Raw genomic sequence first — 122,328 nt, 5'->3', positions numbered from 1 at the left:
CTTATTTGCTGAGATTTGGAACCTAAAGAAGATGAATGTCACCAAACACACATTGGTTCTATCACATTCTTAACCCTCTCTGGGTAATATAAATCTGTATTTTTCATCATCTACAGTAAATGAACTGTGAGCACCCACACTCCTCTCACAGTAATTCACTGACTTTCCACCCCCAGAGAGGTGGAGGTAATGTATATACTCCTTAGCCTATGTTTATGTTTAAATGATTTCTCACTCAGGAGAAATCATAGTTTTGATTAAAGGAAACAAAGTAGGATAGTGAAAGAGGTTATCTCCAAAACAATTGTTTGGATTACATTGTCTGAGAACACTAAAAGGGATAATTCAGATATATATTTACAGATTTTATGAAGTCAATAGGCTTCACAGAGAGACATTATAGGTATCACATTTACAAAATCTATATTTAAAAGTACAGAAATACCAGTTGTATTTAATCAGTCACCATCAATAAATCACCCTGATGGCATTTATGTACACGGTAATACAGCACACCTAACCCATCCGTCGTTTGGATGGAGCTGCTTGCTGGAATTTCCAGGATTTTTGAAGAACAGGAAAAGAGAGTCAGCCAGGTACGTGGTATATTGTAATTTCCAGCCCAAGGTAAAGCGCTGGTTTAGAGGCACTGACAGGGCCACAGAGGAGCCTAGCCCATAAGGGCAGAAGTTTCTTTTCATGGCTGTTCAAATCAAACCACAGGAAAATGTTCCTCTTTAACTGCTTGACCTTCCGGAGCGCTGGTGCACGCCGTGGCACTGGCAGATGTTCCCAGGGTGAAGCCCAGGGCTCTGCAGCCCAGCTCTGATTCCCCCCAGGCTCCCAGGGCTGGACCCCACTGCCACAGCTCAGCCTGGGCTCTCAAAGCCCTCTTACACCTTTCTGCCTTTTTTCTTGACTTCAGTTTTCTCCTCCCTCCCGAGTTCCCCTGTTACTTACAGTCACCATTTTGGGAACTCCATATTCAAGGCAACAACCCGGGATCACTTTGTCTTTCCTGTCACACCTGGAGCCTCTTGCCAAGGAGCCCTCCCTGCCAGCTGTATCCCTGGGAAGCCATGCCTGAGGAACTGAGTTGGGAAAGCTGCTGTGGTGATAAACTGCCTACAAGATCTTCTGCTGTGATTTTGAAGATGAGCTACAAAATCCACTTGCATCCTTGTGCTCTGCAGGGAACTGCTGCAATAGAGGGAGAGGGCTGAGGCTGCTTTATCCTGTTAAATAAACAGAGGAGCTCAATACTGTTATGAATGAATTCAGTAAAAGTTACATATTTGTTGTGCCCCCATGTTCATTCCAATTGTACCCCCGCCTTGTTATGTCTCCCACTGTGGATGTCTCTCCCTGTTCATTCCAGTTGTGCCCTGGTTGTAATACACCCCCCTGTTTGCTGCTTCTATATGTCTCCCCATGTCCCTTCTAACTGTACCCTTGTTGTAATACCCCCCCCCGGTTGTTATATGCTCCCCTATGTTCACTGGTGTTGCATAATACCCCCCTGTTACCCCCTTGTTAAATCCCTTATTGTTACCCTCATTCAGTCCCTCGGGCATTGCCTTCGCTGCTCCCAAAAATGGCGGCCAGAAACAACCTCGGCAGTATGCAAATGAGGTGAAGCAGAACAGAATCCACCAAAAGGGCCTAAAAACACCAAAATAACGTGGAAACTCGAGGAACCAAGTGACTGGACCTAGTGGGAAGAGTCCTCCCATGCCATCAATCGAGTTCTGGAGGTCACCACCACCTAAAAGTAGCCAGACAGAGATGAGGACCCTAGTCTACGAGCCACTAATTGTCTTCCTAGGCACGCCCTCGAGGACGGAAGCCCCAGTTCTGCTGTGAAGCACAACTGTTCACCTCCTCCTCTGCGTCGCCGAAGGGAGCAGCGACGGTGTGCGCGACCCCTCGGGCCCCCACCCAGAACTGATCACCTAATAAAGGCCTTTTAAAAGGAGCTGGTCTCCTGGCCCTTAATTTACATCAGGTGGGGGCTCGTCCGGGATAGCCACGCCCACCGAGGACCCCAGGACTGGGACGGCCGCCCACCCTGGGCCTCCGAGGGACTGCTGGCTACCTGGATCAAGGGATCAGCATGGGACCACGCGACGCACAGGAGCACCGGAAGGGTGAGTAATTCCGGTGGCGGGCGAAGGGGGCGAGCGAAAGGAGTGTGAGTGAGACGAGGGCCGGCAGCTCGTACCCTCGACGCGATTGTGGACCCCTAGTACCGCGGTTTCGGACTCCCGCGAGGGGGTCGGCCGGGAACGGGGGGAAGCGAAAGGATTGGGTGAGTGAGGCGTCCCCTGGGGATAGTGAGGTTCCCCCCCCTGGGCGTGCAGGGGAAAGCCAGGAGTGAGTGGCACGCAGTGGGGCTAGGTCTCCCCTGGTAAGACCGTTGCGGTCTGGGTTGGTCCGGGCGTGTGGACTGCCCAGACATTTTGAGTGCGTCACACGCATTTGGTCTGGGTAGGTCCGGGCGTGTGGGCTACCCAGACATTTGAGTGCGTCACACGCATTAGGGGTCTGGGTAGGTCCGGGCGTGTGGACTACCCAGACATTTTGTGTGCGTCACACGCATTAGGGGTCTGGGTGGGTCCGGGCGTGTGGACTACCCAGACATTTTGAGTGCGTCACACGCATTAGGGGTCTGGGTAGGTCCGGGCGTGTGGACTACCCAGACATTTTGTGTGCATCACACGTATTAGGGGTCTGGGTAGGTCCGGGCGTGTGGACTACTCAGACATTGTGTGCGCGTCACACGCATTAGGGGTCTGGGTAGGTCCGGGCATGTGGACTACCCAGACATTTGAGTGAGTCACACGCAGTCCAGGGTGCCCCCAGGCACTGCCGGCACCGAGCACCCACGAAGGTTCTTACTTCCCAGAACCGGGCTGGACGTGCCGAAAGTGGTGTGCTGCCGCGGTCTCAGGGAGGGGACCGTAAACCCACGGCCAAGAGCACTGGGGTGGGGAGTCGTTAGGCAAGGACAGGCACCACACATACTTGCACACATCCCTTTCACCTAGGTTATTCCGCTGGGGAGGGATAGCCAAGCCGGACCGGTGGACGGTAAAGGGGTCGGGCCCCGCTTGGGTTGATCCCAGTTTCTGGGAAGGGATACCCCCGGGTAACCCCACGGAGTCTCCTGGAACCTTCCTACCTCCGTTCAAAAAATTGAGGAAGGCGGGATACGGTATCAGAACGGGACGGTCTAGTCCGGGGAGTGGACTCGTGGTCCGGCCTGGCGGGAGGCTAGACAAGGGAAGGTCCCGGTGCCTAGGGGAGGGCTTCTGATACTAGGGACCCTGGCGGGCGCCACAAAGACGTGCTCAACAGTCTCTGTAGGAGAGGCAAGGCGTGGGGGTACGGTTAGGGGGTCGGATCACTAGGATAGACCCCAAGGGGGGACGGCAAAGGGGCCGAACCCTAAAAGGTGTGATTGTTAGGATTCACCCGGGTGGATAAGGAGAGAGAGAGAGTGTGAGTGACCCCCCCCCGCATCCCTTTTTCTAATAAAGATCATTCCCTGGTGTGAGAGTGAAGTATTGAAAGTATAAGAAGGGGCTTAAGTTATTTCTAAGGGGGGAAAAGGCCTGTGTTGGAGTTAGATAATTTGTTTTAGAAAGGAGTACTTGAGTTGTTTATAGATTTGTGTTGCCCGTCTGTAAATTTCCGTTCGGGTAGGGGCACCTTAGAGGTTTGAGTTATTGAAAATGGGAAAGTGCATGAGTAGGCAACAGGACTCCCTGAAAGGAAAGGGAAAGATAAAAAGCATCCCCATAGAAAGCCCACTTGGACAACTGTTGAATCAGTGGGACTCTAAAGAGGCCACAAAAACCCTCGACCAAGTTAAGATGATTTATTATTGCACAGAAATTTGGCCAAAGCTAAATTTACAAGGGAAGTGGCCTTGGTATGGGACTAATGACCCCTGGATCTGCTCACAATTGAATCAGTATTTAAGAACTCAGGAGAATCCAGACATAGAGCAATTAACATATGCCGCTTGCTGGCAGACTGCAGATACAGGAGAGGAAAGTGTGAGAATTTGTAAACTAAAGAAAGGAGAAAATAACAAGGAGGAAAAGGAAGGAGAACAAACAATTACTAAACCTTGGGATCCTTTGGATCACTTACCTCCTCCTCCAACAATTTACCCAGCCCTAAACCCTAATCCCTTACCAGCCCCTCCCGCCGTGATCCCATTACCACCTCCTCCTAACACCCCTGTCCAAAATCCTAATCCTGTTCCCGCTCCTCCGGTAATAACTCCAGACCATTCTTCAACCTCTCTTCTTACCCCAGCTTCCTTGCAGGCTCCTTTAGCCACCAACTCAACTCTTCCTCAAACTATTCTTTCTACTACTACTACCCTACCTCCTCCTAAAGTCTCTAATCTTAAACTAGAGTCTTCACCTAATCCTATAGTGTCTTTCCCATCTTCTCCTGACTGTGATATATCTCCAACTTCTTCTTCAGCTCTTCCACTGTCACATCCTGCCCCCTCACCTGTATCTATTCCTTTACCCCCTTCTAATTGGGAGTTGAGCCCATCCCCCTCTTCTACTAACAGGCAAGACCCGATAGACCAAATGATTCCAACTCCCCTTAATGATAATCCTACTGATGGCCCCTGGTGCAATACTAGGTCGAGAACATCTAAACCTGAAAGGATGATGCCCCTCAGGGAAGTCCCAATGGGAGGAATGTTGGGGGGAATAGGATTTGTGAATGCGCCGCTCACCGCTTCGGAGGTTCGGAGTTTTAAAAAGGAGTTAGGAAACTTGATAGAAGATCCCGTGGGAATTTCAAATCAGGTGGACCAATTCCTTAGGCCTAGTACTTACACCTGGGGGGAGTTGAATTCCATCCTCAATATTTTGTTCTGCCCTGAGGAAGTGAGGATGATAAGAGCAGCAGGTATTCGAATATGGGAAAGGGAGAATAGAGTAGGGCCTCCTGGAAACCTTAAGATGCCCCTGGTAGATCCTGGATGGCATCCGAATCGAGAGGAAGGTAGAAGGAATATGAGGGACTACAGGTCTCTTATAATTAGAGGTATCAAAGAATCCGTGCCCCGAAGTAGCAATACAAAACTGGCTTTTGAGGGGACTCAAGAAAAAGATGAGACCCCAGCAAATTGGCTCAATAGATTGAGAAGAAATTTCCAATTATATTCAAACATAGACCCAGACAGTCCAGAAGGACAAGTACTGTTAAAAGTACAATTTGTCACAAAATCCTGGCCAGACATTAGAAGGAAATTAGAAAAAGTTGAAGACTGGCAGGAAAAAAGCATAAATGAACTACTAAAAGAGGCTCTCCGAGTTTACTTAAGAAGAGAAGAAGAGAAAGCAAAAGCAAAAGCCAGAGTAATGGTGGCCGTTGCTAAGGAGAGTGTTGGAATAAATAATGAACCACCAACATGTTCTCCGAGAACAGATCAAGGGAAGGCAATACCGTCAGGAGAAAGATATGCAGAAAAACCCAGTCTCAGGAGGGAGGGGGGAAGGCCAAGGAGAACGGGAGGAGCATCTAATGGCAGGGCATGCTATTATTGTGGGGAGGTGGGACACTTCAAGAGGGATTGTAAGAAGCTAAGGATGGATGAAACAATTGTACGGGAGCAAGAGGCCTTAGAACGGGTCTTGAGGGGTGATGATTAGGGGTGTCAGGGGCTCTATATGTTGGGGGATCCAATGAAAAACCAAGAAGAGCCCCTAGTAAATCTTAATGTGGGTCCCCAAGAAGAGGATTTTGAATTTTTAGTCGACACTGGTGTTGATAGATCTAGTGTTAACAAGATTCCCATGGGGATGACTATTGGGAATAAAACTTGTGAGATTTGGGAGGAGAGGGGATATCAAAACTCAAAAGGTAAAAGTCTGGTACACACAGAACTAATAAAGCTGGTATTAAAATCTTTGCAAAAGCCAACAGAAATAGCAATTGTGCACATAAAAGGGCACCAGAAAGGAGATACCTTTGAAATAAGAGGGAATAAACTGGCTGACCAGGTAGCTAAGGAAGCAGCTTTGGAAGTGGGGGAACCAATTAAGATTCTCAAGCTGGGAGAGAAGCCTGAGAAAAGGGGTGACAAAGTAGAACCAATATTCAGTGAAAAAGAACGGAGAGCAATAGAGGAGCTCAAATTATGCCAAGGGGAACAAGGGGAATGGTTAACCCCAGATGGGAGAAAGTTCTTGAACCAAGCACTAGCACGAAAGGTACTAACAGAAATACATGCACTAACACACTGGGGAACCCAGGGACTATGTGACCACTTCCTTAGAGAAAATATTTGTATTGGAGTATACGATCTGGCCAAATCAATAACAAAAGGATGTGTCATTTGTCAAAAGATCAACCAAAAGGTAATGAGAAAAGTAGAACCTGGAGGAAGAGGATTGGCTTTAAGACCATTTCAAAATATTCAAATAGATTTCACTGAAATGCCTCCAGTCCAGGGATATAAACACCTATTGGTAATAGTAGACCATCTCACTCATTGGGTAGAAGCTTTTCCTACCAAAAAGGAGACTGCAGAAGTGGTCGCAAAGATAATCCTGGAAGATATCCTCCCCCGGTATGGTTTGGTAAACACCATCGACTCAGACAGGGGACCTCACTTTGCTGCTCAGACTTTACAACGGGTGATTGAAGCTTTGGGAATGAAATGGAAGCTACATACCCCATGGCATCCCCAGAGCTCAGGCAGAGTTGAAAGAATGAATAAAACTCTTAAAAATGTCTTGACAAAACTAATAGCTGAAACCAAATTAAATTGGCTTAAGTGCCTACCCTTGGCTCTATTACGGATTAGAACAAGACCCCGAGCAGACATAGGAGTCTCCCCCTATGAGATGATGTTTGGACTTCCCTTTTTATTGTCCCCCTACAGTACTGGTGCTTACCTGGATGGAGAGGAAGCTACCCAAAAATACTTAGAAACCATTGGAAAAACATTGGAGGGCCTTAGAAAAAAGGGATATATACCCCAAACTTCTCCCCACGATACCAATGTGCACACTATCCACCCTGGGGATTGGGTATTAATTAAGTCTTGGAACAATATCCCTCTAACACCTAAATTTGAAGGTCCCTTTCAGGTGTTGCTGACTACACACACCGCGGTACGGACTCGGGAAAAGGGTTGGACTCACATCACTCGAGTTAAAGGGCCAGTAACACCTCCTGACGAAGGACCAAGCTCCCCTGCACTACCCGCAGAACCAGTGGAAGGGACCCCATCCACTAACTCACAGGAGTGGACAGTAATTCAAAATCCAAAGGACTTGAAATTAATTCTCAGGAGAAACTCAGGACCTGAGGACTGAACAAGGACTGAAGGACAGTTAAGGAATCTGTTATGGGATAAATGGAATGAATTTTGTAAACTGTTGCACACTGTTTTAATGGTTGTTACAAGCCTTACATAAAGGTTAAAAGTTTTTCATATACAGAAAAAAAAAAGAAAAAAAAAAAAAGTTCTTCTCCTACTGAGTACTCCCAAGAGGGGCAAGGAAAAGATTAGGGAACAGAGAGAGTGAAGGCAGCCAGTGTCAGGAGACTCTATAGAATATACAGAGAGACCTCGGCCCAAGAGGCAAGACCGTGGGGTGTCGGCATGAGGGAAATGGCCCCTACCGGACTCTTGGAGAAATTGATGGTGATACTACTAATATATGGTACTCTCAGCAAAGGAGAGAACCCCTGCACTAAGTGCTATCACCCCATATATGATGGGGAAGACCTGAGGTCCCTATTCAGAGTCCACACTAACATTAACCCAAGCTGTTTTAATCACTCTCAGTTAATTACCTGTCAAGAGGACGGGAAAGTTTATTGGACCACAAGAAATACGGCCTCTTATAGGCAGCGCCTACTTGGGGAGTGCCCAATAGGAGAAGCTTGGTTTTGTTTTGAAAACGAAGGATTAAAAGACATAGTTAAGGAAAAACAATTGATGTGGAAAAAGGATGATCCTGATATCCCCTTAGGAAAAAATTTGTTCATCGATTTGGTTGAAAGGATAAGCAAAGAACTAAATTTGACTAGTTGCTGGATTTGTGGAAGTACCCAAATGACAGAAATTTGGCCTTGGGAGGGGATTGGTTTAAGCCCACTAGAAATTCTGAGGTGGAAACAGACAAAACCAAAATATGAACTATTGGCATCTAGGGGGAGGGAAAAATGGGATTTAAAATCAAAAATAATAGGGGAAGAGTGCATTCTAAGAATAGGGAAAAGGTACAACACCCCTGTAGGGAAGATGGCATGTAAAAGATATTTATTAATAAAGAATTTGGAGGCCAAATGGGTCCCGAGGGAGCCCCTTACATACTGGGCCATCGGGAAAACAGAAAAGGGATGCATATATCATGAAGGATATAACCTTCATAAATGCACAGAAAAAGGAGTAAACCCCTTTTGGGGAATCAGAGAAGTATCAAAGTTTTGGGAATTCCCAACCGAAGTGAGAGATGGATTCTGGCAGGTCCCAGAGTATTTATTTTGGATTTGTGGGGATACTGCATATACAAGACTCCCGGGAGACTGGGCACGGAGTTGCACCATAGGGGTCATTAAACCAGCCTTTTTCCTACTACCCAAGAAGTCAGGAGCACATTTAGGAGTCCCGGTATATGATGACCTGAGAAAGGAAGAGAGAAAGAAAAGGGACTTAATTGACATGGGAGGTACACAGACATGGAAAAGCAAAGTATGTACTCCAGATGAAATCATTCGAACCTACGGCCCGGCCACTTGGGCTCAAGACGGATCCTGGGGCTACCGGACTCCTATTTATATGTTGAATAGAATAATCAGACTCCAAGCAGTGCTTGAAAAAGTATCCAATCGCACAGCACTAGTATTTGAGCACATAAGTGACCAATTGTCCCAAACCAGAACAGTAATCTATCAAATTAGATTGGCAGTAGATTACTTATTAGCTGATGAAGGAGGAATATGTGGAAAATTCAATTCCTCCAAATGCTGCTTGGAGATTGATGACAAAAGTGAGGTGATTAAAAACATTTCTAAAGAAATCCGAAAATTGGCCTATGTGGGGAATCAAGAATGGACTCCCTTAATAGACAGTGACTGGTGGGATGAATTTTGGTCTTTCAAAGGGAAATGGTGGAAAAAGGCTGCGTTTATTACTATTTGTGCAATAACTGGACTGTTATTTTTACCCTGCTTATTTCCCTGTCTAGTCCGAATCCTGACCTCAACTGTGCAAGCTAGCATCCAACTTCCCGAGGCAGCTAACAAAAAGCAAACAAGGATCATGGTGATGGAAAGCCAAGACCAGAAACACGCAGATGCCAAAGAAATATATAACCAATACAAAAGACTTAGGAAATTTTATTTCCAAGAACCAGAGACTGCAAATTGATGCGGGCATCCGCCCGATCAAATAAATAGAGGGGGGAGTTGTTATGAATGAATTCAGTAAAAGTTACATATTTGTTGTGCCCCCATGTTCATTCCAATTGTACCCCCCCCTGTTATGTCTCCCACTGTGGATGTCTCTCCCTGTTCATTCCAGTTGTGCCCTGGTTGTAATACACCCCCCCTGTTTGCTGCTTCTATATGTCTCCCCATGTCCCTTCTAACTGTACCCTTGTTGTAATACCCCCCCCGGTTGTTATATGCTCCCCTATGTTCACTGGTGTTGCATAATACCCCCCTGTTACCCCCTTGTTAAATCCCTTATTGTTACCCTCATTCAGTCCCTCGGGCATTGCCTTCGCTGCTCCCAAAAATGGCGGCCAGAAACAACCTCGGCAGTATGCAAATGAGGTGAAGCAGAACAGAATCCACCAAAAGGGCCTAAAAACACCAAAATAACGTGGAAACTCGAGGAACCAAGTGACTGGACCTAGTGGGAAGAGTCCTCCCATGCCATCAATCGAGTTCTGGAGGTCACCACCACCTAAAAGTAGCCAGACCGAGATGAGGACCCTAGTCTACGAGCCACTAATTGTCTTCCTAGGCACGCCCTCGAGGACGGAAGCCCCAGTTCTGCTGTGAAGCACAACTGTTCACCTTCTCTGCGTCGCCGAAGGGAGCAGCACACCTCGGGCCCCCACCCAGAGCTGATCACCTAATAAAGGCCTTTTAAAAGGAGCTGGTCTCCTGGCCCTTAATTTACATCAAATACCACACTGAAAAAGGGCTCTGAGTGCAAGTCCAGTCTTGTTCTGAACTCTTGGAAATCTACTTTTCCTTCATTTAATTGACAAAATCTGTAGATCATACGAGGAAGACAGTCCCTGCCAAAAATCCAACATCACTAGTTTTTAATAATACAATGGGAATAACCCCTCAGAACATATGTAATTACGGAATGAGTCATTCCAATGGCATCATGTAACCACATTCACTGGGATTTGACAAAGATGAGGCCACATAAAATTATTTCATTTCAGCCCTGGTCAGGCAGTGGTGCTGAGGAGCTGAGGCCACATAGCAGAGGTGATGGACAACGATCTGTGACCCTGTTGTGGCCCTGCTGGCTGTGGCCAGAACATGAATGTGGCCAGGACAGAATGAGAAAAAGCTAAAGATTGAAATGGGGGGATGCATCAATAGCAAAGGAAAAGCTGTGAGTCATAGAGCAACAAAACATCAACTTAGTGGAGCAAAAGATCTGACTCGCACGTTATCAGATACAAAATAAGCAGCTGCAGCCTCAGGGATGCTGCAAGTTCAACACCAACTGCTGGCCCCAGTGCTGGAATTTGGGTCAGGGAATATGTGAGAGTGAGGAAAGTGCTGCAGGAAGGTGCCAGTTTGAATGCAGGTCCCACATGTTATCAGTAGGATCTTTTTTAAAGACAGAAAATCCAGGCTCGTAGCCCACCCCAGTGGGGACATGGCTGGGTAAAGGGTCTGAGCCCTCCCACCAGTGCTTCCAACCTGGGAATCCAGCACCCAACTCCGGGGCATCCCCAAGACAAGCTCTCCCTGCCACAACCTTCTGCCCAAAGCTGCCTGTGTCTGTTCTCTCACAGAAAAGAGACAGCGACTTTCTGGCTGCTCCCCAAGATCTCTTGCTAACAATAAAGAGGGAGTTTTCTTAAGGGAAAGGAAGAAAGAGTTGGGGAGAGCAGAGCAAAAGTATTACTCAACTATTTAGTCTAAAATTTTGAAAATCAAAAGGCTTTTCTGACAGATTGATATCGACTCTAATAGAAAACACACTTGTCCCGGGAAAACTCTTCTACATGAGCCCCGAGTCTGATAGCTTAAACAATTATCTACAATTTGGAATTGATTTTTTATGCCCACATCAATGTGCACTTTTTCAATGCCCAAGGCACAGATAATTCTATTAAGAGAAAAACCAGAACGTGTAGGCTTAAGCCAAACAGCCTCCAACTCCAGACTCAGTCTTACAAAACATGTCCCAAGGCCTGACTCATCGTGGCTCCCTTGTACAGCAGGGACTCTACATCTCACAGCAAAACGCAGAAAATCATTAGGAGAACAAAATCCCAGCAGCTCTGTTATTGTTCTGGGTTTAAAGGAGCATTAGCAGCACCAGAAGGACATTGAACTGGCTGGGAACACTCTGCTAATAAGTGTTTAGGAAGGATGGGCCAGAGCTGTGTTTTGGGCAAGTATTCCCCAAGGTGCTGAGCTTGGCCCCAGCCCAAGCTCTGCTATCAATTAACACTGCTTCTGCTCAGCTTTGTTAATTTCCCCCTAGGTGAGGAGCTTTCAAATTACTGTTACAATCTGCCAGTAACAAGAATGAGGGCTTACGCTTCAGACACAGACCTTGCACAGATTTGATTTGTTAACACACCATCCATGCAATTCTTTACCCGCACATGAAAGCATGCAGCGCTGTTATTGTTAATTTTTAAAATTCTTTGCCAGTAACCTAGAAAGAACAGCCCTGTGTGCCTATAAACACCCACAAGCACTGCCTTGTGCTCGAGTCTCTGCTGCAGCAGTGCCCCTCTGGCTGCTCCAATGTCCCACCAGCCACCCCAGTGTCCCACCAGCAGTCCCAGTGTCCCATCAGCAGTCCGTGTCCCACGAGCCACCCCAGTGTCCCACCAGCAGTCCCAGTGTCCCACGAGCTACCCCAGTCTCCCACCAGCAGTCCCAGTGTCCCATCAGCCATGCCAGTGTCACACCAGCCACCCCAGTGTCACACCAGCTGCCCCTTTGTCCCACCAGCAGCCCCCATCCATCAGAGAGAGGCAGGGAGCGTTCCTGCCGCTCTCCCGAACGATTCCCATTATGTGTCAGTGAACAAACACCACTTCCCAAACAATGGGGGCTCCCGTGCCAGCGCCCCCGCCGGGCCTTCGAACCACCCCGCGGCCCCGGGCCGGACCCGGCCAGACCGCAGCGCTCCGGGGCGGGCACCGCCACTCCGGAGACGGGCAGTGACACGGAGCGCAGTGACACGGAGCACAGGGGCACGAGGGGGACGTGGGGGGACACAAAGGGACTCCGGGGCGGGCAGGGCCGAGCCCACGCGTTGCCGTGGCAACCGGGCCCGGAGGTGCCGCGTGCGCCGGAAGTGCGTGAAACGCTGCCGCGCGCCGGAAGTGCCGCGCGCGTGTCGCGGCCCGTGCCGAATGCTCCGGGCCTGTCCCGGCACCGACACCGGCACCGGCGCCCCCACAGCCACCGGCACCCCCACAGCGCCACCGACACCAGCACCCACACCGGCACCATGGTGAAGCCGCGCTACAAGGGCCGCTGCTCCATCAACCCCTCCCGCGCCAGCACCAACCCCGGTACGGGCGGGGCCGCGGGCCGGGCGGGCCGGACCGGACCGGACCGGACCGGACCGAGGCTGATGTTCTCTTGTCTCCGCAGATCGCGTCGAGGGTGAGGGAGGGAACAACATGCGGGACCGAGCGACCATCCGGCGCCTCAACATGTACCGGCAGAAGGAGCGCAGGTGGGGAGGTGAACGTGGCCTGGCCGCGTTCCCGGTACCGGCCAGGCGGGGCCGCGCCAGGGACAGGCGACAGAACGCCTCGGTACTGGCACGTCGTGTGTTTTGTAATCCCGTGAGCTGGGGAGCCTGATCCCGAGCTCTACGCAGCCCAGCGATGTACCAGGGATACAGCTGGGAAAATACTTGATACATCAGCGTGGAGAGACCCAAAGCACACAGAATTCCCGAATTTCACAGAGCAGCACAGCTCAAAAGCTCCCCCCAAAACATCATCAGCTCCCCTCAGCGTCTCCACAGAGTCCCCCTGTTCCCCTGTGTGCCACACTGAGAGATCCATGGCAGGGAGCAGCACCCACGTGTCTGTGCCATGGCAGTTCTGAGAGCCCTGTTTCACAACAGCATGTTGGGGTTCTTTTGCCAATTTTCCCCCTGTTTGGAGAGCAGATGGTGAGGAGGGATTTTCAGATATTGCTAAATTCAAACCAGGTCTCACCCTGTATGGGTGAGTTTTGCAGAGCTGGTTAAAAGGCTTTGTGAGAGAATGCAGTGGTAATTGCCAGGAAACAGCACTTGGTGCCTTTTGCAGCCCTAGGAGCCCTTCCTGGGCTGCCACTAGCAGCTGCAGGAGGGTCTGGCCAGGTTGGAGTGAGACCAAGGGCTGTGACTGCCGTGGCTGCCTCTCAGGGTTGGGATAACTCATTCTCATGGGGAAGGGTCCCTCTGCGTTCTGTGCCGCTGCTTCTGGCCTGGTGCACACAGGGGCTAGAGGGGTCAGGGCTGCCCTTTGTGCACTGACATGTCTTCATTTGTCCCCTAGGAACAAACGGGGCAAAGTGATCAAACCCCTGCAGTATCAGTCAACTGTGGCGCCAGGCACCGTCGCAAGAGTGGAACCAAATATCAAATGGTTTGGTGAGTCTTATCCAACTTCCAGGCTCGGCAAGCTTCAAAGCTGTTGAACTTAGCGTTTTGCAAGGCGTTTGTTTCAGAATGGTGGTTTGAGAGCTGTGTGAGGGAAGGTGAGAAACCCCTGCTGCTGTTGATGCCTTGTGGGGCTACCTAAAAACAAAGGCCAGACAAAACTAAGGCAATAAAAAGCAGTTCTATTTATTGAAGGGCCTTCAGGTACGTTTTGGGCAGACAAAGCCCCCCCCACCCCAGGGGCTGCACCCAAAATGGACAATGGGTCACGGGTTTTCACATTTTTGTAAGCTTTGGTCCATTTGCATATTGGGGGTTCATCTTCCAATTACAGCTTCAGCTAATGAAGTCATTTACTCCAAGTTTGCTCCCCCAACTCACTTTTGTTTCCATCTCTCTGGGCCTGAGGCAGTGAGGTGTCCTTGATTGCCAGGCCTGGAGAGGAATTGTTGTGTCTGCCCAAAATGGAAAGCAGCAGCTCACACTGCATGTGGAGTTTGAAGTTGTGCAGTAAAGAACTGCAGGATTACAAATAGATAAAAAATAGAAAAGCTGAAATCCTAAGGGGATCATTGTCCCCCTTGCTTGTACCTGTGCTCTGGGGCTTTGCTTTCCGCACACTCCCCTAAGGGTGGTTATTTTGGCTCCTGTTTTGTTCCCCATGGTTTGCCCATATGTATGGCTGTTAAATGTCCTAGAGATTCTTTTCAAATTTCCTATAAATGGTGGGAAAGAAAGGGATTGGCTGCCTGTTTGTGCTTGGTCTCAAGTAAAACCCTTTGGGTTTTCACTGGTCTTTTTGTTCCTAGATGGAAAGTTCATGTTTTATTAGTGTCCCCAGTTGGAGCAGATGAGATCAGGAATGGCCAGGTGCAATGATTTTTTTTACACTCAGGAAATACTCGTGTGATCAAGCAGTCATCCCTACAGAAATTCCAGGAGGACATGGAGACTGTGATGAAGGATCCTTACAGGGTGATCATGAAGCAGAAAAAGCTGCCCATGTCCCTGTTCTACGACCGGATCAAACCACACGTGGGTATCACTGATTGTGCACGTGTGTGCACACCTGTGAACAGCTGTGCTGTCCCTGCTCATCTGGGGAAATACTGGCTTCTGGAAGGGGCAGCTGTAGTGGATTCCATGGGGAAGGATGGTTCTGATTCCCTGTCACTGTGGCCATCAAGTGTGAGGGCAAAGAAAGATACATTATTTAATAAAAATTCTCATTTCCCAATAGGAAATTACCCCAAAAATTCTTTCCTGTGAGTGTGGGGGGCTCTGGCACAGGGTGCCCAGAGAAGCTGTGGCTGCCTCATCCCTGGCAGTGTTCCAGGCCAGGTTGGACAGGGCTTGGTGCAACCTGGGACAGTGGAAGGTGTCCCTGCCCATGGCAGGGGGTGGCACTGGATGGGCTTTAAGGTTCCTACCAGCCCAAAGCCTTCTGTGATTCTGTGACAGGTATGATACTATCATATTATGGTCTGATTTCTGATAGGTTAGTGTGCCAGCTGATGTTCTAATGCCTCTAACAGCCCCTGGGACTTTCTTGAGGCTGCTTCACCCTGCAGACACTCACATGATGAATTTGAACTCAAATACATGTGTTTTATCCTGTATCAGAAATTCTTGTTCATTCAGCCTTCATTTCTAGCATATCAGGTTTTTAGTTACTGCCATTTTTTTCACGATGTCTAAACCATTATTTTGGACTATTGGTAGCTATTTTGTCATATGGAAATTTTGTAAGTTCATGTCTTAAGAATGTTATTCAAGTTAGGGAAAAGGTTGTGTTAAAACATGCATTACAAAAACAAATTGCTGCTTTCAGCTATGGATTGTTTGCTATTCCAAGACAAGCTGGCTTTCATTGCAAGCTTTAAAATCTAGTTTTGATTGTAATTGTCCCTGACAAAAATCTGAGAATTTGGCAAGATTTGTGCTCTTGTTAGAAAAACAAGAAATGATCAAAGATAGCAGCTGAATTTTCATCACGGTGGTTGTAGTTGCATTTGACACCATTTATGGTGGAAGAACTGAAGCATGGTTTGTTGGCAAGTGCAGAATGTTTTGTTGCTTATTAAGTATCCACTCTTGTGTTTCTGGAAGCTTGAACTGGAAAACTCAAACATTGTTAGGGAAGTGCCTGTCACTTGTTACAGGCCATGTTGAACTTGGGGCTCCTTCCCTGTGTGTCACAAAAGATGGGGAAAAACGGTGCTTGGGGTTTTAGTTTTAACCAACCTGTTTTTCCTCAGACCTCCAGAGTTCACATTCTTGACACAGAAACATTTGAAACAACGTTTGGCCCCAAATCACAAAGGAAGAGACCAACTCTGTCTGCAAGTGATGTGCAGTCTCTGGTGGAGAATGCTGAGGCCTCGTCAGAGTCTTATGACCAGGGCAAGGACCGAGACCTGGTGACAGAGGACACTGGTGTAAGGTGACTGGAAAGGAAAAATGATTCATTGTATACATGTATGAAAAGCCAGCCTTGTTTTTAAAGAAGGATCGGGTACCTGCATCAATGCTGTTACTGTGTGAGGAGGAAGGAGAAGGAGATTAGCTGAATTTGGGATTTTGACTATATACCAGCTGTTACTTGGGCTTCGTCCCCTCTTTTGTCTGCAAATGGCTTAAGAGAAGAAGATCTTGACTCTGTATTTGTGGTTGCTGATGTTTCTGGTGATGTCTTCTAGGGATGAAGCACAAGAGGAAATCTTTAAGAAAGGACAGTCCAAAAGAATCTGGGGTGAACTTTACAAGGTAAATGGCACTTGGAGTTTGCAGCAGTCACATCTGTCAGCCTTTACACAGCACTGGGCTTCAGCACAGCACTGAAATCCTGTACAGCAACAATGAGAAAAACTCAAAAAGAGTAGATTTTAAGTTCTAAATCTCTGCCTGACTGAGCTTGATTCTTGAGCTTTTGTCCTACAGGAGCAAACATTCTTAAAATACACGATCTAGAAGAGGACTGGCAGAGTGAAGGTGTAAGTTTCTATTGGATTCCTGGGTCTTCACCACAAATAAGAGTCATGTTCCCTTATGTTTCTTTAGGCTAAAAACATCTGGCATATTGATGGGGTCATCTTGGGAGAGCTCTCCCCCTCAATTCTCCATGAGCCACCATGGCTGCCAGAGAAATGGAGACTGAGTGAATTGGGGTGGTATGAGCAGTTTGTGTGCTCTCAGTGACTCTTAGGTATGAAATTGCTTGACTTTTTGCTCTGAATTTCTGAATGTAGCTTAAAACCTTTTCATTTGGATCTAAAAGCACTGGGAATGGTTGAGCAAAACAGATTTCAGTAAGAGGCTGCCAAAACTGCAGGAAAAAGCTGTGAAACAAATTTACTTGGCTTGAAACAAGTCGTAAAATGACAGCTCCCTGCTATAGTTGCTTCGTGGACTAACAGCAGGTTCCTGCCTGGTTGTGTGTTTCATATTGGTCCAGAAAACATCCTTTATACCCTGATCCATTATGAAATGGTAGAAGGGAGTTGTTGCTGAATGGATGATGAACACTGAGGGTTTATGTGCTGCAGCACTTTAGTTTTCCCATTTGGGTGTAGTGTTTTCTTTCCCTGGTGCATAAGAACAGGTAAAAGTCCTTCAGCTGTCCAGGCTGAATTTAGAGGGGATTTAGGAGAGGAGAGAGTAGAGCATCAATGGATGTTAGTCTGAACTTCACTATTCTGTAGGGAAGTAGCAGTTTGTGAAGGATACAAGGCTTTTAAAGTAATGACGTATTTTCAAATGTGACTAGCTTTCCTTTGGGAGGTACAGATACCTTGCTTTCTGCAAAATCCTTCACTTCTGTGTGTATTTTTTTTATTTTTCAGGTGATTGACTCATCAGATGTTGTTGTTCAAGTTCTTGATGCCCGGGATCCCATAGGCACTCGCTCCCCTCATGTGGAATCCTACCTTAAAAAGGAGAAGCACTGGAAACATCTCATTTTTGTCCTGAACAAATGTGATCTCGTTCCTACCTGGGCCACTGTAAGCACAGTCCTGCCTGTTATTCTGTGGAGCTTCTTTGTTCCTGTTGTGGCTGTGCTGTAGCTCCGTGCCAGTCCCCATGCTGCTCTGGAAGGGCATACTGCAACTGGGGCGCTGGGAGTTCTCTGCTTGCCTGCAGTAAAAGTAACAATTACCATGTAAATCTGTCCAAGTTTGGCCAAGTTGAGCAACACACGCCAGCCACAAATTCCCTACTTCCTCTGTCTGGATTTAACAGTTCAGCTGTTGTCTCCAGAGTGTGCTAAATGTTAGTCTGCCTAGGATCCATATCCACCCCAGCTGGTTTGCTTTATATCATTAAACTAATGAGTTTTAGCTAGCAGTGAAGGCATTTTTGGGAAATTGTTTGTCTTTAATACAAACAATACTCAGGGCTTTTAGCTGTTGGGCTGGGGAAGTGCTTCAGAGGTTCTTCCCTAGCAATCTTCATGGTCAGTTGCAGTTGTGAGCCCCCTGCAGATGCTGTGTCCTCCTCTCTGAGCACAGAGTGTCACCCTCCAGCTCCGTGTCACTAACCCAGTCCCCTTTGCCTCTCCAGAAGCGCTGGGTTGCTGTCCTTTCCCAGGAGTATCCAACACTGGCTTTCCATGCCAGCCTCACAAACCCATTCGGCAAAGGTGCTTTCATACAGCTCCTAAGGCAGTTTGGAAAGGTACAAAACAATTTTGGGGATCTGTGGTTGGTTTGGGGGGTTACTGTGTGTGTTGTCTTTTGCTTTGTTAGCGTTTGGGGTTCAGAACTGCAGTGGTAATTCTGTCCCTCGCTCCAAGATGTAAAATGATCTGTTATTTCTCACCAGTTACACTCTGACAAGAAGCAGATCAGTGTGGGATTCATTGGTTACCCCAACGTTGGCAAGAGCTCAGTGATCAATACCCTACGGTCCAAGAAGGTCTGCAGCGTGGCCCCCATTGCAGGGGAAACAAAGGTAGGAACATCCCAGTGTTAAAAATACAAATGTGGTCATGTGAAATCAGCCTGATGACCTTGTCAAGTTCTGCACTGACCTGCACAGGTTGTGTGACCCTGAGGAGGGGCTAATGGACAGTCCCTGCTCTGAGGCACTGCTCTGGCAGCATTCCCACATTCCCACTCTGCCATACTGCAGGGCTGTGATGGGAATGCTCAGCTGTGCTCACTCCTCTCACTCCTCTCCTGAGCCAAATGCTGGGTCAGGCTCTGTTTCTCTGACTCTGGTCTTCAAAAATTAAACAAGGCCTGTGTGGAAGGTGCTGATGGGGAGCTCCTGATCTCTTCCAGGTGTGGCAATACATCACCTTGATGCGGCGGATCTTTCTCATTGACTGCCCCGGGGTGGTTTATCCATCAGGAGACTCAGAGACAGACATTGTGCTGAAGGGAGTGGTATGTGTCTGCACTGGGTGCTGGAAGGCTTTGCTTGTTGTCACTTTGATGGTCTCAGAGGGTTGATCCTCTTTTGTGATCCTCTGCTGTGCTTTTTCAGGTTCAAGTTGAAAAGATTAAGAGCCCTGAAGACCATATTGGTGCTGTGCTGGAAAGAGCCAAAGCAGAGTACATCAGGAAGACATACAAAATTGATTCCTGGACGGATACAGAAGACTTCCTTGAGAAACTTGCTGCCAGGACTGGAAAACTGCTAAAGGTGTGCCAGCTTCCTGCATTTGTGGGCTGGAAGAGCGTGTGGCCTGTTCTGAACATGGGAAATGAAAATGTTTCTGTTGCTCATGGGGCATGGGAGGGCTGTGTGCCCCGCAAACATGGACATAAACTATTACTGTTTTTCTCAGGGTGGTGAGCCTGACTTGCAGACTGTGAGCAAGATGGTTCTCAATGACTGGCAGAGGGGCAGAATCCCTTTCTTTGTGAAGCCACCGAATGCAGAAGCAGGTCAGCCAGATCCCCAGGTAAGAATGTGATGCTTGTGCCTCCTCTTCCCTCATATTTGATTTTCCTAATGGTATTCACTGCTGCTTTTCCCAGCGTTCCATAGAACTTGGGCAGCGCATGTCCTGGGCTCTGCCCAAGCATGGTCCTTCAGGTGACACCTGAATTTGGTGATGACCAGGTAGCAGTGCTCTTTACAGAGATGTCTGAGTCATTACTGACTACGAGAAATGTCAGTAATCATGTTGTCATCTTAGGCTTTTTCCAACAAGAGAAAATGGAAGTTGTTCTTGGAGGTGATGGGACAGACTTTGGGGATAATACATCCTGCTCTTCCTTGCAGCCTCCTGTGTTGGAAGCATCTGTGACATCCAGCCAAGATAACACTGAGGAGAAAGTCTCTGAGTTGATGGCCTCAGATGTGGAGCCAGCAGAAGAGGGGAACAACACAAACACCGAAATCAGGCAGCTCATGTCCCACGTTCGGCAGAATTTTGGCAGGATTAACGTGGCACCTCAGTTCTCAGAAGAAGATCTGGTTCCTGTGGATGTGCCTGGTTTTGATGACACAGACAGTGATTCCTCTGGAGAAGAGGAGGAGGAGGAGAAAGAAGAGAATGAGCAACATCAGGATCCAGGAGAGGAGGAATTGCAGGTGGCGGCACCTGCAGCCCAGGAGAGCTCTAAAGCAGTACTTAAGGCTTTGGAGGACAAGATTGCAAAATACAAAAAATTTTTGGATAAAGCCAAGGCCAAGAGATTCTCAGCAATAAGGTACCTGGATCTGTCCAATACATTTCAGAGGGGGAAAGGGTTGATGAGCCTCTGCTGTAGTTTGACTCCATTTCTGACTTGCTTGACAAATTCCCCCGTGCTGCCACACACAGTTTGCCACAGCTTACCTGGCTTAGCTATAAGGGCTGGAAATTGGGCCAAGTAGCAGTTTGTTTTTTGAAAGATTATTCCAAGAGCTGCTATTTACAAGCAAGTTAAAAATGTTTTTGGAAAGCTGCCTCTTAAACTATGGATTAGAATTAGCATTATCTTGGTTTTCTGGGCAGCAGTACTGCATCCTTGGATCTCTCCTTGATGTTGGGTAATCCTAAGGCTGGGTATGCCTGGGTCTTCGTGCATGTGCAGTGAATCCTGGCCCATACAGCAGGCCCAGTTTTAGCAAAGCTCACCCACCAGCCTTGTGAGGACGGAGATTTCAAGGTTTAAATGCTACGTTTTCTCTCATATAGCACACAAGCACAGTAACTCCAGCAACAAGGCTATTGCAATATTCTGGTGCAAAGATTGGCTTTGTTGCTGACAGAGGACTGGGATCTGCTGGAGTCTGATGGCTTCTCAGAGGTGGTCACTGTTTGTGTAACAACAATCTTTTATTGCTGGTTTTATCTTCCATAGAATCCCCAAGGGACTGAGTGACAAAGTGTTTGCAAAATCCACGCAGAAGGCTGAAGAACCCAAAGAAACTGAAGACAGAGGTAAGCCAAGATTAGTAGATGTTCTTAATCTACATTTGGAAATCCTATGAGCCAGAGGAAAAAAATGGCATTAAGGGGAGAAGCATCCACTGGATCCTGTGTGCAAGATCTTTTCCCCTAAAACTATTTAAATCTCCCTTTAGCTGTCCCAAGGGCTGCTGCCAACCTGGTATAGCCTTCCTGTAGAACAGCTGTCTGTGTGATGGGAGATGTCCCTCTCAGTGAAGGAAGGTACAGTGAAGGCAAGTTTTGAGTTCCAACAGCCTGGGCTCCAGCAGGCTGCAGCCAGAGCAGCTCCCCTTCCGTGGGGTGTTATAGGAAGGACTGGATGGGGTTTGGGATGTTAAAAAAGCAGAGATGCTTCAGGCTGTAGGTTTTTACTGAGGCTTCGGTTGTTGTAGTCAGTTTGAGTAAAGGCACAGTCAGGTGGGAGAGCCCTGTCCTGACAGGACTGTGGAATTCTCCTGGACTTGGACGGGGCTGGAGCAACCTGCTTCTCAAGAGCAGTTTTCACAGTAACAGCTGTGATGCTCTTGTGAGGAACAGTCATGTTGTGGTAGAAGCTCTTAAATACAGCCAAGCCAATGTGTTGCTCAAGGAGTTGAGATGGTGACCTCAGCCTGAAGTTCTTCAAACTAATGAGTGTTCTGGAAGATACCAAGTGCATGATCTCTGCTGTTTGCAGGCAGCTCAGAGAAGAAAAGAAAGAGGAAAGAAGAGGAAAGTGATGATGATGATGACCAGTTGGGTAAACAGCCTTGTAAGAAACTCACATCCAAAGAAGTAAGTGTGCTTTTCTGTACTACCAATGAGCTGGGTTTTTTATCCCTGGCGATGTCACTAAAGAGCTTTGAGACTTTGGGTGTGAACAGAAGGGAAATTAAAACAGAATTCTGTTATGAATGTTCTGTGACAACTTCTGTCAGCCCCGTCTTACCTGACTATGCACACCAGATTGAATCTTGTATCTTGCTGTAAAGACTGAAGTGGAGCTTACTCTCATAAGAGCGGGGTGGGGGTGGGCTCCGTATAGAGTCACATCAGTAACATTTTGTTTGAAATTATTTATTTTACTTAATGCATGTGGAATGCAAAGTGAACACCATTGGAGAGTTGCAGACACTGAGGCTCTGGATGCTGGGGATTTGCTAATGTGTTTTGTGTTTGCAGAGGAGACGAGCCGAGAGGCAGCAGCGCTCCAAGAAAGTCGGAGTCCGGTATTATGAAACTCACAACGTGAAAAATAAGAATAAGAACAAGAAAAAAACTGGCTTGGAGGGAAAAAGATCAAAGCACAAAAAATACAAACATAAGCAATAGCTGCTTATTCTATTAAATTTAAATAAAACAGCTCTAGTATGTGGTGGCTTTTTTTACTATAAAACTTGCGGTTCCTGTTCAAAGCCCAGTGTGACCGGTCTGTCCTGGCCCCAGGAGCAGCATCTCTCTCTTTGTTTCTGCATCATCTGAAAGTTCTTTGTGCAGTTGGAGCTGATGGTATTTCCACATCGCTGTCCCAGGCCAGCAAACACTGCAGTAGCCAAACAGCTATTCCAGTGTTGCTCAGTGGTGGGGTTTGGGTGGGTTTTTTTCTGGAAACTGGCTTTGTGGGGTTTTTCACATGACTATGGGGAATTCTCTTTCCTGTGTTCACCTTCTATGTAACTAGCTACTCACAGAGGTACCTCAAGCAAGGATTTCATTTCCTTCCATTGAAAAGTGAACCTATGACTGCCATCGTGCCCTTCATTTCACCAGAAAGAGTCACACCCAGAGCTTTGGTGTCGCCTGTGCTCAGTTATTGCTGACAGTTCTGACAAGGGATTTCCATGAACAGTTTACACCAGCTTGCAGTTACTCAAGGAAATGCCCCCAAAATGCCTGGCCAAGACTGAGCTGCCATTTCTTTCTTGGTGCATGTGACTTATTTTTCTTGTAGGCACTTTTATATTGTTTCTGAATCTTCTACAACATTTTCAAATTAATAATGTCAGAGAGATGTTTGCATTTTAAAATGTTTATTAGTTATTGCTTTGAAGGTCATTAGCACGTTACCAGCAAGCAAGTTCCAGACAAGTTCACTGTTCAAAGAGCTGACTGCTGAGATGGCTCTGAAGGAGGGAGCAGTAATTAATGAAGCTCTTGAATTTCAACTCTTCAAGAGAGAAAGAACACAGTTACACTGCCTGCTGTTACTGGTAAGTGAAAACTCAAGATCGTTTTAGGAAGACAAATCTTTGTCACTAATTGCAAGTTTCTTGCTCTGACAGCTCTTCTGAGCCTGCCTTGAGGACAACAAAACAATTAATTCTTTGCTGCAATGATGCATTCAAGTTGGGCCTGAAAAACAAATGAGACAGTGAGACAAATTAGATTTCCTAAACTAAAAAATAAACCTTCAGTGCTGTGAAGGGCTAAATTTTCTGTTGGATGTTCACAGCAAGGAGCAGAGGGATGCTGTGCTGCTGCCAGGAGAGCCAGGCCAGGTTTGTTCCCCAGTAATTGCATTCTTACATGTTTTATAAATTACTTTGTCTTTCCTGGCATGCATACTTGTTGCATTCTGAGGAGAACAGAGCTGGCCTTGGCTCCATATGATGAGAAACTGTTTTGAATGTGAAGCATCAAGGGGGAAATTAAATAAAAGCTGTTAAAATAGTGGTCTGAATTCTCTGATTTGAACTGGACTATCTGTGCTAAATTAAGTATTTGGCTCTCTAGCATTTGGAACATGAATTGACTCTGGGACAAGAGTAGCTGGGAACAGCAAGTTTTGTGATTACTGGGAAAATTTGATGCCAGTAGTGGATGGATGGGAGCAACTAAAATAACCCTCAGCAGTGGCACACACAGCTGGTCAAGTACAGGTACTTCAAGGAAGAATTGGATTCAGGGGCAACACACATCTGATCTAAGATTTTGGGTCCTAAAACATTCCAAGGCAGCCTGAAAATGTGAGTTAAAAAGTAAGATCTGCAGGAAAAGCAGCTTGCTCTAAGGGAAATGTTTTTAGCTGTAGCCAGAAACATTTGATGCTGTTCAGGGTGACATTCTTTCCTTACTCAAAAGATGTGGGGATTTTTTTCCTTTTAAAAACAAAGTACAGAGCAGAAGCTCTGTTCTCCCCAAAGCCACATGCACAAATAATTATCCAGTCCCTGCACAGTTGTTCTTGGGTAATATTTAATGTTAAATGGCGTGTTGTTTTACTAGGGCTTTAATGGTTTTAATGAGAATTTTACCACTAGTATTTGGAATTCTGGATTTTTACTGACCTTTAGCTGCTGGTTTGTCCGTTTGAGGAACAGAACCTCTTCACTGTGTTTCTTCTCTTCTATTTCTCGCCGCTCAGTTTCTTGCCTTTCAATAGCCTCACATTTTGCTTTCTCTTCGCTCACTTGTTTTTCCAGTTCCTCCTTTTCCTCTTCCAGCTCTGCGATCTTGGAAAAGAGTACAGATGTGTCAAGTGTTGTTGGCAAACAGTCAATTTTCAGTTCAGATGGGACTGATGCCTTGAGAGGCTACCTGGGATAGAGGCTGGACAGAGTTAAAGGAATAAAGGAGGTATTTATTAAAAGGCCTTCAAAGGATAAACTTTGGGCAGTGCAAGAACCTGGCCAAGGCTACACCAAAGATACACCACAGGTCACGAGTTTTCACACTTTTATAAGTATTGGTCCATTTACATATTAGGGTTAATTATCCAATTCCAGCTTCAGGTTATGAAGTCCCATCCTCCCAGTTTGCTCTCAATTTGCTGTTGTTCATACTTTTTGGGCCTGAAGCTATAATGGTGTTCTCAGGAAAGGAAAAAGGATTGTTTTGTCTAACTAAACTGTGAAGAGAACTTGCTAACACTCTATATGAAGTTCAGAGTTATATATTAATGCAGTACAGAATCTGAAAAATACAAGAGCTAAAATTTAAGGCATCAGGACAAAGTGGTGTGTGATGCAGTCTTTAAAGCTGTAGAAGAAGCTTCAGAAGTGCAGCTAAGCCCGAGGACAGCGAGCTGAGTATTTTGATGGTCTTTGCTGCCATCCTGTGGAAGCAGAAACAATGAGTTTAAGGATATAAAATCTGCTATTTTCACGTGCAGAAAGCTCCGTCATGGGGTCCCAAGGCGTCGCTCATGTTGTCTCACTTTAGTTTTCAGTGAAGACAAAAGATAACAGGTTTCAGTAAAATAATTGTATTATATTAATTGGGATACTGGGACTAATTAAACTCTGCTTTTGCATTGTTTTCAACAGTAAAAGACAAATTCAATATCATAGTTCATACATGGTAAGCAGAGACATGTTTTTAATTTAATTATTTAGAATCCGTTATACAACGGGAGGCTGTAAAGATTTCAAGAGCACAAATTCTCTGAACACTATCAAAGAAGGATCTTCCCATAAAATAATCCACCACAACAGAAACTTCACATTAAGCACTGTAAGGCAAACAGGAAGGTGTCAAGGTGGAAGGTGAAGGTTTGGAATTAGCATACCAGACAAAAACTCTACTGTGCAGACTATGGGAAACGAAACAACTGCTTACACCCTGTGTAGCCTTTACACCCTTTTCTCCAAGTGGCCTTTACACCCTTTTCTCCAAGTCCCTCATCCTTTTCTCCAGGTGGGCCTTTACACCCTTTTCTCCAAGTCCCTCACCCTTTTCTCCAAGTGGTCTTTACACTCTTTTCTCCAAGTCCCTCACCCTTTTCTCCAAGTGGTCTTTACACTCTTTTCTCCAAATCCCTCATCCTTTTCTCCATGTGGTCTCTATGCCCTTTTCTCCAAGTGGACCTTTACACCCTTTTCTCCAAGTCCTTCATCCTTTTCTCTAAGTCCCTCACCCTTTTCTCCATGTGGCCTTTACACCCTTTTCTCCTTGTGGCCTTTACACCCTTTCTCAAGGTCCCTCACCCTTTTCTCCAGGTGGGCCTTGCCCTGCTGGGCCTGCAGTGCCTTGCGCACGCCAAAGGCCATGCTGCTCTCGTAGAGCGCCTGGTAGGCGGACAGCGTCTGCCGCAGCTCGTCCCGCACCCGCAGCAGCAGCAGCCCCCGTTCCGCGCAGCTCACCGTGGTCTGTCGGATCAGCTCGTCTGCAAAGGAGGAACACAGGCTGCAGTGCCTTTGTCTGTGACACTGCTGCTCCTCTCACCTGTGGCAGCAGCTCTGTGGCCACAGAGAGAAACACATCTTTCTCAGGCATCCTTCTGGGAAAGGCTGTGAGAAGATCAGAGAAAAGAGTGAGAAACAGTTCTTAACTTGCTGCACCTGGTGTTGTGAACATGTGGAATGTATTATGGAGGTTTGTTTACCAAAGGATGCTCTCTTAATTAGCATCACTATCATGGTGATGGTGTTTTAAGTAAAGGACCAATTAGGTCCACCTGTAGCGAACTAGGGTCTAAAAAAGCAATGGGTTTCCTAATAAAGTAAATTATCAGCCTTCTGTAAAATGCATGGAGTTTATGTCACTACTTACCCAGCTGGGGACCCGTTGCACTGACACTCAACCACTCACTGTGCCACACAACTGGAATCACACACAGAATCGCCAGGCTGGAAGAGACCTTCAGGATCATTGAGTCCAACCCAGCCCTAACACCTCACCAACTGCCACATCCAATTTTTTTTTTAAACAGACCAGCGATGGTGATGCCACCACCTCCCCAGGCAGACCATTCCAGTACTTTATCACCCTTTCTGTAAAAATCTTTTTCCTAATATCCAACCTGTATTTCCCTTGGTGCAGCTTAAGACTGCTAATAATAATTGTCCCTATTACATGGCAGTGTAAAATATGGTTCTGGAAGGGTAAATGTGGCCCTGAAGGGTCAGTGGGGTCCTGAGATATAAATGGGGTCATGGAAGAGTAAAGAGGGTTGTCAGAGAATAAATGGAGTCCTGGAAGAGTAAAGATGGTTTTCAAAGACTAAATGGGATTCTGGAAGGGTAAATGGGGCCCTGAGGGGAAAATGAAGTCTTGGAAGTGATGCTTTAAGCTTTAGCTTGTATACAGAAGGGTAAAGAGGTTTCTGAGGGAATAGGGTCCTGGAAAGGTAAATGCAGGCTTTTGGGGTAAATGGGCCCACATTTAGGACATGGCATGTCCTAGAGACAGTAATAATTGATTTCTTTTGTTACATTGCAGCTGTAGCATTGAGCACAGGGTAAAAGCAGAGTGGTGGTGGTAATGCCAGTGATGCTGATCCTCTTGAGCTGCAACAGCAAGCACTTAAAAACGTGTCATGACTTGTTGCAGTCATGGGGGAGCCCTCAGAAGACCCTGCTCTGCAACCCGTGGCCACCCCTCACCTTCGGGCGACCAGCACTGTGCCATTAAAGTGTGTAACACACACACGGCTTTAATTTACTCTAAACCAGCTTGGCTGAAGTGCAACTAGGAGGATAACCAAGAGGATTTAAAGCCGTTTTTCAGGCTCAGGCATCTCTCCCAGGCTGTCCTTGGAGTGCGAGCTGTGCGCTCAGGCGGGCACTGACCGAAGCACTGCGTGTAGAGCTCCCGGCGCACGGGGCACAGCCCGGTCTCCCGCGCCTGCCGCTGCTGCAGCTGCCGGTCCAGCTGCTCCTGCAGCTGCAGCACGTCCCGGCGGGTGCTGGGCGCGGTGGACACTTCCTGCACCCAGAGCTTCTGCGCCTCCTCCCACTCCCTGCCAGAGAAGCACCGGCCGTTACCGGAGTCACCGGGCGCCCCGCGGGCACCGCCGGCCCCGGCCCGGCCCCGCTCACCGCGGCGGCAGGATGGCGTTCAGGAGCTCCTGCGGTTGCTGCGTGGAGGAGAAGCTGGCGGGGGTGCGCGGGGGCTGACGCTGCGGGAACACGAGAGGACAGCGCCGTAGGAGCGACCAGGGGACCGCGGTACCCTCGGTCCCTGTCCGGCTCCGCCCCGGCGGAGCGCGGTACCCCCTGCGTGCCCCCTGCCGCCGCTCACCCCCGCGGAGACCCTGTCTCCTCGGCGAGACACCAGCACGGGCGGGCAGTACCGCAGCAGCGACTCCGGCGGCGCCGCCATGGCGGCCGCGGCCCTGTCACCATGGCGACCGCGCCGCCGGCCCCGCGCAGGCGCAGCAACGCTCGGGCGGAAGCGCCGGCGGGCGGAAGTGCTCGCGGGCCGGAAGTGGCGGCACTTCCGTCGGGACGGACGCCATGGAGGCGGCGGCGGCGGAGGAGCGGCGGAGAGAGCGGCGGCGGCGGCGGGAGGCGGCGGTGGTGGTGAAGACCGAGCGGCGAAGCCCCCGGCGCACTCCGTCGCCGCCGAGCGAGGAGCGGCGGGGCCCGGCAGGGGCGCGCGCGGGCAGCCGCAGCAGCAGGTACGGAGGCCCAGCCGCTCGGCCCCACGCTCGGCCCGGCCCCGACGCTCAACCCCTTCCGTTGTTCCCCAGGTCGCCCCGGCGGAGGAGCAGGTCCGGGCGGAGAAGCCGCTCCCCGCGAGGCAGGAGGAGCCACAGCCCGCACCACGGCGCCGTGAGGGTAAAGCAGGTACGCGAGGCTCTCGGTAGAGCGGGGCCCCGCGGACACAGTTCCCGGAGACTCGGCCGTAGCGGGTACAGAAAGTGCCTCTTCACTTGTCAGTTCTGACTGGGCCCTGCATCGTGTCCCATGACCAGAGGGAGGGTCTGGGCGAGTCAGGAGCTCCCGCTGCCCAGCTCAGGCTGTGCCACCCGTGGCTGGAGCTCCTGTTGGAGCCCTGCCTGTGCTACAGCACAGGCGCCCCTGGGAGCTGCGTCCTTTCCCAAGAGCAGGCTGCACCACCTGCTCCTGGTGCTTTATTCTATGCGAATTGTGAGAACCCAAGTAGTCTGGCAGGGAAATCTGTTCCATGCCGTGTCAGAGTTGCACACACACTTGCCAGTATGTGTTTTCCCAGTGTATGGGGTTGGCATTTTCTGAAAGGCCGACACTGACGTGCTGCTCTTTGATTCTGATCATCCTTTCCAGGAGCGGGACGATCACTGCCGCAGGGGCAACGAGGAGCGGAAGCAGAGGCACCCAGCAGAGCAGGAGCACCGGCGGGACCGGCACAAGGACCATGCAGACAGAAGGAAGAACCCCGGTGACCGGCCGGGAGCTCGTGGCCACGAACGGGAGGCGCAGACCCTGCGGGAGCAGCAGGCAGAGAGGGAGCTCTACAACGAGAGGCGGCGGGAGCACCGGCAGGGCACCGAGGGCAGCGGCGAACAGAATGCAGATCCCTGGCAGGCGGAGAGCAAGGCCAAAGAAAAACCCGCCGCCAACAAGGAGAAGCCGAGCTTCGAGCTGTCGGGGGCGCTGCTGGAGGACACCAACACCTTCCGAGGCGTGGTGATCAAGTACAGCGAGCCCCCCGAGGCGCGCATCCCCAAGACGCGCTGGCGCCTGTACCCCTTCAAGAACGACGAGTTCCTGCCCGTGATGTACATCCACAGGCAGAGCGCCTACCTGCTGGGCCGGCACCGCCGCATCGCCGACATCCCCATCGACCACCCCTCCTGCTCCAAGCAGCACGCCGTCTTCCAGTACCGGTGAGAGCCTGGCAGGAGCTCTGAAGGAGTTTCGGATGGTTTTTGAATTGGTTTTGATGATGCAGTTTGCTTCTTTTTTTTTTTTTTTTTTTTTTTTTTTTTTTTTTATTTTACATAAGTAAGAAAAGTGAGTTTAGTTCACATTTTTACAGTACAGGTTAAAAAATTACAAGACTCTTAGGTTAAAAAGGTTAAAAAGTTACAAGTTATAAGGCTTTTGAAAGGTTTATTAATAAAACACTGATATTTATTATCATTGTTATGATATTTGTTATTAATATTATTATATTTATTAATCATTAATAGTATTTATTAATACTGATTAATAGTATTTATTAATGAAATAATTATGCCTGTGCGTTATTTAATTGAATTTTAAAACAAATATATTTATATTTTTTACTTAATCTTTAGATATTTTATCTTCTAAACTTATGTTACACTCTAAACTTTCTCAGTTAATCATGTCTAACCCTGATACACAAACTTACATTTTAAACGTTCCATTTTAAGCATTGCATTTTAAAGTTGCTTACTTTTGTAACTATTTTTATTTTTTCTGTATTTTAAACTCGAAACTTTCTTTTACTTAGTTCAACATGTCTCTGCTTTAAACTATAAATTTACATTTTTATTTCTAACACTTAAATTTAGAAGCTTTTTTAAAGTCTCAAATCTTGTCTTTAATTTTAAGCTTTCATTTACAAGCTCAAAATTCTAAGAGTTCCCTGCATTTCAAATTCCAGCAAGGGGGGAAAGCGGTACGCAAAGCAAATGCCTTTGAATGGGTGGCTGGGAGGGGACAGTTTGCTGTTGGCATGTGTGAAGTGGAATTTATGTGTGACTGCTGCAGGTCATCCCAGCAGTGGCCAAATATATCTGAAATTCCTGTAATTAGCTGCAAGCAGAGAAATCACACAGCGGGGTTAGACACAGTGTGGGGTGTGAATCCAGGCTGGAATAACCCAGCAGCTGTGACTGGGTTAAAAAGCACTCAAGGAGAGGTTTGTGAAAGCATTTCAAGGAGAGGTTTGTTGGTTTGCTTGCTCACTCTGCTGTACAGAGGGTCCTGCTGCTGCCAGCAGTGCTCTCTTGGAGAACATTGTCCCAGTGCAGGAGCTGCTGTGTTACATCAGCAGAGCTTTGGGAGTGATGCAGCCTCTCTCAGAATCTGCTGTCTCACAGTTTCTTGTTGCTCTCATTGGTTCAGAGGAGTGTTCACTGCACAAACCCACCTGCTGGTGGAGCAGCACACTTTCTGCCTCACCTGCTTTTGCAGCATGTTTGCTGTCTCTCTGGTGGCTCAGGCAGTGCTTTTGTTCTGCAGGCTGGTAGAGTACACCCGAGCTGACGGCACCGTGGGCCGCAGGGTGAGGCCCTACATCATCGACCTGGGCTCGGGGAACGGCACCTTCCTCAACAACCAGCGCATTGAGCCCCAGCGCTACTACGAACTGAAGGAGAAGGACGTGCTCAAGTTCGGCTTCAGCAGCAGGGAGTATGTCCTGCTCCACGAGTCCTCAGATAAATCTGAGGCCAACGCCAAGGATGATGATGAGGATGAGGAGAAGGAGGAAGAGTCTGACAGTTAACGGATGAGGAAGACGCTGGGGAGAGGCAGAGGAGAGAAACTCCTTGCAGTTGAACAGGATGGGATGTGAACATGGAGCATTGCAGCACTGATGCCTCTTGTTGCCTTAAAGTCCTTTCTCTGTTGCTGATCTGTTCCCATAGTTTGTTTTGGGGGCCTTTGCTCATTATTCGTGTTTGATAGTTTTGCATATCAGGAAATACAGCTTTATTTTTATTTTATTTTTCTCCCAAGAAGCTGAAGAGCGCCTGGATGTGAAAACTCTGGTGCTGGAAACCCTCCACAGATGCTGTCAGACTCTTCCAGCAAACCATGTCAAACACAGCATCTGGAAAATTATTTTTATGACTTGTTTTGTTATAGCCCTTTGAAAATGCTACAGACTGAAAGGTTAGTTAGAGAATACCTGATGCACGTCCTGTTCCGTAGTTTGCCAAATTCCTCTGCCTGTTGGGAGTTCTGACAGGAGAATTTACCTGGATCACTGCTAAAATGGCAGAAATGTGGTAAAGACCCTCATGTATTTGTATGTTTTGGGTATCTAATTTGCCTCGTGGTGACTGAGGGATGGGCATTTCACTGGAATTCTGCCTGGGAATCACAAGGGAATGTGAAACAGAAGTTTAAACAGTTCCTGGAATTTCAGGTGATGAGACTGTGACCCAAGTTTCCTGTTCCCACACATGATGCTGAAACTGTCCTGGATGTGGAGTGTCTGGGTTGTAAGGTAGAGCCCTTATTTCTCACCCCACCCCAGGGTTTGTTTGTGTCAGACAGAAACACCTGTGACAGGGTGAAATGTTTTAACCAGTTTGCACTATTTTAAGTTCTCTTTTTATAAAAACTTAGCCAAGTACTTTGTTGAACACAGTGAAGAAGTCAGTGTTTAGGGAGAGAAGCACCAGTCCCACTCAGTGGGAGTTGCAGAGTCTTTGGTGTCTCCTCCAACGTTGCTTTATGTTCCGTGTGTGTGTCCCACACTTCACTGATTCACCTGGGTGTTTGTGGTGTCACCTGTTCGTCCCTGCTGTGTACAGACTGTACACAAAGGTGCTTGTACACATTGATAGTGTAAATATGGGGCATTGCTGTGGGGTTTCAGATGGGTAAGATGGGGTTTGAGCAGGAGGAGCTCCTTTATATATGCTCCAAGGGTTTTTAAATAAACAATTTGTAAATTTAGCCATGATTACTTTCAGTTGTAATGTTTTTCTAGTGCCCTTTTTTATTTTTCCCTCAAAAGAAATGAAGTTTCAGTACTTGTTTCTGTAGTAAAGAAACTAAATAAGTTCAAAGCCTGGAGAGGCTGTGAGCACAGGAGGTTTGTATTGCTCCCCTTCCTCACCTGAGTGTGGTCAGGGTGGCTCATTCTGTGTCCCCTGACAGGGTTCTCACAGGAATGGGAAGTGACAGAATTGCTGTACTGCAAAAGGGCAAATTGGCCCCCACTGTCACTGCAGAGGATCGGAGTGACAGTTTAATAGGATCATAGAAAGGTATGGGTTGGAGGTGTCAGGAAAATTAACCCACAAACACCAGAGGTTTATGTCCAAAAAGGAGATAGAGTTCTGGAACTTTATTCCAATAAAGGGAGAGGCCATGGGGCATTTCCCATGGGGTCTCTCAAGTTGTTAGAGGACGCAGTCTCCTTTCTATCCCAATTTCCTAGCCACATTTCCCTCTCTCTTTCCTCACTGGCTGAGGTACTTGAGAGGTACAAACTTCCCAAGACCCTAATACAGTCCCCCTTCCAATGTATACCCCCACCTTTTCCTTGTGTCAATCAGTGGAATTTCTATGGAATTTATGGTTCTTCCCATTGTTCCATTCATCTCTCAGCATCCACTTCTATTTATCAGCAGATCCACAGTAGATCTGTAAACACAAATCCCTCTCATTCTATTCTTCAGTCAGTGAAATCCCACTGCAGCTTTTACCTCTCAGCACTAGTTTTACCTACCCGTGGTTTGTTTGTAAAGACAAATACCCCATTGCTTTCAGAGGGACCCTGAAGACCGCAGAACCGGGGACTACCTGAATATCTGAATGGGGGAATAGCTGAATATCTGAATCGGGCGCTATCTGAATGGGGGGCTACCTAAATATCTGAATTGGGGGCTATCTGAATGGGGGATTACCTGAATATCTGAACTGGGGGCTACCTGAATGTCTGAATCGGGGACTATCTGAATCACCGGGCAGGCAGAACCACCGAGCGTTCCCGTCCCCGGCACGGGCCCGCTGCCGCTGTCGCTACCCCGCTGTCGCTGTCCCTGCCGCCGGGCCCGGGGCCGCGCCGCCGCCCCCGCCCCTCCCGCCTCGCCACCGCCCCTGGCGGCCGCGGCCGGCATCGCTCCGCCCCGCCCCGCGCAGGCCGCGCCGCCATGGCCGCGCTGCACGCCAAGGCCGGCGGGCCCCCGCAGATCCCGGACACCCGTCGGGAGCTCGCCGAGCTGGTGAAACGCAAACAGGAGCTGGCGGTGAGCGCCGAGGAGGGGCTCGGTGCGGTGCGGGTGGCGGCCGAGCGGCCGGGGGAGCGGCGGGGCCGGAGCGGCGCGGCCGGGCCTGCTCCATGCGCGGCGGTGTTCCCGGCAGGAGACGCTGGCAAACCTGGAGCGGCAGATCTACGCCTTCGAGGGCAGCTACCTGGAGGACACGCAGATGTACGGCAACATCATCCGCGGCTGGGATCGCTATCTCACCAACCAGAAGTGAGTGGCGGAGGCGCTGCCCACCTGCCCCCCCCCCCCCCCCCCCCCCCCCCCCCCCCCGCTCGCCCGGCCCCGCCATCGCGCCTGTCTCTGTTTCAGGAACTCCAACAGCAAAAACGACCGGAGGAACCGCAAGTTCAAGGAGGCCGAGAGGCTCTTCAGCAAGTCCTCGGTCACCTCAGCAGCGGTGAGTGCTGAGATGAGCCCTGACCCCGTAAGCCCTGTGCTCACCCCTCTCCTTATCCCTGTCCCCATTCCTATCTCCATTCCCATCCCTTTCCTTGTCCCCGTTCCTGTTCCTGTTTTATCCCCATCCCATCCCTGTCCCTTGGTGCCTTAGTCCTGCTGTGATCACCTGCAGAATGACTTCCCCCTTTGAAATCCCGTACCTGCCCTGGCTTCCTGCCCTAAGCATCCCCATCCCACCCTGCAGCCTCTTCCAGAGCCCCTTTCCGAGTGTTTGGGGTGGGAGGCTGCCTGTCCCTGGTGTCACTGCTGTCCCTTGGCTTTGTCTCTGCCCCAGAGCCCCGGTGCCACATGGGGCCACAGGCACTTCAGAGGGACATGTCTGTGTGAGCTGGGCTCCATGCTTTGAGTGTTGGGAAGTGAGTCCCTGCTTGACTTGACATCCCGTTTGGTTTCCCAGGCTGTCAGTGCGTTAGCTGGAGTCCAGGACCAGCTCATTGAGAAGCGTAAGTGCCTTTGTCACTTTTCTCTGAAGTTGGGAAGAATTACACTCTCCCCACCGTTCAGCCCTGTCTCAGCCTTCCAGATCTGGGCTGGGGTCTGGCTCCCCTTCCCAATCCCTGCGTCTGCTGCCCTTGGGTTGCCCCTGGCTGTTGACTTCCCAAGTTCTTTCCAGGCTCAGAGGGCTCTGTTGTATGTAAAAGGGATTGAAATTGGTTTGGTGCTCTGTGGAGGAAGAGGCTGGACGAGCTGAAGCACTGTGTCTGTAGATGTGTCAGTCACAGGAGACCTGGGGAGGGACCACTCACCTCCAGGACACTGAAAAAACGTTTTTGTGATCAGCACCAAAGAGGATGTGGTTCCTCAGTGCTGAGGAGCAGCTTCCTCTGTCCTGCAGAGCTTTTTTCCCAGGCTCTGTGATTCACCTGGTGCTGCAGGGCTCAGGTGCCTCTGCTGCTGTTCTGGGGTTGTTTCTCCCACTCAGGGCTGTGCCATGAGCTCACCCTGGTGCTCACCTGGCTTTGTCCTGCTCTAGGGGAGCCGGGCAGTGGCACAGAGAGTGACACTTCTCCAGACTTCCACAACCAGGAGAATGAGCCCAACCAGGAGGATGCTGAAGAGCTGGATGGCTCCGTGCAGGGTGTGAAGCCCCAGAAAGCTGCTTCCTCCACTTCCTCTGGGAGCCACCACAGCAGCCACAAAAAGAGAAAGAACAAAAACAGACACAGGTCAGTGGGACCAGCAGCATGCTCACCACACCTGGAGACTTGCCTGGGGCTGGATTGAATTTATTGGCTGAGGGGAGCCAGTAACACGTTGGAATAACCAACAGGCAGCTGGGGTCATTTGTTTGGGTGGTTTTCCTGGTTTTGGAAGAGGAGGGGAGAGTGCTGAGGAAGTTAAACAAGCAGCACAGGGTGCTCACTCCAGCTGTGGCACAGCTGTGCTTCTGGGCAGCTTCTCCAGCTCTCCCATTTCTCCAGGATAAAGTTTATTCCTTCCAGCAGGTCCTGACCTCCTGAGCTTGCTGCTTGGTTTCTGCAGAGCCCAGTAGGACAGGAATGTTAGTGTTTTCTTTGAAGGAGGGTGGAAATCAAATGGGAATGTTTTTGGGGTTTTGGACACTGCCAGTATCTGCATTTCCACCGCAGCCCCTTCCAGCTCTCACATCCCAACCAAGTCTCAGTGCTGGCATAGAGGAGTTGCTGTGTCACCTTCACCTGAGAGTATTTGTTATTAAACTGACCTGAAATTCACATGAAACAGATTCCTTGAACTCTTTTCTGGTTGGATTTACCTTCCAGCTCTGCCCCTAAGGTGTAATGAGGGCGATGAGCTGGTATCTGTGCCCTCAGCCCAGGCTCTGGCAGTGACAGTGCCTGTGATCAGGCCCTGAGGGAGGAAAACCGTGGAGAGGAGACACTGCAGAGCTGTCTGGAAGGATTGCTGAAACTGGGGCCTGAGGATCTCACAGAAGTAATGGAGCTTTTAAAACTCTCTAGTCTGTGCTGGCTCTGAGCAGACTGGCTCTGAGCTGTTGCCTCTGCCTCTTCTCTTTAAGGGACCTGCCATGCAATTAGAGAAAGGATTTAAAGTGGTAAAAGTTTAAAAGGGGGGCTGGGGACAGTTGGGGTGGGGATATGAGGTAGGTACAATGCTTGAAAAATGCTTAACTCCTTTTTTGCCTTCATTAAGTGTTGAGTCATTAGTGTTTCTTTAATTCTTGGGTCAGAATTTCCTTCCTACAGCAGCCTGAATTGGCCAAATATCCAAAAGGACTGGATGTCCCTTTGGTTCCCCATGAGCTGGGAATCCAAAGAAGTTCAAATCTCTTTTTTTGCCTGTAGATATTTGGAAGAAGTTCAGGAATAACACAAGAAACTACATCCGTGAACAAGTCCAGAGAAACAACCTGTAAAACTGAAGTACAGCTTAAGAAAACTGCCGTTTCAAACAAATTATAAAATATTCTCTCTGGACAAACCATGGCCAACAACATGGTGGGGTGCAGGGCAGGTGCTGGAACTGACGTAAATCTCTTTGCTCTGGTCCATGACCTGGACTTTAGGGACAGGAGCTGGGGGGAAGCTGCCTCTCAACAGGTTGTGTGGCTCTGGGTTCCTTCACATCCCCTCTCTGCAGCTTTGGCTGCTGCTGCCAGACCAGGCTGCTGGACAGAGGAGCTCTGCCCTGCTCACCTGTGGCAGCTTCTATGTTCCCAGGCTCTGTCAGACACTCAGCGAGGCAGGAACTGACTGTTTGTAATGCTTAGCAGGGCCAGATAGATAATTAAAAATCATAAAAAGATAATTAAATTTGTCTGTAATAAAAGCTCTGTTAAAATTGTGATTGCTGTTACTGACTATCCCCTAAATTTTGGCAGACAAGACCAAACAATTCTCGAGTATGTTTAGGCTAAAAACACCCCAGCAACAACCCAGTCCTTGATCGTGCAGCGAGGGCTTTCCACAACCCCACAGGTGCTCCAGCCAGACCTGTGGGTCTGTTCCCTGAGGGGTCTGGCATGAAAAAGAGAAAAATAAAAAGAAATGTTGGCTTTTCTCTTGATTCAGAAGCTCTTCCTCTTGCCAGCACGACTCTGGGTTTCGCTCCCCCGTTCTGGAGAACTGGGGGGTGCTGGGAAAGGGCCCTGCAGGAGCACGGCCTCGCTGGGTTCCCCTGTGGGGACCTTTGGCTTCAGGTGCACACAGAGCCTCAGGTGTGGCTCCAGAGGCTGTGCTGTCCCTCTGCTCCCTGCCACACCACAGCAAGGCCAGGGTGGATATTTTCTGTGTGCTCAGCTGTTCTCACAGCTAACAAGTGTTTGAGTGAACCCAGTGCTGTTTGCTCTTGGCAGTGCAGTCCTGGAATGGGATTCCATGCTCAATCCTTCCCCACCGGTGCCAGCTGTGGGCACAGCTGAGTCTGGAGGTGGTGCTGTGGCACTTGTCTGAGGGGGTGGGACAGTCACCGAACTGCTCAGCTCTGGCCAAACGTCCCTGGGCCACCACTGCTGGGGACAGCAGTGCTGGGGGTGTGGGGGGAACAGCCCAGTGCAGGGTTGGGCACCAAGTTCTGTGTGACCTTTGCCTGAACCAGCTTTGCCTTGCCCTGGCAGCTCAGCCCCCTCCCCAGCTTCTTGACCCCTCACTTTGGTTTTCCAAGCCCTCGGGTTCCTGTCCTGCCCCTGAGCTCTGCCCTCTGCGGGTCTGGCAGCTGCCCCTCCTTCAGCTCCTAAAATCCCCTGCGCTAACCAAACCCACCTCTTGTTCACAGAAATCAAGTGGGGAGGGGGAATCTGGATTGCCAACCCAGAGTGCTTTTTGTGTCCAGTCCTGGTTAAGATATCTGAAGAACTTGATGGTGTTTGAACACTGGCTTTATTATTTATTTCATTTTATTTTTTAGCAATCTCGCTAGGGTGGCTAATCAATTAATTGATTTAATTCATTAGTATATTAATTTCTATTGCTTTCTTCCCTTTCAAATGCTGCCCCTCAGCCCGTCTGGCATGTTTGATTATGACTTTGAGTAAGTTTGACTTGAATTAGTACTTGTGCTGTGTTATTAGTGTGTAGACACCGATGTGCCTTTTGAGACCTTGCTAACCCCTAGTTTATCTGTTTAATTGTAGGTATGTATATTAGGTTAGGCTGGGAAGTTTTTTTAAAAAACAGAAAAGCGTGATGGAGGTAACATTTTATTTAATAACTTCAGCAAATTATAAATTAACTTCACTCTTCTTTACCTTTCTGTTTCATATTTAAATAGATAAAACTTTTTAACTTTAAAACTTAGTTCAAAAACTGATTCTTTTGGCTTTGCTGCTTAAGGAGATAAGTATAGACTTGGATATTTCCTTTTGGAAAAATGTACTAAACTCAGTAATTTTGGCTCATATAATCCCTGTCATCCTAACTCCTCTATCCAAGTAAACAACTCTCACGCTATGTCTGGCTAATTACCTGTGGCATAGTTATACTTCTGGCAGATTAAATTAACATAAAGCATGCCTAGTTCCCCTTATTCACCCGCCTAAGTGCCCTGTGATTGACTGTGCCCCTTGATTAACTCTGTCTGGGAGTGGATGGAATCTGCTTTTTGGCAAATAATAACTCGACTCTCCTCTGCTGCTCTCATGCCCAGTAACCCTGGGAACAGCGCCCTGGCTCAGCCAGTTGGGAATGGATGGATTAACCATAGTCTCTGTCGTAGCTGTGCCCTGTGCAGTAACTCTGGTGTTGGGTCAAGTATTGACATGGACATTTCTCTTGTCTTTCCAACCACAGGATTGATCTCAAGTTAAACAAAAAGCCAAGAGCCGTAAGTATCCGTGCTCTGTCTGTGTTTTCATTGCTCACTGGAAGGGCTGGCTGACTTACAGGCTTTAAAAACCCTCCTGCTGCTGCTGTCATTTGAATTCTTACTGTCGTGGTTGAGGAGTCACAGCGTGAGATCAGCATTGTCCCCTGGCTGTGACAGCAGCTGAGCCCAGGTGGGCTGTTCTGAGCCCAGGTCACAGATAACACCTGTGTGCTTCTCGTGGAAAAAGCTGCTTTGCATCCTGTTACCTTGTCATGATCTGGAGCATCAAAAGCATCTGGTTTGAGTTGATACTCAAGGTTGGAAGGGTCCTGCTTTTCAATGTTTAGCTACAAGAAAAAGATCTGTTTTGGCTGCATCTAGTGGTGTGTGAGATGAGAGAGGACTGAGAACCCTCAGCTCCAAGAGCAGAATCACAGGTGGGAAGGTTTTAATGTGCATGTGCTGTCCTTTCTCTGCAGGACTACTAGAGCCATCAGTGCTGATGCTCCTGGGATTTAGGTCTGTGACTCCCCACTGAGAAGCCCTGAAGCAGGATGGCAGCTGCAGCAGGAGTGACTCACTCTAAGGGACTTGGATGGGGGGAGGAAATCCTGGACCATGTACTTTGCATCATTTTTAAACCACCTGAGTTGCAGGAAGACAAAGGTGGTATAGTAGTTGTAGTAGTTCTGAATTCCTGACTGTTCTGTGCTTCTGCCTTGGTCGGGAACTTGCTGAAAAGGCTGATACTGGACTCGGGACTACCCACTGGAACTGGGGTAGGATTCAGTGTGTCCCATCCATGTTGTGAGACTTAAATTACTTTTGTTGTTGATATTTAGCTTTACAGGTTTGGGCTTTTTTGGTTTTGTTTTATTTTGTTGGTTTTGTTGTGCCTTTTTTAAAGCTGAAGTGTATAGTTACAAGTTGACTTTGGGTTTCTTTGTTTAGTCCGTGTAGTGGAAGGTTCTTCATTTTGTGGAGCAGCTCTTGATTCTTACTCAAGCAGAGAAGAAGGCAGTTTAACCCTTTTCTCTTAGTTTAATTTTAAACACCATCTCCTGATAGTCCTCAGTGTTTTAGGTGCAGGAAGGGCCAGAGCTCAGAGCCAACTTTTCCCTGTCGCTGACTTTGGGTGGGTTCTCTTTTGAATACAAACCTCTGTCATTTGTACATAAACAATAAAAGTTCCATGTTTGTCTCTTCTCACGGTTTATTCAGTCCAGACTTTTACTCCTGGTGCTTTTTAGTGTCCACCTGCTTTATGGGGACTTGCTGGGGTTCTTCCCCTTTGGCACTGGAGCTGTTCCTTGTCCCGTGGCCCATGGGAGGTTCTCTTGGTGCTTTTCTCTCCTCGGGGTAGCTGTTCCTAAGTGCTGCAGGGAGTGCCAGGCTCTGTTCTCCAGCTGTGTCTGGCTGATCCTGCTGCAAGGCAGGACTGGAATGTCCACGATTCTGCTGGCATATTGCTTGCAGATCAGGGATGGATGAGCCAGCTGGATTGTCCCTGAAGCGGGACAGGAATCACGGCTGGGTGCTTCTCACAGCAGCCACGTCAGAATCTTGGTGCTGCGGTTGAACTGAGCTGTGGGGAATTGCTTTCTTTGTCAGTGCTGGGATGTGTTTGTGTAACCCCTGCTGCTGGAGGGAGAGGTGGGACAGGGGCCATGGGACAGGGCTGTCACTGAGTCCTCGGAGTGTGCACGGCCCGTGGCACAGCCGAGGGTTCACGTGTTCTGCTGCACCTCTGCTCCCCTGGGGTTTGGGATCTTCCTCAGCTCTCTCTGGGCACTGGGAGCACGAGGAAGCAGAATTCTGTTCTGTGCTGTGGCTGATCTGGGGATCAAGGCAGCTCCATGTTTGTTGCTGGAGGGAGCTGGCTTATCCTGCAGGGAGCTGGGTCTCTGCTCAGGGACTGGTGGCTGCTTCTCCACGGGGGGGTCGGGATAGAGCAGCTTAAAAGCCAAGCTGCAAAGCCGGCCTACTTCTGTGTTTTAACTTAGAGTTTAAGTACAGGGGGGTGGAAGATTTAGGGAACAGCATAAACTACAAAGCCTTGCTCCTCCATAGCTGGAAAAAAGAATTCTCAGCTGATGGTTTTGATTCCCTGGCCTTGGTATGAAAACAGTTCTGCTGCTGCTGCTGCTCCAAGCAGGGATGGCTGGAGCACCTGGATTTCAGAGGCTGAAGTCTCTGCTGCACCTCTGACTTCGAGGAAAGCTGACAGACTTTTTTGGGTGGAACATTTTGGAGAAGCAGCAAAGGGCTAGTGTAGCTCGGAGCCTGCGTGCAGGCAGGTTGTGTGGCAGGGTCAGCTCTGCATTCCCTGTCACACTTTGGGGTGCTGCAGGGACAATGGGGAAGTGCAGCCATTCCTGCCTCTGGCTGTGTTTGTCACCGAAGGAGGGGACAGCCTGTTCTGCAGCCTGAGGGGGGCACATTGATGGGGCAGAAAGAGAAATAGCACACACTTGATTCAGTCACAGGATCAGCTGTTCCCCGCTGGGTCCTGACTCCAGCAGTTGTGCCTAAAACTTCCATTTGACTTCTGAACATTTCTGATTTACTTACTAAAGAACCTGAGTGACTAAAGACCCCCAGGATGGCCAGTGCCTGGCCACAGGAGTCAGAGGGAGCTGCACAGCCTTTACCTAAATGCAATTAAAGCTAAAAATAGTGGTTAGAAATATTTCCCGAGTCCTTTGCTTGTGAAAGATGAATCCTGAGCAAAGGAAAGCATAAAGAGCAGCCGCTGTCCTTATGGACCCCAAAGGCGGAACGTTAGGGAAACGCTAATCCCTGCACAGCTTGTCACCAAGAGGATTAGGCAGGAGTTCATCTGGTTGCCGAAGGGCAGGAGGGGCCGCGCCCGGTGCACGGCTGGGTAAGGGGGTGGCGGGGAGGGGGCGGCGGGAGTCCCGCGGGTCCTGTCCCCTCTCGCTGTGTTGGCTCACGGCGAGCCGGGACAGACCCTGACCCTCGGCATGGCAGCTCCGGAGGGCGGGGCGAGGGCAGCCCCGGCGCGCTCAGCTGCGTGTCCCGCTCCGCAGGTGCCATGGGCCGGCAGCGCGCTCCGGCCGAGACCTGGTGGCGGCGGCTGCTGCGCGCCGGGTGCCGCCGGCTCCTGTCGCTCTGCGGGATGGCGCTGCGGGGGCTGCGGGGGCTCTGGAGCCTGGCGTGGGTCGGTACCGCACAGCCCTTCCCCAGGCACCTCCCCGCACCTCTGCCGGCTCCAAACGCGGGGCGCTGCTGGGTGCAATCGCTGCACTGCTGCTGCTGCTGCGGGGGGCTGGAGGCAGGGTGCAATCCCTGCACCGCTGCTGCTGCGAGCTGGCAGTTATTGCAGCTGGAGGCAGGGGGGCGCCTCACCGCAACACCCGCTGCGGGAGCGGGACTCCCGTCCCCGGGTGCTGCTTGGCTCCAGGCGCTGTGTGCTTGTGCCCACCGAGAGCCCTGGGGACGCGGGGACTCCACTCCAGGCTCTGCACTGCACAGGGCGGGTGTGAGTCCTCTTCTCCCCCAGGTGCTGCTGATGTGCTACAAGAGCTGCTGGGATGGAGCCTTCCAGGTCGCCGAGGAGGTAACTCCCCCGCTGGGAGAGACCGAGCACCGGGCAAACGCCGGGACAGCTGACAGTGACACGGCCTGCTGGGGTGGCACCAGGGGGGCTCCCCACACAGGGCTAGTGCCAGGGGCCATTGGGCTCAGCTGCCCATGGACCTGCGAGCCCCCACTGTCCACGTTGGCTTCCAGCTCGGCACAGCCCTGCAGCTTAGACTAGAGGGGAGAGAGGAGGAGGAGAATGTGGACTCAGATTCTGCATGGGAGCCTGGACAGACAGGTGGGTCCCTGGCGCGGGGGTGTCTCTGGGGCTGGCCGGTGCCATGGGGGTTGGCAGGAGCTGAGCTGTGGTGCCAGGGCAGTGGCAGCAGCACGGCGAGGCCATGCTGGGGAGGCTGGAGGCTCTGGAGGCCGATGTCCACTTCCTCTGCACCGAGCTGGGGGCTGAGAAGCTCCTGTGGAGCAGCCGGTTCCTGGAGCTGCTGCGGGAACAGCAAAGCCTGCACCAACGGGTGAGTGCCCGGGGGGTGCCAGCCCCCAGAGCCCCCTCTGACACCCCAGACCCTCACACCCTGTCCCAGCTGCAGGAGCTGCTGTGGCGGTGGAACAGCGGTGACAGCCCTGAGCTGCTAGGGGAAGCAGAGAACCAAAGTGCTAGTGGGAGTGAAGGAGAGAGCCCAGAAGGTAGGGGCTGGGAATTGTAGGGGGGCACAGGGAGCCAGAGGCTGGGGAGGGGGGCCCTGCCTCCAGAGCTGGGGACAGGGCAATGTACTGACCTCTGCTAATGGGCAGTGTGGGTAATCCACCAGCTCCCACCTGGACACTGGGTGGCATTGGGCAGCCTGGGGAGGTAGGTGCTGGGAAAGGCTCCCAGAGTTCTGTTCCCATCAGGAGCCTGGCTGGGTGCTCCCACTGGTGTTGTCCCCTCTCTCTCCTTTGCCCTTTTCCAGGACGCCAGTGGATGGAGGCACCTCAGCAACCACGTGGCTCCATCCAGCCTGACAGGCAGAAAATGTAAGTGAAGGTGTGAGCAGGGCCTCAGCAAACCAGGCAGGATCCACACATTCCTCCCTGCCCAGGCCCTGCAGGACACAGGCCAGGCTGGCACAGTCCCAGCTGTATCCTGCATGTGCCTCCATCCCTTGGTGCTGGCTGGGCCCAGCCCCATCCAGCAGAGCTGCAGCCATTCCCCAGGAGCAGGACGCAGCTGGAGGCAGGTCAGGACAAGCCACTGGCCCTGGATCTGCCCCAGGACACATCACAGCTCTCCCTGCCCAGGACTGCCCCTGGGCTGACTGTGTGTGGTGAAGCCCACCGAGGAGCATCCTCCTGCTCTGCTACTTGTTGGGAGTTCCAGGAACAAGGGTCTGGTCAGCCCCAGCTTCAGTCACCGTGCACTGGGTGAGGGATTGCAAAACTCACCCACTGACTTCCTGATCGGCCAGATCCATCCTCCGCAGCTGTTCCTGCACGTGTCGCAACCCTGGGCTGGCTCCTTGAGACAGCGGTCAAGGGCAACCGGCTCCCTGGGCACGGCTGAGGGCCCCTCCAACCAGGCCTGGGAGCCTGCAGGGCTGAGGGGCTGCCCAGTGCCCTGGCCTGGCCCAGCACGGGGGGCTGCACCCTGCCCTGCTCCCACTGTTCAATACAGGCAGCCTCTCCACCGCTTGTGTCTGCCTGGTCTTTCCCCAGCAGAACTGGGACAGCTGCACCAGTGCCCTGCAGGCTCTTTGGGGAGGGGGACAGGATGAGCTCTGGCTGAAGCAGAGCAGGGACCAGCAGGGACCCGCAGCAGGGGCTGGGGCCAGGCTCCAGCAGCAGCAGGAGTGGAAGGGATCTGTCCTCCCAACGTGCCCGTGCAGCTCCCACATGCAGGGAACTGATGCAACGCCAATAGCAGTGGCCTGACTCACCCTGCACCCACCCGGCCCTGGGACAGCCCCGTGCTGCTCAGAAATACCAAAGGAAACCAGGTCCTGCAGATGAGCTGGCAGTGCCATGGGGGCCCCAGGCTGCCCTCCCCCCCCCCCCGCAGGAATCACAGCACCCTCCATGCTGGGACCATGGGAGCAGCAGACGGTGATGTGACAAGGTCCTGCTCCTGCTGCAGCCACATTCATCTCTCTGTGGCAATCCTTGGGCTGGAAATCCCCTGACAGCCCACGGGGGCCAGGGTGCAGGAGGAGGAGGAGGGTGACATCCAGCAGCATTAGCTACAGCCACCAGCTCTGAAGCAGCCCCTCCCCACAGCAAGGCAAGAGCCACCACGCAGGCCACAGAAACCTTTCCCCAGCCACCACACCAGCCAAAGCCTCCTGACCTATTGCTTAACCTGAAGCTGCATTTACTCCAACACACTTGTGCAACACTGCTCCCCAGTCCTGGCCAGGGCCCTCAGTGGCTTTGGCAGGAAGGCTGAGCAGGCTGCTGCTGTCCCAGCCAAGGCTTTGGCTTCCAGGGGCAGCCCCTGGCCTTGGGGGGCACCGGGGTATTCAGGGCCTTTAGGAAAGCATGTGAGAGCTGAAAAGCATGTGGCTGGAGGGCAAGTGCTGACAGCATCTGCACTGGTAGCACCACCCCAGCCCAGCCCAGCCTCCCCCCACTGCCCTCGGGCAGCACCCAGCTCCTCCTCAGCACCTTTCCCTCCTCTTGCATGCAACACTGACTGTAGTTACTGCTTCCTGTAGTCCAGTCTCACAGGGAGGCTATGCTGCAGCAGCAGTTTGGGGTACAGGGTGCAGAGCTGCTGCCATGCTCGGTACATCCACTCCTCTCTACGGGGAGAGCAGCAGCCTTAGCTCTGGGTGGATGCTGAATCTGCTCCCATCACTGCACCCCCATGATGCCTCTGAAAATGCTTTAAAATGTTGGGACTGAGCTAGCCACATCCTGGAAACCCCCAATGGGAGGAACCAGCTGAGTTCAAATGGAAGTTCAGGGAGCAAGGGCAGCACAGGGCAGTGGAGAGATGAGCAAGTCCTTGAGAGCAGACTGGCCTCCTTGGAGCAAGCAGCCTCTCCTGAAGCTCAGCACGAGGCTTCAGTGGCACACAGCTGACAGGATGAGGGCTGGGAAGCCCCTGAGCACAGGAAACCTTCAACAGGCCCATGTGTGACCTCCTTCCCTCCAACAGCTCTGAGAGCTGACACAGATCTGACCCAGTTTGGCTCACCCAGAACACAAAGCAAACACCCAGCAGTCATAGCAGGCTCTACCACCAAGCCCCAGGAAGTGCTAAGCCAGAGGATGCACCCCAAAACCCCCACCTTAACAGCCCCAGCAGGATTGCCAAGGTGTCCAGGCAGGCAGCCCCACCATTCCTGCCACTGAGGAGCGTGTAGGGGGAAAAATGTGCAGCAGCAACAGTTCCAGCCAGCATTCCCATTTCCCAAATCTCTGTCACCACAGTGAGCTTGGGAAATGGGGACACAGAACTTTGTGTGAATGAAGGAGAAAGCTCAGAGCACAGCAGTGGGATTGTGGCTGGGCTTGCTGGCTGTCCCAGCAGCACACACAGCAGTTTGGGGGAGTAACTTCAACCAGATCTGTGCTCAGGCCTGACCCTCCCAAACTACTCCATGTGCCCTAGAACTGGCACTGCAATAGAAACATCACAACCCAAGTCAGTCAGCTCCAGCTCTTCCTCTCCTGGCCGTGATAATGAACCTCTGCACTGATTCCTTTAATTATCTCTCAGTGCAGCTTTGAGACGCAAAAACAAACATTTACCCCTTTATATATCCCGTAAAACTAGAATCACCCATTGTCTTTTACAGGAACATCAGCCTTGAAATCCTGCAGCATTTTTCAACTACAGATCCCATTAAGGACAGCAGCAAACTCCTCACCCGGTTAAAGGTGTGCTCAGATCCCTGACACACCTCTCCATCCCCCCCACCGCACTCACACGGAGCCACATTAGCTCTGTCACTGCAGTGACAGCCTCAGAGGGTTCCTCTCCCACAGTCAATAAAGACTTCAGACTGAGAGTTGCAGGTTTGTTTTGAAATGCAGCTGGTCTCTGGGAGCACCTGCCTCCCTGGTTTCTGATTAACTAGAGTCACTGCCCTGTGGTAAACGAAGAGCACAAGTTTCAATACAGAGCATAAAGTTATTTAATCAGTGAGATAAGAACATGCTGTGCTGCAGTGGAACAGGTGGGAAGATCCTTACACCACAAGGTGAGCACTGATATTCCTGCTGCACTTCCAGTCCATAACTAATCTTCAGAGCAAAACCTGGACATTTTACCATTCACGTATTCCACACTCAACATCTGACACAGATGTAGTGTAAACTGCATAAAATATGTATTTATTTCCAGGCTGTACTGTGGAATTGCCCCTTAAAGCCAAACACAGTCCATGCCGATTCCAAAATTGCCAGGAGTGTGGCAATTCTGCTGCTTTAAAAGGCAATAAATCCTGCTTTAGCACCCGAGACAACCACACTGTGGTGCTGAGCGAGAGGCAGTGCTGCTGCTCATCCCACCTGCCCTGCCAGTGCCTGTCCCGGGCACTGAGCAACCCCAGGAAAGCCAAATCAACAGCATACTCTGCACATGCCCTTATCTGCCACAGTACATGGCTGGTTTGGTCTCACTGCATCGATTAACAGCCAGTCAATAACCTGCCCTCAGACTGCACACAGAGATCAAAGCCTGTCAGAGGAACCCCAGGGAGGAAGGACAATTTTTCTGACTTTTCCCTTGGAAAGCCAACCAAAATGTTGAATGTTCCTCCACAGAGCCACCAGAGACCAAATATGTCAACTCAGCAGTTTTTATTTCTGTAACAGTTCTTTGCCAGGGCTGTCACATGGCTATTCAGTACATGACTATACTACATAGTGATACAGAAAGTTCAGCAAGTGTCAGCTGGGGAGTACAAAATGTTAATCTCCTCATCGCAAGAGAGGCAGCAGATACCAGCATTCCACCAGAAACCCAAACCCACCTTGCCAAGTAACATATGGCTGAGGTGAGAACAGCATTGATTAAAACTGCAAGCAGCAAGGTGCTGAACAGTAACATTAAAAACCGTGGTTTTTTTTTTTCTGTAATTTACAAATATGCAAAGTATCGTGTTACTTAAAATTAAGAAGCATTTTGCTTACTAACATGAAACATTACTAATTTGTAATGTATCATTATTAACCAGGTATACAGGTTCCTGTGTCCCTGTGGTCTAATGGCACATGGTGCCAGTCTGGGCAGGTCATTCTTTGGACAGCAGAAGGAAGAGCAGGAACAGACAACACTGCTCCCAGGAGGGTTTCAGGACCAACTGCCTTCCACTCTCCCCTTCCTAATTTGCCACTCAATAACCTTGGTTTAACCACAGAAGGGCGTATTGTATTTAGAAAACAATAACACACACAGATACAATGTGTATCAACAAATCAACTGCTTCTGGCCTGCAAGTGCCGGGAACATTTCTGCATCCCTTTCACAGCAAAATTCCAGGACCAGAACCAATTACTACAGCAATTGATTTTGCATATTTAAAATCTCTTACAGTACCTACAATAGAAAACATCTTACAGAGTAAGAGGAAATGAAACAGGAACAGTCTTGCCAAGTAAGTCTTACTCTACAATTCTGGATGCTGTTCTAGTTGGGCACAGCCAAAGGAGACAGGGGACTATTGGTGAGGAAGAAGAGGAAGCAACAGCTTTACAACACAAAATATTCAAGACTCCTCGGGAAGGCCCCTGGCAGCAGTCCAGATGTGACTGCGGCTGTTCTATTGCTGTTTGAAGGCAAAAGGCACATAATAAATCCTTGTCAGTGCTGTGCAGAGCCAGCCTGGCACAGGGACATCTCCAGAGCAGCACTCACAGCATGCCCAGCTCACCCACCTGCGCTGACACTGCAGTTGTCAGCACATGCCCAACACACAACTCACACCCAGCTCTGGAGCAGTGTCTGGCTGCTTCTCCTGAGCAAGGACTGTGCTCCTGGGAGCTGAGAGCTCACTAAGCACTTGTGGTGCATGGGACACAATTAGAAGATGATCAGCTGAAGTGGGAAGGCTGTGGAAAACATTATTCAAGAAGTGCACCAGTAAAACCAATCAGATAAATCCAACTTCAGATTACATTAATAACCCAACATTTGCCACAGATCTGAGTGGTGGGATTTAGTAAAGAGGTGTAGTCAGGACCTAACAACAGCATTGATAAGGCATTTGGGTCCTCAGAAACTAGCCTTAGGCCACTACAAAGGCAGCACCCACTTCTCTCACATATAGTTATGGACAACTGCAGTTCAGGGTGTGCCAGACTCCCATGAACCCCCAAAGGAACAGTCCTGCTCTAGAGCTGCAGCCTCCCTTCCTGCTTAGCCCCTGGGGAAGGTGGGAAGCTGGGGTGTTCTCACCTCTCCCACAGGCACATGTCATAGCTGGAGCAGAATTTGCTGTGAGCACACCACATCTGGCATGCAGCCTTCAGCTGGAGCCCAGTACTTCCAAAGGAATATGAAAGAGCACTCAGAAGGCATCTGTATCAGCTGCAGAGGCAAACCCAGCCCCTTAAGCTCTCCCCATACCTGCCTGCCCTTTGGCACCTGCCTCACACACCGGGGTTCTGGGCCTTGTAGGTGAGGATCTCTGCTGCCAGCCGCTGGGGGTCCAGCAGCTGGGGGAAGCGGCTCATCACGGCATCCACCAGGTGTGGGTGGAAGATGCCGCACAGCTTGATGTGCACGTGGGCCCTCTCCTCAGCAAACTGCTCTTCAGCAGCCCAGGGCCCTGAGTCCCCATAGGCCGGCCCCGGGGCCCTGTGCACCGTGTGGGAGTTGTGCACACCGGGGGATCTCGCCGGCGGCAGCGGGTACGGCTCGGACCAGAACTCCCGCGAGTGCGGCAGGGCGGCACTGAACTCGCTGGGCAGGCTGTACTGCCCCGCAGCACCTGCGTGCACAGCTACCCCATAGCCTGAGAAAGAGTGGGGTGCTCCTGAGCGAGACAGCTCAGGGCTGTACTGCAAGAAGCTAGCACCAGAGGAAGATGATTTATGGGAGCCGTGATTGTAAGAGACCAGACCGTTCTGCTCTAAGCTGAGGGAATGTGGGTAGACGGGTCTCTGCCTGCCACAGGTGCAGACGGGCACCTGCTCCGCATGGGAATGGTCACAGTGACTGGTACACCTGTGAGGCCACATGTCAGACAGCTGGTTCTCCAGAGACCCAATGCCTGAGTCAAGATGCTCCTGAGAGATGTAAGACAGAGAGTCCATGGGAGGCTGCTGGTACCTGTCAGGGGAGACACTGCCTGACACACAGCCTTTGGCCTGAAGCACAACATCACTGGGCTTGGCTTTGTGGTCCAAGCTCTTCCTCTCTGCAGAGATCTTCTGTAAAGAGCTTTTGTCACTCTCTGTGTGCACAGAGCACAAGAGCTCTGCCTGGGAACCCCGCTTCCCCTTCTTCTCCTCCTTGGCACTGGTACTTCTGGTTGGAGACAGCCTAGCGTTGGCACGGAGTTCGTCAGCTAATGAGCGCTGGGGTTGGTTGATCCTTTCAGGATGGTAGAACTTACACTTAATTCCATAAGTGCATTTTTTCCCTGTAAGGAAAGCCAGAGCATGAGATGACCAGTTGGATTTGACTAGATTATGAGTGACACTTGCACAGACACCTTGTTCTTCACATTAAGAAGGCAGGTCTTACCATAAGGGCACTGCTGTTTCTTGTGTTCTGGAACAACAGGTTTCTTCCTGAGGAAGTTATCCAGGCTGGGGCCATGACGCCCTAAGGGATCATCTGGAGGCATAAACCTAAAGAAAAACAAATCTCAGAAGCAGTTCACTTTTTTGAGTTGAGGCTGGGTTTCTTCTCAAAGCCTCCTATTTCACTGAAGATCAAAAGCTATCTGAGCCCTACAAAGCTCTCCCATTTCCTGCAGAGATAATCCTCCTGCCACCCAATCCACACCGGCACAAAATGCTTCCCTTCAGGCACAGAAGGGGTTCAATGTTTGGTTGTCAACCAGAACTAGTACCCACTGCTAACAATTGTCCTGTGAAGAAATTGCACCCTGAAGCTCTCCTTGGAGCTCCTAGCTCCAAATTAGGAGCAGCTACTGAGATGCCATCAACTTCTTCTGGCTTTGTATCCTACAGCTTTTCATTATTTTTTCACTAGCATTTTGCTTTTCTCATGCATCATTTGCTATCGCTTCATTAGAACAAGCCAGTGTGTTCACACAGACCTTTCTTAAAAGCCCAGGAAGATGTGACCACAATGCCATGGAGTGGCTACCTACAACAGAGGCTAGATGGAGTTAGGAGAATAAAGTGAGTATTTATTAAAGGCCTTCAATAGGTACACTTTGGGCAGTGCAAAAGCCTCGCACAGGCTGCACCCAAGATGGACCATGATTATGAGTTTTTCAGACAGATCTAAGTTTGGTCTATTTGCACATCAGGGGTTAATTGTCCAATTACAGCTTCAGGTAATGAAGTCATATTCCTCAGTTTACTCCCCTCCCCCAACTTTTGAACAAAAGTTCAATTTTGTTTGTACTTTTCAGGGCCTGAGGCAGAGGATGTCCTTGATTCTCAGGCCCAGAAGGATTGTATTGTCTGACAGAACGTGAAGAGAGCTTACTAACACTATACAGAGTTTAGAGTTATGCACCGATGCTGTACAAGATCTGAAAAAAATAAAAGCTAAAAACCGAAGGCACGAACCAAAAGCTAAAAACCGAAGGCATGAACCATACTTGTCATTAACAAAGGAGTACATCAGCAGGCGCTCCTCAATGAATTTCTTCCACTCGGGCCGCTCGTTCTGCAAGTCGCGGTAGGTGTCGTTGGACACGACGATGCCATCGGACTCGTGGGCCAGCTTCACAATGAAGCGGTCATCGTAGCACACCACGCGCTTGCCGCCCACCCGCCGCGACGGCGTGAACACCAGGATCTTCTTCTTCTCCAGGTCACGCAGGATGTACTGGTCTAGGGCAAACACAGCCGTGAGCACACCTGCACAGCCCTTCACACAGTTGAAGCAGCATTATAGATAAATAAGAACGTTCATTCTGTCACTCTGCAACCCAGACCTGCTCATTGCTGTTCTGAGTTAGTCAAATCTCAGCTCTCTGCAAGTTCAGAGCAAGCTCCCCTCAATTTGAATAATTCTGGCTAAATATGCTTCAGTTAAATACAAAGTGTGTCCCTGCAAGAGGAAAAAGTTCAAGAAATAAAATACAAGAAGTTAGGAAGTAGAGCAGTATTACATTCCTTGTTTTTTGAATTATTCCAACTGACTCAGGCAAAAGCTGGCTTAAGGGAGAAGTTAATGACTAATACTCCCTGGTCAGTTCAGCTCATTGCAGCTCCTACTACTCAGACTTTCCATTCTGAAGTTAATTACTGACTTAGCCAGAACTCTGCAAGCTCACTATGTGACAGAGAAGTCAGCCTGAAAAGCTACTTTTGGTTTGCACGTTTTCATACCTGTTATGAGTACATCTGGTCGGGGCTGCTCCTTCCTCCATGATGGCACAAAGACTGTAATATCCTTGTGTCCCCTGTCCCAAAACCACTGGACAGCCAGAAGGATACCTCGGCAGGAGAACACTTCTTTATTCCCATGGCTGCAAAGGAGAAAATTAAGACTTAAATCCCTTCATGACTCAGTACACACTAGTCGGGCAATGCACAGAGCAAAGGGAGCTGGCAACTAGGACAAGCCTCAGTGAATTGTTGAGAAGCACAGGCAGCAAACACAGATGCTTGTCTTGTGTAACAACACCTTCACTCAAGACCTGCCCAGCGCCCTCGTTCATTTCAGCACCTCAGGATACCAGTAAACACCCAAATACTCACTGGGATGGAGACAGCAGCTGGAACTATTGCAGCTGCTCCGAAACAGTTCAACCCTGCTTCAACCCTGCACTTCTGATGGTTATTTTTAGTCCAGAGCACAATGTGATCCAAAACCCCTTTGTGCTACTCTGACAGCTAATGCCAGTGGTTGTTTCCTGCCAGGATGCACTGTACCCTCACTGGGTGTTTGCTTGCAAACTTGTCCTGATCACTTCAGGAAAACAAGGTATTTTATATGCACTCCCATCTCAAGGAAAGACGATTCATTCCATGATGGCTCAAAACCTCATCTACAAATGCACTATTTGCAGAAAATGGCATCATCTCCTGTCATCAGCGCTGGATGAGAGAACAACTCATGGCAGTTGGAGAACAAAGTTTGACAACCTTGTCAGAAGCCACATACTGATGCAAAAAGCTTCTTAATTATTCATTAGGTCATATCAATAAGTTTCCAGAACTTCTAGGAGGAAACTACCCCTCCTGTTTTACAAGCACTAGTATTTACAGTGCAATCAGCTCTTCTACTGATAGTGGTTTTGGCAAGCTTTCAACACTTCTATTCCAGCCTGATATGTCACTGTGGGGATCCAACCGCCCGTGTTCTGTGACAGCATTCTGGGAACATGCACTATACCAAAAGGGGAACTGCTCTCAGAATTCAGGAAGGTTTTCCTCACCTGGTCACTACCTATCCCAAATATTACTCCTTCCATCTGCACCTGAATGGCATTTCATTCCCCACCACCCCTTGCCAGCCCCTCAACAGAGCCATTCCTGCAGTGGCACTGTTACAGCACCACTACAGAGAAGTTTCAGTTCCCCTCCCAGCCTCACCCTTTCTTTGAAACTACAAAGGAAGTTGAAGTGCTGTACAAAAGTACTTATTCTAGAAGAACTAAACACTTGGCAACAGAACTAACACCTAGACACCTAACATACCTCCAATAAGAATCCTAAATTACAGAAGGCTGAAAATCACCATCAGAAGATGCTCTAAAAGTTTTCTCCAATATCAGATGGATTTAGCTATAAATAGCCAGGCACAGGTTGCTACAATTTTTTAGAGATAAATATGAAAAACAAATCCTTTTTGGTGGATGTTTTGTTTGTTTTGGGTTGTTGGTTGTTATTTTTTGAGTCTCTGCAACCAACCTCAAACCTCCAGAAGGCAGCTAATTGGGCTGATCTGATTTGGCAGCAGCCAAGGAGAAATTCCCTTAGAAGGAAGTAAAAGCTAATTTCCACTACGATTTGCATTAAGTTTGTCAAGAGCTGTTGATGGAGGCCGCTGTACATACTGCAAATGAATCAGCAGGGAACATCACACCATCAATACAGGAAGTTTCAGAATGGAATTCCCCTTCTAGCGAATTGCTTTAAAAAGCCAGACTGCTTCTCATGTCAGACCCTGGCCTCTGGCCTGCCCTGACTCACAGCTGCTGTGATTTCCCCTCTGCATTTTGGGGTAAGTTTCACCAGTAAGAGGCTCCACATTAACAAACAAAGCCAATCCTGCTGTTAAAGCCCAAGCACTTATCCAAGGTAAACTTTGCTGCCAGAGTCACTTATCAGCCCGGGCTCACAATAGGCCATTTTCCATAGTGTTCCCAGAGTTGTGGGGAGGGTAGTAACTGGAACAGGTTCTCTTCAGGGGTGCCAGGCATGGCTTTCATTCTCCAGCCCTGTTCCACTGCCATCACCATTCCTCATCTACCCTGGGGCTCGCCTGTGCCCCATCTTTCTCAGTTCTGTTCTCGGAACTGTCAGCCAGGGCTTGGTGAAAACCACACCTGCAAACAAACCTCCACGCAGTACTTTCACCTCAGACAAACCTACTGCAACCGACGCGGCAGCTCCACCCGCACCCAGGGTTATTTTTTATAAAATCTGCATACACAAACATAAACAACAAAGGAGGCAGCTTCTGAGCTGCAACAGAAAAAAGCTTTCAGAACCTGGTGTGTTAAATTTCAAGAGTCCAGAACCTCTGCTATGCAGAGGTGGGGAGCACAAACTGCTGGGGTTGGGGTGAGGGCAAGTAATCCTCACCAAAGTGGGAGCAAAAGCCAGGATGAAAACTGGGCCTATTACACCAGTAAATGTCCAGCCCTGAGAGTCTGGATGCTTCATGGATACTGCGGGCTCTGGTCACAGTGTCCAACAGGACCTGCTCCAGCAACACTGGGACATGTGACATGCTGAGGATGAGCCACAGCCCTGCCTTGGTGACACCTCTGACATCTCATCATTCTCTACCTTGTACAGAAATTCACCAATATACAGGAGGCACAATTTGGAGACAAGTCTCCAGTGGAGCCCCATATTACAAAGCCTTCTCTAATTAACCCTGTAATTAGTTATTGAGCAACTTCCTGCTACGGAAACTTACACAAAGCCACTAGCTGAGAGGACAACGTCTCTTCAGTTATCCCCTCAGCGCTAGAGCACAGGAGGAAGTGTCTGTTTCAAAGGAAGCACTGCTGCCCTTACCATTGCCCCGTGACTGGCGGCTCTGGGCGGGCAGAACATTGGCAAAGCGAGCCCGCACCAGCAAACGTGATGCTCGTCTTCGTGTGTCGGAGAGACGCCTTGGAAAATATTACCAGCCCCCTTGCAAGCACCCAGAAGCGGCTGCTTTGAGCGGGGCACTCACAGCTTTCCGACCCGGAGCCCTGCACGCCTGGCAGAGCTCACAGCTAGAGCTCACACCCCAACAGCCCCGCGCCCACCCTGGACGCACCTCATGGCCACATTGCTGCCATCAATGACGATGGGCTTCAGGTTGTCGCTCTCCGTTTCCTCGGGGCCGCGCGCCGAGGACTTGTTGCCGGCGCCGCCCCGAGGGACCAGCGGGGCCTCGCCGGGCTCGGGTGAGGCCTCGGGGCCGTCCCGCTCGGCCGGGCCGTGCTTCACCAGCTCCCCCAGCACCGTGTTGGTGTCGGCGCCCAGGCCCAGCTTCTGCAGCACGGCTCGGATCTCCTCCGAGGAGTAGCCGAGCTTGCGGAAAAAATCCACCTTCAGCTGCAGCTCAGGGCCGTCCCCGGGCCCCTCGGGACTCTCGCTGCCGCTCATCCCCGCTGCGGGCCGGGCCGCGGCCGGCAGCGCCTCAGGCCAGCCCGGGGCAACGCTGCCCGCACTCATGGCTCCCGGCGGGGGACTCGCGGCCTCCGCTCGCCGCCGGGACCTGTGGGGCGACAGCGGTCTTAGCGGCGGCGTTAGCAGCGGCCCCCGCCCCGCCCCGCTCCCCCCGAGCCCCCCCGCACTCACCGGGTCGTTGCTACCGCCGGGCTGCCACTGCCTCTCCATGGGGCCGCGGTAAGGCGGGCGGCGGCCGACTTATTTATACCGGAGAGCCGCGCAGGGCGGAAGGCAGAGCGAGGGGTGGAGCACAGTCTGTGCCCGCCTCGGCCCGCCCTCGGCCCTCCTGTGCTCCTGTGCGAGGGCCGGGCTCCGTGGCACATGTCCCTTGCACCGCCTGGATCCCGGCGATGCAGGGGGCCGTGATTCATCCCGTGGTGGTTTAGCAAGCCGGGCGTGCGGAGGAGATATGCGCTGGCAGGAAACACCTGTCACCCACCAGTGCCTGTCCCTTGCCAAGCGTTAAACCTCACCTTTATGGAACTTCAAGGGTTAAAATCTACATTGTGGGACGTGCAAAAACTTCACATTTCTGCCTTCTGATTAATCATGCCTAAACAATTTAATGAAGGTAGTTGCAAATTTGCTTCCCCGAGGCCATGTACCCAACTCTGGAGTGAGGAACTCTCCCGGTTACAGGAATGCATTTGCATTCATCTTCCTTGTGGTTACCCCGAAACAATCATTTTTCCTTGTCTCTGGCCGTGTCTGAAACCGCACTGTGTGCTCAACAGTAACACACACACAGAGCGAATTCAGATCAGAGATAATCCTTACTCAGTTTTTAAGTAGGTGCTTTCCCAACACTTATTTCCCTTGGAATCTACTCCAGTCAGCATGAATTCAGCATTGTTTGTGTGCCTTTGCTTCTAGGCTAAAGTCTATTGCACCAGAAAGTATGGCCACAGATGTATTTCCCGTAAGACGTACCCCAAGGAAGAGGCACAAAGCTGAATCTCCTGATTTATGCAAAGCAGTGGCAGCAGCCGCATGGCTCTAATTTGGTGAAAGAGAAGCCAGGAGAGAGGGAGGCTGTTGGCTTCTCCACCCAAAATGTCAGAGGAACAGAGGGAGTCACATGCCGGTCACACCTCAGGGGTGATTTTGACTATTTTTTTTCCTTTTTAACATTTGCAAACTGCTTTGAACAGGACTTTTTTTTTGGTACTGCAAGGGCTATGGTGGAGGCTGCAGCTTCTGAGGCTATGAAGATTCACAGAACTTTGCTGGGATAGTGGATGCACTGAGGCTCTTCACCTCCAGGCAAGAGACTGCTTCTTCTGGGCAGTGCCGTGCCCACAGCAGGGCAGATGCATCTTGCCCTTTCTGCAGTGGGACGGGCTGTCAGCTGGCACTGCCGAGCCTCTGTCCCTCTGTGACACATCCGTGGCCACAGAAAAGAGGTGGAAGTCCCCATCATAGCACAAGAGAGCACTGGGCTGTTCCAAGGAGGAACCTGTGAGACCAAGGGGAGGACAGGCGCTGGAAAGGCCAGATGCTTTCAGGATGGTCATTAAGAGCAGCTAGCAGCATCTCATCCTGCTGAGCTGGGAATTCTGGTATTCCAAAAAGGAACTAAAGCATGCAGGGACCCCAAAGTACTCTATGAGAGCAGGAGCCCATGGATGGGCTCAGTCCCTCCCTGTCCTCCACCTCCAGCCCCTTCTCTGCTGACTCAGTGTAAGCTTTCCTCCAGCCTGGTTCCTTGTTCATGAACAAGTCCTCAAAATCTTGATGTCACATTTTTCTAGGGATTACCACCCCCATGTCCCAGATTTTAAAGGAAGAGCTCATCCTCTGGCAGAGCCTTTCATCTCCCACTCATGCATTTAACACAGCCAAAATAGTTGATATTCAAGGCTCCCATTATCTGCTGGTGAGGAAGAAGCTGGCCTTGTGCCATTTCCTTGGGCAGTGATGCCAGCTCTTTGCAACTCCTGCTAACCAGCCACAACCAGGAGCCCTGTCAGCAAAGTGGCCCTGGACCTGGCTGCTTCCCTATGGAAGTTCAAGGCAGCTAACTCACTTCTAAAAAAAGGGCTAATTAAATCTCATTTATAAAAGCCTATGTGGGACCATTATGTTAATTAAAGACAACTTAAATGGCCTTATTCAGCAGCATTTGGGAGTAAATTAAAGTGAATTAAGGCCTCTAATTCTGAATGAGAATTTAATGCAGAATTTTAATGTTCTACTTTAGACTTAGTTCATTCAATTTAATTTTCTTAAGAATCCTGTATAGACAAACCATGAGCAATGAGGTATCTGCTAAGGCACCTGCTCCAAGCTGAGCTCATTCCTCAGGTTCTCGAGGAGCCGACAGGGCTGGGACTGGCTGCCTTGGGATCTGTGTGTTTCCAACAGCTTTGGTGTCCTCAATGCCTTGCTCATCTGTGGAGTGACCTGATGGCTCATCTCACTGCACTCACCTACATGTGCTTCTGGTGATGAACTGAATTCTCCCATCACCTGCAACTCAAGAGACTCAAGAGGCTCATAGAGCTGCCTCTGGATTTTCTTTTACAGCGAGGAGTATAATTTATTACAGAGGACTCAGCACATTCCAGAATTAAAGGGAAAACAAATGGCGATTTACACCCTTTCTTTGGAAGAGGGTCATCATGCTTCATGAGGAAAAGCTGAGCAGTAATGCTGGAAACAGAGCTGAGCAACATCCCTTTATGACTGTTTTTACAGTGCAGGCACTCAGGTTCATGGAGATGCTGCTTGAGAGATCTGCTGCTCTGATTGGCCTTGATGAAGAAGTGTCTGATGGCAGAACCATCATGGGTTGCTGGAGTGAAAGCCTGCCAGCTGAGCAAAGCCCAGTCTGGACACATGCCCAGTGGCATGAGGCACTGAGGGAAGATTACTCCCACTCGTATGTTGGGCAAGAGCTTGTGGCCTTCAGACCCCAGTGCTGTGTGCTGTAGTGATTCCAGAGGAGAAGCAAAGCTCAGCTCTTCTCAGAAAAAAGGAAAAATGTAGGAAGGGAGAACTAGAGGAGAAGCTTATCAAGAATGTGCAGAACTTACGTTTGGAGCCTGTATACCTGCAGTCCTTGTCACACTGCTTGTGGTCCTCCCAGTGCTGCCTTCACCCACGAGTATGGGATTCCTATGCTGCAGACAAGTAGATGGATTATTCTCTGAAACATTCTATTTTGAACTTATTTCATGGGCTTTAAGGAGATCCTCATAAGCACTCTGCAGAGTAACTACTCCCTGAGTAGCCCGAGGGCTCCTTGCAGAGCAGGCATGTTTCTAAGCTCTGGAAGAGAGTGCAAGCTCCCCAGGGACCATACCAAGGAAATTTATTTGGCTGTCACCATGTGCCTGACTAGACACGGCCTTAGGTACTCCTCTGAGTAAGCAGCCTTGATCTCTACCTTTGGTCTTAGTGATTGATGGCATTAAATTATAGGATGAGCCTTTTTCCTCAATGACAGATGGCTTGGGCACACCCTGACAATCTTTTTCTCATGCACTTTTGTCAAGAAGAAGAGCTGTCCTTCGAGTGCCTTTTGGGCTATAAATCTGTCATTGTTGAGGGCTGAAGTGACAGAGGCAGCAGGAGCCTCACCATCACCTGGACTTTCAGCTGAAAACATTTCCTCGACACCCCTGTGCCAAAGCCAGAGGGAAACAGTTCCACTGTCCCTGCCCAGGCTGCATCAGAGATTCAATATCTGGTGATACCTTCCCTTTGTGATCACCTCATCCCAGCATCGTGTCCAGCAGCAGTACCCAGAGCATCTGCACTCCAGCAGCAACTTCTTTGTTCTGAAGCAGCACTCCTGGCTCACCAGGCAACCTCGGCTTTCCAGCAGCTAGATCAAGAGCAGAGAGAAGCAACAAATTCAAGTAACAAATAACTGGGGAAAACCGAGCAATTGCGCAAGTGTCTGTGACAGCAGCATTTACTGGTTTGCTCAGCTCTTCCCAGCTGCAGCCTCTCTGCCGGAAAATGTCAGTGGTCCCCTTATCCAGAAATATCCCTGCCTGCTCAGCCCCAGTTTAGTTTGGATGCAGTGTCTGCAGCTCTGGATTTGCTGTACTCTGACATGCCTGGGAGCATTCGCTACTTCAGAACTAAAAGAATAATAAAAGTTGAACAAGCAGTTCATGATATCAACATAAGATGTTTAAATAGACAGTCACAGAATATTTTATCTCACTCAGACCAATGTGAAGAGCAGAAGATTTATGCTTACTGCTAAGCAAATACCTCCTAAGAAGTCATATCCTTCTGGGAAGTGGTTTTTCTAAGGAATGGAAAAGCAGAGCAGCAGTGTCTGTTCTGGGCACCCAGGAAATCAGGGAAGGACGTGGCAGCCCCTCTGAAGTCACAAATCCAATGAAATGGGTTACTCCAGGTTAACTCCTGGACAGCTTGGGGACCTTCTCTGCAAAGCTGGCTAGTGAATCTCCTGGGGGACAGGCTGAGCTTCCCCAATGCTTTTCTTAGGAATGGGAGGTCTGGACCCTCATCACACATTGCCTGTCAGGAAATTCATTTCCTCCTTCTGCGGGTCAGCACGGGCCCCAACCACGGGGCCATGTGGTCATAGGGACCATGTGGTCATGGGGACTGTGTGGTCATGGGGACTGTGTGGTCATGGGGTCCATGGGGGCCTTGTGGTAATGGGGCCAGTGTGGTCATGGGGCGCATGTGGTCATGGGGTCCGTGTGGTCATGGGGTCCATGGGGGCCTTGTGGTAATGGGGCCAGTGTGGTCATGGGGCGCATGTGGTCATGGGGTCCATGTGGTCATGGGGGCTGTGCCGTTGCCCACCGGCCTGTGCAATGCGGGGCAGCAGCGGGCATCCCAGAGGATGGATGTCTGTCAGCGGAACACACAGAAAAACAGCCACAGCTCCGCTCGCCCAAGCCCCCACCTCAAACCTGTGCTGCCCTGACAGTCCCAAGAGCACCCTGCAAACTGACATCAGGAACCTGGGCCACTGAGTTTGCTTTCACAAGGTTGCTATCTCTCGTTTGTGACCAGGGCCCGGCACTCCCCCTGGGGCGTCAGGCCCCGAGTGTCCTTTTGCCTCCTCCATTTCCACACGGCGCAGGATTTCTCCGAGACCAATCTGCCACCCCCAAATACTCAGGGGATTTTTTTGGTGCCGAATGCCTCTTGGAAACTGACTGTACCAAGCTTGGCGCTTGACTTTTTTTCTGTGCTGCATTTCTCCTCGAGAAAGCTGCCAGCATGTAACCCTTACCACCACCACTTCGATGGGCCCAGAAATCACAACCTTCAGACCAGCAGCGTGGGACCCTGCCCACTGCCCCTCCACTGGCACTTTTCCAAAACATTGCACTACATTCCAGTAATACTCTGCATTTCCAGCGGGCAGCCTGTCTGACCCACATCCTGACCCTAAAAATGCACTAAGGAATTCTAAAATAGCACTTAGGAAGGTGTAACAATGCCCTAAAAGACACCAGAAAAGTCCTAAAAAGCCTTCCAAAATCCCCTACATCTTCCTAATTGTCCTGCCAAAAAACTCCAGGAAACCTGCTCAGCCTCCAAACCCTTCCTGTTGCTCTCTAGCCCACAGATGTCACCCCTACCTTTTTCCAGGGGGTCCTGTTGTCCTCTGAGGGTTCTGTCATTGTCCTGGTGTGAGGGTCGCTGCCTTGTCCCAGCGGGAGGGTTCCGGTGTGCTCTCGCTGTTAGGGTTGCTGTGTGGTGCTGCTGCTGGCAGGGGTGAAAAGGGAAAAGGCTCTTGTTAGGGGGGCTGCTTAGGCTGAGGTTAGGGCTGGGGGGAGAGGTGGTGCACCTGTACCTTAACTTGCCTCCTAAGCTGTACCCTGTAGCCCTGATCTCCACTGCACTGTCCAGCCCTCAAGCCCTCGTCCTTTACCCCTCAACCCCTTCCTCTGCCCCCCAGCCCTCAGGCTCTGTGTGTCACCCTCGAGCCCCCCCTTTGCCCCTCAAGCCCCCTCTCAGCTGCCCCTCAGCTCCTGTGTGCCACCCTTAATCCCTCTCCTTTGCCCCTCAGCCCCCAGCCTCTATGAGGCACCCTCCAGCTGCCCCTGCCCCCCTCAGCATCTCTCTGTCACCCACTGTCCCCTCTCCCTGTGCCTCCCGCAGCTCCCAGCCTCTGTCACCCTCAGGCCCCCACAGCGCCCCTCAAGCTGCCCCTCAGCCTCTATGTGCTGTGCTGTGCCAAGAAAAACCTCAGAATACCCAAAAAATACTAAAAAAAATTCCCTACTTTAGAAAACCCCTAAAACACACCTAAATAGCCCTAAATAGCCCTTTCCTGGGCGAGCTGCAAACTGCTGGCAGACGGCCGCGCTCTCTGCCCACTCCTGCCCAGCTCTTGGTAGTAGTGGGCACATTCCAGCCTGGCAAAGGCAAAAAGCCTCGAGAGCAGTCACAGCGCACAAGGGCAGCGGAGATGCTGGAAAGCAGCAAAGCTGAATCGCCTGGCTCTGCTTCAGTAGTGTGCAATTCACTGAATGAGAAAAGAGAAGCAGCAGAGCAGCGGGCTTGTGTGCACAGTGAAGGCAAGTGCAAAAATCCAGCAGCTGCTCCTTCCCAAGCACAGTCAGCTGCCTAGCTTGTTGTTGCTCCCTGCTGGCCTTCTTTTCAGCGGCCGCCATCAGCTTTTCTGCATCTCGAAGCCCCAGGAGAGCCGCAAAAATTTCCCAGGAGTGCTGCAGCAGGACTCAGTCCAAACCCAGCAAAGTTGCCCTGGAACGCCTTCCATTGGCATGCCAAGAGTGAATTCAACAGGCAGGAGAGCGGCAGCCGCCGTCCTCCAGCAGTCTGTGAGCTTCGCACACAAGCCGGCTTCTTCGCGGCATCGTTCTTCGCCTCTTGCAAGCTACCGCGATCTCCGGCTACCGGAGGCCAAGAAGCGGCGACTTCGCGCACAGATCACTGGAGCGGCAGCGGTGCGCTCCGAAGCGCCGCTTTTGCCGAAAGACGCCGGGAAGCGGCACTTGCTTTCGGCCAGCTCCGGAACCGCGTATTCTGCCTCTCTAGTCGCCTACATCTTAGCGAAAAGCTTTTCCGCTCCAGTTCTCAAGGAGAAAGTGTACCAGCACTGCTCACTTAGCCCGACCTTGCCAGGAAATAAGATTTGCTGCACATTTCAAGGACACTGCATTTTCCTGGCCAAGCTGCAACCTGCTGGCAGATGGGCGTGCTCTCTGCCCACTCCTGCCCAGCTCTGGGTACTAGCGGGCACGTTGCAGCCTGGCGAAGGCAAGAAACCTGGAGAGCTGTCACAGAGCAGAAGGGCAGCTGAGATGCTGAAAAGCAGCAAAGCTGAACAGCCTGCCTCAGCTTCAGCAGTGTGTAATTGACTGAAGGCGAAAAAAGCAAGCAGCAGAGCAGCGGGCTTCTGTGCGCACTGAAGGCAATTGCAAGAATCCAGCAGCTGCTCCTTGCCAAGCACAGTCAGCTGCCTAGGTTCTTGCTTCTTGACCAACTCACAGTTGCCCTTCTTTTCAGCAGCTGCCACCGTGTTCTCTGCATCTGGGAGCCTCTGGGGAGCAACAAGAATTTCCAAGGTGGGATGCATGACGACTATGTCAAAACCCAGGAAAGTTGTCCTGGAACACCTTCCATTGGCATGCCAAAGAGTGAATTCAAGAGGCAGGAGAGAAGCAGCCACCGTCCTGCAGCAGTCTGCGAGCTTCGCACACAAGCCGGCTTCTTGGCGGCTTCGTTCTTCGCCTCTTGCAAGCTACCGCGATCTCCGGCTACCGGAGGCCAAGAAGCGGCGATTTCGCGCAGAGATCACCGGAGCGGCAGCGGTGCGCTCCGGAGCGCCGCTTTTGCCGAAAGACGCCGGGAAGCGGCATTTGCTTTCGGCCAGCTCCGGAAACGCGTATTCTGCCTCTCTAGTCGCCTACATCTTAGCGAAAAGCTTTTCCGCTCCAGTTCTCAAGGAGAAAGTGTACCAGCACTGCTCACTTAGCCCGACCTTGCCAGGAAATAAGATTTGCTGCACATTTCAAGGACACTGCATTTTCCTGGGCAAGCTGCAACCTGCTGGCAGATGGCCGTGCTCTCTGCCCACTCCTGCCCAGCTCTGGGTACTAGAGGGCACCTTGCAGCCTGGCGAAGGCAAGAAACCTGGAGAGCTGTCACAGAGCAGAAGGGCAGCTGAGATGCTGAAAAGCAGCAAAGCTGAACAGCCTGCCTCAGCTTCAGCAGTGTGTAATTGACTGAAGGCGAAAAAAGCAAGCAGCAGAGCAGCGGGCTTCTGTGCGCACTGAAGGCAATTGCAAGCATGCAGCAGCTGCTCCTTGCCAAGCACAGGCAGCTGCCTAGGTTCTTGCTTCTTGACCAACTCACAGTTGCCCTTCTTTTCAGCAGCTGCCACCGTGGTCTCTGCATCTGGGAGCCTCTGGGGAGCAACAAGAATTTCCAAGGTGGGATGCATGACGACTATGTCAAAACCCAGGAAAGTTGTCCTGGAACACCTTCCATTGGCATGCCAAAAAGTGAATTCAGCAGGCAGGAGAGCAGCAGCCACCGTCCTGCAGCAGTCTGCGAGCTTCGCACACAAGCCGGCTTCTTGGCGGCTTCGTTCTTCGCCTCTTGCAAGCTACCGCGATCTCCGGCTGCCGGAGGCGAAGAAGCCGCTACTTCGCGCAAAGATCACTGGAGCGGCAGCGGTGCGCTCCGAAGCGCCGCTTTTGCCGAAAGACGCCGGGAAGCGGCACTTGCTTTCGGCCAGCTCCGGAACGGCGTATTCTGCCTCTCTAGTCGCCTACATCTTAGCGAAAAGCTTTTCCGCTCCAGTTCTCAAGGAGAAAGTGTACCAGCACTGCTCACTTAGCCCGACCTTGCCAGGAAATAAGATTTGCTGCACATTTCAAGGACACTGCATTTTCCTGGGCAAGCTGCAACCTGCTGGCAGATGGCCGTGCTCTCTGCCCACTCCTGCCCAGGTCTTGGTACTAGCGGCACGTTGCAGCCTGGCGAAGGCAAGAAACCTGGAGAGCTGTCACAGAGCAGAAGGGCAGCTGAGATGCTGAAAAGCAGCAAAGCTGAACAGCCTGCCTCAGCTTCAGCAGTGTGTAATTGACTGAAGGCGAAAAAGCAAGCAGCAGAGCAGCGGGCTTCTGTGCGCACTGAAGGCAATTGCAAGCATGCAGCAGCTGCTCCTTGCCAAGCACAGGCAGCTGCCTAGGTTCTTGCTTCTTGACCAACTCACAGTTGCCCTTCTTTTCAGCAGCTGCCACCGTGTTCTCTGCATCTGGGAGCCTCTGGGGAGCAACAAGAATTTCCAAGGTGGGATGCATGACGACTATGTCAAAACCCAGGAAAGTTGTCCTGGAACACCTTCCATTGGCATGCCAAAAAGTGAATTCAGCAGGCAGGAGAGCAGCAGCCACCGTCCTGCAGCAGTCTGCGAGCTTCGCACACAAGCCGGCTTCTTGGCGGCTTCGTTCTTCGCCTCTTGCAAGCTACCGCGAAGAAGCCGGCTGCCGGAGGCCAAGAAGCCGCTACTTCGCGCAGAGATCACTGGAGCGGCAGCGGTGCGCTCCGAAGCGCCGCTTTTACCGAAAGACGCCGGGAAGCGGCACTTGCTTTCGGCCAGCTCCGGAACCGCGTATTCTGCCTCTCTAGTCGCCTACATCTTAGCGAAAAGCTTTTCCGCTCCAGTTCTCAAGGAGAAAGTGTACCAGCACTGCTCACTTAGCCCGACCTTGCCAGGAAATAAGATTTGCTGCACATTTCAAGGACACTGCATTTTCCTGGGCAAGCTGCAACCTGCTGGCAGATGGGCGTGCTCTCTGCCCACTCCTGCCCAGCTCTGGGTAGTAGCGGGCACGTTGCAGCCTGGCGAAGGCAAGAAACCTGGAGAGCTGTCACAGAGCAGAAGGGCAGCTGAGATGCTGAAAAGCAGCAAAGCTGAAAAGCCTGCCTCAGCTTCAGCAGTGTGTAATTGACTGAAGGCGAAAAAGCAAGCAGCAGAGCAGCGGGCTTCTGTGCGCACTGAAGGCAATTGCAAGCATGCAGCAGCTGCTCCTTGCCAAGCACAGGCAGCTGCCTAGGTTCTTGCTTCTTGACCAACTCACAGTTGCCCTTCTTTTCAGCAGCTGCCACCGTGTTCTCTGCATCTGGGAGCCTCTGGGGAGCAACAAGAATTTCCAAGGTGGGATGCATGACGACTATGTCAAAACCCAGGAAAGTTGTCCTGGAACACCTTCCATTGGCATGCCAAAAAGTGAATTCAGCAGGCAGGAGAGCAGCAGCCACCGTCCTGCAGCAGTCTGCGAGCTTCGCACACAAGCCGGCTTCTTGGCGGCTTCGTTCTTCGCCTATTGCAAGCTACCGCGATCTCCGGCTGCCGGAGGACAAGAAGCTGCTACTTCGCGCACAGATCACTGGAGCGGCAGCGGTGCGCTCCGAAGCGCCGCTTTTGCCGAAAGACGCCGGGAAGCGGCACTTGCTTTCGGCCAGCTCCGGAACCGCGTATTCTGCCTCTCTAGTCGCCTACATCTTAGCGAAAAGCTTTTCCGCTGCAGTTCTCAAGGAGAAAGTGTACCAGCACTGCTCACTTAGCCCGACCTTGCCAGGAAATAAGATTTGCTGCACATTTCAAGGACACTGCATTTTCCTGGGCAAGCTGCAACCTGCTGGCAGATGGCCGTGCTCTCTGCCCACTCCTGCCCAGCTCTGGGTACTAGAGGCAACCTTGCAGCCTGGCGAAGGCAAGAAACCTGGAGAGCTGTCACAGAGCAGAAGGGCAGCTGAGATGCTGAAAAGCAGCAAAGCTGAACAGCCTGCCTCAGCTTCAGCAGTGTGTAATTGACTGAAGGCGAAAAAGCAAGCAGCAGAGCAGCGGGCTTCTGTGCGCACTGAAGGCAATTGCAAGCATGCAGCAGCTGCTCCTTGCCAAGCACAGGCAGCTGCCTAGGTTCTTGCTTCTTGACCAACTCACAGTTGCCCTTCTTTTCAGCAGCTGCCACCGTGGTCTCTGCATCTGGGAGCCTCTGGGGAGCAACAAGAATTTCCAAGGTGGGATGCATGACGACTATGTCAAAACCCAGGAAAGTTGTCCTGGAACACCTTCCATTGGCATGCCAAAAAGTGAATTCAGCAGGCAGGAGAGCAGCAGCCACCGTCCTGCAGCAGTCTGCGAGCTTCGCACACAAGCCGGCTTCTTGGCGGCTTCGTTCTTCGCCTCTTGCAAGCTACCGCGAAGAAGCCGGCTGCCGGAGGCCAAGAAGCGGCTACTTCGCGCAGAGATCACTGGAGCGGCAGCGGTGCGCTCCGGAGCGCCGCTTTTGCCGAAAGACGCCGGGAAGCGGCACTTGCTTTCGGCCAGCTCCGGAGCCGCATATTCTGCCTCTCTAGTCGCCTACATCTTAGCGAAAAGCTTTTCCGCTCCAGTTCTCAAGGAGAAAGTGTACCAGCACTGCTCACTTAGCCCGACCTTGCCAGGAAATAAGATTTGCTGCACATTTCAAGGACACTGCATTTTCCTGGGCAAGCTGCAACCTGCTGGCAGATGGGCGTGCTCTCTGCCCACTCCTGCCCAGCTCTGGGTACGAGCAGGCACCATGCAGCCTGGCGAAGGCAAGAAACCTGGAGAGCTGTCACAGAGCAGAAGGGCAGCTGAGATGCTGAAAAGCAGCAAAGCTGAACAGCCTGCCTCAGCTTCAGCAGTGTGTAATTGACTGAAGGCAAAAAAGCAAGCAGCAGAGCAGCGGGCTTCTGTGCGCACTGAAGGCAATTGCAAGCATGCAGCAGCTGCTCCTTGCCAAGCACAGGCAGCTGCCTAGGTTCTTGCTTCTTGACCAACTCACAGTTGCCCTTCTTTTCAGCAGTTGCCACCGTGTTCTCTGCATCTGGGAGCCTCTGGGGAGCAACAAGAATTTCCAAGGTGGGATGCATGACGACTATGTCAAAACCCAGGAAAGTTGTCCTGGAACACCTTCCATTGGCATGCCAAAAAGTGAATTCAGCAGGCAGGAGAGCAGCAGCCACCGTCCTGCAGCAGTCTGCGAGCTTCGCACACAAGCCGGCTTCTTGGCGGCTTCGTTCTTCGCCTCTTGCAAGCTACCGCGATCTCCGGCTGCCGGAGGCGAAGAAGCCGCTACTTCGCGGAAAGATCACTGGAGCGGCAGCGGTGCGCTCCGAAGCGCCGCTTTTGCCGAAAGACGCCGGGAAGCGGCACTTGCTTTCGGCCAGCTCCGGAACCGCGTATTCTGCCTCTCTAGTCGCCTACATCTTAGCGAAAAGCTTTTCCGCTCCAGTTCTCAAGGAGAAAGTGTACCAGCACTGCTCACTTAGCCCGACCTTGCCAGGAAATAAGATTTGCTGCACATTTCAAGGACACTGCACTTTCCTGGGCAAGCTGCAACCTGCTGGCAGATGGCCGTGCTCTCTGCCCACTCCTGCCCAGCTCTGGGTACTAGCGGGCACCTTGCAGCCTGGCGAAGGCAAGAAACCTGGAGAGCTGTCACAGAGCAGAAGGGCAGCTGAGATGCTGAAAAGCAGCAAAGCTGAACAGCCTGCCTCAGCTTCAGCAGTGTGTAATTGACTGAAGGTGAAAAAGCAAGCAGCAGAGCAGCGGGCTTCTGTGCGCACTGAAGGCAATTGCAAGCATGCAGCAGCTGCTCCTTGCCAAGCACAGGCAGCTGCCTAGGTTCTTGCTTCTTGACCAACTCACAGTTGCCCTTCTTTTCAGCAGCTGCCACCGTGGTCTCTGCATCTCGGAGCCTCTGGGGAGCAACAAGAATTTCCAAGGTGGGATGCATGACGACTATGTCAAAACCCAGGAAAGTTGTCCTGGAACACCTTCCATTGGCATGCCAAAAAGTGAATTCAGCAGGCAGGAGAGCAGCAGCCACCGTCCTGCAGCAGTCTGCGAGCTTCGCACACAAGCCGGCTTCTTGGCGGCTTCGTTCTTCGCCTCTTGCAAGCTACCGCGAAGAAGCCGGCTGCCGGAGGCCAAGAAGCGGCTACTTCGCGCAAAGATCACTGGAGCGGCAGCGGTGCGCTCCGGAGCGCCGCTTTTGCCGAAAGACGCCGGGAAGCGGCACTTGCTTTCGGCCAGCTCCGGAGCCGCGTATTCTGCCTCTCTAGTCGCCTACATCTTAGCGAAAAGCTTTTCCGCTCCAGTTCTCAAGGAGAAAGTGTACCAGCACTGCTCACTTAGCCCGACCTTGCCAGGAAATAAGATTTGCTGCACATTTCAAGGACACTGCACTTTCCTGGGCAAGCTGCAACCTGCTGGCAGATGGCCGTGCTCTCTGCCCACTCCTGCCCAGCTCTGGGTACTAGCGGGCACGTTGCAGCCTGGCGAAGGCAAGAAACCTGGAGAGCTGTCACAGAGCAGAAGGGCAGCTGAGATGCTGAAAAGCAGCAAAGCTGAACAGCCTGCCTCAGCTTCAGCAGTGTGTAATTGACTGAAGGCGAAAAAGCAAGCAGCAGAGCAGCGGGCTTCTGTGCGCACTGAAGGCAATTGCAAGCATGCAGCAGCTGCTCCTTGCCAAGCACAGGCAGCTGCCTAGGTTCTTGCTTCTTGACCAACTCACAGTTGCCCTTCTTTTCAGCAGCTGCCACCGTGGTCTCTGCATCTGGGAGCCTCTGGGGAGCAACAAGAATTTCCAAGGTGGGATGCATGACGACTATGTCAAAACCCAGGAAAGTTGTCCTGGAACACCTTCCATTGGCATGCCAAAAAGTGAATTCAGCAGGCAGGAGAGCAGCAGCCACCGTCCTGCAGCAGTCTGCGAGCTTCGCACACAAGCCGGCTTCTTGGCGGCTTCGTTCTTCGCCTCTTGCAAGCTACCGCGATCTCCGGCTGCCGGAGGCCAAGAAGCCGCTACTTCGCGCAAAGATCACTGGAGCGGCAGCGGTGCGCTCCGGAGCGCCGCTTTTGCCGAAAGACGCCGGGAAGCGGCACTTGCTTTCGGCCAGCTCCGGAGCCGCGTATTCTGCCTCTCTAGTCGCCTACATCTTAGCGAAAAGCTTTTCCGCTCCAGTTCTCAAGGAGAAAGTGTACCAGCACTGCTCACTTAGCCCGACCTTGCCAGGAAATAAGATTTGCTGCACATTTCAAGGACACTGCACTTTCCTGGGCAAGCTGCAACCTGCTGGCAGATGGGCGTGCTCTCTGCCCACTCCTGCCCAGCTCTGGGTACGAGCGGGCACGTTGCAGCCTGGCGAAGGCAAGAAACCTGGAGAGCTGTCACAGAGCAGAAGGGCAGCTGAGATGCTGAAAAGCAGCAAAGCTGAACAGCCTGCCTCAGCTTCAGCAGTGTGTAATTGACTGAAGGCGAAAAAGCAAGCAGCAGAGCAGCGGGCTTCTGTGCGCACTGAAGGCAATTGCAAGCATGCAGCAGCTGCTCCTTGCCAAGCACAGGCAGCTGCCTAGGTTCTTGCTTCTTGACCAACTCACAGTTGCCCTTCTTTTCAGCAGTTGCCACCGTGGTCTCTGCATCTGGGAGCCTCTGGGGAGCAACAAGAATTTCCAAGGTGGGATGCATGACGACTATGTCAAAACCCATGAAAGTTGTCCTGGAACACCTTCCATTGGCATGCCAAAAAGTGAATTCAGCAGGCAGGAGAGCAGCAGCCACCGTCCTGCAGCAGTCTGCGAGCTTCGCACACAAGCCGGCTTCTTGGCGGCTTCGTTCTTCGCCTCTTGCAAGCTACCGCGAAGAAGCCGGCTGCCGGAGGCGAAGAAGCGGCTACTTCGCGCAGAGATCACTGGAGCGGCAGCGGTGCGCTCCGGAGCGCCGCTTTTGCCGAAAGACGCCGGGAAGCGGCACTTGCTTTCGGCCAGCTCCGGAGCCGCATATTCTGCCTCTCTAGTCGCCTACATCTTAGCGAAAAGCTTTTCCGCTCCAGTTCTCAAGGAGAAAGTGTACCAGCACTGCTCACTTAGCCCGACCTTGCCAGGAAATAAGATTTGCTGCACATTTCAAGGACACTGCATTTTCCTGGGCAAGCTGCAACCTGCTGGCAGATGGCCGTGCTCTCTGCCCACTCCTGCCCAGCTCTGGGTACTAGCGGGCACGTTGCAGCCTGGCGAAGGCAAGAAACCTGGAGAGCTGTCACAGAGCAGAAGGGCAGCTGAGATGCTGAAAAGCAGCAAAGCTGAACAGCCTGCCTCAGCTTCAGCAGTGTGTAATTGACTGAAGGTGAAAAAGCAAGCAGCAGAGCAGCGGGCTTCTGTGCGCACTGAAGGCAATTGCAAGCATGCAGCAGCTGCTCCTTGCCAAGCACAGGCAGCTGCCTAGGTTCTTGCTTCTTGACCAACTCACAGTTGCCCTTCTTTTCAGCAGTTGCCACCGTGTTCTCTGCATCTGGGAGCCTCTGGGGAGCAACAAGAATTTCCAAGGTGGGATGCATGACGACTATGTCAAAACCCAGGAAAGTTGTCCTGGAACACCTTCCATTGGCATGCCAAAAAGTGAATTCAGCAGGCAGGAGAGCAGCAGCCACCGTCCTGCAGCAGTCTGCGAGCTTCGCACACAAGCCGGCTTCTTGGCGGCTTCGTTCTTCGCCTCTTGCAAGCTACCGCGATCTCCGGCTGCCGGAGGCGAAGAAGCCGCTACTTCGCGCAAAGATCACTGGAGCGGCAGCGGTGCGCTCCGGAGCGCCGCTTTTGCCGAAAGACGCCGGGAAGCGGCACTTGCTTTCGGCCAGCTCCGGAACCGCGTATTCTGCCTCTCTAGTCGCCTACATCTTAGCGAAAAGCTTTTCCGCTCCAGTTCTCAAGGAGAAAGTGTACCAGCACTGCTCACTTAGCCCGACCTTGCCAGGAAATAAGATTTGCTGCACATTTCAAGGACACTGCACTTACCTGGGCAAGCTGCAACCTGCTGGCAGATGGCCGTGCTCTCTGCCCACTCCTGCCCAGCTCTGGGTACTAGCGGGCACGTTGCAGCCTGGCGAAGGCAAGAAACCTGGAGAGCTGTCACAGAGCAGAAGGGCAGCTGAGATGCTGAAAAGCAGCAAAGCTGAACAGCCTGCCTCAGCTTCAGCAGTGTGTAATTGACTGAAGGCGAAAAAGCAAGCAGCAGAGCAGCGGGCTTCTGTGCGCACTGAAGGCAATTGCAAGCATGCAGCAGCTGCTCCTTGCCAAGCACAGGCAGCTGCCTAGGTTCTTGCTTCTTGACCAACTCACAGTTGCCCTTCTTTTCAGCAGCTGCCACCGTGTTCTCTGCATCTGGGAGCCTCTGGGGAGCAACAAGAATTTCCAAGGTGGGATGCATGACGACTATGTCAAAACCCAGGAAAGTTGTCCTGGAACACCTTCCATTGGCATGCCAAAAAGTGAATTCAGCAGGCAGGAGAGCAGCAGCCACCGTCCTGCAGCAGTCTGCGAGCTTCGCACACAAGCCGGCTTCTTGGCGGCTTCGTTCTTCGCCTCTTGCAAGCTACCGCGAAGAAGCCGGCTGCCGGAGGCCAAGAAGCGGCTACTTCGCGCAGAGATCACTGGAGCGGCAGCGGTGCGCTCCGGAGCGCCGCTTTTGCCGAAAGACGCCGGGAAGCGGCACTTGCTTTCGGCCAGCTCCGGAGCCGCATATTCTGCCTCTCTAGTCGCCTACATCTTAGCGAAAAGCTTTTCCGCTCCAGTTCTCAAGGAGAAAGTGTACCAGCACTGCTCACTTAGCCCGACCTTGCCAGGAAATAAGATTTGCTGCACATTTCAAGGACACTGCATTTTCCTGGGCAAGCTGCAACCTGCTGGCAGATGGGCGTGCTCTCTGCCCACTCCTGCCCAGCTCTGGGTACGAGCAGGCACCATGCAGCCTGGCGAAGGCAAGAAACCTGGAGAGCTGTCACAGAGCAGAAGGGCAGCTGAGATGCTGAAAAGCAGCAAAGCTGAACAGCCTGCCTCAGCTTCAGCAGTGTGTAATTGACTGAAGGTGAAAAAGCAAGCAGCAGAGCAGCGGGCTTCTGTGCGCACTGAAGGCAATTGCAAGCATGCAGCAGCTGCTCCTTGCCAAGCACAGGCAGCTGCCTAGGTTCTTGCTTCTTGACCAACTCACAGTTGCCCTTCTTTTCAGCAGCTGCCACCGTGGTCTCTGCATCTGGGAGCCTCTGGGGAGCAACAAGAATTTCCAAGGTGGGATGCATGACGACTATGTCAAAACCCAGGAAAGTTGTCCTGGAACACCTTCCATTGGCATGCCAAAAAGTGAATTCAGCAGGCAGGAGAGCAGCAGCCACCGTCCTGCAGCAGTCTGCGAGCTTCGCACACAAGCCGGCTTCTTGGCGGCTTCGTTCTTCGCCTCTTGCAAGCTACCGCGATCTCCGGCTGCCGGAGGCGAAGAAGCGGCTACTTCGCGCAGAGATCACTGGAGCGGCAGCGGTGCGCTCCGGAGCGCCGCTTTTGCCGAAAGACGCCGGGAAGCGGCACTTGCTTTCGGCCAGCTCCGGAGCCGCGTATTCTGCCTCTCTAGTCGCCTACATCTTAGCGAAAAGCTTTTCCGCTCCAGTTCTCAAGGAGAAAGTGTACCAGCACTGCTCACTTAGCCCGACCTTGCCAGGAAATAAGATTTGCTGCACATTTCAAGGACACTGCACTTACCTGGGCAAGCTGCAACCTGCTGGCAGATGGCCGTGCTCTCTGCCCACTCCTGCCCAGCTCTGGGTACTAGCGGGCACGTTGCAGCCTGGCGAAGGCAAGAAACCTGGAGAGCTGTCACAGAGCAGAAGGGCAGCTGAGATGCTGAAAAGCAGCAAAGCTGAACAGCCTGCCTCAGCTTCAGCAGTGTGTAATTGACTGAAGGCGAAAAAGCAAGCAGCAGAGCAGCGGGCTTCTGTGCGCACTGAAGGCAATTGCAAGCATGCAGCAGCTTGCAATTGCCATGCACAGTCAGCTGCCTAGGTTCTTGCTTCTTGACCAACTCACAGTTGCCCTTCTTTTCAGCAGCTGCCACCGTGTTCTCTGCATCTGGGAGCCTCTGGGGAGCAACAAGAATTTCCAAGGTGGGATGCATGACGACTATGTTAAAACTCAGGAAAGTTGTCCTGGAACACCTTCCATTGGCATGCCAAAAAGTGAATTCAGCAGGCAGGAGAGCAGCAGCCACCGTCCTGCAGCAGTCTGCGAGCTTCGCACACAAGCCGGCTTCTTGGCGGCTTCGTTCTTCGCCTCTTGCAAGCTACCGCGATCTCCGGCTGCCGGAGGCGAAGAAGCCGCTACTTCGCGCACAGATCACTGGAGCGGCAGCGGTGCGCTCCGGAGCGCCGCTTTTGCCGAAAGACGCCGGGAAGCGGCACTTGCTTTCGGCCAGCTCCGGAACCGCGTATTCTGCCTCTCTAGTCGCCTACATCTTAGCGAAAAGCTTTTCCGCTCCAGTTGTCAAGGAGAAAGTGTACCAGCACTGCTCACTTAGCCCGACCTTGCCAGGAAATAAGATTTGCTGCACATTTCAAGGACACTGCACTTTCCTGGGCAAGCTGCAACCTGCTGGCAGATGGCCGTGCTCTCTGCCCACTCCTGCCCAGCTCTGGGTACTAGCGGGCACGTTGCAGCCTGGCGAAGGCAAGAAACCTGGAGAGCTGTCACAGAGCAGAAGGGCAGCTGAGATGCTGAAAAGCAGCAAAGCTGAACAGCCTGCCTCAGCTTCAGCAGTGTGTAATTGACTGAAGGCGAAAAAGCAAGCAGCAGAGCAGCGGGCTTCTGTGCGCACTGAAGGCAATTGCAAGCATGCAGCAGCTGCTCCTTGCCAAGCACAGGCAGCTGCCTAGGTTCTTGCTTCTTGACCAACTCACAGTTGCCCTTCTTTTCAGCAGCTGCCACCGTGGTCTCTGCATCTGGGAGCCTCTGGGGAGCAACAAGAATTTCCAAGGTGGGATGCATGACGACTATGTCAAAACCCAGGAAAGTTGTCCTGGAACACCTTCCATTGGCATGCCAAAAAGTGAATTCAGCAGGCAGGAGAGCAGCAGCCACCGTCTTGCAGCAGTCTGCAAGCTTCCCACACAAGCCGGCTTCTTGGCGGCTTCGTTCTTCGCCTCCTGCAAGCTACCGCGAAGAAGCCGGCTGCCGGAGGCCAAGAAGCGGCTACTTCGCGCAGAGATCACTGGAGCGGCAGCGGTGCGCTCCGGAGCGCCGCTTTTGCCGAAAGACGCCGGGAAGCGGCACTTGCTTTCGGCCAGCTCCGGAGCCGCATATTCTGCCTCTCTAGTCGCCTACATCTTAGCGAAAAGCTTTTCCGCTCCAGTTCTCAAGGAGAAAGTGTACCAGCACTGCTCACTTAGCCCGACCTTGCCAGGAAATAAGATTTGCTGCACATTTCAAGGACACTGCATTTTCCTGGGCAAGCTGCAACCTGCTGGCAGATGGGCGTGCTCTCTGCCCACTCCTGCCCAGCTCTGGGTACTAGCGGGCACGTTGCAGCCTGGCGAAGGCAAGAAACCTGGAGAGCTGTCACAGAGCAGAAGGGCAGCTGAGATGCTGAAAAGCAGCAAAGCTGAACAGCCTGCCTCAGCTTCAGCAGTGTGTAATTGACTGAAGGCGAAAAAGCAAGCAGCAGAGCAGCGGGCTTCTGTGCGCACTGAAGGCAATTGCAAGCATGCAGCAGCTGCTCCTTGCCAAGCACAGGCAGCTGCCTAGGTTCTTGCTTCTTGACCAACTCACAGTTGCCCTTCTTTTCAGCAGCTGCCACCGTGGTCTCTGCATCTGGGAGCCTCTGGGGAGCAACAAGAATTTCCAAGGTGGGATGCATGACGACTATGTCAAAACCCAGGAAAGTTGTCCTGGAACACCTTCCATTGGCATGCCAAAAAGTGAATTCAGCAGGCAGGAGAGCAGCAGCCACCGTCCTGCAGCAGTCTGCGAGCTTCGCACACAAGCCGGCTTCTTGGCGGCTTCGTTCTTCGCCTCTTGCAAGCTACCGCGAAGAAGCCGGCTGCCGGAGGCGAAGAAGCCGCTACTTCGCGCACAGATCACTGGAGCGGCAGCGGTGCGCTCCGGAGCGCCGCTTTTGCCGAAAGACGCCGGGAAGCGGCACTTGCTTTCGGCCAGCTCCGGAACCGCGTATTCTGCCTCTCTAGTCGCCTACATCTTAGCGAAAAGCTTTTCCGCTCCAGTTCTCAAGGAGAAAGTGTACCAGCACTGCTCACTTAGCCCGACCTTGCCAGGAAATAAGATTTGCTGCACATTTCAAGGACACTGCATTTTCCTGGGCAAGCTGCAACCTGCTGGCAGATGGCCGTGCTCTCTGCCCACTCCTGCCCAGCTCTGGGTACTAGCGGGCACGTTGCAGCCTGGCGAAGGCAAGAAACCTGGAGAGCTGTCACAGAGCAGAAGGGCAGCTGAGATGCTGAAAAGCAGCAAAGCTGAACAGCCTGCCTCAGCTTCAGCAGTGTGTAATTGACTGAAGGCGAAAAAGCAAGCAGCAGAGCAGCGGGCTTCTGTGCGCACTGAAGGCAATTGCAAGCTTGCAGCAGCTGCTCCTTGCCAAGCACAGGCAGCTGCCTAGGTTCTTGCTTCTTGACCAACTCACAGTTGCCCTTCTTTTCAGCAGCTGCCACCGTGGTCTCTGCATCTGGGAGCCTCTGGGGAGCAACAAGAATTTCCAAGGTGGGATGCATGACGACTATGTCAAAACCCAGGAAAGTTGTCCTGGAACACCTTCCATTGGCATGCCAAAAAGTGAATTCAGCAGGCAGGAGAGAAGCAGCCACCGTCTTGCAGCAGTCTGCGAGCTTCCCACACAAGCCGGCTTCTTGGCGGCTTCGTTCTTCGCCTCTTGCAAGCTACCGCGAAGAAGCCGGCTGCCGGAGGCCAAGAAGCGGCTACTTCGCGGAAAGATCATTGGAGCGGCAGCGGTGCTCTCCGGAGCGCCGCTTTTGTCGAAAGACGCCGGGAAGCGGCACTTGCTTTCGGCCAGCTCCGGAGCCGCGTATTCTGCCTCTCTAGTCGCCTACATCTTAGCGAAAAGCTTTTCCGCTCCAGTTCTCAAGGAGAAAGTGTACCAGCACTGCTCACTTAGCCCGACCTTGCCAGGAAATAAGATTTGCTGCACATTTCAAGGACACTGCACTTACCTGGGCAAGCTGCAACCTGCTGGCAGATGGCCGTGCTCTCTGCCCACTCCTGCCCAGCTCTGGGTACTAGCGGGCACGTTGCAGCCTGGCGAAGGCAAGAAACCTGGAGAGCTGTCACAGAGCAGAAGGGCAGCTGAGATGCTGAAAAGCAGCAAAGCTGAACAGCCTGCCTCAGCTTCAGCAGTGTGTAATTGACTGAAGGCGAAAAAGCAAGCAGCAGAGCAGCGGGCTTCTGTGCGCACTGAAGGCAATTGCAAGCATGCAGCAGCTGCTCCTTGCCAAGCACAGGCAGCTGCCTAGGTTCTTGCTTCTTGACCAACTCACAGTTGCCCTTCTTTTCAGCAGCTGCCACCGTGGTCTCTGCATCTGGGAGCCTCTGGGGAGCAACAAGAATTTCCAAGGTGGGATGCATGACGACTATGTCAAAACCCAGGAAAGTTGTCCTGGAACACCTTCCATTGGCATGCCAAAAAGTGAATTCAGCAGGCAGGAGAGCAGCAGCCACCGTCCTGCAGCAGTCTGCGAGCTTCCCACTCAAGCCGGCTTCTTGGCGGCTTCGTTCTTCGCCTCTTGCAAGCTACCGCGAAGAAGCCGGCTGCCGGAGGCCAAGAAGCGGCTACTTCTCGGAAAGATCACTGGAGCGGTAGCGGTGCGCTCCGGAGCGCCGCTTTTGCCGAAAGACGCCGGGAAGCGGCACTTGCTTTCGGCCAGCTCCGGAACCGCGTATTCTGCCTCTCTAGTCGCCTACATCTTAGCGAAAAGCTTTTCCGCTCCAGTTCTCAAGGAGAAAGTGTACCAGCACTGCTCACTTAGCCCGACCTTGCCAGGAAATAAGATTTGCTGCACATTTCAAGGACACTGCACTTTCCTGGGCAAGCTGCAACCTGCTGGCAGATGGCCGTGCTCTCTGCCCACTCCTGCCCAGCTCTGGGTACTAGCGGGCACGTTGCAGCCTGGCGAAGGCAAGAAACCTGGAGAGCTGTCACAGAACAGAAGGGCAGCTGAGATGCTGAAAAGCAGCAAAGCTGAACAGCCTGCCTCAGCTTCAGCAGTGTGTAATTGACTGAAGGCGAAAAAGCAAGCAGCAGAGCAGCGGGCTTCTGTGCGCACTGAAGGCAATTGCAAGAATCCAGCAGCTGCTCCTTGCCAAGCACAGGCAGCTGCCTAGGTTCTTGCTTCTTGACCAACTCACAGTTGCCCTTCTTTTCAGCAGCTGCCACCGTGGTCTCTGCATCTGGGAGCCTCTGGGGAGCAACAAGAATTTCCAAGGTGGGATGCATGACGACTATGTCAAAACCCAGGAAAGTTGTCCTGGAACACCTTCCATTGGCATGCCAAAAAGTGAATTCAGCAGGCAGGAGAGCAGCAGCCACCGTCCTGCAGCAGTCTGCGAGCTTCGCACACAAGCCGGCTTCTTGGCGGCTTCGTTCTTCGCCTCTTGCAAGCTACCGCGAAGAAGCCGGCTGCCGGAGGCGAAGAAGCCGCTACTTCGCGCACAGATCACTGGAGCGGCAGCGGTGCGCTCCGGAGCGCCGCTTTTGCCGAAAGACGCCGGGAAGCGGCACTTGCTTTCGGCCAGCTCCGGAACCGCGTATTCTGCCTCTCTAGTCGCCTACATCTTAGCGAAAAGCTTTTCCGCTCCAGTTCTCAAGGAGAAAGTGTACCAGCACTGCTCACTTAGCCCGACCTTGCCAGGAAATAAGATTTGCTGCACATTTCAAGGACACTGCACTTTCCTGGGCAAGCTGCAACCTGCTGGCAGATGGCCGTGCTCTCTGCCCACTCCTGCCCAGCTCTGGGTACTAGCGGGCACGTTGCAGCCTGGCGAAGGCAAGAAACCTGGAGAGCTGTCACAGAGCAGAAGGGCAGCTGAGATGCTGAAAAGCAGCAAAGCTGAACAGCCTGCCTCAGCTTCAGCAGTGTGTAATTGACTGAAGGTGAAAAAGCAAGCAGCAGAGCAGCGGGCTTCTGTGCGCACTGAAGGCAATTGCAAGCATCCAGCAGCTGCTCCTTGCCAAGCACAGGCAGCTGCCTAGGTTCTTGCTTCTTGACCAACTCACAGTTGCCCTTCTTTTCAGCAGCTGCCACCGTGGTCTCTGCATCTGGGAGCCTCTGGGGAGCAACAAGAATTTCCAAGGTGGGATGCATGACGACTATGTCAAAACCCAGGAAAGTTGTCCTGGAACACCTTCCATTGGCATGCCAAAAAGTGAATTCAGCAGGCAGGAGAGCAGCAGCCACCGTCCTGCAGCAGTCTGCGAGCTTCGCACACAAGCCGGCTTCTTGGCGGCTTCGTTCTTCGCCTCTTGCAAGCTACCGCGAAGAAGCCGGCTGCCGGAGGCCAAGAAGCGGCTACTTCGCGCAGAGATCACTGGAGCGGCAGCGGTGCGCTCCGGAGCGCCGCTTTTGCCGAAAGACGCCGGGAAGCGGCACTTGCTTTCGGCCAGCTCCGGAGCCGCATATTCTGCCTCTCTAGTCGCCTACATCTTAGCGAAAAGCTTTTCCGCTCCAGTTCTCAAGGAGAAAGTGTACCAGCACTGCTCACTTAGCCCGACCTTGCCAGGAAATAAGATTTGCTGCACATTTCAAGGACACTGCATTTTCCTGGGCAAGCTGCAACCTGCTGGCAGATGGGCGTGCTCTCTGCCCACTCCTGCCCAGCTCTGGTACTAGCGGGCACGTTGCAGCCTGGCGAAGGCAAGAAACCTGGAGAGCTGTCACAGAGCAGAAGGGCAGCTGAGATGCTGAAAAGCAGCAAAGCTGAACAGCCTGCCTCAGCTTCAGCAGTGTGTAATTGACTGAAGGCGAAAAAGCAAGCAGCAGAGCAGCGGGCTTCTGTGCGCACTGAAGGCAATTGCAAGAATCCAGCAGCTGCTCCTTGCCAAGCACAGGCAGCTGCCTAGGTTCTTGCTTCTTGACCAACTCACAGTTGCCCTTCTTTTCAGCAGCTGCCACCGTGGTCTCTGCATCTCGGAGCCTCTGGGGAGCAACAAGAATTTCCAAGGTGGGATGCATGACGACTATGTCAAAACCCAGGAAAGTTGTCCTGGAACACCTTCCATTGGCATGCCAAAAAGTGAATTCAGCAGGCAGGAGAGCAGCAGCCACCGTCCTGCAGCAGTCTGCGAGCTTCGCACACAAGCCGGCTTCTTGGCGGCTTCGTTCTTCGCCTCTTGCAAGCTACCGCGAAGAAGCCGGCTGCCGGAGGCGAAGAAGCGGCTACTTCGCGCACAGATCACTGGAGCGGCAGCGGTGCGCTCCGGAGCGCCGCTTTTGCCGAAAGACGCCGGGAAGCGGCACTTGCTTTCGGCCAGCTCCGGAGCCGCGTATTCTGCCTCTCTAGTCGCCTACATCTTAGCGAAAAGCTTTTCCGCTCCAGTTCTCAAGGAGAAAGTGTACCAGCACTGCTCACTTAGCCCGACCTTGCCAGGAAATAAGATTTGCTGCACATTTCAAGGACACTGCACTTTCCTGGGCAAGCTGCAACCTGCTGGCAGATGGCCGTGCTCTCTGCCCACTCCTGCCCAGCTCTTGGTACTAGCGGGCACGTTGCAGCCTGGCGAAGGCAAGAAACCTGGAGAGCTGTCACAGAGCAGAAGGGCAGCTGAGATGCTGAAAAGCAGCAAAGCTGAACAGCCTGCCTCAGCTTCAGCAGTGTGTAATTGACTGAAGGCGAAAAAGCAAGCAGCAGAGCAGCGGGCTTCTGTGCGCACTGAAGGCAATTGCAAGAATCCAGCAGCTGCTCCTTGCCAAGCACAGGCAGCTGCCTAGGTTCTTGCTTCTTGACCAACTCACAGTTGCCCTTCTTTTCAGCAGCTGCCACCGTGGTCTCTGCATCTGGGAGCCTCTGGGGAGCAACAAGAATTTCCAAGGTGGGATGCATGACGACTATGTCAAAACCCAGGAAAGTTGTCCTGGAACACCTTCCATTGGCATGCCAAAAAGTGAATTCAGCAGGCAGGAGAGCAGCAGCCACCGTCCTGCAGCAGTCTGCGAGCTTCGCACACAAGCCGGCTTCTTGGCGGCTTCGTTCTTCGCCTCTTGCAAGCTACCGCGAAGAAGCCGGCTGCCGGAGGCCAAGAAGCCGCTACTTCGCGCACAGATCACTGGAGCGGCAGCGGTGCGCTCCGGAGCGCCGCTTTTGCCGAAAGACGCCGGGAAGCGGCACTTGCTTTCGGCCAGCTCCGGAGCCGCGTATTCTGCCTCTCTAGTCGCCTACATCTTAGCGAAAAGCTTTTCCGCTCCAGTTCTCAAGGAGAAAGTGTACCAGCACTGCTCACTTAGCCCGACCTTGCCAGGAAATAAGATTTGCTGCACATTTCAAGGACACTGCATTTTCCTGGGCAAGCTGCAACCTGCTGGCAGATGGCCGTGCTCTCTGCCCACTCCTGCCCAGCTCTGGGTACTAGCGGGCACGTTGCAGCCTGGCGAAGGCAAGAAACCTGGAGAGCTGTCACAGAGCAGAAGGGCAGCTGAGATGCTGAAAAGCAGCAAAGCTGAACAGCCTGCCTCAGCTTCAGCAGTGTGTAATTGACTGAAGGCGAAAAAGCAAGCTGCAGAGCAGCGGGCTTCTGTGCGCACTGAAGGCAATTGCAAGCATGCAGCAGCTGCTCCTTGCCAAGCACAGGCAGCTGCCTAGGTTCTTGCTTCTTGACCAACTCACAGTTGCCCTTCTTTTCAGCAGCTGCCACCGTGGTCTCTGCATCTGGGAGCCTCTGGGGAGCAACAAGAATTTCCAAGGTGGGATGCATGACGACTATGTCAAAACCCAGGAAAGTTGTCCTGGAACACCTTCCATTGGCATGCCAAAAAGTGAATTCAGCAGGCAGGAGAGCAGCAGCCACCGTCCTGCAGCAGTCTGCGAGCTTCGCACACAAGCCGGCTTCTTGGCGGCTTCGTTCTTCGCCTCTTGCAAGCTACCGCGATCTCCGGCTGCCGGAGGCCAAGAAGCGGCTACTTCGCGGAAAGATCATTGGAGCGGCAGCGGTGCGCTCCGGAGCGCCGCTTTTGCCGAAAGACGCCGGGAAGCGGCACTTGCTTTCGGCCAGCTCCGGAGCCGCGTATTCTGCCTCTCTAGTCGCCTACATCTTAGCGAAAAGCTTTTCCGCTCCAGTTCTCAAGGAGAAAGTGTACCAGCACTGCTCACTTAGCCCGACCTTGCCAGGAAATAAGATTTGCTGCACATTTCAAGGACACTGCACTTACCTGGGCAAGCTGCAACCTGCTGGCAGATGGCCGTGCTCTCTGCCCACTCCTGCCCAGCTCTGGGTACTAGCGGGCACGTTGCAGCCTGGCGAAGGCAAGAAACCTGGAGAGCTGTCACAGAGCAGAAGGGCAGCTGAGATGCTGAAAAGCAGCAAAGCTGAACAGCCTGCCTCAGCTTCAGCAGTGTGTAATTGACTGAAGGCGAAAAAGCAAGCAGCAGAGCAGCGGGCTTCTGTGCGCACTGAAGGCAATTGCAAGCATCCAGCAGCTGCTCCTTGCCAAGCACAGGCAGCTGCCTAGGTTCTTGCTTCTTGACCAACTCACAGTTGCCCTTCTTTTCAGCAGCTGCCACCGTGGTCTCTGCATCTGGGAGCCTCTGGGGAGCAACAAGAATTTCCAAGGTGGGATGCATGACGACTATGTCAAAACCCAGGAAAGTTGTCCTGGAACACCTTCCATTGGCATGCCAAAAAGTGAATTCAGCAGGCAGGAGAGCAGCAGCCACCGTCTTGCAGCAGTCTGCGAGCTTCCCACACAAGCCGGCTTCTTGGCGGCTTCGTTCTTCGCCTCCTGCAAGCTACCGCGAAGAAGCCGGCTGCCGGAGGCCAAGAAGCGGCTACTTCGCGGAAAGATCATTGGAGCGGCAGCGGTGCTCTCCGGAGCGCCGCTTTTGTCGAAAGACGCCGGGAAGCGGCACTTGCTTTCGGCCAGCTCCGGAGCCGCGTATTCTGCCTCTCTAGTCGCCTACATCTTAGCGAAAAGCTTTTCCGCTCCAGTTCTCAAGGAGAAAGTGTACCAGCACTGCTCACTTAGCCCGACCTTGCCAGGAAATAAGATTTGCTGCACATTTCAAGGACACTGCATTTTCCTGGGCAAGCTGCAACCTGCTGGCAGATGGCCGTGCTCTCTGCCCACTCCTGCCCGGTTCTTGGTACTAGCGGGCACGTTGCAGCCTGGCGAAGGCAAGAAACCTGGAGAGCTGTCACAGAGCAGAAGGGCAGCTGAGATGCTGAAAAGCAGCAAAGCTGAACAGCCTGCCTCAGCTTCAGCAGTGTGTAATTGACTGAAGGCGAAAAAGCAAGCAGCAGAGCAGCGGGCTTCTGTGCGCACTGAAGGCAATTGCAAGCATCCAGCAGCTGCTCCTTGCCAAGCACAGGCAGCTGCCTAGGTTCTTGCTTCTTGACCAACTCACAGTTGCCCTTCTTTTCAGCAGCTGCCACCGTGGTCTCTGCATCTGGGAGCCTCTGGGGAGCAACAAGAATTTCCAAGGTGGGATGCATGACGACTATGTCAAAACCCAGGAAAGTTGTCCTGGAACACCTTCCATTGGCATGCCAAAAAGTGAATTCAGCAGGCAGGAGAGCAGCAGCCACCGTCCTGCAGCAGTCTGCGAGCTTCGCACACAAGCCGGCTTCTTGGCGGCTTCGTTCTTCGCCTCTTGCAAGCTACCGCGAAGAAGCCGGCTGCCGGAGGCCAAGAAGCGGCTACTTCGCGCACAGATCACTGGAGCGGCAGCGGTGCGCTCCGGAGCGCCGCTTTTGCCGAAAGACGCCGGGAAGCGGCACTTGCTTTCGGCCAGCTCCGGAGCCGCGTATTCTGCCTCTCTAGTCGCCTACATCTTAGCGAAAAGCTTTTCCGCTCCAGTTCTCAAGGAGAAAGTGTACCAGCACTGCTCACTTAGCCCGACCTTGCCAGGAAATAAGATTTGCTGCACATTTCAAGGACACTGCACTTACCTGGGCAAGCTGCAACCTGCTGGCAGATGGCCGTGCTCTCTGCCCACTCCTGCCCAGCTCTGGGTACTAGCGGGCACGTTGCAGCCTGGCGAAGGCAAGAAACCTGGAGAGCTGTCACAGAGCAGAAGGGCAGCTGAGATGCTGAAAAGCAGCAAAGCTGAACAGCCTGCCTCAGCTTCAGCAGTGTGTAATTGACTGAAGGTGAAAAAGCAAGCAGCAGAGCAGCGGGCTTCTGTGCGCACTGAAGGCAATTGCAAGAATGCAGCAGCTGCTCCTTGCCAAGCACAGGCAGCTGCCTAGGTTCTTGCTTCTTGACCAACTCACAGTTGCCCTTCTTTTCAGCAGCTGCCACCGTGTTCTCTGCATCTGGAGCCTCTGGGGAGCAACAAGAATTTCCAAGGTGGGATGCATGACGACTATGTCAAAACCCAGGAAAGTTGTCCTGGAACACCTTCCATTGGCATGCCAAAAAGTGAATTCAGCAGGCAGGAGAGCAGCAGCCACCGTCCTGCAGCAGTCTGCGAGCTTCGCACACAAGCCGGCTTCTTGGCGGCTTCGTTCTTCGCCTCTTGCAAGCTACCGCGAAGAAGCCGGCTGCCGGAGGCCAAGAAGCGGCTACTTCGCGGACAGATCACTGGAGCGGCAGCGGTGCGCTCCGGAGCGCCGCTTTTGCCGAAAGACGCCGGGAAGCGGCACTTGCTTTCGGCCAGCTCCGGAACCGCGTATTCTGCCTCTCTAGTCGCCTACATCTTAGCGAAAAGCTTTTCCGCTCCAGTTCTCAAGGAGAAAGTGTACCAGCACTGCTCACTTAGCCCGACCTTGCCAGGAAATAAGATTTGCTGCACATTTCAAGGACACTGCACTTTCCTGGGCAAGCTGCAACCTGCTGGCAGATGGCCGTGCTCTCTGCCCACTCCTGCCCAGCTCTGGGTACTAGCGGGCACGTTGCAGCCTGGCGAAGGCAAGAAACCTGGAGAGCTGTCACAGAGCAGAAGGGCAGCTGAGATGCTGAAAAGCAGCAAAGCTGAACAGCCTGCCTCAGCTTCAGCAGTGTGTAATTGACTGAAGGCGAAAAAGCAAGCAGCAGAGCAGCGGGCTTCTGTGCGCACTGAAGGCAATTGCAAGCATCCAGCAGCTGCTCCTTGCCAAGCACAGGCAGCTGCCTAGGTTCTTGCTTCTTGACCAACTCACAGTTGCCCTTCTTTTCAGCAGCTGCCACCGTGGTCTCTGCATCTGGGAGCCTCTGGGGAGCAACAAGAATTTCCAAGGTGGGATGCATGACGACTATGTCAAAACCCAGGAAAGTTGTCCTGGAACACCTTCCATTGGCATGCCAAAAAGTGAATTCAGCAGGCAGGAGAGCAGCAGCCACCGTCCTGCAGCAGTCTGCGAGCTTCGCACACAAGCCGGCTTCTTGGCGGCTTCGTTCTTCGCCTCTTGCAAGCTACCGCGAAGAAGCCGGCTGCCGGAGGCCAAGAAGCGGCTACTTCGCGCAGAGATCACTGGAGCGGCAGCGGTGCGCTCCGGAGCGCCGCTTTTGCCGAAAGACGCCGGGAAGCGGCACTTGCTTTCGGCCAGCTCCGGAGCCGCGTATTCTGCCTCTCTAGTCGCCTACATCTTAGCGAAAAGCTTTTCCGCTCCAGTTCTCAAGGAGAAAGTGTACCAGCACTGCTCACTTAGCCCGACCTTGCCAGGAAATAAGATTTGCTGCACATTTCAAGGACACTGCATTTTCCTGGGCAAGCTGCAACCTGCTGGCAGATGGCCGTGCTCTCTGCCCACTCCTGCCCAGCTCTGGGTACTAGCGGGCACGTTGCAGCCTGGCGAAGGCAAGAAACCTGGAGAGCTGTCACAGAGCAGAAGGGCAGCTGAGATGCTGAAAAGCAGCAAAGCTGAACAGCCTGCCTCAGCTTCAGCAGTGTGTAATTGACTGAAGGTGAAAAAGCAAGCAGCAGAGCAGCGGGCTTCTGTGCGCACTGAAGGCAATTGCAAGCATCCAGCAGCTGCTCCTTGCCAAGCACAGGCAGCTGCCTAGGTTCTTGCTTCTTGACCAACTCACAGTTGCCCTTCTTTTCAGCAGCTGCCACCGTGGTCTCTGCATCTGGGAGCCTCTGGGGAGCAACAAGAATTTCCAAGGTGGGATGCATGACGACTATGTCAAAACCCAGGAAAGTTGTCCTGGAACACCTTCCATTGGCATGCCAAAAAGTGAATTCAGCAGGCAGGAGAGCAGCAGCCACCGTCCTGCAGCAGTCTGCGAGCTTCGCACACAAGCCGGCTTCTTGGCGGCTTCGTTCTTCGCCTCTTGCAAGCTACCGCGAAGAAGCCGGCTGCCGGAGGCCAAGAAGCGGCTACTTCGCGGACAGATCACTGGAGCGGCAGCGGTGCGCTCCGAGCGCCGCTTTTGCCGAAAGACGCCGGGAAGCGGCACTTGCTTTCGGCCAGCTCCGGAACCGCGTATTCTGCCTCTCTAGTCGCCTACATCTTAGCGAAAAGCTTTTCCGCTCCAGTTCTCAAGGAGAAAGTGTACCAGCACTGCTCACTTAGCCCGACCTTGCCAGGAAATAAGATTTGCTGCACATTCAAGGACACTGCACTTTCCTGGGCAAGCTGCAACCTGCTGGCAGATGGCCGTGCTCTCTGCCCACTCCTGCCCAGCTCTGGGTACTAGCGGGCACGTTGCAGCCTGGCGAAGGCAAGAAACCTGGAGAGCTGTCACAGAGCAGAAGGGCAGCTGAGATGCTGAAAAGCAGCAAAGCTGAACAGCCTGCCTCAGCTTCAGCAGTGTGTAATTGACTGAAGGCGAAAAAGCAAGCAGCAGAGCAGCGGGCTTCTGTGCGCACTGAAGGCAATTGCAAGAATGCAGCAGCTGCTCCTTGCCAAGCACAGGCAGCTGCCTAGGTTCTTGCTTCTTGACCAACTCACAGTTGCCCTTCTTTTCAGCAGCTGCCACCGTGGTCTCTGCATCTGGGAGCCTCTGGGGAGCAACAAGAATTTCCAAGGTGGGATGCATGACGACTATGTCAAAACCCAGGAAAGTTGTCCTGGAACACCTTCCATTGGCATGCCAAAAAGTGAATTCAGCAGGCAGGAGAGCAGCAGCCACCGTCCTGCAGCAGTCTGCGAGCTTCGCACACAAGCCGGCTTCTTGGCGGCTTCGTTCTTCGCCTCTTGCAAGCTACCGCGAAGAAGCCGGCTGCCGGAGGCGAAGAAGCCGCTACTTCGCGCAGAGATCACTGGAGCGGCAGCGGTGCGCTCCGGAGCGCCGCTTTTGCCGAAAGACGCCGGGAAGCGGCACTTGCTTTCGGCCAGCTCCGGAGCCGCGTATTCTGCCTCTCTAGTCGCCTACATCTTAGCGAAAAGCTTTTCCGCTCCAGTTCTCAAGGAGAAAGTGTACCAGCACTGCTCACTTAGCCCGACCTTGCCAGGAAATAAGATTTGCTGCACATTTCAAGGACACTGCATTTTCCTGGGCAAGCTGCAACCTGCTGGCAGATGGCCGTGCTCTCTGCCCACTCCTGCCCAGCTCTGGGTACTAGCGGGCACGTTGCAGCCTGGCGAAGGCAAGAAACCTGGAGAGCTGTCACAGAACAGAAGGGCAGCTGAGATGCTGAAAAGCAGCAAAGCTGAACAGCCTGCCCCAGCGTCAGCAGTGTGTAATTGACTGAAGGCGAAAAACCAAGAAGCAGAGCAGCGGGCTTCTGTGCGCACTGAAGGCAATTGCAAGCATCCAGCAGCTGCTCCTTGCCAAGCACAGGCAGCTGCCTAGGTTCTTGCTTCTTGACCAACTCACAGTTGCCCTTCTTTTCAGCAGCTGCCACCGTGGTCTCTGCATCTGGGAGCCTCTGGGGAGCAACAAGAATTTCCAAGGTGGGATGCATGACGACTATGTCAAAACCCAGGAAAGTTGTCCTGGAACACCTTCCATTGGCATGCCAAAAAGTGAATTCAGCAGGCAGGAGAGCAGCAGCCACCGTCCTGCAGCAGTCTGCGAGCTTCGCACACAAGCCGGCTTCTTGGCGGCTTCGTTCTTCGCCTCTTGCAAGCTACCGCGAAGAAGCCGGCTGCCGGAGGCCAAGAAGCGGCTACTTCGCGGACAGATCACTGGAGCGGCAGCGGTGCGCTCCGGAGCGCCGCTTTTGCCGAAAGACGCCGGGAAGCGGCACTTGCTTTCGGCCAGCTCCGGAGCCGCGTATTCTGCCTCTCTAGTCGCCTACATCTTAGCGAAAAGCTTTTCCGCTCCAGTTCTCAAGGAGAAAGTGTACCAGCACTGCTCACTTAGCCCGACCTTGCCAGGAAATAAGATTTGCTGCACATTTCAAGGACACTGCACTTTCCTGGGCAAGCTGCAACCTGCTGGCAGATGGCCGTGCTCTCTGCCCACTCCTGCCCAGTTCTGGGTACTAGCGGGCACGTTGCAGCCTGGCGAAGGCAAGAAACCTGGAGAGCTGTCACAGAGCAGAAGGGCAGCTGAGATGCTGAAAAGCAGCAAAGCTGAACAGCCTGCCTCAGCTTCAGCAGTGTGTAATTGACTGAAGGCGAAAAAGCAAGCAGCAGAGCAGCGGGCTTCTGTGCGCACTGAAGGCAATTGCAAGCATCCAGCAGCTGCTCCTTGCCAAGCACAGGCAGCTGCCTAGGTTCTTGCTTCTTGACCAACTCACAGTTGCCCTTCTTTTCAGCAGCTGCCACCGTGGTCTCTGCATCTGGGAGCCTCTGGGGAGCAACAAGAATTTCCAAGGTGGGATGCATGACGACTATGTCAAAACCCAGGAAAGTTGTCCTGGAACACCTTCCATTGGCATGCCAAAAAGTGAATTCAGCAGGCAGGAGAGCAGCAGCCACCGTCCTGCAGCAGTCTGCGAGCTTCGCACACAAGCCGGCTTCTTGGCGGCTTCGTTCTTCGCCTCTTGCAAGCTACCGCGAAGAAGCCGGCTGCCGGAGGCCAAGAAGCCGCTACTTCGCGCACAGATCACTGGAGCGGCAGCGGTGCGCTCCGGAGCGCCGCTTTTGCCGAAAGACGCCGGGAAGCGGCACTTGCTTTCGGCCAGCTCCGGAGCCGCGTATTCTGCCTCTCTAGTCGCCTACATCTTAGCGAAAAGCTTTTCCGCTCCAGTTCTCAAGGAGAAAGTGTACCAGCACTGCTCACTTAGCCCGACCTTGCCAGGAAATAAGATTTGCTGCACATTTCAAGGACACTGCATTTTCCTGGGCAAGCTGCAACCTGCTGGCAGATGGCCGTGCTCTCTGCCCACTCCTGCCCAGTTCTGGGTACTAGCGGGCACGTTGCAGCCTGGCGAAGGCAAGAAACCTGGAGAGCTGTCACAGAGCAGAAGGGCAGCTGAGATGCTGAAAAGCAGCAAAGCTGAACAGCCTGCCCCAGCTTCAGCAGTGTGTAATTGACTGAAGGCGAAAAAAGCAAGCAGCAGAGCAGCGGGCTTCTGTGCGCACTGAAGGCAATTGCAAGAATCCAGCAGCTGCTCCTTGCCAAGCACAGGCAGCTGCCTAGGTTCTTGCTTCTTGACCAACTCACAGTTGCCCTTCTTTTCAGCAGCTGCCACCGTGGTCTCTGCATCTGGGAGCCTCTGGGGAGCAACAAGAATTTCCAAGGTGGGATGCATGACGACTATGTCAAAACCCAGGAAAGTTGTCCTGGAACACCTTCCATTGGCATGCCAAAAAGTGAATTCAGCAGGCAGGAGAGCAGCAGCCACCGTCCTGCAGCAGTCTGCGAGCTTCGCACACAAGCCGGCTTCTTGGCGGCTTCGTTCTTCGCCTCTTGCAAGCTACCGCGAAGAAGCCGGCTGCCGGAGGCCAAGAAGCGGCTACTTCGCGCACAGATCACTGGAGCGGCAGCGGTGCGCTCCGGAGCGCCGCTTTTGCCGAAAGACGCCGGGAAGCGGCACTTGCTTTCGGCCAGCTCCGGAGCCGCGTATTCTGCCTCTCTAGTCGCCTACATCTTAGCGAAAAGCTTTTCCGCTCCAGTTCTCAAGGAGAAAGTGTACCAGCACTGCTCACTTAGCCCGACCTTGCCAGGAAATAAGATTTGCTGCACATTCAAGGACACTGCACTTTCCTGGGCAAGCTGCAACCTGCTGGCAGATGGCCGTGCTCTCTGCCCACTCCTGCCCAGTTCTTGTTACTAGCGGGCACGTTGCAGCCTGGTGAAGGCAAGAAACTTGGAGAGCTGTCACAGAGCAGAAGGGCAGCTGAGATGCTGAAAAGCAGCAAAGCTGAACAGCCTGCCTCAGCTTCAGCAGTGTGTAATTGACTGAAGGCGAAAAAGCAAGCAGCAGAGCAGCGGGCTTCTGTGCGCACTGAAGGCAATTGCAAGCATCCAGCAGCTGCTCCTTGCCAAGCACAGGCAGCTGCCTAGGTTCTTGCTTCTTGACCAACTCACAGTTGCCCTTCTTTCAGCAGCTGCCACCGTGGTCTCTGCATCTGGGAGCCTCTGGGGAGCAACAAGAATTTCCAAGGTGGGATGCATGACGACTATGTCAAAACCCAGGAAAGTTGTCCTGGAACACCTTCCATTGGCATGCCAAGAAGTGAATTCAGCAGGCAGGAGAGCAGCAGCCACCGTCCTGCAGCAGTCTGCGAGCTTCGCCCACAAGCCGGCTTCTTGGCGGCTTCGTTCTTCGCCTCTTGCAAGCTACCGCGATCTCCGGCTGCCGGAGGCAAGAAGCGGCTACTTCGCGCACAGATCACTGGAGCGGTAGCGGTGCGCTCCGGAGCGCCGCTTTTGCCGAAAGACGCCGGGAAGCGGCACTTGCTTTCGGCCAGCTCCGGAACCGCGTATTCTGCCTCTCTAGTCGCCTACATCTTAGCGAAAAGCTTTTCCGCTCCAGTTCTCAAGGAGAAAGTGTACCAGCACTGCTCACTTAGCCCGACCTTGCCAGGAAATAAGATTTGCTGCACATTTCAAGGACACTGCATTTTCCTGGGCAAGCTGCAACCTGCTGGCAGATGGCCGTGCTCTCTGCCCACTCCTGCCCAGTTCTTGTTACTAGCGGGCACGTTGCAGCCTGGCGAAGGCAAGAAACTTGGAGAGCTGTCACAGAGCAGAAGGGCAGCTGAGATGCTGAAAAGCAGCAAAGCTGAACAGCCTGCCTCAGCTTCAGCAGTGTGTAATTGACTGAAGGCGAAAAAGCAAGCAGCAGAGCAGCGGGCTTCTGTGCGCACTGAAGGCAATTGCAAGAATCCAGCAGCTGCTCCTTGCCAAGCACAGGCAGCTGCCTAGGTTCTTGCTTCTTGACCAACTCACAGTTGCCCTTCTTTTCAGCAGCTGCCACCGTGGTCTCTGCATCTGGGAGCCTCTGGGGAGCAACAAGAATTTCCAAGGTGGGATGCATGACGACTATGTCAAAACCCAGGAAAGTTGTCCTGGAACACCTTCCATTGGCATGCCAAAAAGTGAATTCAGCAGGCAGGAGAGCAGCAGCCACCGTCCTGCAGCAGTCTGCGAGCTTCGCACACAAGCCGGCTTCTTGGCGGCTTCGTTCTTCGCCTCTTGCAAGCTACCGCGAAGAAGCCGGCTGCCGGAGGCGAAGAAGCGGCTACTTCGCGCACAGATCACTGGAGCGGCAGCGGTGCGCTCCGGAGCGCCGCTTTTGCCGAAAGACGCCGGGAAGCGGCACTTGCTTTCGGCCAGCTCCGGAGCCGCGTATTCTGCCTCTCTAGTCGCCTACATCTTAGCGAAAAGCTTTTCCGCTCCAGTTCTCAAGGAGAAAGTGTACCAGCACTGCTCACTTAGCCCGACCTTGCCAGGAAATAAGATTTGCTGCACATTTCAAGGACACTGCATTTTCCTGGGCAAGCTGCAACCTGCTGGCAGATGGCCGTGCTCTCTGCCCACTCCTGCCCAGCTCTTGGTACTAGCGGGCACGTTGCAGCCTGGCGAAGGCAAGAAACCTGGAGAGCTGTCACAGAGCAGAAGGGCAGCTGAGATGCTGAAAAGCAGCAAAGCTGAACAGCCTGCCTCAGCTTCAGCAGTGTGTAATTGACTGAAGGCGAAAAAGCAAGCAGCAGAGCAGCGGGCTTCTGTGCGCACTGAAGGCAATTGCAAGCATCCAGCAGCTGCTCCTTGCCAAGCACAGGCAGCTGCCTAGGTTCTTGCTTCTTGACCAACTCACAGTTGCCCTTCTTTTCAGCAGCTGCCACCGTGGTCTCTGCATCTGGGAGCCTCTGGGGAGCAACAAGAATTTCCAAGGTGGGATGCATGACGACTATGTCAAAACCCAGGAAAGTTGTCCTGGAACACCTTCCATTGGCATGCCAAAAAGTGAATTCAGCAGGCAGGAGAGCAGCAGCCACCGTCCTGCAGCAGTCTGCGAGCTTCGCACACAAGCCGGCTTCTTGGCGGCTTCGTTCTTCGCCTCTTGCAAGCTACCGCGAAGAAGCCGGCTGCCGGAGGCCAAGAAGCGGCTACTTCGCGCACAGATCACTGGAGCGGCAGCGGTGCGCTCCGGAGCGCCGCTTTTGCCGAAAGACGCCGGGAAGCGGCACTTGCTTTCGGCCAGCTCCGGAGCCGCGTATTCTGCCTCTCTAGTCGCCTACATCTTAGCGAAAAGCTTTTCCGCTCCAGTTCTCAAGGAGAAAGTGTACCAGCACTGCTCACTTAGCCCGACCTTGCCAGGAAATAAGATTTGCTGCACATTTCAAGGACACTGCATTTTCCTGGGCAAGCTGCAACCTGCTGGCAGATGGCCGTGCTCTCTGCCCACTCCTGCCCAGTTCTTGTTACTAGCGGGCACGTTGCAGCCTGGCGAAGGCAAGAAACCTGGAGAGCTGTCACAGAACAGAAGGGCAGCTGAGATGCTGAAAAGCAGCAAAGCTGAACAGCCTGCCTCAGCTTCAGCAGTGTGTAATTGACTGAAGGCGAAAAAGCAAGCAGCAGAGCAGCGGGCTTCTGTGCGCACTGAAGGCAATTGCAAGAATCCAGCAGCTGCTCCTTGCCAAGCACAGGCAGCTGCCTAGGTTCTTGCTTCTTGACCAACTCACAGTTGCCCTTCTTTTCAGCAGCTGCCACCGTGGTCTCTGCATCTCGGAGCCTCTGGGGAGCAACAAGAATTTCCAAGGTGGGATGCATGACGACTATGTCAAAACCCAGGAAAGTTGTCCTGGAACACCTTCCATTGGCATGCCAAAAAGTGAATTCAGCAGGCAGGAGAGCAGCAGCCACCGTCCTGCAGCAGTCTGCGAGCTTCGCACACAAGCCGGCTTCTTGGCGGCTTCGTTCTTCGCCTCTTGCAAGCTACCGCGAAGAAGCCGGCTGCCGGAGGCCAAGAAGCGGCTACTTCGCGCAGAGATCACTGGAGCGGCAGCGGTGCGCTCCGGAGCGCCGCTTTTGCCGAAAGACGCCGGGAAGCGGCACTTGCTTTCGGCCAGCTCCGGAGCCGCGTATTCTGCCTCTCTAGTCGCCTACATCTTAGCGAAAAGCTTTTCCGCTCCAGTTCTCAAGGAGAAAGTGTACCAGCACTGCTCACTTAGCCCGACCTTGCCAGGAAATAAGATTTGCTGCACATTTCAAGGACACTGCATTTTCCTGGGCAAGCTGCAACCTGCTGGCAGATGGCCGTGCTCTCTGCCCACTCCTGCCCAGCTCTTGGTACTAGCGGGCACGTTGCAGCCTGGCGAAGGCAAGAAACCTGGAGAGCTGTCACAGAGCAGAAGGGCAGCTGAGATGCTGAAAAGCAGCAAAGCTGAACAGCCTGCCTCAGCTTCAGCAGTGTGTAATTGACTGAAGGCGAAAAAGCAAGCAGCAGAGCAGCGGGCTTCTGTGCGCACTGAAGGCAATTGCAAGAATCCAGCAGCTGCTCCTTGCCAAGCACAGGCAGCTGCCTAGGTTCTTGCTTCTTGACCAACTCACAGTTGCCCTTCTTTTCAGCAGCTGCCACCGTGGTCTCTGCATCTGGGAGCCTCTGGGGAGCAACAAGAATTTCCAAGGTGGGATGCATGACGACTATGTCAAAACCCAGGAAAGTTGTCCTGGAACACCTTCCATTGGCATGCCAAAAAGTGAATTCAGCAGGCAGGAGAGCAGCAGCCACCGTCCTGCAGCAGTCTGCGAGCTTCGCACACAAGCCGGCTTCTTGGCGGCTTCGTTCTTCGCCTCTTGCAAGCTACCGCGAAGAAGCCGGCTGCCGGAGGACAAGAAGCCGCTACTTCGCGCACAGATCACTGGAGCGGCAGCGGTGCGCTCCGGAGCGCCGCTTTTGCCGAAAGACGCCGGGAAGCGGCACTTGCTTTCGGCCAGCTCCGGAGCCGCGTATTCTGCCTCTCTAGTCGCCTACATCTTAGCGAAAAGCTTTTCCGCTCCAGTTCTCAAGGAGAAAGTGTACCAGCACTGCTCACTTAGCCCGACCTTGCCAGGAAATAAGATTTGCTGCACATTTCAAGGACACTGCACTTTCCTGGGCAAGCTGCAACCTGCTGGCAGATGGCCGTGCTCTCTGCCCACTCCTGCCCAGCTCTGGGTACTAGCGGGCACGTTGCAGCCTGGCGAAGGCAAGAAACCTGGAGAGCTGTCACAGAGCAGAAGGGCAGCTGAGATGCTGAAAAGCAGCAAAGCTGAACAGCCTGCCTCAGCTTCAGCAGTGTGTAATTGACTGAAGGCGAAAAAGCAAGCAGCAGAGCAGCGGGCTTCTGTGCGCACTGAAGGCAATTGCAAGCATGCAGCAGCTGCTCCTTGCCAAGCACAGGCAGCTGCCTAGGTTCTTGCTTCTTGACCAACTCACAGTTGCCCTTCTTTTCACAAGCTGCCACCATGTTCTCTACATCTGGGAGCCTCTGGGGAGCAACAAGAATTTCCAAGGTGGGATGCATGACGACTATGTCAAAACCCAGGAAAGTTGTCCTGGAACACCTTCCATTGGCATGCCAAAAAGTGAATTCAGCAGGCAGGAGAGCAGCAGCCACCGTCCTGCAGCAGTCTGCGAGCTTCGCACACAAGCCGGCTTCTTGGCGGCTTCGTTCTTCGCCTCTTGCAAGCTACCGCGAAGAAGCCGGCTGCCGGAGGCCAAGAAGCGGCTACTTCTCGGAAAGATCACTGGAGCGGCAGCGGTGCTCTCCGGAGCGCCGCTTTTGCCGAAAGACGCCGGGAAGCGGCACTTGCTTTCGGCCAGCTCCGGAGCCGCGTATTCTGCCTCTCTAGTCGCCTACATCTTAGCGAAAAGCTTTTCCGCTCCAGTTCTCAAGGAGAAAGTGTACCAGCACTGCTCACTTAGCCCGACCTTGCCAGGAAATAAGATTTGCTGCACATTTCAAGGACACTGCATTTTCCTGGGCAAGCTGCAACCTGCTGGCAGATGGCCGTGCTCTCTGCCCACTCCTGCCCAGCTCTGGGTACTAGCGGGCACGTTGCAGCCTGGCGAAGGCAAGAAACCTGGAGAGCTGTCACAGAGCAGAAGGGCAGCTGAGATGCTGAAAAGCAGCAAAGCTGAACAGCCTGCCTCAGCTTCAGCAGTGTGTAATTGACTGAAGGCGAAAAAGCAAGCAGCAGAGCAGCGGGCTTCTGTGCGCACTGAAGGCAATTGCAAGAATCCAGCAGCTGCTCCTTGCCAAGCACAGGCAGCTGCCTAGGTTCTTGCTTCTTGACCAACTCACAGTTGCCCTTCTTTTCAGCAGCTGCCACCGTGGTCTCTGCATCTGGGAGCCTCTGGGGAGCAACAAGAATTTCCAAGGTGGGATGCATGACGACTATGTCAAAACCCAGGAAAGTTGTCCTGGAACACCTTCCATTGGCATGCCAAAAAGTGAATTCAGCAGGCAGGAGAGCAGCAGCCACCGTCCTGCAGCAGTCTGCGAGCTTCGCACACAAGCCGGCTTCTTGGCGGCTTCGTTCTTCGCCTCTTGCAAGCTACCGCGATATCCGGCTGCCGGAGGCGAAGAAGCCGCTACTTCGCGCACAGATCACTGGAGCGGCAGCGGTGCGCTCCGGAGCGCCGCTTTTGCCGAAAGACGCCGGGAAGCGGCACTTGCTTTCGGCCAGCTCCGGAGCCGCGTATTCTGCCTCTCTAGTCGCCTACATCTTAGCGAAAAGCTTTTCCGCTCCAGTTCTCAAGGAGAAAGTGTACCAGCACTGCTCACTTAGCCCGACCTTGCCAGGAAATAAGATTTGCTGCACATTTCAAGGACACTGCACTTTCCTGGGCAAGCTGCAACCTGCTGGCAGATGGCCGTGCTCTCTGCCCACTCCTGCCCAGCTCTGGGTACTAGCGGGCACGTTGCAGTCTGGCGAAGGCAAGAAACCTGGAGAGCTGTCACAGAGCAGAAGGGCAGCTGAGATGCTGAAAAGCAGCAAAGCTGAACAGCCTGCCTCAGCTTCAGCAGTGTGTAATTGACTGAAGGCGAAAAAGCAAGCAGCAGAGCAGCGGGCTTCTGTGCGCACTGAAGGCAATTGCAAGAATCCAGCAGCTGCTCCTTGCCAAGCACAGGCAGCTGCCTAGGTTCTTGCTTCTTGACCAACTCACAGTTGCCCTTCTTTTCAGCAGCTGCCACCGTGGTCTCTGCATCTCGGAGCCTCTGGGGAGCAACAAGAATTTCCAAGGTGGGATGCATGACGACTATGTCAAAACCCAGGAAAGTTGTCCTGGAACACCTTCCATTGGCATGCCAAAAAGTGAATTCAGCAGGCAGGAGAGCAGCAGCCACCGTCCTGCAGCAGTCTGCGAGCTTCGCACACAAGCCGGCTTCTTGGCGGCTTCGTTCTTCGCCTCTTGCAAGCTACCGCGATCTCCGGCTGCCGGAGGCCAAGAAGCGGCTACTTCGCGCACAGATCACTGGAGCGGCAGAGGTGCGATCCGGTACGCCGCTTTTGCCGAAAGACGCCGGGATGCGGCACTTGCTTTCGGCCAGATCTGGAGCTGCGTATTCTGCCTCTCTAGTCGCCTACATCTTAGCGAAAAGCTTTTCCGCTCCAGTTCTCAAGGAGAAAGTGTACCAGCACTGCTCACTTAGCCCGACCTTGCCAGGAAATAAGATTTGCTGCACATTTCAAGGACACTGCATTTTCCTGGGCAAGCTGCAACCTGCTGGCAGATGGCCGTGCTCTCTGCCCACTCCTGCCCAGCTCTGGGTACTAGCGGGCACGTTGCAGCCTGGCGAAGGCAAGAAACCTGGAGAGCTGTCACAGAGCAGAAGGGCAGCTGAGATGCTGAAAAGCAGCAAAGCTGAACAGCCTGCCTCAGCTTCAGCAGTGTGTAATTGACTGAAGGCGAAAAAGCAAGCAGCAGAGCAGCGGGCTTCTGTGCGCACTGAAGGCAATTGCAAGCATGCAGCAGCTGCTCCTTGCCAAGCACAGGCAGCTGCCTAGGTTCTTGCTTCTTGACCAACTCACAGTTGCCCTTCTTTTCAGCAGCTGCCACCGTGGTCTCTGCATCTGGGAGCCTCTGGGGAGCAACAAGAATTTCCAAGGTGGGATGCATGACGACTATGTCAAAACCCAGGAAAGTTGTCCTGGAACACCTTCCATTGGCATGCCAAAAAGTGAATTCAGCAGGCAGGAGAGCAGCAGCCACCGTCCTGCAGCAGTCTGCGAGCTTCGCACACAAGCCGGCTTCTTGGCGGCTTCGTTCTTCGCCTCTTGCAAGCTACCGCGAAGAAGCCGGCTGCCGGAGGCCAAGAAGCGGCTACTTCGCGCAGAGATCACTGGAGCGGCAGCGGTGCGCTCCGGAGCGCCGCTTTTGCCGAAAGACGCCGGGAAGCGGCACTTGCTTTCGGCCAGCTCCGGAGCCGCGTATTCTGCCTCTCTAGTCGCCTACATCTTAGCGAAAAGCTTTTCCGCTCCAGTTCTCAAGGAGAAAGTGTACCAGCACTGCTCACTTAGCCCGACCTTGCCAGGAAATAAGATTTGCTGCACATTTCAAGGACACTGCATTTTCCTGGGCAAGCTGCAACCTGCTGGCAGATGGCCGTGCTCTCTGCCCACTCCTGCCCAGCTCTGGGTACTAGCGGGCACGTTGCAGCCTGGCGAAGGCAAGAAACCTGGAGAGCTGTCACAGAGCAGAAGGGCAGCTGAGATGCTGAAAAGCAGCAAAGCTGAACAGCCTGCCTCAGCTTCAGCAGTGTGTAATTGACTGAAGGCGAAAAAGCAAGCAGCAGAGCAGCGGGCTTCTGTGCGCACTGAAGGCAATTGCAAGAATCCAGCAGCTGCTCCTTGCCAAGCACAGGCAGCTGCCTAGGTTCTTGCTTCTTGACCAACTCACAGTTGCCCTTCTTTTCAGCAGCTGCCACCGTGGTCTCTGCATCTCGGAGCCTCTGGGGAGCAACAAGAATTTCCAAGGTGGGATGCATGACGACTATGTCAAAACCCAGGAAAGTTGTCCTGGAACACCTTCCATTGGCATGCCAAAAAGTGAATTCAGCAGGCAGGAGAGCAGCAGCCACCGTCCTGCAGCAGTCTGCGAGCTTCGCACACAAGCCGGCTTCTTGGCGGCTTCGTTCTTCGCCTCTTGCAAGCTACCGCGAAGAAGCCGGCTGCCGGAGGCCAAGAAGCGGCTACTTCGCGCAGAGATCACTGGAGCGGCAGCGGTGCGCTCCGGAGCGCCGCTTTTGCCGAAAGACGCCGGGAAGCGGCACTTGCTTTCGGCCAGCTCCGGAGCCGCGTATTCTGCCTCTCTAGTCGCCTACATCTTAGCGAAAAGCTTTTCCGCTCCAGTTCTCAAGGAGAAAGTGTACCAGCACTGCTCACTTAGCCCGACCTTGCCAGGAAATAAGATTTGCTGCACATTTCAAGGACACTGCATTTTCCTGGGCAAGCTGCAACCTGCTGGCAGATGGCCGTGCTCTCTGCCCACTCCTGCCCAGCTCTGGGTACTAGCGGGCACGTTGCAGCCTGGCGAAGGCAAGAAACCTGGAGAGCTGTCACAGAACAGAAGGGCAGCTGAGATGCTGAAAAGCAGCAAAGCTGAACAGCCTGCCTCAGCTTCAGCAGTGTGTAATTGACTGAAGGCGAAAAAGCAAGCAGCAGAGCAGCGGGCTTCTGTGCGCACTGAAGGCAATTGCAAGAATCCAGCAGCTGCTCCTTGCCAAGCACAGGCAGCTGCCTAGGTTCTTGCTTCTTGACCAACTCACAGTTGCCCTTCTTTTCAGCAGCTGCCACCGTGGTCTCTGCATCTCGGAGCCTCTGGGGAGCAACAAGAATTTCCAAAGTGGGATGCATGACGACTATGTCAAAACCCAGGAAAGTTGTCCTGGAACACCTTCCATTGGCATGCCAAAAAGTGAATTCAGCAGGCAGGAGAGCAGCAGCCACCGTCCTGCAGCAGTCTGCGAGCTTCGCACACAAGCCGGCTTCTTGGCGGCTTCGTTCTTCGCCTCTTGCAAGCTACCGCGAAGAAGCCGGCTGCCGGAGGCGAAGAAGCCGCTACTTCGCGCAGAGATCACTGGAGCGGCAGCGGTGCGCTCCGGAGCGCCGCTTTTGCCGAAAGACGCCGGGAAGCGGCACTTGCTTTCGGCCAGCTCCGGAGCCGCGTATTCTGCCTCTCTAGTCGCCTACATCTTAGCGAAAAGCTTTTCCGCTCCAGTTCTCAAGGAGAAAGTGTACCAGCACTGCTCACTTAGCCCGACCTTGCCAGGAAATAAGATTTGCTGCACATTTCAAGGACACTGCATTTTCCTGGGCAAGCTGCAACCTGCTGGCAGATGGCCGTGCTCTCTGCCCACTCCTGCCCAGCTCTGGGTACTAGCGGGCACCTTGCAGTCTGGCGAAGGCAAGAAACCTGGAGAGCTGTCACAGAGCAGAAGGGCAGCTGAGATGCTGAAAAGCAGCAAAGCTGAACAGCCTGCCTCAGCTTCAGCAGTGTGTAATTGACTGAAGGCGAAAAAGCAAGCAGCAGAGCAGCGGGCTTCTGTGCGCACTGAAGGCAATTGCAAGAATCCAGCAGCTGCTCCTTGCCAAGCACAGGCAGCTGCCTAGGTTCTTGCTTCTTGACCAACTCACAGTTGCCCTTCTTTTCAGCAGCTGCCACCGTGGTCTCTGCATCTCGGAGCCTCTGGGGAGCAACAAGAATTTCCAAGGTGGGATGCATGACGACTATGTCAAAACCCAGGAAAGTTGTCCTGGAACACCTTCCATTGGCATGCCAAAAAGTGAATTCAGCAGGCAGGAGAGCAGCAGCCACCGTCCTGCAGCAGTCTGCGAGCTTCGCACACAAGCCGGCTTCTTGGCGGCTTCGTTCTTCGCCTCTTGCAAGCTACCGCGAAGAAGCCGTCTGCCGGAGGCCAAGAAGCGGCTACTTCTCGGAAAGATCACTGGAGCGGCAGCGGTGCGCTCCGGAGCGCCGCTTTTGCCGAAAGACGCCGGGAAGCGGCACTTGCTTTCGGCCAGCTCCGGAGCCGCGTATTCTGCCTCTCTAGTCGCCTACATCTTAGCGAAAAGCTTTTCCGCTCCAGTTCTCAAGGAGAAAGTGTACCAGCACTGCTCACTTAGCCCGACCTTGCCAGGAAATAAGATTTGCTGCACATTTCAAGGACACTGCATTTTCCTGGGCAAGCTGCAACCTGCTGGCAGATGGCCGTGCTCTCTGCCCACTCCTGCCCAGCTCTGGGTACTAGCGGGCACGTTGCAGCCTGGCGAAGGCAAGAAACCTGGAGAGCTGTCACAGAACAGAAGGGCAGCTGAGATGCTGAAAAGCAGCAAAGCTGAACAGCCTGCCTCAGCTTCAGCAGTGTGTAATTGACTGAAGGCGAAAAAGTAAGCAGCAGAGCAGCGGGCTTCTGTGCGCACTGAAGGCAATTGCAAGAATCCAGCAGCTGCTCCTTGCCAAGCACAGGCAGCTGCCTAGGTTCTTGCTTCTTGACCAACTCACAGTTGCCCTTCTTTTCAGCAGCTGCCACCGTGGTCTCTGCATCTGGGAGCCTCTGGGGAGCAACAAGAATTTCCAAGGTGGGATGCATGACGACTATGTCAAAACCCAGGAAAGTTGTCCTGGAACACCTTCCATTGGCATGCCAAAAAGTGAATTCAGCAGGCAGGAGAGCAGCAGCCACCGTCCTGCAGCAGTCTGCGAGCTTCGCACACAAGCCGGCTTCTTGGCGGCTTCGTTCTTCGCCTCTTGCAAGCTACCGCGAAGAAGCCGGCTGCCGGAGGCGAAGAAGCCGCTACTTCGCGCAGAGATCACTGGAGCGGCAGCGGTGCGCTCCGGAGCGCCGCTTTTGCCGAAAGACGCCGGGAAGCGGCACTTGCTTTCGGCCAGCTCCGGAGCCGCGTATTCTGCCTCTCTAGTCGCCTACATCTTAGCGAAAAGCTTTTCCGCTCCAGTTCTCAAGGAGAAAGTGTACCAGCACTGCTCACTTAGCCCGACCTTGCCAGGAAATAAGATTTGCTGCACATTTCAAGGACACTGCATTTTCCTGGGCAAGCTGCAACCTGCTGGCAGATGGCCGTGCTCTCTGCCCACTCCTGCCCAGCTCTGGGTACTAGCGGGCACGTTGCAGTCTGGCGAAAGCAAGAAACCTGGAGAGCTGTCACAGAACAGAAGGGCAGCTGAGATGCTGAAAAGCAGCAAAGCTGAACAGCCTGCCTCAGCTTCAGCAGTGTGTAATTGACTGAAGGCGAAAAAGCAAGCAGCAGAGCAGCGGGCTTCTGTGCGCACTGAAGGCAATTGCAAGCATGCAGCAGCTGCTCCTTGCCAAGCACAGGCAGCTGCCTAGGTTCTTGCTTCTTGACCAACTCACAGTTGCCCTTCTTTTCAGCAGCTGCCACCGTGGTCTCTGCATCTGGGAGCCTCTGGGGAGCAACAAGAATTTCCAAGGTGGGATGCATGACGACTATGTCAAAACCCAGGAAAGTTGTCCTGGAACACCTTCCATTGGCATGCCAAAAAGTGAATTCAGCAGGCAGGAGAGCAGCAGCCACCGTCCTGCAGCAGTCTGCGAGCTTCACACACAAGCCGGCTTCTTGGCGGCTTCGTTCTTCGCCTCTTGCAAGCTACCGCGATCTCCGGCTGCCGGAGGCGAAGAAGCCGCTACTTCGCGCAAAGATCACTGGAGCGGCAGCGGTGCGCTCCGGAGCGCCGCTTTTGCCGAAAGACGCCGGGAAGCGGCACTTGCTTTCGGCCAGCTCCGGAACCGCGTATTCTGCCTCTCTAGTCGCCTACATCTTAGCGAAAAGCTTTTCCGCTCCAGTTCTCAAGGAGAAAGTGTACCAGCACTGCTCACTTAGCCCGACCTTGCCAGGAAATAAGATTTGCTGCACATTTCAAGGACACTGCATTTTCCTGGGCAAGCTGCAACCTGCTGGCAGATGGCCGTGCTCTCTGCCCACTCCTGCCCAGCTCTGGGTACTAGCGGGCACGTTGCAGCCTGGCGAAGGCAAGAAACGTGGAGAGCTGTCACAGAGCAGAAGGGCAGCTGAGATGCTGAAAAGCAGCAAAGCTGAACAGCCTGCCTCAGCTTCAGCAGTGTGTAATTGACTGAAGGCGAAAAAGCAAGCAGCAGAGCAGCGGGCTTCTGTGCGCACTGAAGGCAATTGCAAGCATGCAGCAGCTGCTCCTTGCCAAGCACAGGCAGCTGCCTAGGTTCTTGCTTTTTGACCAACTCACAGTTGCCCTTCTTTTCAGCAGCTGCCACCGTGTTCTCTGCATCTGGAAGCCTCTGGGGAGCAACAAGAATTTCCAAGGTGGGATGCATGACGACTATGTCAAAACCCAGGAAAGTTGTCCTGGAACACCTTCCATTGGCATGCCAAAAAGTGAATTCAGCAGGCAGGAGAGCAGCAGCCACCGTCCTGCAGCAGTCTGCGAGCTTCGCACACAAGCCGGCTTCTTGGCGGCTTCGTTCTTCGCCTCTTGCAAGCTACCGCGAAGAAGCCGTCTGCCGGAGGCCAAGAAGCGGCTACTTCTCGGAAAGATCACTGGAGCGGCAGCGGCGCTCTCCGGAGCGCCGCTTTTGTCGAAAGACGCCGGGAAGCGGCACTTGCTTTCGGCCAGCTCCGGAGCCGCGTATTCTGCCTCTCTAGTCGCCTACATCTTAGCGAAAAGCTTTTCCGCTTCAGTTCTCAAGGAGAAAGTGTACCAGCACTGCTCACTTAGCCCGACCTTGCCAGGAAATAAGATTTGCTGCACATTTCAAGGACACTGCATTTTCCTGGGCAAGCTGCAACCTGCTGGCAGATGGCCGTGCTCTCTGCCCACTCCTGCCCAGCTCTGGGTACTAGCGGGCACGTTGCAGCCTGGCGAAGGCAAGAAACCTGGAGAGCTGTCACAGAACAGAAGGGCAGCTGAGATGCTGAAAAGCAGCAAAGCTGAACAGCCTGCCTCAGCTTCAGCAGTGTGTAATTGACTGAAGGCGAAAAAGCAAGCAGCAGAGCAGCGGGCTTCTGTGCGCACTGAAGGCAATTGCAAGAATCCAGCAGCTGCTCCTTGCCAAGCACAGGCATCTGCCTAGGTTCTTGCTTCTTGACCAACTCACAGTTGCCCTTCTTTTCAGCAGCTGCCACCGTGGTCTCTGCATCTGGGAGCCTCTGGGGAGCAACAAGAATTTCCAAGGTGGGATGCATGACGACTATGTCAAAACCCAGGAAAGTTGTCCTGGAACACCTTCCATTGGCATGCCAAAAAGTGAATTCAGCAGGCAGGAGAGCAGCAGCCACCGTCCTGCAGCAGTCTGCGAGCTTCGCACACAAGCCGGCTTCTTGGCGGCTTCGTTCTTCGCCTCTTGCAAGCTACCGCGAAGAAGCCGGCTGCCGGAGGCCAAGAAGCCGCTACTTCGCGCAGAGATCACTGGAGCGGCAGCGGTGCGCTCCGGAGCGCCGCTTTTGCCGAAAGACGCCGGGAAGCGGCACTTGCTTTCGGCCAGCTCCGGAGCCGCGTATTCTGCCTCTCTAGTCGCCTACATCTTAGCGAAAAGCTTTTCCGCTCCAGTTCTCAAGGAGAAAGTGTACCAGCACTGCTCACTTAGCCCGACCTTGCCAGGAAATAAGATTTGCTGCACATTTCAAGGACACTGCATTTTCCTGGGCAAGCTGCAACCTGCTGGCAGATGGCCGTGCTCTCTGCCCACTCCTGCCCAGCTCTGGGTACTAGCGGGCACGTTGCAGTCTGGCGAAAGCAAGAAACCTGGAGAGCTGTCACAGAACAGAAGGGCAGCTGAGATGCTGAAAAGCAGCAAAGCTGAACAGCCTGCCTCAGCTTCAGCAGTGTGTAATTGACTGAAGGCGAAAAAGCAAGCAGCAGAGCAGCGGGCTTCTGTGCGCACTGAAGGCAATTGCAAGAATCCAGCAGCTGCTCCTTGCCAAGCACAGGCAGCTGCCTAGGTTCTTGCTTCTTGACCAACTCACAGTTGCCCTTCTTTTCAGCAGCTGCCACCGTGGTCTCTGCATCTGGGAGCCTCTGGGGAGCAACAAGAATTTCCAAGGTGGGATGCATGACGACTATGTCAAAACCCAGGAAAGTTGTCCTGGAACACCTTCCATTGGCATGCCAAAAAGTGAATTCAGCAGGCAGGAGAGCAGCAGCCACCGTCCTGCAGCAGTCTGCGAGCTTCGCACACAAGCCGGCTTCTTGGCGGCTTCGTTCTTCGCCTCTTGCAAGCTACCGCGAAGAAGCCGTCTGCCGGAGGCCAAGAAGCGGCTACTTCTCGCAGAGATCACTGGAGCGGCAGCGGTGCGCTCCGGAGCGCCGCTTTTGCCGAAAGACGCCGGGAAGCGGCACTTGCTTTCGGCCAGCTCCGGAGCCGCGTATTCTGCCTCTCTAGTCGCCTACATCTTAGCGAAAAGCTTTTCCGCTCCAGTTCTCAAGGAGAAAGTGTACCAGCACTGCTCACTTAGCCCGACCTTGCCAGGAAATAAGATTTGCTGCACATTTCAAGGACACTGCATTTTCCTGGGCAAGCTGCAACCTGCTGGCAGATGGCCGTGCTCTCTGCCCACTCCTGCCCAGCTCTGGGTACTAGCGGGCACGTTGCAGTCTGGCGAAAGCAAGAAACCTGGAGAGCTGTCACAGAACAGAAGGGCAGCTGAGATGCTGAAAAGCAGCAAAGCTGAACAGCCTGCCTCAGCTTCAGCAGTGTGTAATTGACTGAAGGCGAAAAAGCAAGCAGCAGAGCAGCGGGCTTCTGTGCGCACTGAAGGCAATTGCAAGCATCCAGCAGCTGCTCCTTGCCAAGCACAGGCAGCTGCCTAGGTTCTTGCTTCTTGACCAACTCACAGTTGCCCTTCTTTTCAGCAGCTGCCACCGTGGTCTCTGCATCTGGGAGCCTCTGGGGAGCAACAAGAATTTCCAAGGTGGGATGCATGACGACTATGTCAAAACCCAGGAAAGTTGTCCTGGAACACCTTCCATTGGCATGCCAAAAAGTGAATTCAGCAGGCAGGAGAGCAGCAGCCACCGTCCTGCAGCAGTCTGCGAGCTTCACACACAAGCCGGCTTCTTGGCGGCTTCGTTCTTCGCCTCTTGCAAGCTACCGCGATCTCCGGCTGCCGGAGGCGAAGAAGCCGCTACTTCGCGGAAAGATCACTGGAGCGGCAGCGGTGCGCTCCGGAGCGCCGCTTTTGCCGAAAGACGCCGGGAAGCGGCACTTGCTTTCGGCCAGCTCCGGAGCCGCGTATTCTGCCTCTCTAGTCGCCTACATCTTAGCGAAAAGCTTTTCCGCTCCAGTTCTCAAGGAGAAAGTGTACCAGCACTGCTCACTTAGCCCGACCTTGCCAGGAAATAAGATTTGCTGCACATTTCAAGGACACTGCATTTTCCTGGGCAAGCTGCAACCTGCTGGCAGATGGCCGTGCTCTCTGCCCACTCCTGCCCAGCTCTGGGTACGAGCGGGCACCTTGCAGCCTGGCGAAGGTAAGAAACGTGGAGAGCTGTCACAGAGCAGAAGGGCAGCTGAGATGCTGAAAAGCAGCAAAGCTGAACAGCCTGCCTCAGCTTCAGCAGTGTGTAATTGACTGAAGGTGAAAAACCAAGCAGCAGAGCAGCGGGCTTCTGTGCGCACTGAAGGCAATTGCAAGCATGCAGCAGCTGCTCCTTGCCAAGCACAGGCAGCTGCCTAGGTTCTTGCTTTTTGACCAACTCACAGTTGCCCTTCTTTTCAGCAGCTGCCACCGTGTTCTCTGCATCTGGAAGCCTCTGGGGAGCAACAAGAATTTCCAAGGTGGGATGCATGACGACTATGTCAAAACCCAGGAAAGTTGTCCTGGAACACCTTCCATTGGCATGCCAAAAAGTGAATTCAGCAGGCAGGAGAGCAGCAGCCACCGTCCTGCAGCAGTCTGCGAGCTTCGCACACAAGCCGGCTTCTTGGCGGCTTCGTTCTTCGCCTCTTGCAAGCTACCGCGATCTCCGGCTGCCGGAGGCCAAGAAGCCGCTACTTCGCGCAGAGATCACTGGAGCGGCAGCGGTGCTCTCCGGAGCGCCGCTTTTGCCGAAAGACGCCGGGAAGCGGCACTTGCTTTCGGCCAGCTCCGGAGCCGCGTATTCTGCCTCTCTAGTCGCCTACATCTTAGCGAAAAGCTTTTCCGCTCCAGTTCTCAAGGAGAAAGTGTACCAGCACTGCTCACTTAGCCCGACCTTGCCAGGAAATAAGATTTGCTGCACATTTCAAGGACACTGCACTTTCCTGGGCAAGCTGCAACCTGCTGGCAGATGGCCGTGCTCTCTGCCCACTCCTGCCCAGCTCTGGGTACTAGCGGGCACGTTGCAGCCTGGCGAAGGCAAGAAACCTGGAGAGCTGTCACAGAGCAGAAGGGCAGCTGAGATGCTGAAAAGCAGCAAAGCTGAACAGCCTGCCTCAGCTTCAGCAGTGTGTAATTGACTGAAGGCGAAAAAGCAAGCAGCAGAGCAGCGGGCTTCTGTGCGCACTGAAGGCAATTGCAAGCATGCAGCAGCTGCTCCTTGCCAAGCACAGGCAGCTGCCTAGGTTCTTGCTTCTTGACCAACTCACAGTTGCCCTTCTTTTCAGCAGCTGCCACCGTGGTCTCTGCATCTGGGAGCCTCTGGGGAGCAACAAGAATTTCCAAGGTGGGATGCATGACGACTATGTCAAAACCCAGGAAAGTTGTCCTGGAACACCTTCCATTGGCATGCCAAAAAGTGAATTCAGCAGGCAGGAGAGCAGCAGCCACCGTCCTGCAGCAGTCTGCGAGCTTCGCACACAAGCCGGCTTCTTCGCGGCTTCGTTCTTCGCCTCTTGCAAGCTACCGCGAAGAAGCCGGCTGCCGGAGGCCAAGAAGCGGCTACTTCGCGCACAGATCACTGGAGCGGCAGCGGTGCGCTCCGGAGCGCCGCTTTTGCCGAAAGACGCCGGGAAGCGGCACTTGCTTTCGGCCAGCTCCGGAACCGCGTATTCTGCCTCTCTAGTCGCCTACATCTTAGCGAAAAGCTTTTCCGCTCCAGTTCTCAAGGAGAAAGTGTACCAGCACTGCTCACTTAGCCCGACCTTGCCAGGAAATAAGATTTGCTGCACATTTCAAGGACACTGCATTTTCCTGGGCAAGCTGCAACCTGCTGGCAGATGGCCGTGCTCTCTGCCCACTCCTGCCCAGTTCTTGTTACTAGCGGGCACGTTGCAGCCTGGTGAAGGCAAGAAACTTGGAGAGCTGTCACAGAGCAGAAGGGCAGCTGAGATGCTGAAAAGCAGCAAAGATGAACAGCCTGCCTCAGCTTCAGCAGTGTGTAATTGACTGAAGGCGAAAAAGCAAGCAGCAGAGCAGCGGGCTTCTGTGCGCACTGAAGGCAATTGCAAGAATCCAGCAGCTGCTCCTTGCCAAGCACAGGCAGCTGCCTAGGTTCTTGCTTCTTGACCAACTCACAGTTGCCCTTCTTTTCAGCAGCTGCCACCGTGTTCTCTGCATCTCGAAGCCTCTGGGGAGCAACAAGAATTTCCAAGGTGGGATGCATGACAACTATGTCAAAACCCAGGAAAGTTGTCCTGGAACACCTTCCATTGGCATGCCAAAAAGTGAATTCAGCAGGCAGGAGAGCAGCAGCCACAGTCCTGTAGCTGTCTGCGAGCTTCGCACACAAGTCGGCTTTTTCGCGGCTTCGTTCTTCGCCTCTTGCAAGCTACCGCGATCTCCGGCTGCCGGAGGCCAAGAAGCCGCTACTTCGCGCACAGATCACTGGAGCGGCAGCGGTGCGCTCCGGAGCGCCGCTTTTGCCGAAAGACGCCGGGAAGCGGCACTTCCTTTCGGCCAGCTCCGGAGCTGCGTATTCTGCCTCTCTAGTCGCCTACATCTTAGCGAAAAGCTTTTCCGCTCCAGTTCTCAAGGAGAAAGTGTACCAGCACTGCTCACTTAGCCCGACCTTGCCAGGAGATAAGATTTGCTGCACATTTCAAGGACACTGCATTTTCCTGGGCAAGCTGCAACCTGCTGGCAGATGGCCGTGCTCTCTGCCCACTCCTGCCCAGCTCTGGGTACTAGCGGGCACGTTGCAGCCTGGCGAAGGCAAGAAACCTGGAGAGCTGTCACAGAGCAGAAGGGCAGCTGAGATGCTGAAAAGCAGCAAAGATGAACAGCCTGCCTCAGCTTCAGCAGTGTGTAATTGACTGAAGGCGAAAAACCAAGCAGCAGAGCAGCGGGCTTCTGTGCGCACTGAAGGCAATTGCAAGCATGCAGCAGCTGCTCCTTGCCAAGCACAGGCAGCTGCCTAGGTTCTTGCTTCTTGACCAACTCACAGTTGCCCTTCTTTCAGCAGCTGCCACCGTGTTCTCTGCATCTCGGAGCCTCTGGAGAGCAGCAGGACTTTCCAACGAGGGATGCATGACGACTACGTCAAAACCCAGGAAAGTTGTCCTGGAACACTTTCCATAGGCATGCCAAGAAGTGAATTCAGCAGGCAGGAGAGCAGCAGCCACCGTCCTGCAGCAGTCTGCGAGCTTCGCACACAAGCCGGCTTCTTGGCGGCTTCGTTCTTCGCCTCTTGCAAGCTACCGCGATCTCCGGCTGCCGGAGGCCAAGAAGCGGCTACTTCGCGCAGAGATCACTGGAGCGGCAGCGGTGCGCTCCGGAGCGCCGCTTTTGCCGAAAGACGCCGGGAAGCGGCACTTGCTTTCGGCCAGCTCCGGAACCGCGTATTCTGCCTCTCTAGTCACCTACATCTTAGCAAAAAGATTATCCGCTCCAGTTCTCAAGGAGAAAGTGTACCAGCACTGCTCACTTAGCCCGACCTTGCCAGGAAATAAGATTTGCTGCACATTTCAAGGACACTGCATTTTCCTGGGCAAGCTGCAACCTGCTGGCAGATGGGCGTGCTCTCTGCCCACTCCTGCCCAGCTCTGGGTACTAGCGGGCACCTTGCAGCCTGGCGAAGGCAAGAAACCTGGAGAGCTGTCACAGAGCAGAAGGGCAGCTGAGATGCTGAAAAGCAGCAAAGCTGAACAGCGTGCCTCAGCTTCAGTAGTGTGCAGTTGACTGAAGGCGAAAAACCAAGCAGCAGAGCAGCGGGCTTCTGTGCGCACTGAAGGCAATTGCAAGCATGCAGCAGCTGCTCCTTGCCAAGCACAGGCAGCTGCCTATGTTCTTGCTTCTTGACCAACTCACAGTTGCCCTTCCTTTCAGCAGCTGCCACCGTGTTCTCTGCATCTCGGAGCCTCTGGAGAGCAGCAGGACTTTCCAAGGTGGGATGCATGACGACTACGTCAAAACCCAGGAAACTTGTCCTGGAACACCTTCCATTGGCATGCCAAAAAGTGAATTCAGCAGGCAGGAGAGCAGCAGCCACCGTCCTGCAGCAGTCTGCGAGCTTCGCACACAAGCCGGCTTCTTCATGGCTTCGTTCTTCGCCTCTTGCAAGCTACCGCGATCTCCGGCTGCCGGAGGCGAAGAAGCGGCTACTTCACGCCCAGATGACTGGAGTGGCAGCGGTGCGCTCCGGAGCGCCGCTTTTGCCGAAAGACGCCGGGAAGCGGCATTTCCTTTCGGCCAGCTCCGCAGCTGCGTATTCTGCCTCTCTAGTCGCCTACATCTTAGCGAAAAGCTTTTCTGCTCCAGGTCTCAAGGAAAAAGTGTACCAGCACTGCTCACTTAGCCCGACCTTGCCAGGAAATACGATATGCTGCACATTCCAAGGACACTGCATTTTCCTAGGCAAGCTGCAACCTGCTGGCAGATGGCCGTGCTCTCTGCCCACTCCTGTACAGCTCTTGGTAGTAGCGGGCACGTTGCAACCTGGCGAAGGCAAGAAACCTGGAGAGCTGTCACAGAGCAGAAGGGCAGCTGAGATGCTGAAAAGCAGCTGCCTCAGCTTCAGTAGTGTGCAATTGACTGAAGGTGAAAAACCAAGCAGCAGAGCAGCGGGCTTCTGTGCGCACTGAAGGCAATTGCAAGAATCCAGCAGCTGATCCTTGCCAAGCACAGGCAGCTGCCTAGGTTCTTGCTTCTTGACCAACTCACAGTTGCCCTTCTTTTCAGCAGCTGCCACCGTGTTCTCTGCATCTGGGAGCCTCTGGAACGCAGCAGAACTTTCCAAGGTGGGATGCATGACGACTACATCTAAACCCAGGAAAGTTGTCCTGGAAAACTTTACATAGGCATGCCAAAACTGAATTCAACAGGCAGGAGAGCGGCAGCCACCGTCCTGCAGCAGTCTGCGAGCTTCGCACACAAGCCGGCTTCTTGGCGGCTTCGTTCTTCGCCTCTTGCAAGCTACCGCGATCTCCGGCTGCGGGAGGCGAAGAAGCCGCTACTTCGCGCACAGATCACTGGAGCGGCAGCGGTGCGCTCCGGAGCGCCGCTTCTGCCGAAAGACGCCGGGAAGCGCCACTTCCTTTCGGCCAGCTCCGGAGCTGCGTATTCTGCCTCTCTAGTCGCCTACATCTTAGCGAAAAGCTTTTCCGCTCCAGTTCTCAAGGAGAAAGTGTACCAGCACTGCTCACTTAGCCCGACCTTGCCAAGAGATTGGATTTGCTGCACATTCCAAGGACACTGCCTTTTCCTGGGCAAGCTGCAACCTGCTGGCAGATGGCCGTGCTCTCTGCCCACTCCTGTACAGCTCTTGGTAGTAGCGGGCGCATTCCAGCCTGGCGAAGGCAAAAAGCCTCGAGAGCAGTCACAGCGCACCAGGGCAGCGGAGATGCTGAAAAGCAGCAAAGGTGAATCGCCTGGCTCTGCTTTAGTAGTGTGCAATTCACTGAATGAGAAAAGAGAAGCAGCAGAGCAGCGGGCTTGTGTGCTCATTGAAGGCAAGCGCAAAAATCAAGCAGCTGCTCCTTCCCAAGCACAGTCAGCTGCAGCGTGGGTTTTTGCTCTCCCCGGCTGTACGCAGCTCTTGGGAACCCGGTTGTGGCATAGCTTCCACGTGCTGCCGGGGTTTGCTGCCGCGGGTTCTCAGACACGGCTTCATGTCTCGGGCGCGTGGGCTGGCCAGCCTCTGTTACCGTGCGCTAGGGACCCGGCAAAGAGGTAAGGAATTTGTCCATTTACTCAGTGCTTGGCAGGAACGGTTTATTGGTCACGCATGGCATGGTTCGATGGAAAGACGCGACCGCTCCCGTCACTCGCATGGGAGAAAATGGCGCCTGACTGCCGGCGGGATAGGGCTTTATGGAGGGTCGAGGCGAGAGGATCCACAGCCTGCCGCCCAATAGGGGCAGCTTCCATGGCGGTGATGTCAGCAACAGCAACCAACCAGAGAACCCTGCAGGGGCGGTCACCGAGCCGCGGGCTGAGCGGGATTATTTGGCTCGGGGTGGCCAGCACGGGGTTTCCCGGGGCCGGACGGCAGGGTGGTTACAGGAGCGGCACAGGGGTAAGAATCCAGCAGCAGGCAACATGGGGCCAGAAACCGCGGTGGGGGGACAACACGGGGGAAACGCGGGATTACAGAACTTTACTTATTTTAACATAAATTAAAAACCCTAATCTAAACCCAAACTCCGGGATGCAACATCTCCCCGCTTAATAAAATATAAAAAGAAAGCAGTGGTGTTGGATTCAGTCTCTCAATCGGTGGCCTCTTCTCCTAGCTTCTTCTGCTGCTGCAACTGCAGTGACTGCTACACAGGTGGAGAGGGCCTGGAGATGGTGCTGGGGCTGGTTCTTCTTAGGGTGTTTAGGGATAGGGAAACTAGGAAACAACTTTATTACAAACACAGGGACTGTGGGTATAACTGGGCTGAGGTAGCTGTAAGGGAAGCACTGGTTAGAGAGAGGTAGAATCTTTTCCTTCCTTGTGGCGTCTGCGATTGGATGCAACCCCTAGGTTGGTGGGATCACAGGTTGCATCCACTGGCACCGTATCACTCTGACTCACTTACTGCTCTGCTGTGTAGGGTTTAACATGCCTCCTGGGGATCCACCTGACTCCTGAAGGTGTAGACACGCAGGCGTATCCCCGTCCCCAAGCCAAAAGTGGAAATGGACCCTGGATTTCTTTAGAGTCCGGATCCCTCACTAACACTAGAGGCTGCTCCTCTGGCTGGAGCTCCTGATGTTGTTTGAAATGTCTTAGGGCTGGCGGTTCTGGTCTGTCAAAGGAACAGTTCAGGAAATTGATGGTAAACAATGCTTTACAGAGCCTCTCGTGTGGTGACAGCACTCGCACATCCTTTCGCTGCTTTTTGAGGACTTGCTTTAGAGTCTGGTGGGTTCTCTCTATTATGGCCTGGCCGGTGGGGGACTGGGGAATCCTGGTCTTATGTTGAACCCCCCAATCTTGCAGGAAGCTGTGGAACACCTTGGAAGTATAGGCTGGACCATTGTCTGTTTTAATCGTGGTTGGGACCCCTAAGGTGGCAAAGGCCTGGACAAGATGTTTCCTGACGTCTGTGGCCCTTTCCCCTATGTGTGCTGAAGCAAAAACTGCCCCCGAGAAGGTGTCCACAGTTACATGGACATTCTTGAGCTTACCGAACTCAGGGACCTTGGTGACATCCATTTGCCACACCTCACAACTGTGGAGACCTCTGGGATTCACACCTGCTCCCAGTGTTGGTAAAGCTGCCTCCTGACAGTTGGGGCATGAGGCCACAATTTCCCTGGCTTGGTCACGCCGCAGATTAAACTGGCGTACCAGCCCCGGGGCATTCTGATGGAACTGCTGGTGGCTTAGCTTGGCCTGCTCGACTATGCTCGGCTGGCCTCCTAGGCGTACAGGGGCTGCCAAGGCGTCTGCTCTGCGGTTTCCCTCAGCAATAAAGCCTGGGAGATCCATGTGTGATCTCACATGTACCACATAAAAGGGATGCTCACAGTTAGAAACCAGGTGTACTAATTTTGAGAGCAACCCAAAGATGACCTGATTTGGTACCTCTTTTACAACTGCATGTTCAGCTCTAGACACTGCTCCAGCTACGTATGCCGAATCTGTTACCAAATTAAACGGTTGTTCAAACCTCTCAAACGCTCTCACTACAGCATCCAACTCAGCCACCTGTGGGGAACCTTCTACTACCTTAATATCTGATTCCCACACCTGAGTCTCTGGGTCCCTCCAAGTCACCACTGACTTGTGGGACTTCCCTGACCCGTCCGTGAATACTGTTAGCGCTCAGAGGGGTTTTTTGCTCTGTAATTCTTTGGGTAACAATTTGAATTCAGTATTGAACAAATACTGGCCAGGATGTCCGATCTTAATTTGGCCTGAGAAGCTGTCTAGAGCGAACTGCAAGTTCTCATTCTGCCTTAGCAGGTGTTCAAAAGCCTCTTTAGTCATCTTCCCCGTGGATGTTTTGATGGGGAGATGGATACATGTAAAGTCACAGCCAGCTAGTACTTGCAGATGAGCCCTGGCCCGTATTATGAGCTGCGCCATCAGCTCCTGTAGCCTGGTGATACTCTTGGACTGCCTGTGGCCAAGGAACACCCACTCTATTATTAAGAGGGGGTCCCGTTGACCCTTGTCCCACTGAAATATCACACCATACAAATGGGGCAACTCACCCAAGACGATGAATCGGAAAGGCAGCCCTGGTTGGCAACGGTGGGCCTGCCTGCTCATGATGGCTTTCTGGACCTTCTCGAGCGCTACTCTGGCCTCTCGGGTCAGGACTCTCGGGGAACCTAAACCCTCATCCCCCTCCCTTTCTGCTAACAAATCAAAGAGGGGGGATAATTCCCCCGTAGTGAGTCCTAGCCATGGCCTGATCCTCCGCACAGGCGCTGGAGATCATTCAGCGTCTTGGGGTTATCATTTATCTGTATCTGTTGGGGTCTGATCGTCCGGTTGTTAATTTCCAAGCCCAGATACTTCCAGGGTGGCAGCAACTGTACCTTTTCTTTCTGTAACTCAAATCCGGCCATCGACAAGGCCCTAACAGTGTCCTCCAGTGCTACTTGCAGGATCTCGCTGTCAGGGGCACAAATCAGCACATCATCCATGTAATGATAGAAAATACAGGATGTCCACTTGGCACGCATTGGGGATAGAACCCTAGCGACATACCACTGACATATAGTAGGGGAACATTTAAAACCCTGTGGTAGTACCGTCCAGTGGTAGCGCTTCATTGGGGCTTCTCTGTTGATGGAAGGCACAGAGAATGCGAAACGGGGAGCATCATCCGGATGGAGTGGGATTTGGAAGAAACAATCTTTAATGTCAATTACAGCCAAATTGTAATTCTGGGGTAGCATAGATGGAGATGGCATACCTGGTTGGAGGGAGCCCATATCTTGCACTGCCTCATTAATTTTTCTTAAATCGTGGAGGAGTCGCCACTTGTCTCTCCCCGGTTTTTTTATTACAAACACAGGAGAGTTCCAGGGGCTGTTTGTTTCTACAAGGTGTCCTTTTTCTAACTCTTCATTAACTAATTTTGTGAGCGCCTGCAGCTTTTGCTTACTCAGCGGCCACTGCTCCACCCAGATAGGCTTATCTGTGAGCCATGTTACTTTCTGTGTGGGGCGCTCTTCAGTGGCCGCACCAAAAAATGCTGGGGGACCGGAAATTCCAATTTGGCTCCCCACTGCGACATGGCATCCCTCCCCCATAATGTAAATTTGCAGTCGATCACGAACGGACGCACTGAGGCCAGTAGCCCATTCGGACCCTGAATTTGGACAATGTTTTTGGATTGTCTTGCCGGCTGTGGCCCGCCTAGTCCTAAGACTGGTGTGGCCACGCTTTGCAGCTCCCAGTGTGACGGCCACTTGTGTGGTGGGATGACTGTCACGTCTGCCCCTGTGTCCAACATCCCCTGTAGCTGTACAGATCGCCCCTCGCATTTGAGTTTGCACCATATGAGGGGTTTTTCCTCTCCCAACTTCCCAGCATAAAACACAGAGAGCTCCAGGTCATTGCACAGAGCACGAGGAATGGGAATTGCTTGTGCAATTACCTGGCCCTTAGGCAGGAAGAGGGGGGGGTGGACACAGCATGCTGCGAGATAGAAGAGCCTCGGATTGAGGGTGGAGATTACTGGAGGGACTTCTATCTCCAGTGGAGTGCTCTTTGTGTCCCCAACAACGAGGTACCTGCAATTTAAGAGATCTTCCTTTTTCCTGGTCTCACAGCGGCAGATGTGCGATAGAAGCTCTGCATCTGCTATGAAAAACTGCCAGTCCTGGGAACGGAAATGAACAGAGTTAGTGAGTCGGAGTCAATAAGGCTCCCGGTTGTCACTAGTTGAGAGGCAGCCGCTTACTGATGGTACTAGATGGTGCATTGCGGCTCCTCTTGCAGCACCGCGACTTGCCTCATTTTTGTCTGAACGCACGGCAAGTGCGCGTTCATGGGTCAGTTTTTTTTGACCGTGGGGTTCCCATTCCCCCTCCCCCCTCCCGCAACTCTGGGTAGTGCAGTCCCTAAAAGTGGGCATTGAGCCTGGAAGTGTCCCTCCTGATGGCAATGGTAACACCGGCGTGTGGATGGAAGTCGCTTCAGTGCTGGGTTCCTCGAAGGAGCAGCAGCCGAGGCAACTTGCTTGTCCTTTTTCTTTGGGGCCTCCTCCTCTTCCATCAGGTGTGCCTTCAGTGTGCATTCCTCGATGATCTGGCTGAGGGTTGGCGGTGCTGAGGCCGGCATTGACATGATGACTCTTTTGCACATGGTGTTGGCATTCATGTGCACCACTTCTAGGATCATTCCTTCCCGGCATTCAGGTACTTCTATGCGTCTCTCCACGGCTGCCCGGACCCGATCTACAAAATCTAACATAGGCTCCCCCATGGCTTGCTTGACTGCCGTGTAGGGTATCCCCAGATCCCTGGCGGGCATGCCCAGGAACGCACGCTCTGCTGCATTCCTGGACATGTCCAACACTGCTGTGGGAATTCCCCGAGCTTGCAGTTGCCCCTCACTCCGTTCTCCCTCACCCACCAGATGGTCTAGGGTGATTTGCTCTTCCGCGAAATCCAGGCCATAAGGCCCCTCGTGGATTTCGGGAAGCAGGTCTGCCGCTAGCCTCTTCCACCTCCTCTCCCACAGGTCGTATTCAGAAGGGAGAAGCAGGCAGTTGAATAGACGCTTAAGGTCAGCCGGCACTACAGTTTTAGATGTTAAAGAGGCTTTTAGAATCCCTTTAAAAAAAGGACTCTTTCTGCCAAATTTTTGCAATGTCTTGCAGACCTCTTTGAGTGAATCGTAGGAGAGGGGTGTCCACGCAGGGTTTTCCCCTCCCCTTGTGTAGGGGACTGGAGTGTGGATCGACTGCTCGACTTCATGGACCGGGCTCCGTTGCACCCCCCTCCTCCCCCCACCCCAGGTCTTCGAGGAGCGGGAGGACGCGGGGGCGGAGCGCGAGGGAGAGGACGGACAGGGCGGGGAGAATCCTCCTCCTCGGAAGGTGGGAAGGAGGCTACGGAGCCCTCCTGGCTGGGATAGGGCGGGGCTGCTGACGCGGCAGGTAGAACATGCAAGGAGGGAACGCCTATGCTTACCCGAGGAGGGACAGGGGGAGGGGTGGTAACCCGATGCCTTGAGTGGGCAGTTCCCGCGCCCACCGGGAAGCAGGAGGGGGTGGGGTCATAGGGAACAAAGGGAAGAAAGGGATTGTGAGAAGGGGAAGCCTTGCCATGTGGCCGCCCTCCATCTTGGGAAGACAAAGAGATCGACCACGTGGCCTCGGCCTCCTCAGGGGGACAAAGAAAGGGGTTTAAAGAAACAGAACTGCGTGGGGTAGCGCCGAAACTGGGATTTTCAACTGGGAAAAAGGGATTGGAGAAGGGGTTTAGGGTCGTGGCCTCAGCGAATTGACCGATCTCGCTAAGGCGGGGACGCCGGGGTGGCTTGGGGGAGCCAGGAGCACGGTCCACGTTTGTGGAGCTGCCCTGCGTCTCAGACTGATGGGGTGCCCCCCCTCGCTCACCCAGGTTAGGGGAAGAAGGGGTAGGAGAAGGGGATGGGGAAACAGATTCAGAGGGAGTAACAGATTTTCTGGATGGTTCTTTCCTTTCCCCAACCGAGTTTCGCGCGGGGTCTGATTTTACTACATCTGTGATCAACAAATGGAATTTAGGGAAGCAGTCATCTATGGAGGGATCCCTACCGATCCCCTCTGCTAGCCTTTTTCCCACTTGCTCCCAAAATTCTGTTTTGCGCGCGTCCTCGGTAGACAAATGGGGGAAAGCAAAGAACAACCACCGGACAAATTTCTTAACTAAATTTTTTGGGTATCGGCCCTTCACAAAAAGGATTTCTTTAACTTGGGAATAAAATTCCTTTTGTTGGGCAGATAGCACGGTCCCCATGCTTCTTCCACCCAAACCACCTCACCCCTGGGGCAGTAAAAAAGAAAAAAAAGCAAAAAAATGCAGGCGACTCCAGCGGCTGCCGTTCATGCTGCGCGCCGCACGTCCCAACCTCGGGAACACGGCCAGCCCTCCCTGTATTAGCTGGACACGTTTCCACGACTAATACTTACCAGACTGAAGTCTCTGCAAAGAAAAGCTGCCACCAGGGTCCGGGAGTCCCGGGAAGTGTTCTTTCTGCTGCCCTCTTGGCTGCGAAAGTTTGCACTTCCTGTCCCACGCAGGACACACTGCCTGGTCCCTCATGGGCGACGGAGACTTCACTGACGTACTTTGGAGAGCCCCTGCTCTTGGTTTCCGTCCGGCACGGAGCTCTGGTCCGGCGCGGACCGCTGCCCGCTCTGGCTTGGCGGCGGCACTCCCCCCTTGGCAGCGGCGCGGCCCCTGGCCGGCGGCGGCGGCTCCCGGCGCTGTTCCTGGAGCTCCGCAGTGAACCTCCATCCACGGGATCAGCTCAGCGCTGACCTCGGCACCACGTTGGGGCGCCAATTGCGGCGTGGGTTTTTGCTCTCCCTGGCTGCACGCGGCTCTTGGGAGCCCGGCTGTGGCGTAGCTTCCACGTGCTGCCGGGGTTTGCTGCCGCGGGCTCCCGCGTGGGCTGGCCAGCCTCTGTTACCGTGCGCTAGGGACCCGGCAAAGAGGTAAGGAATTTGTCCATTTACTCCGTGCTTGGCAGGAACGGTTTATTGGTCACGCATGGCGTGGTTCGATGGAAAGACGCGACCGCTCCCGTCACTCGCATGGGAGAAAATGGCGCCTGACTGCCGGCGGGATAGGGCTTTATGGAGGGTCGAGGCGAGAGGATCCACGGCCTGCCTCCCAATAGGGGCGGCTGCCATGGCGGTGATGTCAGCAACAGCAACCAACCAGAGAACCCTGCAGGGGCGGGCACTGAGCCTTGGGCTGAGCGGGATCGTGTGGCTCGGGGTGGCCAGCACGGGGTTTCCCAGGGCCGGACGGCAGGGTGGTTACATGAGCGGCACAGGGGTAAGAATCCGGCAGCAGGCAACATGGGGCCAGAAACCGCGGTGGGGGACAACACGGGGGAAACGCGGGATTACAGAACTTGACTTATTTTAACCTAAATTAAAAACCCTAATCTAAACCCAAACTCCGGGATGCAACAGTCAGCTGCCTAGCTTGTTGTTGCTCCCTGCTGCCCTTCTTTTCAGCGGCTGCCATCAGCTTCTCTGCATCTCGGAGCCCCAGGAGAGCCGCAAGAGTTTCCCAGGAGGGCTGCAGCAGGACCAAGTCCAAACCCAGCAAAGTTGTCCTGGAACGCCTTCCATCCGCATGCCAAGAGTGAATTCAACAGGCAGGAGAGCGGCAGCCGCCGTCCTCCAGCAGCGGCAAGCTTGGCACACAAGGCCGCTTCTTTGCGGCTTCGTTCTTCGCCTCTTGCAAGCTACCGCGATCTCTGGCTCCCGGAGGCGAAGAGGCGGCTACTTCGCGCCCAGATGACCGGCGCGGCAGCGGCGCGCTCCGGAGCACTGCTCCTGCCGAAAGACGCCGGGAACGGGCACGTCCCTTCGGCCAGCTCCGGAGCTCCGCATTCTGCCTCTCTAGTCGTCTACATCGGAGCGAAAAGCTTTTCCACGCCATTTCTCAGGGAGAAAGTCCACCAGCACTGTGCTCAGGTACCCCGAACTTGCCAAGAAATTGCATTTGCTGCACATTCCAAGGACACTGCTCTTTCCTGGGCGACCTGCAAACTGCTGGCAGACGGCTGCACTCTCTGCCCACTCCTGCCCAGCTCTTGGTACTAGCAGGCACATTCCAGCCTGGCGAAGGCAAAAAGCCATTTCTACATGGCGCAGGAGTTCTCCGAGACCCAATCTGCCACCCCCAAATACTCAGGGGTTTTTTTTTGTGCCGAAGGCCTCTTGGAAACTGACTGTACCAAGCTTGGCGCTTGATTCTTTTCTGTGCTGCATTTCTCCTCCAGAAAGCTGCCAGCATGTAACCCTTACCACCACCACTTCGATGGGCCCAGAAATCACAACCTTCAGACTATCAGCATGGGACCCTGCCCACTGCCCCTCCATTGGCACTTTTCCAACACATTGTACTACATTCCAGTAATACTCCGCATTTCCAGTGGGCAGCTTGCTTGACCCTTATCCCGACCCCAAAAATGCACTAAGGAATTCTAAAATAGCCCTTAGGAAGGTGTAACAATGCCCTAAAAGACACCAAAAAAGTCCTAAAAAGCCTTCCAAAATCCCCTACATCTTCCTAATTGTCCTGCCAAAAAACTCCAGGAAACCTGCTCAGCCTCCAAACCCTTCCTGTTGCTCTCTAGCCCACAGATGTCACCCCTACCTTTCTCCAGGGGGTCCCGTTGTCCTCTGAGGGTTCTGTCATTGTCCTGGTGTGAGGGTCGCTGCCTTGTCCCAGCGGGAGGGTTCCGGTGTGCTCTCGCTGTTAGGGTTGCTGTGTGGTGCTGCTGCTGGCAGGGGTGAAAAGGGAAAAGGCTCTTGTTAGGGGGGCTGCTTAGGCTGAGGTTAGGGCTGGGGGGAGAGGTGGTGCACCTGTACCTTAACTTGCCTCCTAAGCTGTACCCTGTAGCCCTGATCTCCACTGCACTGTCCAGCCCTCAAGCCCTCGTCCTTTACCCCTTAACCCCTCCCTCTGTCCCCCAGCCCTCAGGCTCTGTGTGGCACCCTCGAGACCCCCTTTGCCCCTCAAACCCCCTCTCAGCTGCCCCTCAGCTCCTGTGTGCCACCCTTAATCCCTCTCCTTTGCCCCTCAGCCCCCAGCTTCTCTGAGGCACCCTCCAGCTGCCCTGCCCCCCTCAGCATCTCTCTGTCACCCACTGTCCCCTCTCCCTGTGCCTCCCTCAGCTCCCAGCCTCTGTCACCCTCAGGCCCCCACAGCGCCCCTCAAGCTGCCCCTCAGCCTCTATGTGCCGTGCCATGAAAACACCGGAAAAAAAATTTAAAATTCCCTAAGAAACCCTCATCTTCAAAACGTCCTAGAAGCCCCACAAAAACATAAAAATAGTCTCAGAATACCCAAAAAATACCATAAAAAATACCCTACTTTTAAAAAACCCCTAAAACACACCTAAATAGCCCTAAAGAACCTTTAAGCTAGTCCCTAAATATTCCGAAAAGACCTCTAAAAATACCCCAAGAATCCTTAAAATGCCCTGATAAGACCCTAAAAAAACCCTACAAGTTCCCTCAAAAGACCTAAAAATACCCTAGTCCTAAGAGTCCTCCACATACCCTTAGTAGTCCTAAAAATGTCCTAAACATTTTTGAATAGGCCTAAAAAAGCCCCAAGAACACCCAAAAAAACCCTAAAAATTCTAATTAGTAGTAAGAAAGCCCTTAAAATACCCTAAAAAGAATCTTCCCAAAGCCCTGAAAAAGCCCTAAAAGTATCCTAAATATTCACAGAAAATTCCTAAAAAGCTCCTGTGAAAATAACCCTAAAATAGCCTTTAAAAGCCCTGAAAAATAAAACCCCTAAAAAAGTGCTCAGTCCCCAACCTCTACCAGTCACTCTCTAGCCAGCAAACATCATCCCTACCTTTTCATTAGGGTCACAGCCTGCAGCTGCTGGGAGGGTTCTGGGGCTGTCCCAGCAGTAGGGTTGCTGCCTGCAGCTGCTGTTGAGGAAAACTGGTGTTCTAGGGGTGTGTTTAGGGTGAGCTTAGGGTTGGGGTGAGGGCTGCTGCTGTACCCTAACCCTTCCTGGTACCCTGTGTCCTGTCCTTGGTATCGCTAACCCTCAGGGTCAGCTCTCCACCTGTCAAGCCCCCCCTCTTTGCCCCTCAGCCCGCAATGTCTGTGTGTCACCCCAAGCCCCCCGACACTGTCCCGTGGCCCCCTAACCTCCACCGTGCACTCTCCACCTGGGTAGGGGTGGTTTTAAGGGTGAGGTTAAGGGTGCTGTGAAGGCTGGTTCACCTGTCACCCTCAGGCACCCCTACTTTGTCCCTCAAGGCAGCCCCTGCCTCTCAGCCTCCTTGTGTCACCCTCAAGTTCCCACTGCAGCCTCTCAGCGTCTCTGTGCCACCCTGGAGCCCTCCTTTTTACTCCAAAAGACCCCTTCTGCCTCACAGCTGCTCCTACCATCTGTGTCACTCTCCAGCCCCCTCCCCTCAGCCCCAGGTGCCTTTGTGACACCGCGCAGCCCACAGACGCCGTCCCTGCCTGTTTTCTTTGGGTGTTGTCCTGCTGCGAGGGCCGCACTATCCCCACGACTCCGAGCTCCCATGTCCTGCTGCAGGGAGTAACACCTGGGCGGTGGGAGGAGTGAGGGATGGGCCAGGGGCAGGATGGGGAGGGGTGAAGGGTGGAGAGACTGGGGATGGGGTGGGCTGGAAGGACAAGTAGGGGTGAGGGCTGGAGATGGGGAAACAGCAGAGCAGGGCAGGGGGGAAGAGGTGACGGTAAGAGAGCTCACCCCATATCTCCCAAACAAAAGCTGCAGCAAAGTACAATTCTGGTTGCCGGGGCCATGCCAAAAACCACCTGCAAGCTGACATCAGGAACCTTGCATGGTGAGTTTTGTTTCTCAGCGAAAAGTGCCTGTGTTTGTCTCCAGGGGCCTGTGGCCCTGAGTGGGCAGCTGACTCCATATAATTCCGGACGACGCAGGATGTTTCCCAGACCCAAGCTGCCCCCACCTCAAACTTGTGCTGCCCTGATACTCCCAAGCGCATCCTGCAAACTGACATCAGGAACCTGGGATGGCAAGTTTTGTTTCACAGGGAAAAGGGCCAGCGTTTGTTTTCGGGGGCCTGTGGGCAGAACAGCTCTGGGACAAATACGTGCAGACACCCGTGCCAGAGGACAGGACAAATTAGGGGTCACTAAATACAAACAACAAATTATGATACAAACAGCGTAACACAAGGATGATAAAAAAGTTCCTGGCCAGAAGAATAATGTCAAAGACCTAGAGAATGTCCAGGATGTCCACTGTTGCTTTGGCAACAGTGGATGGAGGAGGCTCTAAGGAGCAGAAGAGCTCCCGGAAAAGACTGGAACAGAGTGACCTGTTAAAAGAACTCTTTGGGGAAGGTGGGCCTGTCGTCTTCCTCAGGTAAGGATATTGGGGTTTGAGGCTCACTCGGTGATAGGGGAGGGACTGGACCGTCCATGAGGCCTCTGGGGTTGATGGTTATTATGGGGGCCGATGCGTGGG

General features: G+C 53.0%; 7 protein-coding genes across 15 annotated transcripts; 5 read left to right on the top strand and 2 right to left on the bottom strand.

Moving 5' to 3' along the window:
• The first annotated feature begins 1,774 nt into the window (after window positions 1-1,774).
• Window positions 1,775-10,177, top strand: LOC128799986 (endogenous retrovirus group 3 member 1 Env polyprotein-like). Its single transcript, XM_053964884.1, has 2 exons — window positions 1,775-2,147; window positions 7,131-10,177. Exon 2 carries the CDS (start codon window positions 7,649-7,651, stop codon window positions 9,419-9,421), a length of 1,773 nt encoding a protein of 590 aa, XP_053820859.1. The 5' UTR covers window positions 1,775-2,147; window positions 7,131-7,648; the 3' UTR covers window positions 9,422-10,177.
• A 2,405-nt stretch (window positions 10,178-12,582) lies between these two features.
• Window positions 12,583-22,604, top strand: GNL2 (G protein nucleolar 2). Its single transcript, XM_053964328.1, has 16 exons — window positions 12,583-12,788; window positions 12,871-12,955; window positions 13,773-13,867; window positions 14,772-14,911; window positions 16,135-16,319; window positions 16,576-16,642; window positions 17,719-17,877; window positions 18,437-18,550; window positions 18,698-18,826; window positions 19,159-19,263; window positions 19,364-19,522; window positions 19,668-19,784; window positions 20,108-20,538; window positions 21,175-21,254; window positions 21,940-22,037; window positions 22,425-22,604. Exons 1-16 carry the CDS (start codon window positions 12,725-12,727, stop codon window positions 22,572-22,574), a joined length of 2,178 nt encoding a protein of 725 aa, XP_053820303.1. The 5' UTR covers window positions 12,583-12,724; the 3' UTR covers window positions 22,575-22,604.
• A 651-nt stretch (window positions 22,605-23,255) lies between these two features.
• Window positions 23,256-28,338, bottom strand: DNALI1 (dynein axonemal light intermediate chain 1). Its single transcript, XM_053964331.1, has 6 exons — window positions 28,203-28,338; window positions 28,001-28,080; window positions 27,752-27,921; window positions 26,168-26,346; window positions 24,530-24,694; window positions 23,256-23,594 (listed from the first exon to the last, which is right to left on the bottom strand). The coding sequence occupies exons 1-6, from the start codon at window positions 28,281-28,283 to the stop codon at window positions 23,559-23,561; spliced, it is 711 nt and encodes a 236-aa protein (XP_053820306.1). The 5' UTR covers window positions 28,284-28,338; the 3' UTR covers window positions 23,256-23,558.
• Window positions 28,339-28,402: 64 nt separating this feature from the next.
• SNIP1 (Smad nuclear interacting protein 1) lies at window positions 28,403-32,545 on the top strand. The gene is made up of 4 exons (XM_053964330.1): window positions 28,403-28,581; window positions 28,654-28,750; window positions 29,210-29,772; window positions 31,100-32,545. The coding sequence occupies exons 1-4, from the start codon at window positions 28,418-28,420 to the stop codon at window positions 31,362-31,364; spliced, it is 1,089 nt and encodes a 362-aa protein (XP_053820305.1). The 5' UTR covers window positions 28,403-28,417; the 3' UTR covers window positions 31,365-32,545.
• A 1,202-nt stretch (window positions 32,546-33,747) lies between these two features.
• MEAF6 (MYST/Esa1 associated factor 6) lies at window positions 33,748-40,272 on the top strand. 6 transcript variants are annotated; one of them, XR_008434844.1, is made up of 9 exons: window positions 33,748-33,843; window positions 33,959-34,074; window positions 34,174-34,261; window positions 34,721-34,766; window positions 35,297-35,489; window positions 38,263-38,292; window positions 38,396-38,453; window positions 39,051-39,084; window positions 39,546-40,272. XR_008434844.1 is itself a non-coding variant. In XM_053964637.1 (8 exons), exons 1-8 carry the CDS (start codon window positions 33,748-33,750, stop codon window positions 39,552-39,554), a joined length of 612 nt encoding a protein of 203 aa, XP_053820612.1. In that variant the 3' UTR covers window positions 39,555-40,272. The 6 variants fall into 6 exon arrangements, 4 of the variants coding, with proteins under 4 accessions (XP_053820612.1, XP_053820614.1, XP_053820615.1 ...); XR_008434845.1 differs by lacking the exon at window positions 38,263-38,292; XM_053964637.1 differs by lacking the exon at window positions 38,396-38,453.
• A 1,847-nt stretch (window positions 40,273-42,119) lies between these two features.
• Window positions 42,120-44,285, top strand: LOC128799977 (uncharacterized). 3 transcript variants are annotated; one of them, XM_053964874.1, is made up of 7 exons: window positions 42,120-42,247; window positions 42,590-42,646; window positions 42,820-42,907; window positions 42,985-43,139; window positions 43,215-43,311; window positions 43,578-43,641; window positions 43,790-44,285. In XM_053964874.1, exons 1-7 carry the CDS (start codon window positions 42,122-42,124, stop codon window positions 43,920-43,922), a joined length of 720 nt encoding a protein of 239 aa, XP_053820849.1. In that variant the 5' UTR covers window positions 42,120-42,121; the 3' UTR covers window positions 43,923-44,285. The 3 variants fall into 3 exon arrangements, with proteins under 3 accessions (XP_053820849.1, XP_053820848.1, XP_053820847.1); XM_053964873.1 differs by having other exon boundaries at window positions 43,209-43,311; XM_053964872.1 differs by having other exon boundaries at window positions 42,985-43,311.
• A 3,109-nt stretch (window positions 44,286-47,394) lies between these two features.
• On the bottom strand, window positions 47,395-59,972 carry ZC3H12A (zinc finger CCCH-type containing 12A). 2 transcript variants are annotated; one of them, XM_053964855.1, is made up of 8 exons: window positions 59,830-59,972; window positions 58,655-59,431; window positions 55,732-56,016; window positions 55,205-55,648; window positions 52,090-52,229; window positions 51,354-51,588; window positions 50,300-50,406; window positions 47,395-50,195 (listed from the first exon to the last, which is right to left on the bottom strand). In XM_053964855.1, the coding sequence occupies exons 3-8, from the start codon at window positions 55,971-55,973 to the stop codon at window positions 49,201-49,203; spliced, it is 2,163 nt and encodes a 720-aa protein (XP_053820830.1). In that variant the 5' UTR covers window positions 55,974-56,016; window positions 58,655-59,431; window positions 59,830-59,972; the 3' UTR covers window positions 47,395-49,200. The 2 variants fall into 2 exon arrangements, with proteins under 2 accessions (XP_053820830.1, XP_053820831.1); XM_053964856.1 differs by lacking the exons at window positions 55,205-55,648; window positions 55,732-56,016; window positions 58,655-59,431; window positions 59,830-59,972 and adding an exon at window positions 54,955-55,040.
• Between the last annotated feature and the right edge of the window lie 62,356 nt (window positions 59,973-122,328).

Source organism: Vidua chalybeata, chromosome 25, assembly GCF_026979565.1.
Source record: "Vidua chalybeata isolate OUT-0048 chromosome 25, bVidCha1 merged haplotype, whole genome shotgun sequence".
NCBI lineage: Eukaryota > Metazoa > Chordata > Aves > Passeriformes > Viduidae > Vidua > Vidua chalybeata.
This window is presented reverse-complemented; position numbering and strand designations above follow the sequence as displayed.

Coding starts and splice junctions, on each gene's coding strand:
- MEAF6 (XM_053964637.1), top strand. CDS start 33,748: ATGGCCGCGCTGCACGCCAAGGCCGGCGGGCCCCCGCAGATCCCGGAC. Junction 33,844..33,958: donor AACGCAAACAGGAGCTGGCG/GTGAGCGCCGAG, acceptor TGTTCCCGGCAG/GAGACGCTGGCAAACCTGGA. Junction 34,262..34,720: donor CCTCGGTCACCTCAGCAGCG/GTGAGTGCTGAG, acceptor TTGGTTTCCCAG/GCTGTCAGTGCGTTAGCTGG.
- GNL2 (XM_053964328.1), top strand. CDS start 12,725: ATGGTGAAGCCGCGCTACAAGGGCCGCTGCTCCATCAACCCCTCCCGC. Junction 18,551..18,697: donor TCCTAAGGCAGTTTGGAAAG/GTACAAAACAAT, acceptor ATTTCTCACCAG/TTACACTCTGACAAGAAGCA. Junction 22,038..22,424: donor AGAAACTCACATCCAAAGAA/GTAAGTGTGCTT, acceptor TTGTGTTTGCAG/AGGAGACGAGCCGAGAGGCA.
- LOC128799977 (XM_053964872.1), top strand. CDS start 42,122: ATGGGCCGGCAGCGCGCTCCGGCCGAGACCTGGTGGCGGCGGCTGCTG. Junction 43,312..43,577: donor TGAAGGAGAGAGCCCAGAAG/GTAGGGGCTGGG, acceptor GCCCTTTTCCAG/GACGCCAGTGGATGGAGGCA. Junction 43,642..43,789: donor CAGCCTGACAGGCAGAAAAT/GTAAGTGAAGGT, acceptor GGCTGGGCCCAG/CCCCATCCAGCAGAGCTGCA.
- LOC128799986 (XM_053964884.1), top strand. CDS start 7,649: ATGAGGGAAATGGCCCCTACCGGACTCTTGGAGAAATTGATGGTGATA.
- SNIP1 (XM_053964330.1), top strand. CDS start 28,418: ATGGAGGCGGCGGCGGCGGAGGAGCGGCGGAGAGAGCGGCGGCGGCGG. Junction 28,751..29,209: donor GCGCCGTGAGGGTAAAGCAG/GTACGCGAGGCT, acceptor CATCCTTTCCAG/GAGCGGGACGATCACTGCCG. Junction 29,773..31,099: donor CACGCCGTCTTCCAGTACCG/GTGAGAGCCTGG, acceptor TTTGTTCTGCAG/GCTGGTAGAGTACACCCGAG.
- ZC3H12A (XM_053964855.1), bottom strand. CDS start 55,973: ATGAATCACGGCCCCCTGCATCGCCGGGATCCAGGCGGTGCAAGGGAC. Junction 51,589..52,089: donor ACCAGATGTACTCATAACAG/GTATGAAAACGT, acceptor TGTTTGCCCTAG/ACCAGTACATCCTGCGTGAC. Junction 50,407..51,353: donor TACTCCTTTGTTAATGACAA/GTATGGTTCATG, acceptor GTTTTTCTTTAG/GTTTATGCCTCCAGATGATC.
- DNALI1 (XM_053964331.1), bottom strand. CDS start 28,283: ATGGCGGCGCCGCCGGAGTCGCTGCTGCGGTACTGCCCGCCCGTGCTG. Junction 27,922..28,000: donor AACGCCATCCTGCCGCCGCG/GTGAGCGGGGCC, acceptor CTTCTCTGGCAG/GGAGTGGGAGGAGGCGCAGA. Junction 26,347..27,751: donor GCTCTACACGCAGTGCTTCG/GTCAGTGCCCGC, acceptor CCTCCTTTGCAG/ACGAGCTGATCCGACAGACC.